Source organism: Cavia porcellus, unplaced genomic scaffold (assembly GCF_034190915.1).
Source record: "Cavia porcellus strain 051 isolate PalLab524CR breed Dunkin Hartley unplaced genomic scaffold, mCavPor4.1 scaffold_25, whole genome shotgun sequence".
In the NCBI taxonomy this organism is placed as follows: Eukaryota; Metazoa; Chordata; class Mammalia; order Rodentia; family Caviidae; genus Cavia; species Cavia porcellus.
The window spans coordinates 2,215,994-2,356,249 of NW_026947508.1; the positions used below are offsets into that span (position 1 = coordinate 2,215,994).

The 140,256-nt window shown below is 55.1% G+C and overlaps 2 protein-coding genes across 3 annotated transcripts; one reads left to right on the top strand and one right to left on the bottom strand.

Moving 5' to 3' along the window:
• Nucleotides 1-6,019: 6,019 nt before the first annotated feature.
• On the bottom strand, nucleotides 6,020-10,059 carry LOC134472875 (collagen alpha-2(I) chain-like). The gene is made up of 2 exons (XM_063235368.1): nucleotides 9,126-10,059; nucleotides 6,020-6,459 (listed from the first exon to the last, which is right to left on the bottom strand). The coding sequence occupies exon 1, from the start codon at nucleotides 10,052-10,054 to the stop codon at nucleotides 9,311-9,313; it is 744 nt and encodes a 247-aa protein (XP_063091438.1). The 5' UTR covers nucleotides 10,055-10,059; the 3' UTR covers nucleotides 6,020-6,459; nucleotides 9,126-9,310.
• Ajap1 (adherens junctions associated protein 1) lies at nucleotides 9,921-103,986 on the top strand. Of its 2 annotated transcripts, XM_013154118.3 has the most exons (6): nucleotides 9,921-10,255; nucleotides 48,594-49,393; nucleotides 86,473-86,560; nucleotides 88,395-88,637; nucleotides 90,257-90,386; nucleotides 95,720-103,986. In XM_013154118.3, the coding sequence occupies exons 1-5, from the start codon at nucleotides 10,227-10,229 to the stop codon at nucleotides 90,327-90,329; spliced, it is 1,233 nt and encodes a 410-aa protein (XP_013009572.1). In that variant the 5' UTR covers nucleotides 9,921-10,226; the 3' UTR covers nucleotides 90,330-90,386; nucleotides 95,720-103,986. The 2 variants fall into 2 exon arrangements, with proteins under 2 accessions (XP_013009572.1, XP_063091437.1); XM_063235367.1 differs by lacking the exon at nucleotides 86,473-86,560.
• Nucleotides 103,987-140,256: the final 36,270 nt, after the last annotated feature.

A 140,256-nucleotide genomic window follows, 5' to 3' on the forward strand; every position in this document is an offset into this window, starting at 1 on the left:
TCCCATTTCCTGGGCTAGTGAACAGCTGCCTTCTCCCAGGGCTGCTGCTTTCACAGTGGGGAGAAAGGCCAGGTGCAGCCGTGGCCGCTGGGCAGGGCAGCCACGGAGAAGGCAATCACCCACCGCCCACTTATTCTGTCTTTGAAGTCTGGGTGGCTAATTAGCACCTGACTGGGTGCCCACACTTGCGCCAGGCCCTTCCTGGGAGCTAGGCCTCTCCCCTCCCTGCCTGGGCCTCTGCAGGGCTGGAGCAGGGCGGTCCCGGGAACAGGGCCAGTCAGGGTGAACTTGGGTCAGCATCTCCAGGCCGCCACATGTCCCTCTGTGTGGCTGGCCCTGAGAGGTGGATTCATCTGCCCCGCCCCAAATCTGAGAAACCGGTACTTCCCGCCAGGCCAGCTGGAGCTGCGGGCAATGGTGTGTGCAGATTCCTGACGCTGTCCACATTGGGCTGCAGGAAAGCAGGGGACAGTCCCTGGCCACTTGCTTCTCTGCACAGCTCCCTGGTCCTGCTGAAGGTCCGCTCCCATGTCACGGAAGGTCACCTTCTTCCTCTGGCTGGGAGGAGACCTCAGGGCCTCCCAGCAGCAGCAGTGAGCTTGTCAGCTGCAAAAAAAACCAAGGTGACATGGAGTCCAGGAAAGGGGTGCACTCTCTTGTACTTTCCTGTACCCTGCATTCCTGGGCCAGTGAGCAGCACCTGGCCTTTCTATCAGATTTCCTTTACATGGCAAGGTTCCTGGTTTACTCTTGTTGTGGAGCTCTCCTAGGGCACGTAACTTCCACTGTGTGCACAGCCCACACTGGCACATGTTGCAGGTACGGCCACCCGCCAGTGGCCCCGTGACTGCGTCCACCTCTGGCTGCTGTGGACACACATGTATGAGCGGCTGCATGGAGCTCCCCCCACTCTTTACTCCCCACTTGGTTTGCATCCCCCGTGGATTCTCTTGGAGGCTGAGAGCTCTGGGTGCTACAGAATGGCAGGGTGGGGGGTCCTGTTCATTCAAGCCCTGACCCTGTGGTCCTTAAGGAAGTAATGAGGGTTAATTAAAGTCATAGGGCAGGGTCCTATCATGACAAGGCGGAGTCTTTCCAAACACGACACAGGAAAGGCCACACAGGGACACAGCAGGCTGGTGCCTGTCTGCAAGCACAGGAGGGGCTTGAAAGGATCACCCTGTCACACCCTGATCCAGGCTTCCTTCCCTCCAGACTGTGTGAGTGTGTGCTTGTGTCTGAGCTGCCTGGTTGGTGGTACAGAGCCCCAGAAAAGGAACACAGTCACGTATCTGTCCATGTTCTCTTACTGAAATGCTATTCTTGAGGCTGGATACTTTATAAAGAAAGAGGTTTCTTTGGCTCACAGTTTTGGAGGCTGGCAATCTGGGCAGCATGGTGTGGGCTCCTGTGAGCGTATTCTGGCTGCATCACCTTATACTGTATGGCATTATGCTGGGACCACATGTGGGAGGGACAATCACACGGCGAGGTGGAAGCCAGAGCACTGGAGGCACTGGCCGTGCCTGTTTGTGGAAACTCACTCTCCAACTCACCAGGGTCCCCCAGGACTAGGCGATCTCTCCCAGGCCCACATCCCTGTGATCTCTCACCAGCCCCTCTTCACCTGCCAGATCACCATGCTGGGCCCACACTGCTCATGCGACATCCAAGCCACAGTGGTCGGGGTAATTTGCAGTCCACACTGGGAGCCTGGAAAGCAAGAGCAGAGCACGGCCACGCACTCAGGACAGGTCTGGGCAGGCTGAGAGTGGCCCCTGCTTGCTGCCGTCCTCCCTCTGGGACTCTCAGGACCAGGGCAGCAATCACCTTAAGTGCTGTACAGACTGCCCATGCCTCTCTCATCTCAAGGTCACGGCTTCAAGCTAAACTGTGCCCCCAAATTCTAATGTGTGTGTGCATGCATGCATGCATGCATGTATGTTTGTGTGCGTGTGTGTGTGAGGTGAGTGGGTCATGGGACACTGCCCATCAGTGGACTCATCCACAGGTGAGTTCAGAGCTGAGTGTGCTGCTCGGGGCCAGGGCCTGGTTGGAGGTGGCCCCGGGTGCCCTGGAAGGCTATGCTCCAGGCCCAGCTCCTTCCTTTCCACTCTGCTTCCTGGTCACCATGATCTGAATCCTCTGAATGCCGTGCACTGCAATAAAACTCCTTTAAGGTGCAGGTATCATGCATGCTGTCCCAGAGATGGAAGGGTGGTTGGTAATCCAGCAAAGTTAAGAAGCCACAACGGTGGTCAGTTCAAGCACTTCCGGGGCACGGCCAGAGTCTCTGTGTACGGAGAAGCCCCAACCCCAGCAGCCCTGATCACAATCCCAGCTCCCTCTGGGTTTGCTTATCTAGGCCGAGCTTTCTGGAGCTCAGCAGAATGAGAGAAAACAGCAAGAGAAGAGGCCTCATTAGTCTGAGTCCATCCTCACGGAATGCGTGAGTGGACGGAGGAGGACTGAGGCGGCTGCCCCGACCCAGATGTGCATACACCTGGCTGCGCCTCCCAAACACCCCGGAGGTGTTGGCTGTGCGTCCTCACGGCCTGGGCAGGTGCTCCACACAGAGCCGGTCTCCACGGAGCTCCTGTGGAATGTCACCTCCACGTGCACACGTGGATCACACTCGGGCTTTCCCCCCTCCTTTAGCACCCAGACCCCAGGGATCCCAGGATGCACAGGCGGGCTTTGTCCTGGTGGGCACAGAGGGCCGCATGCAGGCTACTAGCTTCTGAGCAGAGGAAGGAACTTGGAGGGAGATAACAGCATCGTGCACGACAGACCCTCAGCACCTGTGGCCTTCAGGGACATCGATGGACAATGACACACTGGTGTCCTCTGTAGCTGTGCTGCCCCCTGAGGTCCATTTGGAACAACAAGTCTCCCGAGGATGGGACCAGGTCCCTGGCACCAGGGTGGTGTGACGTACGTGGACGTACGTGGATGCTGTACGGAGCCCAGCTTGCTCTGCTGTGGCCCTGACCAACCCGGAGGACGGGCTGAGGGGCTGGGGGACAGGAGGTGGTCCCCCTCCGTCACTGAGCTTCAGCACCCTCAGGCCCAACCAGCCGGGGGCAGGAAACGACCAAGAGCACTGCGGGCGGGTGCAGCCTTGTCCTGCCATTAACCCGCACATCGCAGTGTGACAATATCTGCACGGAGTTTCCTTTTTATTAGTGTCACAAGGAATCTGGGGGTGATTTGAAGCACGGGAGAGGTGCTGTGTGGCTTCTACGCAGACACTGAGCTGGTTAGAGGAGAAAGTTAAGCATTGTGGACGTTGTGGTGAGGGTGTCCTAGACCCAGGCCCCTGCACACACCCGAGCAAGTGTGACGTAGCCCGCAGGGCACCCCAGAGGGGAAGACCTGAGAATGGTCGTCAGAAGGTGATTCCACCACCCCAGATCCCACCCTGCTAATCAGTAGGGGTGGGGCTGGAAGTTCTTTGATTAAAAATAAAATAAGATAAAAAGGAGCCCCTGAACCTCCTAAAAGGGCAACCATGCATCCTCAGAGGGCTGTGGCTGCCGTTGGCTGGTGCAGATGTCTGGCTGGCTCCTCTGGTTGGGGGTCCTGGGTGACAGCAGGGTGACCACGGGATGTGTTCTTTCCCCAGGTCTGTCCTGGGTGGCTGTGGCTGCTTTCTGTAGCCTTGGAGAAAGTGGGTCTGTGAGCTCACTCAGGAAGCTGCGGGCCTGACTCAGCTGAAACACCGGCTCACGCTTCCCTGGCCTCTGCTCCCTGTCACCTCCCTTCAGCAGGAGACGGCTTCCAGCGGGGCACGCTCAGTGGACAGGCAGCGGGCTGGGGTGGCTTTCCCTGCAGTGCCCTCTGCGTGTAGGCTTTGGCATGCAGCAGTCAGGGCTGGATCCCAGGACTCATCTGCCCTGCTGAGACGGCAGGAAACTCACGTGGCCCCATTTGGATCACATGCAGCAGCGGCACGCGACCATTCTGCTGGCTGAACAGGAGATGCAAGCCCGGAGTTCCCCGAGACCACCATGATCACTTCCGCCCCTCGCACAGCCCTCCCTTTGAGGCGTCTCTCAGTCTAAGACAAGCAAGTCCCAGCCTGGCTCTGTAGCCATGGCCGGGCTTCCTCTGGGGGCTTATCTCACGGCTAGGTCAGACTGTGATGACCAGGGACCAGAAGAGGCCTGGCTGGAGTAACTGACAGCTCCTGTGGTCCTCTTGGAGGTTAAAAGAGGTCACAAACTTAAAGTGCACCCCACCTGTGAGGCTGCTGCTCTCAGCCTGGAGATGAGGTTTCCAGGTGGAGATGAGCAGGTGACAGACTGAGGTGGACTTCAGGCCACGCTGGGGCAAATGGGCTGGGCATCCGGCCTGTGTGGGGCTGTCTGGGAAGTGACACAGCTCCCTCCTCGACATGTGCCAAGGCAAGTGTGGCTTTTCCACTCCATTTCTCTCCAGATTGGAGCAAGCAGCTCACATCCTCCAGAGCCACTTTTGGAGAAGATGTGGTTTGGCCAGGACGCTTTTGAATCCTGAGCATCAAGGAAACTTTAAAACGTGGTGATGATGGCGGTGAGGAGGAGGAGAGGTGGCGGCGGCGGTGGTGGTGACTGCAGCAGTAATGATTTCTGCAGACGCTTCAGGGCCCAGAGATGCCCTGCGTCCACTTTGGAGTCAGAGGTAGCGACTCACCCTGCGGACCTGCTGTGCTAGAGAAGCACCTGCTTGTGCACGGCCATTGTTACAGCCATGTGTGGAGCTCACGGGTGGATGATGGGGTCTGATTCCAAACCCTCCCAGCCTTGAGATTCAAACGTGAGTGGGATCTGGATGTAAATGAAAGTATATGAACTCATCATGCTTCTCAGAAAGGCTGCCTCCTGCCTCCCAAATTCTTTCAAGTTTAAAGGCTCAGAGAAAACTAGTTTTGATGGATCTTGTGTTGCCAGCACTTGGCAAGTGTGGAAAACTATATGACCTTCCAAACCGGTACCTGTCTCTCCCTGGGTGGCTTTATGCTTCCTCAATCCGTGGCACCAGCCTGGTCCTGTGCTATGATTGGCCAATGACGCTGAGCAGAAGCAGCACACACCCTTCTCTGGGGAAGCCAGCAGGGTGTGGACCTGCCCATGGTGAGGCATGGTCCTGTCCTGGGCGGTGGTGATGAGGTGGGGCAAATGCTCTAGGCTAAGGCTGCTCCTCCCGGCTGGGGCTGAACGAAGGCTGTGTGGAGCAGGGCTGACACTGCTGTGCATGGCCGCGCAGGGAGCAGGAAGCTGCCCTTAACGCCTTAAACTGCGGAGCTCAGCGGGTGGCTGGTACAACATGTCTAGTCCAAGCTCGCTGATGCGGGTTGTGAACTGATTCGACCCACAACCATGGGGTAGACGCAAAGCGAGTGTCCCGAGCTTCTCCTTCTGCTGGACCCTTGGGTCTGGGACCCCGTGGGTGGCACTCGGGTGACCTCCTACCCTGTGCCTTGCCTGTCCCTGCAGATTCCCAGGGGGCCTCACTCAGCCTCACCGGAAGAGAGCATGCCCCTCTCCCCAGCCATGGGAATGCCAATAGTGAGACACATGGGGAGAGACGCTCAGGTCTGAGCCTTGACCCCTGAGCATCAGAACAATCTGTCTGGGGCCCACCCAGGAACTCTGCGGCTCTAGCTCCTGTTCTTATCCCTCTCCAGAATCTTCCAGAAAATAAGGGAGGAAGGCCATCTCTCCGCAAGATAGTTTCTTCCAGCACAATCTGGGTGTCCTTGCTCTGGGCTCCTCCAGTCCCTCTGCCCACTGGCTGCACTTGGGGAGAGAGACTCCCTACTAAGCAGGACGACTGACTTCAGCACAGGCTCACCAAACCCGCCAGGTGTGGAACAGAAGGCAGGGCCCTGAGACAGTGGTCCCGGTCAGAGTCAGAGCCCAGCAGGTGCAAGGACTTCCCCAGGCACCGTGGCCCTCCCCCAGCCCATCTTAGGACCATTTCCTCTTCTCCCCAACTTCCAGCACCCCAATCTCTCAAGCGGGCAAGGTCAGGAAACTGCTTTCAAATCTGGTTACTTTATTTTGCAATGCAAATTAATCTTCTTTCTGTTCATTCCTTCTCATCTAAATAGAAGAGGCAAAGCTATCAGGGAGAACCCTGAAAGCCTTCAAATGAGTTTTCCTCCTGGCCAATCCTGTTCGTAGGCAGCAGCTGGTCCCCTTTCTGGCAGCAGGGAAGACCTCACACTTGTCTGCCCCAGCATGAAGCCTGGGAACACTGTGTCCTCTCAGAGCACCCCTGAGATTCGCGAGGCAGGGCGACCCTCACTCCCTTCCTGCAGGCCCTGGGTGTCCTGCGCTGCGGGCTGGTTGTTCCGTGGGTCACTTTGCAGGTGGCACCTCAGCTCCTCTGTGCCCAGCTCTGTCCCCTCAGCTGGAAACTGCTGAGACCACCAGGGGAGAAATTCCGAAGCTCCAGCACAGCACTCAGCCTCCCCTGGGAAGGAAGGCAAGGTGACATGGGTGGGGGAAGCTGGCAGGGAGGGGAGGGTAAGAAGACACCAGGCTTTAAAGAGACTTGCAACCATTTTAATCAGCATTTCCCTTCCATTTAAAACCCCAAACCTGGCTACTTAATCAAATGTCATGCTTAAGACACATTTACCTCCTCGGGAGAAAAATGAGCAATGGCAGCTCAATTTGGCTTTGGATGGGATTTAAAAATAGTCAAGTCTGTGAAGGCCATTAGGTAAATGGCCTCGGAGAGTGCAAGGAGGACCTCCCGTGGGGCTGCCTGCCCCTCTGTTGAGGAGAGGAGCAGACAGCCTGCCCTGCAGCAGCCCCGGATCCGAGCTGGTGTCTGGGGGCAGTGAGCAGGCCAGAGAGGCACTCTGCAAGCAGACCTCGGTGGTCCCCTACGTGTACACTGGCTGCGCACACGTGTTCACTGGCCTATGTATGTGTGCATGTACACGTGTGCATTCCTCTGTGCATATGTGTGGGTGGGCGCAAGTATGCCTATTCCTGTGTGCACATGTGTGCGCGTGGCTACCATGCACGGGTGGACGCGTGAGGAGCACGTGAGAGTGAGCAGCCCAGGCTCCCTGTCCTAGTCTCCAAAGGAAGAGCGGTTCATTGGTGAGACACGAGGCAGCCGTCAAAGTCCAGGAAACCAGTGAGACACACGCTGAAATGGACGGATGTGCAAAAAAAAAAAAAAAGGTACGACAATGTTTCATCAAAGACAGAAACAATGGGTGGGCCACTTCCACCCAGGGAAAATTAAGCTGGTGTGGTCATTCCAGCTGGGGAAGAGGTGCAGTGACCCCTGCCCCAAAGATGGCACAGGCCTGGCTGGCTTGGTGACTCCTGCCACGTTTCTTCCCATCTTTGCCCTCAGAAAACCTCTCCACGCACAGCACCCTTGTCTGGAGATGCCTCCACCCAGAGCGTGTGTAGGGCTCCAGGCGTCTTTAACCTTGGAAGGGCTGGAAAAGTCGTCGGCCCTTCGGAACTTCAGTGTCAGAAACAGAACAGGAGGGAGGTGGCGCCTGTCCCAGCTGTGGCTACAAACTACAGCAGTGGAAGAGGCCTCTAAGTACTGTGTTTACCTACCGTGGCATCAAAATTATGGCATCGGGGGATCTATCAAATGCTTCTCCAATGTATTATGAAGATAAACACGTACTGCTATGTCACGAACTTGCTTCATTCATCTTTTGGGGGGCTCTGGGGATTGAACCCAGGACGTTACGCATGCTAAGCACGTGTGCCACCTTGGAGCTGCTTCCGGCCTGGTCGGTTCGTAGATTTTTAGATAATGCATCACATCGTAATTGGTTTCCTACAGCCCTGTGCTCTAAAAATCTCTACGCCCCTAAAGAGAGGCCAGCAGGTTGTAAGGGGTGGGGGTCCCAAGGACAGACAGGTCAGCCCATCCCCCCAGGCCACCGGGCCCTGCAGGCTGCCACAACCCCTCCACCCCAGCCTCCTGTGAGCACCCCCATTTCTTCCCACCAGGTGGCAGCAGAGTGGAAACCGCCTCCTGGGCCAAGGTCCCCGAGTCCAGCTTGCTCCTCCAAGACCTCCCAGGATCCCTCCCAGGGCCCCTTCAGGAGGAGGCCCCATCGGAAAGGACCCTGGAGGCCAGGCAAAGTGCTGGCTCACACATGTCTCCTCGGGCCACTGACCCTGGAATCCTGACAGTTACACTCCTGGGTGTGGGACCGATGCATTTGGTGGTCAGGGAAACAGGAAACCCACCCTTCAGAAGAGGAGATGGAGGGTTTGTAAGCGGTGGTACCTCCTCTGCCTGTGCTAAGACTTGGTCCCCGTGCCTGCCTCCCGCCGCTGCCCTGAGACCTTGACAGAGAAGCAGGTGCCCCTCCTCCTGGGGGTACAGGAAGCCTGTGCCTTCCAGGAGCCTTGGCTGGAGGCTGGGGGCTGGGGGAGTACTGACTCCCAGGACAGGTCCCAAGCCACACCCTGCCTGCCTCTGACCCATGCCACAGCTGCAGTCCCTGGGAGGCCCTGCCACCAGGGCCATCTGTCCATCTCAAAGCCCCGGAGGTGCCTCTCCTGCCCCCAACCCTGAGCCCGCATCTACCCTTGGAGACTACAGGATGACCCCTGGGGTCCTGATGCGGCACTGCTTGGCAGGGCTTTGTCCAGATAGTGCCTAGAGGAGCCAGCAGCCCTGGCCTTGGGTGGAAGGCCCTGCCTCTGTCACTTTGTTCCATGACAGAGTGGCTGTCTTCTACTCAAGCTCTTGCAGACACAGCTAGCCCAGGGGCACAAGCAGGAGGACAAAGACCTCGGGACTTTGGAGCTGGGGACTGGCGAGGCAGTGGCTGCGGCGGCCGGGACACTCATCCCATGGGTGCTGGGTAGTCGGGCAGAAGCGCCGGCCCATCCAGGAAAGCAGCGACTTCCTCCCCAGGGCCCAAGAAGGCAGAGCCGAAGGAAGCCGGGCAAGGGACCCTGTAGGCTCCCACGCCGCCTCGCGCAGAACCCGAGAAAGAAAACTTTTGGCGCAACCCCCGTTCCACGCGCCCCGCGAGTCCTCCCTTGCAGTGCCCCATCCCCAGAACCGCTCTCCTGGTCCTCTGGGCGCAGGAGTAACCGGGTCGGAACCTCTAACTGCTTCGCATGCCATCCGGTTACCGTGGCAACACCATCCGGCGGCGCCCGGCGGTCCAATCGGAGCCTGCGGCTTCTCCCGAGCCGTTTTCAAGGTGGGGACCAGACGAGGCCGAGGATGGGGAAGGGGGCGGCGAGGACCCCACCTCAGGTCTCGCCAGGGCCAGCGCTGGGCACAGCCCCAGGCAGCGAGTCGGGCCACCGCCAGGCTAGAGCCTGGGCCGGGCAGGGGCTCGGGCTCCCATTCGAGGGGCGGGGAAGGCGGGTGACGTGAGCCGGGCCAGGCGGGCGGAGTTGGGACCCGCTCGGGGAGGCGGGGGCGAGCGCGCGGAGCGGCAGACGCGCAGAGGGAGGCGGCCGAGCAGCGCGGGCGGCTCTGCGGAGGGCGCGGTGGGCGCGGGCGGCGGGGCCCCGGGATCCCCGCGCGCCTCCTCCGCGCGGCGCCGCCGCCGCGCGTCCCCACGCCCCGCGCTCCACGCGCCCTCGCCCCGCGCGCCCGCCTCACCCGTCTCCCGCTGGCCCTGGCCCGGCCGTCTGCAGAACGTGCGCTCAGACGGAGCTCCCGGCAACTTGAGCGGCGCTGACCGGCGGCGGAGCCCGGACATAGCCCCGATCGGACACTCGTGAAGAGGACCCGCGGCCGCCTGAGTGGCAGAGTCGTCCAGAGCCCGGGTACCACCAAACCCACGGCGCAGAGCTCCGGGGCCCGAGGCGAGAGCTGCGCCGCGCTGCGATTGTCGCCCCGCGCCAGCCAGCATCGGTGCCCGGCGTGCAGGAGGGGAACCGCGCCTCCCCGGGCTCCGCCGTGCCCGCCACCCCGGAGCGCGCCCGCCTAGCCGCCGCCGCCCTCTCCGTCGTCCCCGAAGGGACCCTTGCCCGGACGAGGATGTGCGCCCCCGCGGGTCGGCCCGCCTGAGCCGTGCGCCCCTAGGCGGCGGCGCGCCGGCCGACATGGAGCCCCGCGCGGCCGCGCTCTGATCGCTGTGCGCCCCGCGGCCGGCGGGCGGCGGGCGGCGCGGACCAAGAGCGGAGACCGGCGCCGCGGGACGGGAGCGAGCGGGCGCGGGCGCCGCGCAGATGGCCGGGGCGAGCGAGGTCTGAGGCTCCGTTCCCCGAAACGTGATCATGTGGATTCAACAGCTTTTAGGACTCAGGTGAGCGATCCGGCCCGCGACAGGGTGCGCCCGGGTGCGTGGGTGCCGGGCTGGGCTGGAGCGGCCCTTTCCTCAGTGTTGCGAATACAAGGGACCCCCCCCCCTCCATCTCCGAGCGCGGCCAGCACTGCCCGGAGAGCAGGTGGGGGCCGCCGTTTGGATCCCTGAGCCTCGCTTTCCCACAATGAGCAGCCGGTCCTCTGGGTCTCTTGAGTGTCCAAGGGGCATCGGGCAGGGCGCTCGCCCCAGCAGCCGGCAACACACTGGCCGGGCGCGCCCGCAGCCCCAGGCGCCAGCAGCGCAGTGTCCTGGCCGTCCGCCCCGGCGCGCTTCCTTCCCGGAGCTCGGGCGAGGCGCGGGCCGTTGGGCGAGGCGGGAGCAGGGGCCAGGGCTGCCGGGTGAGCCAGAGCCAATGCTTCCCGGAGAGAGCCTTGCAGGCGGAGTTGGAGGAGCTCAGACAGCGCCCTGCCCGCCCTTGCTCTTTCTCTTCCTGGGCCCCGGACTGAGCTGAAGCCTCAGGGCTCCAGCTGCCAATCCAGCTGTTTTGGGTGACCTCCGGTCGGCCGGTCGCGCACAGCTGGCAGGCAGCTGGGGCTGGTGAGCCTGGGCATGTGGTGAGCACCGGCAGACAACCCCCACTGCCACTCACACTCCCACACGCGTGGGCACCTCCGCCGGGCTTGTCTGTGTCCCTGACTCCAGGGCCCGCAAGAGCCAGGCTGAATCCCTGTGTCCACGGTGGGGGTCTCCAGAAAGACCCTTCCCTGAAAACTTTGCCCACCTCCCGGGCGCTCTGGCTTCTCCAGTGTCTACCTTGGCTGTCCCAGGGACCCCCTAGGGCACAATCCTTCCCTTTTTCGGAGCAGACTGCCTCCTAGCTGTTGTCCTCTTGCGGGGGGGGGGGTTTCAGCAGAACCGGCTTTTGGGCATGGGGTTGGTGGCACCCGGAACCAGGAGGACAGAGGTGGAGGCGGAGAGCTTGCTTGCCTTCCCGCGTCTGTCCACTGGGATGCACTGTGCTTCCGCGCTGGCTGAAAGGGGTCGCAATTGCCTGAGCAGGCTGGCTCTGCCCCTCTGTGTGAGGCTGAGGGGAATGGGGCGCGGGGAGGGGGGCCGCGTGCACGTCCTGGTTTTGAGAAATCGGAAGGGGACTACCGTGCCAAGTGTTTTCTAACTACCCTTGATACATGAGACGATTTGGCACCCAGGGCTAAATGCTGCTTAACACACTCGGTGAAAATTGTCAGATGCTATTATTGGCGACGTTCTCCTGATGCCTGGGCTTGTTTGCCGTTGTGGGCTTTAAAAGGTTAATCATGAAGCTGATCTTGTTGGGTGTTGGCTGAGCCTGAATCAATTAGTGAGCTTGGGCTTGATAAGGTTAGGCTCCTCGGTGCTGCCAGGTTGGCAAAAGGGAACAAGGACAGCTTTGCTGGGATGACCCAACCCGATGCCTGCTGCCTGCTGCCTGCTCCTCTGTCTCGATCGCCCCGAGTCTCAGCCAGACCTCAAGGCCTGGGGAATGGTCAGCAGGTCCCCACCCTATCTAGCCACACGCTGTCAGATCCTGCAAGCCGCTGTCTGGCACCTGGCTGTCAATCGCAACTTATTTCTATCAGACATTTTTTTTTCTTATTGCTAAGTTACTAAGTTGAAAGATTAGCACATTTTTGATAAGGGGAGCGTCGAGCAGATAGCATGGAAAGAAGCTTTTCTGTTTCCAAATGCTCTGGAGCCGTTCCTCTGAAGCATCCCCATGGAAGATCTTTTTGGGATTTTGCTTTCAGAAATAGTTCTGCTGGTGATTTTGAAGTTTGACCTTTTGTTTTTTCCCCTCAATGTTAGTGCAGGTTTTCTGTAAATGCACCTATAAAACGAGCTGTCACCTACTTAGGAGCCTGATGGGAGAGGTCTTGTGTGTCCCCTGGCCAGGGTCAGAGGCTGTGCACGGGGCCTGGTGGGCTTGTGTCACTCCCAGCAACAGAGGTGAGCTCCAGGGACTGTGTGCTTGAATCTGCATGCACTTTTTCTTCCCAGACAGATCTGGTCAGCTGTGGCTGCCCAGGTGATCTGTGGGCATCTTGCTGCCAAGTGTGGAGCCTGGTGAGGACAGGTAAATGCTGTGCCTCTGACTGAGGTGACAGAAGGCCCGAGGCCCCCTGGAACCTGAGGGAGGGGCTTCTCTGCTTCCTGAGCAGCCTGCTCTGGGCTCTTTGCTTCTGTGTTGGGAATGAGCTGTACGTGGAGCCTTGACTTTTTAGGAGAAACAGATGGAGTCTCATCGATCTGCTTTTATGTCCTTTTATTTTTTTGGTGGTGGTGTTTGTATCAAAGCTCCAAAGCTACTTCCATTAGCACGGAGAAGGTAGTCCTTGAAGAGCACCCTGGGGCTTGCAAGCAGCGTTGTATCATCCCCAGCAGCTTGCGGGCCTGCTTACTCAGCGACAGCCCAGTCCAAGTTTGGCTGCTGGCTGCTGGTAGCCTCTGGGGCTGCAGTCCGGTTAGGGGCTGGAGCCACTGTGCCCAACTCTGGTTACGCTGTGCTCAGGACGGAGACTCAGCAGATGGCTACAGGCTCATTCCCAGGCTGTGTCCCTGACGGTCCGCCTGTCTGTCCTGCTGTCCTGGGGTTCCCTGGCCCCTTCTATTTGGGGGACCCTGTTTGTGTGTAGTGACATAATTCACAGTTTCTCAAGCCCTCCAGGAGGCGCACACTGTGTCAAGTCTGGGCCTTGTGGCAGGGAGCCATGGGGGTTGGCTGTCTCTGTCCCCAGCTGTGAAGTCCCCTAGCATCTGGGGCTATGCAGCCAGGCTTTAGAGGATGAAGTCAAACGCTCTGTCCACAAACACCGTGCTCTCGGTGAATCCTGGCTCACTCCGATTTCCAGCTGCTGCTACTAAATTGATTGCAACTGGAATCCATCGAGTGTCAGCGGCCGAGATACCCATCAGGGACAACACTGCTTGTATGAATTGCAAATCTAGGCGGCAGCTCAACTCTTTCAGCAGCGCTGCTGCCCGCCCCGGCCCTGTGCTTACCCCTGGCATCTGCTGCCCTGGGGAGGGGGCCCACCCCCGCCCGCCACTGTGGTTTATTTATACGATCACCTGCTTCCCCTTTTCCATGCCCTGGAGAGGGCAGTTCACATGCTGAGATAGCTCCATGCCTCCCAGAGATGTCTGTCTCGGGGTCCCTGGAGAGGTGACAGTCTGCTTCCCACTGCACACACCTGCGCCTCCTGGCGGGGTTACTGGGGGAACAGTCGCACCCTATCCAGGCTTCAGAACCAAGCCCAGCTCCCAGACTTTGACCCACCCGTGGTGTATGTGTTCCAGGCGTGCCACTGTGCGCTTGCTCCCTGCTCCTTGAGCTTTCTGTGGGGACTGCAGGAGGCCTGGAGAGACCTGCAAACTGCTCGTTCAGGTCACGATAAGGTGGGTAAACTTAGAACCCCAACCTGGGAGTCTCCCAAGCCAGGGCCTCTTCTTCAGGGGGCTACATTGGTGTCGTCTATCTTAAATATGGAGCTGCCAAGTTTCTTCAAAGCGTTACAAGTCAGGAGAGACCAAGTTGATATAGAGATTGGCATGGAAAGCCAAATATATCCTTGATCTAGATTTGCACATTTGAAGTCTGGCTGGAGGGGGTTTCTCTAGCCCGATACCAGCCAGGCACAAGGGGGAGTGGCAGGGGCTTTCTGGGGCCAGGACAAACAGATGGGTGCTGGGACTCCTCTCTGCTTTCCTCCAAGACCCCTTCCAGGGATTCGAAGGGGCTGGTGACTCACAAGGAGGCTGAGAGCAGGGAGTGGTGGTTACATAACTCAGATTAACTCTCAGTTAATCTGCCTGGAATAGCAGGCTGGGCCAGAGTGTACCCGTGCTGGAACTAGAGGGCCTCAGGGTGGCCCGGCTCCTTGGATGCCATCCTCTATCCTCGAGGTGCTTGGGTCAGGGCTGGTCACTGGATGGGGGACCAGCTCTCTGGCCCCACCCAGGGCAGTGTGCTGTATCCCAGCACTGGTCTGTGTGGGGCAGTAGGGGGCTGTCCTGTACCAGGTCCAAGCCTGTCTAGGGCAGAGGTGAAGATGTAGCCCCTCCTGCTGCAGGGGAGAGGACAGTGGCCTGATTGTGCACAGCCCAAGTTAACTGGGGCATGTAGGTGTACGGGAGAGGCTGGAGAGCCCTCCCACCCGGGCCTCTCTGCGAAGAGCCCAGCAGAGAAGGAGCAGAAGCCGAAAGCCCACTGTTTGTCTGCGACATCTTGAGTCAGTAAACATTTGCAGCGTGGCAAGGGTAGTGCAGGCTGCGTGGTGATAGTCATGTGCTTGTGACCGCCAGGGTGGCCTGAGCCTTCAGCCTGGGGCTCCAGCTGGGTCTCAGGCTGTCCACTGTGCTTGTGCCCAGGGCCTGCACTCTGCAGAGGGCGCTACTTCATTCCTGTGCCCAGCTCTACTCTCCCACAATGCCCTGTAGCCCAACACTTTTCTGGTGATGGGCGTAGGAGGCTGGCACAGCAGGGCCCTGCACCCTCATAGGGGGCAGTGGTCTGGTGGCCCAGCTGGCTCCTGGGGCTTTGCTGCCTGCCCTTCTGGGCTGTCGCACTGCCTGTGCTTGACCCCAGGGCTCTTGTACGAGGTGGCTGAGATCTGCCGAGAACCCACGGGGACCATGCAGGACTGGGAGCCTCCTACCGTCTGCTGGAAGGGAGCCCGGGGTGCGTGGCCTGAGAGTGCCTAGGGGCAGGGACTCTGCCTCATTCTTTGCCACTTCTCCAGATGAGTGCTGGCACACCGTCTTGTTCAGGAAGTGGGTGAGTGAACGTCTCTGTGTGGCACGGTGCCCGTTTGGTGAGTCTTGCTTTTGTGCCTGCTCCTTCCCGACTCTGCACTGAAATCCAGGAAAGAATTTGCAGCCTTAGGCTTCAGTGCTCAGCTGCCCCAGATACGGCGCCTTCCTCGGCAGCTTACGAGTGTCACCGCTCTGCTGTTAGAGACGCTGTCCCCTGGCTGTGTGGCCATTCAGTATAGGCATGCCAGGGAAGCCATCCTGCCCACGCCTTCAGTCCTTACCTGGGGAAAAGGGTGGGTGCAGATGGGCACACCTTCGCGTGCCCCACCTGGCAGAGGGCAGGGAGGTTCTGCCAAGAGAGGCCAGGCGGCCCCTAGGGCTGTGAAAGCCAAACTTGCTAGCTGCCCTGCTGTGCTGAGGTCTCCCCTTGTCCTCAGAAAACAATTACTTGGCCCTGAGGGAGATGGACTAGTGTGACCATTGATCCCCACAGGTCAGCTTCCTTGGATTAAGGGTGTGTCTGGGGGTGTCCCAGGGACGTGGCCTTGGGTACTGTGGACGGTTCTGCTCTGGCACCGTTCCCTGCTCTGCTTCCTGGCCACCCTGAACTGAGCAACTTGGCTCTGCCATGGCCTCTGCCATGATGCTCCTGTTTTGCAGCCAGCCCACCATGGACCGAACCCCTGAAGCCGTGAGCCACGTTAACTTAAACTCTTCCTTTGAATGATATGAGTCAGTGTTGTATCCCAGCAATGACAAGTTGCCAGATACAACCAGAGGCAGGGGAAGGGGTGGTGGTGGAGGAGGCAGTCTCGCTGGTGGTGACCAGTGAGCCCTGGAGACATCTTTGCTTCTGTCCCATGTGTGACAGTTTGCACCATCCTTAGGTGGAAGGTGGCTGCCTCGTTGGTTTGCTGGAGCTTGGGGAATTCTCCCACAATTCCCTTTGCTCTTGGACACTCAGGGGACACCTGATCACCAACACCTCGGGGCTCTGTGGTCCAGGAAGAAAGGAAGAGGTGCATGAGGAAGATCTCTGTCTTTGGGGTAGAGATGGCCCTGGCCAGTGGCACAGACTCCAAGCCATATTTGTGTTTTAAAAATCGGCAGTAGCCACACTAAAAAATGGATGGAAATAATTTTCATAATGTTTGATTTAACCCAGTCTCTTCGAAATATCATTTCAACATGAATCAGCATAAAGGAATATGAGTGAGGATTAATTTTGCATTGCTACTCTGCACTGAGTCTCTGAAGTCGGGCGTGTAACCCTCCCCGAAACACATTCCACATTTCCAAAAGTCCATCATCCGGGCCTGGTGGTCATCACGTGGATGCTTCCTGTGGAAACTTGGAGATGGGAAAAGGGTTTTTCAGGGTCTGACAACCCCAGCCCCATCTGTCTTTGGTATTGTGGCTGCCTCAGTGTGGGCTGCAGGTCTGGGCAGGGACTTTCCTCAAGCCCGGGGGACATCTGTTGGGTGCCAGCCTTGTGCCAGGCTATGCCAGGGCCAAAGCAGCCTGGAGGTGGGGTCTGCAGCTGCTTCTTTCAAGACCTGTAGCCTGGAGAGTGAGACAGCTGTGCCTGCAGGGCCTCATACCCACGGGGCATTGCTCCCTTCAGGTGGTAATGATGCCATGCTCTGGGGACCAGTAGTCTGCCCACTTGTCGGGGAGGCAGAGGGTGCTTAGCTCCCCAGGGGAGAGCTGCTTCCGGAGGAGACCTTTCCAGCCTCTCCCCTGGAGGGATGATGGCTGTATGGTGGGGGAGGCTGCCTTCCTGGGCTGCAGGCTGCAGAGCCTCACCTGTCCTGTCCCTGTCCTCGTCCTTGCAACTTTTGTGGGTGCTCTGAGGTTCTAACCATCTTTAGACTGGAGGAGTAGGAGGGGGAGGACAGGTAAAAAAGAGGAGGCAGAACGGGAGGAAGAGGAAGAAGGGCAGAGAGGAGGGGGAGAAGAGAGCTGAGGAGAGGGAGGAGGAGGAAGAGGGAAGAAGGAAAGGAGGAGGGAGGTGGGGAAGAGAGGAGCTGCAGAGGTGAGGAGGAGGAAGGGAGCTGCAGGCGGGAGGAAGAAGAGGGACGGTGAAGGCCCGGTGCCTGGTTCAAATGAAATTCTAGGAACAAAGCTCCAGAAGTGTGTGCGCCTGTGCGTATGCATATGTGGGTATGCGGTGTGCCATTTAATGCTATGTGTGTGTTGTAGGTTAGGACATGGGATGTGAGAGCAGTTTGGGGGCCAGTGTGTATCTGAGGCCTGGTCATCCCAGGCACTGTCCCCGAGTGAAGAAGCAGCTTTCCCACTCTGGGAGTGCGTAAGCATCTGGCTGCTGCTGCTGCTGCTGCTGGCTCCTGATGGTGCTGCTTTCCTGGGGCAGCGGGTGGGGCCATCGTGGTGCAGGTGTTGGAGCCTCACTGTGTGCACGTTTAGCTTCTGTACAGGAGAGTTTGGCCTGTGAACGAGCCCCGTGTGTGAGAAATGCTTCCAGTGTGTAGGATGCCACAACTTGGCTGTGGTCCAGAGGGTCTCTGTGGCCATCCCGCCTGGTGGATTAAAGACTTTGTACTGGGGGCCGCTCTAGCGTTTGGAACGCTATCCACGCGAAGCAGTAAGCTGTCTGAGTTCTGAGGTGGTGTTTTCACACTGATCTGACCTCAAGTGTCTGGAGTGTGCTGACTTTGCTAAGCAGAACCGGATTCCCTGTAAGCCTCCTAAATTCAGGCTTGCAGAACACTGGGTGATGGAATAGCAGACCGAGTGCCTTCTGGCCAAACTCAGTGCTGCAGCCTCCTCTAATAGACACTCGGATTCTGCCAGCTGCTTTTCAGATATTATAAGAGAGGCAAAGAGGAGAGCCAGGCACAACTCCAGGAGTGAGGCTGAGCAGGGCAAAGGCTTCAGCACGATCAGGGCACAGTGCTGTGTCAGGGCTGCACAGGGCATTAGCACGCTGTTTCCGGGAATGCCTGCTCTTTACAAAGAATTAAGGCTGGAGGAAGGGAAGGTCCCAGGGGGAAGCCTGGCATCAGGAAAGTGCTGTTAAAAATTAATGCTTTCAATTCATTTTATGAAGCTGGTATTCCTTTGATATCAAAGCTAAACAAAGCACAAAGAAAAAATATAGACCAATATTGTTCATGGAAATAGACAAAAAATTCTTAACACAATATTAGTAAATTTAATGCAATAATATATAGAAAGAAGTATACTCTGTGGCACAGTGGGGTTTATCCCGGGAATACAAGGATGGTTCAATATTTCAGTGTCAGTCAGTGTGAGCCATCGTATTAAAGAGCTAAAGAAAAAAGTCAAATAAATGGTGCAGAAAATGCACATGGTAAAATTTAACATGCTATGTTAACAGTTCTCAGTAGAACAGGAATAGAGGCACCTTTTCCAGCTTTATCGGAGCAGCTATAAGAAGTCAAAACTGCCACCAGCAGCATTCTTAGCAATGGGAACCTGAGTGCACTCCCCTGATGTGAGGAGCAGGTGGAGGAGTCTGATCTTATCCAGCAGTGCAGCAGAACTCCAGCCATGCTGGGTGGGAAGCGCAGGAACCAGAAGGCAAACAGAAAAAGAGCCAAATGTAAAGTGTCTGTTTGCAATGATATATAATTGTCTCTGTGGAAATACTGTGTAATTTATAAAAAACTAGAATTTAGACCTGAGTTTAGCAAAATTGAAAGTATAAGTTGAATATTCAAAATCAACTGGATTTCTACTACCAGTGTGTACATAGAAACTCAAATTTAAAAAGCAATACTGCGTTCATCAGCTTTCTGTTGCTTAAACAAGTATTGGGGGTAAGGAGGAAAGGTTTACTCTGGAGGAGCTGCCGAGGTTCCGGCCCATGGCTTGTTGTGCTGGGCCTGTGGCAGCACAGTGTGTCATGGCAGGAGCATCTGTGGCAGAAGCTGCTCCTCTCATGGAGAACAGGAAGCAGCCACAGGAAGGAGATGTGGGTGTTCACGTCAAGGCCACACCCCCTAGTGACATCACTTCCGCCCACGAGGCCCCGCCTCCCAAAGGTTCAGGCTGGTGACCAAGCTGTCAACAGACTGGCCTTTGGGAAAAACTCAAACTATAGCAAATATCATTTACAAGCACTGACTAATGAAATATTTTGGTGTAAATATAAAAAATGAGATGTGGACAGTTTGCTGAAAACTACATAATGTTAGGAAAACATACCTGGGATGGTATAAAAATGGAAAGGCATCCCATGTTCATGGATTGCAAGACTCAACATAGTAAAGACGCCAGTGCTTCTCTAGTTAATGCAGAAGTTTAATCAGGTCTATCAAGTCTAGCAGGAATTTTATATTGTAACACAATGTTGTTCCAAATTCATAGTTAAGGCAGAGGAGCTTGACTAGCAGGTTATAAGATTTCTTACACAGCCCCACCAACAAAACCGTGTGGTATCAGAATGGCTGATATGGCTCCAAAGAGTGGAACAGGGAGGTAGACCCCACGAAGATGCCCAAGTTGTTTGGGACAGAGGCGCAGTTCAGTGGAGAAAAGAGCCATTCCTGTAATGGTATGGTGCCACCAGACAGCCACAGCCACAGAGAAAAATAAGGAACCTCAATTTAAGTCTCATCCCCCACTCAAAATCGACTCAAAAGAAAGAACGAAAGAAAGAAATCAACCCGAATGAGTCCTGCAATTCAATGTAAAATGCAAAGCTATAAACTTTGAGAAAAAAATCAGAGAAAAGCTTCAGGAAAGTAATGTTTAGACTTGACACCAAAAAAACGATCCATAAAAGGAAAAAGTGACAAATTGGATCCCATCAAAGTTCTAAAATTCCCCCCAGAAAGCTTCTCACAGTTTGAAAAAGTGAGCTATGCATGGGAGATATTTGCAAATTAAACCAGTGGCCTTTGCCAGCTAGTAACTAAGTTACGCGAAGCATTCTCAAAGCCAGAGGATCCAATTAGAAGTGGGCAGGAGACACGGAGGGCCACTGCAGAGGGCACTTCGGTGGCAGGACCCTGCATGGGAGCACTCTGCACTTCCGTCCTTCCTTTGAGAAGTACAGGGTTGACCACCACTGCTGTCACTACCCAGCGGGGGCAGTGGGTGACCTGGGGAAGGCACCGTGTTCCAGCGACTGGACAGACCAGTTTGTTGGCTCCTCATGAAATTAAATGTGTACCTGCCCAGGAGCGGGTATCTTAGCATGTGTGCTCACCCAACGCCATGAAGGAGCGCTTTCCAGAGGCTGATGGATGGATGGGGGAAGGGCAGGGGCGTTATGGAAGGGCCCCGGGGATTTTTGTGGTGATGTCGGTTTTCTGTCTGTGCTGTATCAGCATCATGACTCCGATCATGTTACTTGTTCTGGATGTGGGGACGTCACTGGGGAGCCTGAGGAAGAACTGGGCAGACGTCTCTGCATTATGTCTGACAATGCATGTGACTCCAGAGGGAGATTAGAAGGAGTTTAATCAAGGAAAACAAACTGCCAGTTTGCACTTGTTTGGGGGAGCTCGGCAGTACTGACTGTGTGTGTGTGAGTGTGTCCAGTCTCTTCAGGGCACACATGTCTGGGCTTGGTGCTGTCACCGATGCTGCAGAAATGAGGAAAGGGGTGATTTTCTTCCTTTGCAGGGCCCGTGGTAGGGTTGGCCCTTGCATCTGTGCCTCGGGTTGAGCTGTGGACATGTGAGCCTGCTCCGTCACAGGTGACTGTGACAGTGGCTAGTGACCTGTGCACAGTCCCAGGCCCGAAAGCAAACCGCACAGGACTCAGGTCAGCTCCGCGGACAGAGCGGCCTCTTAGAGGTCAGTCTCGTGACCCTTGCTGGCTCCCAGGAGCTCCGAGACCCCTGGGGCCAGGCGGGGCCAGGTTCCTGTTTCTCCTGCCAGGGAACCTGAGCTGTGGTTTGTGGCTTTGCCATTGTCCCTTCTTTTTATCTGAATGATGAGAGATCTGGGGCAGGCACAGGCCTCCGGTGCTGGCGCTGGTGGCACAATAGGTCGCTCTGTCTCGGGTTTGGTGTGAGCTTCTGCCCTGTTGCCACCTCTCTGTCACTTCCGTGCATTCCACGTCCAGACCCAAGGCGCCAAAGCTCCTGCTGCTTCTCAGCCTCTCCTGTGCCCAGGCTTGGCGCACAGAACCATCCCTGTCTGCAGGGGACCCGGCGACCTCGTGTCCCGGAGAAGGGCAAGGAGGGTGGCTCCCCTTGCACCTGGAGGGAACGGAAGCTCAGAGCAGAGAGGTGGAGCGGTTTGCCTGGGAGCAGCTTTGCGTCCGGGTTTCTAGGGCTCCAAACTCCCCTTGTTCCTTCCTACGGTCCCCTGTGGCTTTCTCGTTTTATGTAAAATCTGGTGTTTCAGTTCCCCTTGTTAAGTTACCTACTTAGCCTTCTGGGAAAAGCAGAACAACAACAACAACAAATATAAACCAGGCAGGCCCAGCCTCTGCCTGCCGCTCGGCGCTGCCTGCAGTGAGCGCGCCCGGCTGGCTCCGAGGTCAGCACATCTTCTTTCCGGCCCTGCAGCCTTCAGGCGAAAGTTTCTGGTCAAAATGAGATTATTTTGCAAAGCGCTGATGAGACATCACGGGGACATGAAAACCTCTCCGTGACACAGATACTGCTGCTCTGTTGACTGAATAATGAGAAATAAATATGTCACCAATGCAGGGGGCTCTCTGGAGAGCTGCCGCGGAATTGAGCCATGGGAATTAAGGCATAGTCACTGGGAGACTGGAGCCGGGCAGGGGGACCTTGGGGGATGAGAGCTCTCCCTGGGTGGGCTGCTGCTGGGTGTGTTGCACATGGGTGTGTTGCACACCGGTGTGCTTTTCTGTAGTTTACGCACCATGAAGTTCAGCCACTTGAAGTAAATATTCATAGAGTGGCAGCGAATGAATCAAGTTTTGCTGCCACCGTAACCGCAGTCCGGTCCAGTTTGGTCCTGCCCCGCAGGTCCCCCCTGGTCACAGCAGGTCTCTGTCTCGCAGGGCCTGGTCCCCACCCCTGGCTGACCTGCACAGGTCCCGGGATGGAGGCTGGTGTGCAGTCTTTGGGTCTGGCTTCTTCCTGCCCTCACAGGCCCCGCAGGGAACCTGTTTTCTGGACTCCCACAGCGTGCTCCGCCCACCCATGCTCACAGTGCCTTGCGAGCCTCGGATGCTCCGTGGGTGCAGTGGAGAGGCAGAGGGTGTGTGGCCATGTCTTGGATTCCACCCTGTGCTCGGGGCTGCTCCTTCTTGGGCTCTTGAGGCACAGAGCCATGGTCCATCATTTATAAGGTAGCATGTGTGGGCCACAGTGGCGTGCACCTGGGTGACGTGGGGACAAGGATGTTCTCCATCCAGGCAGTGGCCCGGGGTTCCTCATGGTCTAATTCTGGATCTGGCAGGAGTGTTAGTGATCACTCCTCGTGATCACTCAAGGATCATCCTGTGCCCACCTGGCTGTGGGTAGTACAGGCCACAGGCGTGTCCAGAGGATGTCAAGGAGCCACTGGGAACCTTTGGGGACTCTCTGGGGAAGTCCCCTCTCCACACGTCTCATAGCTGGGACTTTGGGCAATGTTTCTGATGCTTGAGGCAGTTCCAGACACAGGGCTGAGGACTGGGCTTGTGGTCAGTGTCTGGACATGAGCTCCACCGATCCACCAGTGCCACAGCTCTGGGAAGACCTGTCCTCCACACTGTGGGTGACCCAGGTTCCCAAGGGAGGGAGAGACTGAAAATCCAATTCAGTAAAGCAATCAAGGGCATGAATGTTACTGTCTGGGCGGAGACAGGTCCCAGGTAGGACACAGCCTCCTGGTGGCCCTGCTGGGTTGGGTGCTATGTGCAGATGCCAGTTAGCGTCCAGCCGCCTTGAGGGGGTCTTTGCTGTCATTGTCAGCTTGTTGCTGGTGTCAGGAGCAGGGGCCCTGGACCAAGGACAGTGAGGAGGTCTCCGAATCCTGGTGGCCACTTCCTCCAGCTCTGCACTAAGCGAGACTGAGCAGAGAAAGACCTGGAGACAACTGCACATCCTGGGGGAGACAGACGGTCACCCGAGTGGCTCCCTGCCTCACCATCAGTGCTCAGTGTGGCACTTGTCACAGTCCTGGCTTGAGCACTGTCCCAGAGGTGAGGTGGATCATATGGGTCCTCACCTGCACAGGGCCTACGACGTGTGGACACCATGCTGAGTCCATGATGCCCAGATTGGCCTGTGACTTCGCTGTCCCTGAGGCACCCATCTTTCTCCTCTGTCTGCGGGAGGTGCACAAAGACTGAGCAGCTGCTGTTGGTCACACAGCAGTAAGCAGTCGAGCGGGACTCACCCTGGCAGCTGCTCTGGAGTCTGTCCTCTGTGCTGTGATGCCCTGTCCTTCTTTCTGGAAGACACCCGTCAGGTCTGCATGCATTTAAGGGATGTGATGTGTTCCAAGCTGGGCAGGCAGCCAGGCGCGGACAGAGCCCAGTGTCCAGGGCAGGGACTCCTGCTGGCTCCAGGGGGAGCACACCTGGGTGTCCAGGATGCAGAGTGGACAGGACACTGTGAGTGTCCTGAGGCTATCAGGAGAAATGCCCGGATGACCACAGGAGTCTGTCAACATGCATGGAGCCCCTGGCCAAGTCAGGCCTGGCTGGGAACCCTGTATGCAGAGGGAACCCCATTGCCCTAGGACCTCAGGGCAGTGCCCTGCCATGAGGTGGACCAGACTGTGTCTTCCTGCAGGTCCACTGCACTCCTGGGAGACCACCGGCCATTTGAACAGGCAGGGAAACCTTCCTGTTTCGTTTCCTGGGCCCAACCTTTGGGTCACTCTTGGCTCTGATTTACCTCCATAATAGCACCCCTATAACACCTTGCCTGGGGGGACCCTGTCCCGTAGCCACCATCCCAGGTTGGCCAGAGCATGAGATGAGAAAAATGCCCAGCTGTGGTCTTACGTTCCTGAATGTCCTGGAAGCTTCGCTTCGGCTTAGATGAAAGTGAGGATGTGGCCTGGGGTGGCCTGGACATGGCCTCCTAGCTGCCCTGTTCGAGTTGGTCCCCAGGCAGAGATGTCATGTGCTGTGTCTTAGTAAGGAGCCCCTGGGACTTGCAGGCCAGCTGTTGGGACTGAAGCCGTGACCCTTGAGCTGGTGGGCCCTGGGGTTCCCAGTGGGAGGAGCCTGTCACTTCAAGGAAGGGGACCCCAGCCTGGCCAGCACCATCACCTCCCACCCCGCCTGTAAAGAGGAGGCTCAAGACTGCGCCCACATGTGGAGAGGGGCAGGGAGGCCCTCAGAGCGCAAGGGCTCTTCCTGAGGGACCGGTTACTGAGACGAGAGGAAGCATGTTTATTTTTACAGTACTGTACTTCAGAGTCCCGGAAACGTGCGTGGCCCTGCCAGCCCTGTCAGGGTGGTGTCACATCCTTGGGCACCGCCCGCGCTCTTCATGGCTCTGGGCGAAGTCGGCAGAACCAGTTCACTGCCCACGCTGTGGGGTCACTCGGGGCATCCCCGAGTGATTTGATTCTCTGCCCTGTAGCCTGGTGCTCTGGGCAAGCCTGACCCCACGCTCCTGGCTGACTCCTGTGTCTCAGGGATGCCCCCTCAGGTCCTGTGGAGCCGCCTGACAACCTGACAGCCTCCCTGGCAGGCACAGTGGGTACTCGTGAGCACCAGGGTAGGGGATCGTCCTTGTGGCCCAGCAGAGGCAGCTGTGGGGACTTCCTGGAGGAGGTGGTGCTGGACCCAGTCTCAGGGCCAGATGAGTAGAATCCAAGTGACTGGAAGAGAGGGGCATCGGGCAGGGGGGCCTGGCCACTGTGGTCTTGGAGACGGGGAGCTCGAGGGATTGAGGCACTGGTTGGGGACTCCTAGCCTCAGAGGAGCCAGGATCCCGGGGTGTTGCATGTACTTGGGGGGCAAATGTGGTGATGGCCATGCCTGGGCAACTCAGGGGGACAACCAGGGGTCTGCAGGGGGCCACTGAGGTCTGAGGGCAACGCTGCTCTGGGGCTGGGTGTGTTTCGGAGGCAGGAACGGTAGGTGAACAGCAGAAGCAGGGTGAGGTCGGGCAGGGCAGGTGGCTCCCACCTCTTCTTCCACGGGCCTCTCAGAACCCCCACACTGCACTGTCACCCACCTCTGTCCCTGTCCCTCCTGAGGGTGTCTCCTCCCTAGAGACAACCTCCACCTGCCCAAGTTCCACTGAATTTGGGGACAGGCAGTCCCCAGGTGCAGGGTGCTGAACCACCCACGAGGTCAGCGTGGGAGATTCTAGCAGGAAGACAGGGCTGGGGAATTGGGTCCCTCGAGTTGCCCCTGCTTCCTCTGTCCCTGTGTAGGGCTAGGTCTGTGTGGCAGCTGAGCAGAAAGCCCTCTCCTCACGGTGGCACACAGGAGAAGCGGTGTGCGCATGTCTGTGTGCCTCTGGGCTGCGTGGCTGCGTATGTGTGGCTACACTTACATGTGTGGGGGTGTGTGTCCCTGTGTCTAGGTGTGTTAGTGTGTGCCTGGGTGCGTGGATACGTGTGTGCTGTATGTCTGTGTTTCTCTGTGTCCAGGTACGTGTAAGTATGTGCCTGGTGTGTGCATGTGTGTAATTGTATGCATGTGAGCATGCTGTGTATCTCTGCATGTCTCTGTGTCTAGGTGTGTGTGCGCGCCTGGGTGCCTGTGTGTGTGTGTCAGTGTTTGTATGCTGTGGCTGCATGTCTCTGAGTGTCTGGGCTTCTGTGCCACTGCATGTGGGTTTGCGTAGGCATGTGTAGGTGTGTGTACACCTATGTGCCTGTGGTGTGTGATGTGTCACACTATGTGGGTCTGTGTGTCTTGTGTATCTGGGTTTTCCGTGTCTCTGTGCCTTGGTGTATGTAGATGTGTGACTGGGGGGTGTGTGTATGTATGTGTGTCAGCATGCTGTGTGTGTCTGTGTTGTCTCTGTGTCTAGGTGTGTAAGTATACCTGTGTGTGCATGCACGTCAGGGTGTGAGTGTGCATGCTGTGTGTGTCTGGGTTTGTGCATGTGTCTAGGTGTGTGCGCGCCTGTTTGTGTGTGCATGCATATGCATATCCACGTGTGGGAGTGCATGCTGTGTGTGTCTGTGAGTCTGTCTGCTGGGCTGTCTGGATGGAAGCCTCCGTGAATGTGAAAATCGCCCATTCATCCATCTTTGCCTTTTCATCTACCAGCTGCGGAGCTTTAATTAACTAATCTTGGGGCCCTGCCTCAGGTCTGGAATATCATTACCCTTACTTCACAGATGGGAAAACCGAGGCCCAGCGAGGGTAAACAGCTTTTCTGAGACCGTGCAAAGTCAACAGAGCAGCGCCCACAGACTCTGACAGAAACCAGCCTCTGACCTGGTGCCCCAGCCTGCTGTCCAGTGTGAGGCCTGGAGAGGCACCGCTCACATCCAGGGCACTGGGTGTGTCCAGGGCTGCTGTCCAGGGCATAGCCTTGCAGGCCAGCCTGCCCGGGCCCCTCGCCTTCCCTCTGCTCTTCACCTTTGGGGTGCTCTGAGAGCTGGGAAGAGTGGGCTCCACCCCGTCCCCTGGGTGGTGCCTCAGCCCTCTGGGATTCTGGGACCTTCCTTGGTGTGGGGACCCCAAGTGCTTCCCGAAACTGCCATGGGAATGGGGCGCATCTGAGTCCCACAGGAGAGGCTCATTCCCAGCCCACAGGAGGGACAGGAGGGATGCAGACTTGCCTTCACTGCTGTCCCTGGTTGCCAGGCGTGCCACTGGGGACACGTGGCATGGAGGCACTGAGGTGCCACCTGGGTGCCAGCTCCTCATGGCCGTGGCTGTCTCAGCTGCTGCCTGGTGACCTTGGGCTCCCTGTGGTCTCTGAGCCCCATTCTCTGCATCCTGAGGGAGAGCACTGTCCCTGTTCCTGTGGTCACTGGGCTGGGAAGATGGTGTCAGAGCCAGTCCTGGCCCCTGGGCCACCTTCCTCCAGCAGCTCAGGCTGGAGTGCAGGGTGCAAACAGCTGCTTGCCTCCGCCCCTCCCGCATCCCTGGGGAGCAGGCTGGGGTGAGAGGGGGCAGCTCTTTCTAAGCTCTGCGCTAAAGAGGGTTTATGAGCCATTTCGGGAATGTATTAAAGCAATTGCCCCCGGGACCGGTCTTATTCTCGGTGACTTTCATTTTCCCCTCTTCCTGGACCTCAGAGTTGAGCCCTGTGGTCTTTTGAAATCACCTAAGCCCATGCTGATCCTTTCTGCAGACACCGGCCCTGACCCACAGTGATGAGGAACCCGTGACCCAGCCACACGCCGTGAATGTGGCACTTCCCTGGTGGCGGCCTGATCATGAGCCTGTCGTTTTCCATTTGAGAATAGCATTCTTGCCGGCTCTGAAGTGCAATGCTCAGTTGGCTGCAGACTCCCTGCAAACTGAGGCCTCTGCACTTCTGAGCCCAGGTCATCGAGCATCCACAAGGTGGACGTCTCACCACCCAGCTGCATCTGTGTTTCCTGTTTTGAGAACTCACTGGGTCATATATTCAGGAATGAATGTGAGAGCAAAAGCAAACCCAAAATTAACCTGAGTGTAGTTCTTTTAGAGTGCTCTAGAATGTTCCAGAATGTTGTGGAATGTCTCAGAATATTCTGAAACGTCCCAGAATGTTTTATCTTCTTGCCTCTGGTGGGATGGTTTTTGTCTATGCTACAGGGGAAACCAAGTCCAAAGGATGAAAATGATAATACTGACATTATGAGGTCTGTCTTGTAAAAATTATAATGACAGTTGATCGTTGTGAGATTGTTACAGCGGAACAGGCACCATGTGCCCATCTTCTGAGTCCTGGTGCCACCCAGCCATCCAGACTGGGCTGTCCGAACAGGTTTGGGGTCACAGGTGCAGATGGCTCAGCTCTTCCCCTGTGCACCCCCAAGAGGGGGAACACGGGCCCACCTGGGTCTGCAGGTTCCCCCACACTCCTCCTGTCTGCATCAAAGGCTGTTGGCATGCTGACGTGGAAACCTTATTAGCCCCGCTCTAATCTAAAAGATATTAGTCCATTATTTTTCCTGCTTTTGTAAACCCAGAGACTGAGCAAAATCGAATCCTGGGTAACCAGAAAATGTAATTATTGGGAGTGCGGTATTTCTGGGGGAAGCAGGGACACAGGAGGCTGTGTCCATCGCCACGGTCTAACCCGAGCCTGGTGCAGACCTGCCAGCTGCGCTCAGGAGCCTGCTGAGAGAGGCCTCCAGAGGCTGCGATGCCCCTGTGTTGGCTGCAGCCTGTGGGCCCTGTCTCACCCTGTGCTGATGCTCTGGGGACCCAGGAGCTGCTTGTGTTGTAACCAGGAGTTGAGGTTAAGTGGTGGTGTCTCCATGGGGTGCAGACTCGTGCGGGTCCAGCGGGCAGCACTCGTGTTGGGCAGTGTGGGGTGTCCTGAGGGCTGGCTGGGCCTGGGGGAGGTCTCAGGAAGCTTCTGGCACTTCAGGTTCAGCAGTGGCTTCGGCAGCCATGGCTGTCTGCGTGTCACAGGGACCAGGGGACCACACAGCGAGCCTCGCCCTCCTCTGCCTGCGCCTCATGCTTTGGGATCTCTGGTGGAAGACTCTGTGCAGAACTGAGGCTCGCTTCCTCTGCACGCGCCTATTTCTGTCCTGTTCCCTGCCTCTGCTCTTCCTTTCTGACACTCAGCGTTTCCAAACACAGGCTCCGCACAGAACCCGCGTGAGTCACGCTGCCGTGTGGCCGTGGAGAGGCGTCACGGGCTCTCGCTCGCTCCTCCTGCAGGCTGGAGAGCGGCGACCCTCTGCCTGGCGGTGTGTGGGGCCTGTCCTGGCCGGTGACGGGTCATGCTGGTGCAGAGCCTGGGGACCCGGCCCGTTACTGTCCCCGTCTCTACACCATGGCCGCAGCTGGGGCCCTGGGAACCTCCTGCCTTAATGATGGCTTCCAGGTCACACTGAAAGCTGGTGTCATCATGGTCATGCATTTGTCACAAGGAAGAGCTGCCTGGGATGGGTTGGGGACTCCAGAGCGTCCCCTTGGCTTCTCCTGTGTGGTGAGGGTCAGCGGCAGTGTGCAGGGTATATGGCCCACCAGGGAGCTTCCTTAGGTTCTGTTTCAGCATCCAGTATGTTCACTGGCCGAGACGAGGTGCTGCCCGCAGGGCCCACCTTGGTCTGCACCCCTGAGAGGTTGCGTGGGCAACCCCAGTCCCCTGCTTAAATCATAATGCTGGACTCTCCAGGACTGAGGCCCTGGGCAGGCACGGACACTCTAATCAGTCAGGACTCCACAGGGACCTGCCTGCCTCCAGGCCACGACAGCAAAGGCCTGGTCTCTGCAGGGCAAAGTCAAATTCTTCACCTCCACTTCTGGCTTCCACTGCTCTGCAGGCCGCACGCCTCCTGTGGTCTCGCAGTTGCTAATGGGGTGGCCCAAGCCGGTTGAGCGGCCCCAGAGGCTGTGTGGGCAGCAGAGTGGGCGACAGGCCATGAGTGAGTCTGCTGCTGTCCAAAGGCCCCAGGCACGAGCTGCAGCGTGGACAGGGCCCAGCGTCTCAGAGGAGGCCCTGCCATGGGCCGGCTGTGAGTCCTTCTGAAGGTAAAGTCACCCCTTCCGGTCACTGGCTGCTTTCTCCATGCTCTCTCCCATGGACACCTGGAACTCAGGAGAGGATCCAAGCTGGTTGGTTCGTGTTGTCACAGAGGCCGGGGTGGCGTGGCCGGGACATCCCGCCTTTGGTGCTGGAGTTGGTCACACTCTCCAATTTCCCTGTCTCCTGTGTGCTCACTTGATTTTTTTTTCCTTTAATTTTTTCTAAACCAGTTCCAAAAAAAGATGATTTGTGTGAAGGCAGTGAAAATTGAGTTTATTTACGACAAATCAGTAGAATCCAGACTTTGGCAAAGAAATCCGGAAGAGGCCACTGGCTCTGAGATGCGTTGGATTGCATCACTGAATGTGGTTTCCGGTCCAGCTGGCCCCGGGAGACGCTGACCCAGCTCTGTGCTCCGGAGGGTGCAGTCACTGGCATGAATGCCATCTCTGGGTGGGACCAGGACACAGCACTGTGGGAGGCGTGGCCTCTGCCTCAGCTTAGCTGCGTAAGCCTCAGAAAGGAGAAAGCCGTTCCTGGTGGTGTCCAGCCCCGGAGGTGACTGAGGGGACAGGGTGGTCAGACCTCTGCTTCTCTATCATCTGGCCTGGGACATCACACCCTCCAAGATGCCTTCTCTATCTGTGTGTGACTGCACCGGGCACTGGGCAGCAAGGAGGTGGCCACTGAAGGTTTCTGCCCTCCGGGCAGACCTCCCCAGAGCATTATGATGATAACCTTGCAAAGGTGCCCATGATAAATGCAACAACTCTGGTTCCAGCAGTTAAAAGGTAAATCCGCGCAGGCCATGCACAAAAGCTCCCTTCATGTGCCTTGTTGCTTTCTGAGTGCAGCAGACCAGGACTCCTGGGAATCTCTGGGCCTTCCCAGAGCAGGAGGGGCTTGCGGCCAAGGCATCAGGTAAAGAAATGTCCTATGGCCGAAGACTCAGCTTGTCATTCGAGAATCTCAGATGACCTGTACCACCGACCCCTCTGCTCTCTTCCAGTCCCACCAGCTTAGGCTGGGGTCCATTCCATGGAGGATTCCTATGTGACCTCCATCTGTGGTAGTCAGAAGCATATGAAGAGGACCCTGACCTGTGCCCGCTACACTTCTCCCTGTTCTTTGGCAGATATCCCAGGCCATACTGGTTGTGCAGGAGCTACAGAGGGAACCTTCTGAAAGAGAACCTTCTGGAAACTTGTGGAAGAAAACTTTCTGGAACTTTCTTGTTCCAGAGCCTTCTGGAACATTCTGGCTGAAAACCCTTTGTTTGTTCCCCTCTCTGGTAGCTCTCTTTCATAGCAGTGTCCTGGCCATGTGTTCAGGGTCTGTTTCATTGTCCGTGGAGTACTTGGGCTCTCCTGGATCATCCTATTGGTGCTGGCCCCTGGCTCTTCCCACCTGGGCAGGTTCCAGGAAGCAGCTTTGTCATTCTGCTCCTCCTGTGCCACTCTGCCCCCGAGAAGCCACACTGGTTTTGTTGGCCCATGGGTGCAAGGTGAGTAGCAGAGGCTGAGCACTGGGGTCCTAGGAACTATGTGTCCATACAGGGAGGGGACAGCTTGAGAGACCTATGCAGTGCAGGCAGCTCAGGGCCGTGAGAGTGACCTTCCAGGCCAAGAGGCTGCCTGGTGATGTGTGCAGACCCCAGGAAAAGAGCAGAAGTTATAGACAGGGGTCACACAGAAGCTGGCTGCCACAGTTCAGTGTCCACAGGTATCACACTGCTACAGAGGCGCCTGGCAAAGAAAGAAACCACCTGTGGAGGCAGTGAGTTCCCCATGAGGGGAGGCATGTAAGCCCAGGCCGAGAGACTTGTGGCAGGTGCTGCAGAAGGGACACACTGGTGGGCAGTCAAGGTGCACATGCTTTCATGCTGGTTGCAGCTTTGCAGAGGGGAGGATTCTGACCTCAGCCCCTGCCCCTGCTGATAGAGAGGCCGCCCATGTGTTCAGTGCCGTGCCAAGCACGTGGCTAAGATTAATCACTTTTATTTGTAAAAAACGAATTCCTCAGAGGAGGCCGCTGTCTCCTTCCCACCGGTCCCGCCCCTCTTCTGCCAGCTCTGAGGCCTGGTGCAGGACACAGCGAGGAGGAACAGAGCCTCATGTCTGAAGCCAAAGCCTCCAGCGCAGGGGGAACCGTGGAAGTTGGTCAGCAGGTGCTTGTGGGTGAGGATGCTGGGAGGGAGTCGAGACCTGTTTTGCCAGGAGGCCACATGTGCACGAATGCTCAGGTCACTGGGAGGGTCATGGGGCGGGTGACAGCTGAGCTCTGCTTCTGGGCCCTCGAACCACTCTTGTGTCTGGTCTGAGCCCGTGCCATCACTGTGCAAAAGAAATCCCGGGTCAGGTGTGGTACTGCCCTTTGTCCTGGAGCAGCAGGTTTCCATGGTGGGGTGAGGGGTGGGTGACTGCCGACCCACAGAGCCAGGGCCCTGCCACAGGATGTCCCAGCTGACCCTCACTCCAGCCCAGGAGCCATGTTGAATCTCTACGTACGGTCCCTGAAACCTGATGAGCTCCCGTCCTCTGGGGGTGTGACAGCCACATGGAAGTGAGCCCTTGGGTGCGTAGGTGTCACTATCGATGCACCTCCTCCAGGACTGGATGCTTAATGAGAGACAAACTCGGTAGCTGCAAAGAATGACACAGTGTCCATCGGATGTGTGCCTGGAGTCCTGCATCCTGCACAGTAGCTGTGCACTGTGAGAGGCTGCAGGGCACCGTTGGGCCTGTGGACTCCTCTGCCGCTTGCCTGGTGAGGTGATGGCTGTGTCCGTCCACCTCCCCAGCCATCCACTGTCCCCAGAGGCTCCGGATTATCGTTAACATAGACTTCTTGAGGGACTGAGGTACAGGGTGCTAGCTACCTGGAGAACTCTTGTGGAATCCTTGTGACAACCCAGTCCAGGTCCCAAGAAACCAATTAGCAGAGAGGTTGTGTAACCTGTCACAGCAGCCCAGCAAGCACAGGAACCCCAGCACCAGAGGCTCATGCCCTTAACTGACCCTCCCTGGGAGGCCACAGGCAGCTGCTGCAAAGACCTGGGTGCTGAGGACAGCTCTGGGCTACGTGTCCTGGGCTCCATCAAGCCCCGGGTGCCACCTGGATCACACAGCCCCCTCCCAGTGCTGGGTACCCAGTGCAGCGTGGCGTGTGCTCCCCTTGGGCTCTGCAGCCCTCAGGACCCCTAACTCCAAGAAGACAGTGGGCATGAGCTGTGCCCCTCACTTCTAGAGCACAGACCCCCTGATAGACCCTGGGCATCTGATGAGCCATGAGTATGAAGTCCCCAGGTGCTTGTGGTTTCCAGGTCTGAGTTCCAGTCTCAGGGTTTCTGCACATAATGCTGCACCCCAGGCGGCTTGAAGCAGCTTTCCCAGCCCTCAGCCTGGAAGCCCTACATCCTGGTGTCCCAGGGCTGTGCTCCCTCTGACGGCTCCCACCTGGGAATCGCTGGCCTTGCAGATGGTCGCCCAGTGTCACTGCTGTCTCCAGGCAGCTCCTCTCACCTGTGTGTGTCCCCTCTCCCTCTCTCCATAAAGACACAGCTCTGCCATCATTGCCCTAGGGAACAGCCCATGCCATGTGCCTGTGTGCGTGCCTGCGAGTGTGGGAGAGTCCCCGGCTCTCAGTGGATCCGCTTGAGGAGGCTCAGTGGACTTCCCAGTGGTGCAAACGTACTGTGCAACCTGTACTTTCAATTCTCATTTTTGAGCTTCTTTCCGGTGGGCGGTCTGTGTGTGACCTGTAGTTAGCAGTGGGGGTTGGCACCCCAGGCAGACCCAAGCTAGGAGGGTGACACCAACATCCCATGGGCCCTGTTGCTGCTGAGCCCAGAGCTCCCATGGTCAGGAGTCTGCATTCTCCACTAGCAGTTTTCAGCTAGTGACGGGGTCATCAGGTCATAATCCCATGTGTACTGTGGGCCGTTGGTTTGCCCGTATTGTGTGTATGCAGCATGCTAGCACGTGCAAAGGGACCTTGATATTTCCCGTGAGCCATCTGCTCAAGCTCATGTGACCATGGAGAGTCTGCAGCCCACAAGCTGGGGACCGTGGGGGTGTCGATGACTCGGTAGCCATGGAAGGCAGGCAGAGAGATTTACATCCCACTTCATGGGGGTCAGGCCGAGGGAGAAGTCCCCTCCCACTCTGTCTTCTGGTCCTGCTGATTAGACAGGACCCCATGTGGGCCAGGCCACCTGCTTTCAGTCAGGCTGCTACTTGAGGTACATTGCCTGCCAGGACAGCTGGAGGTACGTATAGCTGAAAGTCCACCTTCTGTGGCCAGGGCCAGTTAGCAGAATCGGCGTCACCCCAGGCATTGGGTCCAGGACCCCTGGCCCAGTGTGGCCCATCTTTACTTCAGAGCACCTGTGTTCTCAGACTTCTCGGAGAGCTCCTGTGCAGAGGAGGGCTGTGCTGTGGCTCAGGGTTTTAGAGGCCTCAGTCTCTGGCCCGCTGCTCCACAGTGTCCGGGCCATGCTCAGGTAGACGTCACAGCGGGGCAGGTGTGGTGAAGCCAGAGGCTCACCAGGTAGGGGGCAGGGGGCAGAGAGAGGGGAGACAGACAGGAAGGGGCTGGGGACAAAGTGTACTTTTCAAAGCCATGGCCCAGGTGGCCCATGTCATCCACTGAGCCCACATCCTAATGAGCGTGCTCATTATGGGCTGTCCGTGGATTCCCTCATTTGATGAACTTGGGGCCCGTGTGATCCAGTTACTTTGTGCTGGGGACAGAGTTCCCAGTAAAGCAGCCTTGGGGACATGTCCTGTCCAACCCCTGACACTACCTCCAGCCCCGCACTTCCTGCTCCTCACTGTGCCTCAGGGACTTCTGCAAATGTGGATCACAGAGCTGCTGGCTCCAACTCTGGCCACCGTCCAGGCCCCTGATACCCATTTCTGTCCCTCGAAAAGCTGCCCTGAGTCTGGGACCAGCGCTGGGCGGAGCCACTTTCCCAGTTTTGGAGAATTAATAGCCGTTTTCAGGTGCACTGGAGTTTTTATATGGACCCATAAAATTTCTCTCCATCCCAGTAAAAATGGCGAAGTTCAGTGCTACGTGGGATCCTCAACTCCATCACAGGCATCTTTCTGGCAGCGTTTTTATACGGACTCTTGGCTGAAGTGGAGGAGAAATGGCCCATTTCTCTGCAGGATTACATTTTACTGTCTTATAACGTGTGCGATCTATGAGCTAAATAGTAGGTCTTTGGCATTAGAATGTGGGCAGATTTAGAAATATAGCAAAGATAAACTTCTGGGCAAGTTTTGCTTGAAACAGAGTCTTCTCTAGCACCGTTATTGGTCTGAAGTCCTGGAGGGAAGAGTTAAATAAATCAAAGAGACAGGTGCAGTTTTTAGATTAAACAGCCAAACTTGCACAAAATCCCTTTGTCTAGACTGGACAAACATCAAGTGTGATTTCAGAGCGTTTGCTGAAATGCCCACTGTCCGCCCGCGGCGCGCTAAATGCCCGCAGTGTTTGGTCAAGCCCTCTGGAAGGCCGTGTTTGCAGCAGCGCGGACAGGGTGCAGAATTGCCACCGACTGCAGCCGAGAGGGATTGCCAAGTGGGCCACGCTGTCTGCGTCCCCGACACCGGCCCCCGGGCCAAGGAGCGAGGCTGGTGCTGGACACGCCTGTCGGAGGGAGGCATCTGGAGAGGCCCAGGAGGGCAGCGTGCTTCCGGTGTTTCTGCTCATCCCTCCCAGGCAGGTCTAGCTGCACTCAGACAGGAGCCACTCCTGGGGCAGGAAGCTCTCCTTGGGACAGCCCCAGAGAGCAGTCAGCACCCCACCTTGCATGTCCCCAAGCAGGAAGCTACACCTCTGGACTCCGATGGGTTCCTGGGGCAGAGCAGTTGTAGCTCTGTGATCTTGGGGCGCTTGTGATCTCTGCCTCGGTTTGCCCAGCTGTAGAAGAAGGGGGTGACCCGGCCACTGCTTCTCTAGGGTCTGCTGGTTCCAGATGCTGCTCCAAGTTCTGATCAATCCCCATGGCAACTCTGTGATGAGCCGCACTTACAGAAGAGTGAACTGAGGCACAGAGAAGGCAAAGGACTTGGTAAGGCCACGCGCCCAGGAAGTACCAGGGCCAATCCCAGGAGAGTGGCCCAGAGCTACAGGGATCCACTGCCGTGGCCGCTGAGTGCTGCTCCGTGTGTGAGCACCCTGGACACAGCCCCACAGACACAGTGTCCCTGCTGTCCTTACCACGGTAGCATCTCCCGGCTCCTCTGCTGAGGACATGTGCGCACGTCGAGGGGCTCTCTCCCAGCCCGCCAGGTCTGCTTCTTGTCAGAGCCCCCGGCTCTGCCTGGGGGCCAGCCCTGCTGAGCCCTTCTGGGTGTTTCCCATATGAGCGGAGGACGGTGAGGAAGAGCATGACAGTGGTTGGACTGACCCCTGTCCCTGACCCCTAAGGGTGCTGGACCCTTTCCTCTGGAGCTGTCCAGGACCCATGACCAATGAGCCGTGTCAGGAGAGGGCAGCAGGGCCCACTGGCAGACCTGATCCTGGGCAGTTTTGTGCTGCCTTTGTCAGTCGTCAGGGCCTGAGGGAAAAGCACGACAGTGAATGCAACCTGAAGCTGCCAGCTTCCTCCTCCTTCCAGCATGACTCTTTGGAGGCTCTGACAGTGGACCAACCACTGGATGTGTCCAGTGTCCAGTGTCCAGTGCCAGTGCAACAGCCTTCCTGGGCGGCGGCAGCACAAGCCACTGGCACACATGTGCCCAGATCCAGGTGCCGTGAAACGCTCCAAGTTCATAAATCACGGGAAACAAGGACGTAACCTTGGCTCTTGTGCACATCAGTACATTACCTAATTCAATCAGAAAACGAAAGAGCAGCTCCATTTCATTCCCTATGAAAAATCAGCAGATCTTTGCATTCTGAAGCTGCTGGCGCAGCCTCTCCTCGGGGACAAGCGCACCCTCCCCTTGATGGAACAAGTGTCAGGCAGGAAACATATAAACAAGCTCTGGTGTCACTGCCTTCCCCGGGATGCTTATTTAGGGGGTCTTTTAATGCCTCACTGCGGTGGTTGATTTGCAAATGGCCTGAAAGCTGCTAACAATTTGTATTTCAAAATTTGCTGGAGCAGGCAGTGGCCGAGATTCCCGTGGTGGTGACAGATTGCCGTCTTGTCTTCAGGCAGCTGCAGCAGGGCTCCTTCCCAGGGTGGTGCTGGGCAGGAAGTGGACAAATCAGGGTCCCCCATGTTAGCGCAGTGTGCGTGGTGGGGCTGCTCCTGTCCCTGTGCTGTCTGCCCGTCAGGGACACAGGTGCCGTGGGACCCTGCAGTCACCATTGGCCAGCCTGGGCTGGGGACCGATCTGTTGGACAGTCCTTTGCTGCCCTTTGCCAGCAGTGTCCGGTGACAGAGGGGCCATGCAGCTGTGGGGCACACACCGTGTCTCAGAAGACCCCTCCTTGAAGGCCACCTCCTTTTTTCTCTGGGCTAGTCCCCCTGCGTCTTGGTGGTAGAATGTTCATTCTTGGTGGCTTCCCTGAGGGTCAGCACGCAGCTGGCACGAGGTGGTTGCTGGCTGCTACTGCCAGCTGAGGAGAGGCTTTGGTATCCTTCTTACTGGAGCCCCAGGGCCCCTGCCCTGGGTGGCTCGTGAAATGTCTGCGCCTAAGTCAGAGTGCAGAAGCCACTGAAACCAGTTAGCACAGAGCCTATGGTTAATGACAGCGAGCCGCCCTCTCCTGGTTCTGGAAGCCTGAATCCAGAAATCAGGGATTATGGCTGGGCTTCCGGGAAGAAGTTTGAGCTCCGCTTAGGCAGCTGAGCAACTTAGAGAGCCTGTGTCTCAGGAAAGGGACTGGGGACGGAGCTCAGTGTGACGGCCCTGGATTCAGACCCCAGTACCGGAAAAATCCAATAATGTCATTTTCACAGGGCCACGGTCGGGAAGTGGCTGTGTTTGGTGGCCACCATTTGACCTGGCCTAAGAACGCTGTTTCATAGAACTCCTGCTATGACCCAAAACCTGGGGTTCCTTCCTCTATGCACTGTGAAACCCCAGGGGGAGCTTCTCTGTGTGTGTCCCCAGGCCAGGCCACCAAGGGTCATGAGGGTGCAGATGGCCACAGTGTAGCAGGTGACGGAGGCGGATGTCACCCTGGGACTGCGGGGCTGCAGGTCCAGATGCCCACTTCCCGTCCTCCCCAGTTGAATGGGCTCCAGGAGCTGAGTTCTCACTTCTGCCTGAGAGTACGGCTGGTGCCCTGTGTCCCTGGCTTCCGGGACAGCCCTCTTCTAAAGGGTGCACCACACGCATGCCTGCACACACACATTCACGCATGCCTGCACGTGTTGACTGTCAAGTGACAGACTGTCCCCAGGGAGATGAGCCCGAGGCCTTCCCCTGCCCAGCAGGACACTTTGTCCTTCTGCACAGACCGGCCGAGATCGGAGCCTTGCAGTGAGAAGGGAAGGTGCACGCTGGCAGTACTGTCCTTCCTAATGTCCCCCTGCTCACTGCTGCGGTCAGGTGCCTGCCTGGGCCCTGCATCCCTGTGTCGCATCCTCCCTGCAGACATCACAAGCCCTCTGGTCTCTGGACAGGGACTGTCTGGTGCTCCCGCTCATATCTACCCCGCATTTAGATGTCACCTGCCACACAGGGACACCTGAGCTCTGGACCCTGCTGCCCACTTGGACCCACTTGAGCAGGGCTGCTCCTGAGTGTCCTGCAGGGCTGGGCCCCCCAGGAGCCCTGGCCCCTCCGCGGCCCCTCGGCCCCACGCATTACAGCCCACTGCTGCCCCCCTGCCTTTTCTCCCACCCTGTTCGTCACAGACTCCATCCCAGAAATGCAGAAAACTAGATAAATGGTGAAAATCAGGATCACAGTGAGAAAGTAGGTTTGAGGACCCAAAACCTGTTTGAAACCTGCCGCAGGCCCTCGACGTGTGGCGGGATCCCCGGAGAGTTTATTTTGGGAGCCCTGGATCGCATTCTGGGTCTCCCGGAACTGACTGCTGTATCAGCCGATGCCTAGAGAGAAAGTTCCCCAGACTGGCTTAGTACAGCGAGGTCAGCCCTTCTGGGCTCAGGGTCTGGGCATGGACCCAGCAGTGCTCTCGGCAGGTGGACATCAGCCACAGCCTCTGCCTGGGGCCAGGTGTCCTGAGGATGAGGATCAGACGCTGCTGGTTGCAGCAGGGAGGGAACGCGGCCCAGGGAGCTCCCTGGCTTTCCCAGGATGAGGCGACCTTGCTGTCAGCTGGCTGAGCTCTGAGCTGGATCCCAGAGCAGCTCTCACTGTTAGGAGGATGAACTCCGGGGGAGGGCAGTGGTCCATGCAGGCAGAGTGGGGGTGTCCCGAGGTAAGGGGTGCAGATGCCCATCCTCCCTCCCACTACGCTCCCTCCTTCAGAGCTCCTCCTCCATCCCAGGCCTCTGAGAGCAGGTGCTGGGGAGTCACAGGCTGACGGAGACCCTGAGTCGAGGAGAGGCCCAGGGCATGCACTGTGCAGCCTGGGAAGGACTGGGGCTTCCGGGGTCAGGTGTGCCCTTTGTCAGAGCTGTACAGGAGTGGGGAGGCTTTTGGGGGGAGGGAGAGGTCCCTGAGGCCCGAGGATGCAGGATGGAAGGGAGACGGAGCTGTGCTGGATGAGCTGGGCACAAGGTCATGCCAGCCCTCTGGGTCCTGGGCAGAGGTGGGGCCTGGCTAAGAGGCCACTAGACCAGGGAGGTGGGGGTGAGAGGAGTGAGGGTCCCATCCTAGGGCCCCCAGTTGAGTAGGCTGCATATCACTCCCAGAGTCCTGGAGGTGCCAGCACCCACCATGGGTGACTCCCAGGTTGCCCAGGTTTCCTCATGTGCTCTGGGTACCAGTGGTCATCAGTGTGCCAGCTCCTCCCCTGGAATCCAGAGTGAGGATCCCCCTGGGGCAGCCTGGCTATCGTGCTTGCTGGAGGGGAAACTGAGGACCCCAGGAGAGGGGAAGGCAGACCAGTGTGCTCAGGGGAGGTGCAGAGGTGGGAGCGCCTGCATCCTGCTGGGTACCCAGAGTCTGATGTGGCAAATCAAACATCGATAACCCTGAGAGCAGAATTTGGGGTGAAAGCACCCTGATATGCATCTTCCCTTGTTGACCACATGCCCACCAGAGTCACTACAGTGCACGGTGTTCATGGCCAGCTGAGCACACCCATGCCCTTCTGCAGATGGCACAGACCGTGGACTGCCCAGGGAATGGAGAAGGGCTTTGGAGGAAGGACTTAGGTTGGGGAGTCTGAGGTGCTCTTTGCCCCATCCCTTTGCCTAGGGACAAGGACAGAGGAGCTGCTGCTCCATTGAGCTCATGGAGCAGGAACGGGGAGATGGAGTGGCTGGTGAACCCAGGGGTGGCTGGTCAGCCCCCCAAGACTTTCAGAGACAATTACGATATGTCGGAGCGACACGCCCCGTATGAATTCTGCTGATGGAGGAGCTGAGTTGCCTTTCCCTTGCCAAAGGGTCCCTGCTCAACCACTGGGCCAGCAGTTCGTGGCACCATGGTGCCTGTTTTCTGGTTTCCCGTCAAGGGGAGCAGAGGGAGGCAGGGGTCTTGCAGGGACAGGGACCGGCCTGGCTCCCGCCCCTGCCTGCAGGCCGGAAGTCCAGGCAGGGAAGTGTGGACCCGGGAGGCCTGGACCTGAGACTTGGGTGTGTGCACCTGTCACGGAGCCTCAATTTCCACAATGTGAAATGTGGACCACGGGGCTGACCCTTGCTCGGTGGGCTGCTGCTTCCGCAAGAAGGGACACTGTCCTCTGGGAGCCAGGGAGAGGGCTGGTAGTAGACAGAGCACTCGACAGCCTTGGGTGACCTTGCCAGGAAGGAGAGACTCACTCTCTGGCCTCTGTCCCTGACTCTGGAGTTCTTAGATTCTGGGCTTTATCACCGTCTTCCTCTGAGTATGACCCGCCGTGCTGTAGCCTGAGGGACCCTCTGGATGGTGGCTCCAGAGAGGACATCCCTGTGGGAGGTCCTGAAGGTGATGCAGTGTGGTTTGGGTGAGGCTGGCAGAGACCAGAGGAGAGCAAAGTGGGCGCCCAGCTGTCGCCTCCTCTGTGGTCCTGCGTGGCTCTGCCTGGTGCAGGGCACACAGCTGCTGGCTCCTGTGGCCGGTGTCCAGCCCCTTTGCTCCAGGCCTAACCTGTGCAGCTTACTGGTGTCTGGGCCCGTGAGTCTCACCATCCTCAGAGTGGCTGGGTAGGGGGGGTCTGGGCAGTTTGCTCAGCACACCTGGCATGGCCTGGGCTGTGACCACAGGCGTCACCCTGACTGCTGGGCTCCTGCAGCCCTGCAGCCCCACGCCTGTGCTCTGTGCCATTGTCGTCCCCACACTGCAGATTCTGAGTGCGCGGGCACAGGCCCTGTGTGGTTCCAGGCAGCGCCTCCTTCTCCCCGGCCCTTCTTGGCTCCGAAAGTGCCTGGCAGCCTGCGGAGTTTCGTAAATACCACGTAACAATGGCAACACCACCGAAATAGACGCTTCCCGCGGAGATCGGCCCTGCGAGCCGGGCGCTTGGAATCTGTAGGCACCTGCTCGTTCTCAGTTCCCTCTCTGGGATAAGACTGGACAGAAAGCCACGGTGGGCGCTGTCCCCAGGAGCAGTGTCTGCAGGGTGCGGACCCCTGTCCCTCAGGCAGCTCCATGACCCTGTCCTTCCCCAGCGCCGCCTCCATGCGGCTGTGCCGCTCAGAGAAGAGCCACCCTGGCGTCCAGCGTGGCTACTATTTTCGTGGTTCTTTTTTCTCTGCAAATGAGCAGAGAAGCAGCTCTTCTCCCAGAGACCGGACGGCAGGAACGTGGTCTGTGGTGGGTGCTGGGGCCTGCCCTGCAGCTGCCCTCTGTCCTTGCCGCTGGCCTTGGTGTCCCTTGTCCTGTCTGTCACGCTCAGTCCCCTCACTGTGCCCCGGCTGTGTGTCTCTGCGTGATGGCCTGTCTCCTAGACACTTCCAGGACCTTTGCTTGGTGGCACGGCCTGGCCGAGGGACCTGGCCCTGACTCTTGTGCCCAGGGCCACTGTATACTTTGCCACGTGTCCACAACACCTCTGTCCTACCTCTTTCTTTACTTCTAAGTGGTTGCCCATTGGCTTGGGCCCTTCTGGGATGCACAGAGCTGGCACTGGGTCCTTAAGCCCTGGGCTTCCTGGTTCCAGGTGACTTCTGGGCTTAGGGCACTGATAGTGGCCTGCTGAGGGTTCTACTGTGCTGTCCGTCCTTCGTGAGAGAGAGGGGTCAGGGGCAGTACTGGACGCTGGGGAGGCGAGCCACCTCATCCTCTTTGCAGGGAACAGAAGCAAGCATGGCCCAGGACACCTGTGGCCAGGCGGTGAGTCAGGGCAGCCGCTGCCGCTGCCCCAGATCACACATGGATATGGCATAGAAGGAGCCCGGCTGAGTGCAGGGACCCCCTGGGCTGCAGCACTTTCTGGAGCAGCTGGTCCTGCTCCTCCTCTCCGGGTTGGGATACGGTGAGGGCCACAGGGAGCCTAGCCACAGGGATGGGGGCTTAGCTGCTGACAGAACCAGACCCCCATGCCCAGGACCCAGAACATCGACGCCCACCGCCCTGCCCACCCACGGCTCGTCACCACTTCACTCCTCCAGAATGCTTGCGGGCACGTTGCCCAGGCAACCGGAATGCCAGCGCGTTGCTATCCTTCAGTCTCCTTCTAGCACCTGTGAGGCCTGGGGAGCAGCGGCCCCCTCCACCCCCGGTCGAAGTCCTTGCTGATCCCTGCTCATAGCTGGTGGGAGGGAAGAGGAGGCCCTTGGCTGGCCTGGGCTGGAAGCCAGTGGAAGGGTTCTGGGGTCCCGCCAAGCTGATGTCTTCACTGTGTCATGCAGAGACATTCCGCACTGAGGGGCCCTGCTTTACAGAAGGAGAAACTGAGGCACAAAGCAGTTAAGGACGTTGCCTGAGCTTGTACGGAGAGTGAGCTGCAGGGATGAGGTATGAAGCTCTCACATGCATGCCTTCCGTGGCCATGTTCTCTGTGGCCTCCTTCCACAATGACCACTCCTGCCTGGCCAGGTGGGGGTGGAGGGACAGGGTGTTCCTGCCACAGGGCTCCCCAGCTTGGCCCTCTGGGGATTTCAGGCGAAAGAGTCCCAGGGGTGGGGGTTGCTGCTCTGCAGGGTGTCACATCTACCTTGAAATCACACGAACACCTGAACAGTGACAGCCAGCCCTGTCACTACAGCATGCTAAATGTGCCCTGGGGACAGAGACACGGTAGTCACCTACACGGTCAACCTGACTACAGCTGTCAGTTGCAGCTGTCTGCAGAGGACACTGTACCGATCAGGTGGCACTGCCGGGCTCCCACCCGTACCTGCAGGTGCAGACTGCCCAGGTGCGGCATCCAGGCAGCGACCCGCACGGAAGTCTGAGTTTTGCTGTTTTTCTAGTGACTTCCAGGCCCTGGGTTCCCAGGTTGAGGGTCTCTGGCTCAGCCCATCTCCAGGGGCCCCTCCTTGGGCACTATCTGGATAGTGGAGTTTGGGCTGAGATCCTTGTTTCCTGAGTGTGGCTGGCAGCGCATGCCATCCGCAGGGCTTTCTAGAAACAGCTGCCCTGCCCGCTCCTAGCTCCTCACGATGCCCCTGTGGACCCTGAGGCCAGGTCTGTGACTCCTCTTGGGGTGCTGGCACAGCGTCCGAGTGCTCTCTGGAGATTGCTGGAGCAGATGGCTTTACAGGTGGGATGTCCTGTGGCTTCCAGGGCCAAGCCATAGTGGCCTGCCCCTTCTGGGCTTTGGCTTGGTGCAGGAGGGAGCCCCTCTGCCATCCTAGGGCCACGTGGAGAGGACTCTGGCTGGAGCCCAGAGCGGGGAGGGGACTCTGAAAGCCCCCCCAGCAAGATGGGGATGTTTGCAATCATTAAATTAGGAGCTGCGAGAGGACAGGGAGGTGACAGGGAGATGGGGGTGCCACAAGTGAGTCACAGCTTCATGGGCTTAGAAGGAGGCTGAGCCAGGAGGGTTTCTCAGAAGGGAAGATTGTGCTGCTCCTTCCCGAGTGGGCCTGGCTTGGCAGTCCACCTTGGGGAGGAGGTGGCACTTCTGCTGCAGGGGTGAGGAGTCAGGAGATGTGGGGCAGGAGCCCAGGCTTGGCCAAGAAGCAGGAATGAGGAGAGGGCCATGTCCCAGGGCCCCTGGAGACCTCCCGTGGGCTCCGCCTCTTAAAGGGCCCACTCCTCACCCCCTAGTTGAGGTCCAGGGTCTGACCTGGGAGTCTTGGGAGGACACAGCAAGGTCCACAGGACAGGGGAGCACAGGGCTGGACGTGGCCACCTGTGCTCTGCCAGCAACAGAGACCGCCCTGCTGTCTTTGCAGCCCGGATCTGCACTCCGAGTCTTGAGTCTTTGCAAAGAGCAGACTCTGCCCTTCCTGAAGTAGCTTCAGGGCTGCCAGCCTCTCTCACTGGCCCCTCCAGTTCCCTGGAGAAGCCCAGGGTGTGGGCGCCCTGCCCCAGGGACCAGGACTCTGCTCGGGGCTGGTGGACTCAACCTTCTCCCTGCTGAGCCCCAAGTGCTCCCCAAGCTCAGAAGCCCTTGGGGTGTAGGATGGAGGTATTAGCAAAGGGTCAGACATGTCCTTGAGCCCTGGCACTGTTGGGACACTTGCCCATTAGTGCCCCCTCCACCAGTTCCTTCCTGCCTGCTCTGCTGCCCAATGGGAATCTTTTTCGGTGTGCAGTGCCAGAGACAAAACCTTAGGGTCTTCACACTGAGCTCTATCTCTAATGCTCTTTCTCTTCCTTTTTTTTTCTTTTCTTTTCTTTTCTTTTCTTTTCTTTTCTTTTCTTTTCTTTTCTTTCTTTCTTTCTTTCTTTCTTTCTTTCTTTCTTTCTTTCTTTCTCTTTTTTTTTTTTGAGGTAGGATCAAGTTGCCCAGGTTGGGCTTGAATTTGAGATCCTCCTGACTCAGCCTCCCAGGTTCTGGGATTATAGGTATATGCCACCCTTGCCTTGGGAATCTTAAGGAGATTTTATAAACAACAGTGGATGTTTCTGACAAGGGTGGGCATTACTCAAGTGGGTGGTGCTGTCCAGTGAGGATGCCTGCACTCGGACTCCTGTCAGGTGACAAAGGAGATTCCAGCAGCAGTGCCCTGGGGGGAGGGGGCGGGACCTGGCTGTGGCCTGAGAGGAGTCTGCAGCTCTGCCACCCCTCAGACCTGTGGCTGATGGCAGATGGCGTCAGGCAGACTTCAGCAGAGGGACAACCCTGTCCTGCTGGTAGAAATCCCCCAGCTGGGAGGGCCAGGGAGACAGGACTAGGGAGGCCAGGTGTGATCCTTGACTGGTGGTTTTCTCTGAAGCACGGGGTGCTGGTGTTGCTCCCCGAGCTGTGACAGTGCATCGAGGTGACATGGCCTGGGTCATACAGTAGACACTAGGGGAGAACCCCGGGGTCCTCTGTCTCCTGTGGTTCTCGTGTACATCAGGAACTGTTCAAAACAAGCAGGCCACCTGTTAGCTCATAGAGGAGAGGGCCAGCAGGGCTGGGTGGGTACAGCCGGGGCCCCCAGGGGAGCCCTGATTCCAGGCAAGGCCATGTCTTCCTTGGGCACAGGGGCTCCACGAGATGAGACAACCCCACTATGCCAGTGGTGTCCCCAAAAACCCTGCTGGTGTGGTGTCCAAGTCATGAGATCCATTGCCCCAGCAAACTGCCGTCCTCAAGGGCCCTGGGGCCAGGGTGACAAGACGAGGCGGGCAGCAGGTCAGTGGTCATCGCAGCTGGCCGCCTGCTGGACCACTGTGCCCCGTGACCCCCAATGGGCCTGACAGCCCAGGGCTCCTTGCCACCCCTGTGTCCCCGCAGGTGAGGGGCCGGCCACTAGCAGCAAGTGCAGCTGCCAGCTGCAGCCCCCAAGGGGCAGCCTCAGGTGAAGGGACGTTTCTGTCACCCTTAATTGACAGTGATTTTCTTCTGTGAAGAAACATACAGGAGGTGGCGAATTGAATCTCAGTTCACTGAACCTTATTAGACTGTTCTGGGGGAAAGAGAGGTTTCAATAAAAATTTAAAAGGAAGAGAAGCTAGAAAGTTTCAAACTGGAGAAGGCAGGGGCCGGGCAGCGCTTCCCACCAGGGAGTCGCGAAGGGGCTTGGAGGCTGCCCGGTGACAGCTGTCCGGGGCTGTCCCTACGGCAGCCCACGGCCACTGCGCTCAAGTAGGGAGGGGATTTTTTAAATGAGAAAAAGAATAAAAACGATGATACAGAATTTCAAAACAGAATAGTAAGAGGCTAGCAAGGCTTACTATATTGTACATCGCTATCTCCAGCACGTTGCTCGCTGTGAGTTTGGGGCGAGGTGGGGCCAGCGAGGAGGAGCCCTGAAGTTTCAGCTGCACTCGTGGCAATGCGCCTGTGGCTCAGAGGGTCTGCTCAGGTCTGCTTCCAGCTGCCGGGCCGGGGCACAGGGTTGGGGGCTGCATGGCAACCCCATGTCAGCGCCTGGCACCTGTGTACCTACCCCTTCTCTGCCGTGTTCCTGGACATTGTCTTTTCACAGAGGCACAATTTCCATGCCATTAAATTTACCTCTGAAAGCGCGTGGTTCAGTGCTTTTACATGCAGCCCCCACATCGCTCCCAGAGCATCGTGTCACCCTGAAAGAAAAGCCAGGGCCCAGTGAGCAGAGGCTGGTCATTGCCTGTGAATGGACCCCTCCTCCACACAGCTGGGTGAGTGAGGGCTGTGTCCACCAGGGGACTGCTCTCAGGGTCCCTCCCACACACACTGCTGGGTGGCTGCACCACATGTGTCTGAATGACTGGCTGCTGGTGGACACCTGGCTGCGTCCCACTCGGGATCCTTGAGAAGGGTTTGCCTTGGATGTGGGCGTGCGGGGGTTTCCAGGGACAGATCGGTGAGCCCGAGGTTGGAATTGCTGGTCTGCTGACTCTGAGAATCGTGTGCCACTGTCATAGCCGGTCACATCCTGGCTGCACATGGCGCTGCCCCTCTCTGGGCTCACAGCTCCCCTCTGGGTGTGAAGTGGAGGGAAGGTCCTGGCCCCAGGGTGCGTGTGTCTCTCACCTGCTGTAACAGTAATGGTGTGGCTGGCAGCTGCCAGCAGGGTCCCTGAGGGTGCCACGGAGCAGACTTCATCCTGCAGGGAGAGGGACCACAGAGGGCGTCCTGACTCCTGCCCAGTCTCAAGGCCAGCCCTGGATGTGCCTGGGGAGCAGGGCTGCTGCCCTGGCCCCTGCTGGGTCTCTCCCCGCTGATGGGAAGACCCCCAATCTGCTCCCCCACAGCTTTGTTTTTCCTCTGAGCAAATGGGTGCTGCGTAAAAGGAGCAAACTGGACTGGAAGAGGAGACGCAGACCTGTGGCGGAGGCTGGGTTTTCTGCATAACAGCTGGGTGTCTTGGAAATGAGGGGGTTTCTATGGTAACCAATTACAGCCTGTGATTGGTGAAGACTCACAGAAATATCCTGCGTGCAGAGTTATGCTGGGGAGGCAGGCCTGGGCTGCGGGGCTGTGTTCTCATTCCTGGAGCGGTATTTCTCCAAGTGCTGGCAACAAGCAGCTCCATCCTCTGTCCCTTTGGGTGCAGCCACCCTGGCAGGGTGTCACTGGGTCTGGAGGGTCTGAAGGGTTTGAGTCTGGAGAGACCTACTGGGACCCAGGGGCCCTGGTCAGCCCAGAGGACCCTAGAGGGGTCTCGAGGAGCCCGGCAATGCCTGCTGGGGCCCTGGGAGCCTGGGGGAACCTCACCCCACTCAGAGCAGCCTCTGCTGCTCCCCACTCTGAGTCCCTACTAAACCTGCAAGCAGGGGCAGGACAGAGGATCAGAGGCCTCCGGAGGAGACCCTGGAGTGTGTCCTCGTGATGAGTGACACCCCCTCCACCAAAAAGCACCCTAAAGGCGGGGATCTTATTACTTGGGGCCTCAGCCCTTTAGGGAATTAGCGCTCACTAAAGGGCATCTTTTCTCAAGGTCCTGATGACTCTCAGGAGCCAGCTCATTCTGGTACCAACTCCTGGGCAGCAGTGATGGCCAACAGGGTGTGCACATGCGTGCATGTGCAGTAACAGTCACGTCTACCCACACGCACGGGTGTGCACGCACACCAACACTCACTGGTACAGTGTCGCACACCCCGAAACACAGTCACAGACACATCTTCACACCCATCTGTGCCAACATTCACTGATACACTCAGATTGCACACACGCACCCACGCCTAGCGCGCACACACCAACACAGCCGTTCCCACACACTGCACACGCACGTGGGCTCACGCTCCCCCTCTCCCCACTGGGTGCAGGCCTTTTAAAGTCCATGCCGGCCGATAAACACACCCGAGGTGCACTGCAAGCCTGCGTGGCACAGCTGGTCATGGGGGCCCGAGAACCCGGCACATGCCACACCCCCCACGCCCCGCGCCCCCACCCCAGCCACCTGGAGGTTTGGGGATTCATGTTAACTTTCAGAAGAGAGGTTGGTGACAAGCACTGACTTTGAGTGGCACCTATAATCAGTCCTCAATTAGCCAGGCTGGCAGAAGAGGGTACGTGGGCTGGCACCCTTGGAGCCCAGGCATGTGGCTGTCGTGGCTCTGGAAGTCGTGTGGTGCTGGCTGAAGTGTGCTGGTTAGAGCTGGCAGTGCCCAGGGTGAGCTGCACCTGGCCTCAGAACCCGACAGGTCCTGTGATTATCTCCTTAGGTCCTTGGCAGAGAAAGGGTGGGGGCTGGTGCTGATGGTCAGCTGTCAGGCCAGGGCTGACAGTGGGCATGTGTGGGCCTCCCTCCTCCTCCTGAGAAAGGGTTGTTTATCTGTTGGCCAGTGCCTGTGACCCCTTGGACTGAGCAACTGGGCGCAGGTCTCCAGTGAGGTGCCTGGGGCCCTGCACTGTGGGATCAGGGTTCCAGGAAGTCAGGACAACCCTGTTCCCTTTGTGGCAGAGCCCCTGTCCCCGGGGTGCCCTCTGCTGGCCGTGACTGGCTGTGACTGACTGCTGTCCTCTCTCTGCAGCTCCATGTCCATCCGCTGGCCGGGCCGCTCCCTTGGAAGCCATGCTTGGATACTGATAGCCATGCTGCAGCTTGCTGTGGATTTCCCGTCCTGTGAGTCACTGGGCCCGGGCCCCGAGTTCCGGCTCATGCCTCGCCCAGCCCAGCGGCCCCCACGCCTGTGGAGTCTGCGGAGTGGACAGCCATCCCGGCCCCCTACGCCCATGTGGACCCCCCGGGCTCCCCGTGTGGAGCGGGCCCACGGGCAGATGCAGGTGTCCCGTGCCAGGCGGGCCCACAGGCCCAGGGACCAGGCGGCCACCCTCGTGCCCAGGGGAGGCCTCACCAAGCCCCCGGCTACCGCCAAGTCCAGCTCCACCCTGGCCTCCTCGTCGTCCTCCTCGTCCTCGGCGGTGGCGGCTGGCGGGGCAGCGGAGCAGCAGAGCCAGCTGAAGCGGGGCCGGAGGCACGCACAGGACGCCTTGCTCAACAGCTTCGACTTCCGGGGCAGCCGCCCCACGACAGAGACAGAGTTCATCGCCTGGGGGCCCACGGGGGATGAGGAGCCTCCTGAGGCCAACACCTTCCCGGGCCTGTACGGCCCCACCACGGTCTCCGTGCTGCAGACTCGGAAGACAACTGTGGCCACCACCACCACGACCACCACGGCCACCTCCATGACGCTACAGACCCGGGGCCTCACCGCGTCCCTGGAGCCCTGGAGAAAGATCGCCGTAGGGGTCAGCACAACGGAGCCTTCCCCCAGTCCCAGCGGGGACGGGACAAACACGAAACCTCCTCGGATTCTGGGCGAGACCTCAGGTAGGCGCCTTCTCCGCCCTGGTGTGGCCCGGGCCAGGGCAGGCAGGCCAGGGTATGTGGGCAGGGCCTGTGAAGCTCTTGCATGCTTCTGGGGGTCGGGCTGGTGCAAGGACACAGGACTTGGCGGGCTGGGGTGTGGCTGCAGGACAGATGGGCACCCTGTGTCTGTGGGCGTCCATGCCCTGCATGTGGGCATATTCAGGCAGAGAGGCCAGCACTGCCCTGCTTTGTGTGCCCTGGATGTGGCGCTGTATCTGCTGGGCCTCCATGATGCCTCTGGAGGGAGCTGAGGGGCCATGTGTGCCTCCAGAACCTCCGGGGTGCGGGCCTTGAGGGTGGGTGAGTGCTGGTGGAGCTGCTCCTGCTGGTAATGGCCTTGCACTGCAGGCAGTACCAAGCCCAGATAAGGGGAGGAACTGCCGAGCTGTCTCCGCAGCTCTGCAGACACGGTGCCCAGGTGCAGAGCCAGCCCAGGCTGGGCTGTGGTGCTGCCATGGTCGCCTCAGCTTGCGTGCACCGTTGACTCCGGGCTGGGAATCACTGATGTCTGTGTGGCTTTGTCCTTTCCCTCCTGTGTTTCCACCTCATTGCATCAGCAGGAGGGGCCCTGGGGAGTCTCTGGGGACAGAGCTGGCCCTTGTCCCAGCAGCGGGGCACAGAGCTCAAGGCTTGGCCCCTACCTTCCTGGACACCCCAGCTTCCCTTCCTTTGCTTCCGGTGACTCAGAAGTTCCCAGGAGGACCTGGGACGTGTCCAGTACAGCCAGGACACACAGTGGGCTTTCTTAAATATGTTCATAGGATGCCAGGTCAGGACCTGGCACAGAGGGCCCGGAGGTGCCTTGCCCTGGGTCGGGCTCCCCATGTCTAGTCCGTGGCGAGGAGCATGGGTCCCCAGAGCTCCCCTGTTGGCAGGTGGCACAGTGTCCCTGTGCCCAGTGTCTGACAGACTGCCAGGGTGCCTCCTGAGCTTGGGCAGCCAAGCAGAGACAGTGGCTGGACAGGGTTTCCTGGGTGAGCAGGGTCCGCCCTTCAGGCCGTGTTGCCTGCCTGCGTCTCCCTTCTCCCTCCCCGCTCCTTCCTGCTCTCGCTCTCTCCCGTCCATCCCTTCCCTCCTCCCTCCCCCTTTCTCTTTGCATCCAGGAACCTGCTTTGCACTCTTTGCCTCTGGGATGCGGCCTAAATTTGAGAGCAGAACCTGAGAGCCAAGTCCAGGGCCAAGGCTAGGGTTCTCTGGGCGGGACTGAGCTTGGGGTTCTCTGAGTCTGGTCTGGGACCTGGGGGACCACCTGCCCTGGGCCTCCTATGGGACCCCCAGTGGCTTGGCGTGGCCCATCGTGTGTTAGGTACCTGTGTGTGCACCCCACAATAAGTTCTGTCAACTCACCGGCCGCCCTATGTGCACCTCCTGTCACCTCTGAATGCGTCGTTCGCTCTGTAGACATGGATGAGAAACCAAGTTCCCATTTATTCCGAATTCCATTTGTTATTGCTCAAGTTAAACGCCCAGGACAGCGTTATAAAGCTTAGCAAATTAATTCACAGAACATTGGATGCCGGTAATCCAACTCGACAGATGCTTATCTCGGAAAAGATTTATGGTTCTTTATAATATAATCTGGTGCTAGATTAGTTTGTTTAGGCAAACAAATCTAAAAGGGGGAAATATGTGCGTCTGCTTTGAATGAAGAGAAATGTTATTCTGGAAACGGATGCTGGCCTGCGGGAAAGGGAAAAGCCGTCCACCGTGGCCACTCCAGGGGCTGGGCAGTGTCCAGCAGCTCCCAGGCTGAGGTGCAGGGAGGAGAGGAAGTGCTGACGAGTCCTCAGGGGGGTCCTCACTGCCCGATTGGCACCACCCAACTCCTCGGCCTGAGCAGGAGCAGCTCCCGTCAGGCCCTGGGAGACACGGACTCATCGTCAGCACGGGACTTGGTGCCTGGCAGCCACGTGGCCAGGGTCACAGATGGGTCCGGCCACCGGGGGCCAGAGAGGCTTGTCACACTCAGCTTTGCCCACTTAAGGCTGAGAACGCCTCAAACCTGGAAGCAGGATTCTAGGAAGCGATGCAAGATTTATCAAGTCAGTTCTGATGTCCAGAGAGATCTCAGGAGTCAGGTTTGCGGTTGTGTTTCATCACTGCATCAGCAAAGAAGCCTTAGGAAGGGCAGGTTGCAGCTCTTGGCTCTCTTGGGCACAAGCGTTCCTGGGCACAGCAAGTGTAGAGGTAGTGACCTGGGACTCTCTGGAGTCCACCAGGAGCGGAGGTTATGTGGAGTAGCTGCGGTGGTCCTCAGAGCCCCTTCCTCAGGAATCGCCCTGTGTGTCCCGGGGGACCTGCTTGTCTTCTCTGTACCTCAGTGGGGATGATGCAGCTACTTAACCTCTGACATTGCTGGAAGGACTAGGTAGTGTCCGCACTGGTCAGTGTGCAGCACATGGTCACCACTCTGCACGCTGCTGTTGGTATAAGGGTGAGGGTAATGGTGATGATGATGGTGATGGTGATGGTGGTGGTGGTGGTGGTGATGATGATGGTGATGGTGTTGGTGATGGTGATGGTGGTGATGGTGGTGATGGTGATGGTGGTGGTGATGATGATGGTGATGGTGTTGGTGATGGTGATGGTGGTGATGGTGGTGATGGTGATGGTGGTGGTGATGGTGATGGTGATGGTGGTGGTGATGGTGGTGGTGGTGATGGTGATGGTGATGGTGGTGATGATGGTGATGGTGATAGTGACGGTGGTGGTGATGATGATGGTGATGGTGGTGGTGATGGTGGTGATGGTGTTAGTGGTGGTGGTGATGGTGATTGTGATGGTGGTGGTGATGGTGGTGGTGATGGTGGTGGTGATGGTGATGGTGGTGATGGTGGTGATGGTGGTGGTGGTGATGGTGGTGGTGATGGTGATGTTGGTGGTGGTGGTGATGGTGATGGTGGTGATGGTGGTGATGATGATACTAATGATAGGAATTTCCAGCATCATGTCAATTTACTGCTACTACCTCTGAGCGGTCATTTAATGAGATGCTGTGGCCTTGTACCTGACCTTGGTGCTCCACACAGAGGTAGAGATGACGCCAGCCAGGCTCTGTTTGAGATGGAAAATCACCTGGCGCAGATTTGCAGCAGCATGGATCTCCAGCTCTCATGAGTGCTGCTGGCAGGGGAAGGATGTCAGATGGGTCAGAAGTTCGCCTGAGGTTGCTCGGGGGTGGGGGCGACCTGTGACAGCCCCCTTACTGGTCATGCTGCGAATCTGGAATCAGAGTCTCCCAGGAGGAAAACAGAGCTGTTTCCTGAGCTTTGATCTCAAAGCTCATAAAGTGAGCTTGTGAGGAATTTGAGCTGGCCTGTCCTGCCTGCTGCGCAGACGCCCGCCACATGGGTGCTGGGTGCTGGGTCTGCTCAGTGAAGGTTCTGAGATCCGCAGGGTCACCCCTGAGGCTCGCTGGCCTTTCTTGGTGAGCTTGGCACTTTCCCAGCTGTCAGGTTGGGGTCTGTTGGGGGGTGAATCACTCCGGAGGTCCCCATGATGTTTGAGGGTTCCATCAGTCACATACGCACAGCACCCTGCAGCTCAAGACTGCATGGTGTGGATGTCACTTGAGTCCAGCCTGGTGATTTTCACGTTGCTGTCCACTCATGCATTCCCAAGGATGACTTTAAGTTGCTTTGTCCTTGTCACTAGGGAGACTTCAGTGTCCATTAGGTAGGTGTCTCTTTGTGAGCCCGGGTACTAAGGGTGCTATTTTCTCTGCACCCTGATGGCCAAGCTGGCCTGGGCAGCGTGTGGTCCACCCAACCAAAGGAGCAAATCCGGTGACAATGAAATGTTTCCTAAACCCCAAACTGGACTGGAAGGAAGCTGGGAGCAGAGGTGGCTGGAAGGAGCCGAGTCCTTCTCTGAAACCTCAATGGCAGTTTAAGTGCTGAACCTGTCTTAATTAAGTTGTGGGATGTTTGCTACCCGGGAAGTGAGTCTGTCCTTAATTTAAAGATATTTCAAGCAAATGACTCATAAACTTCAAAAGTCTTGAGTGTCTTAATTGGAATGGGAACATCAAAGGACAGCAGAGTGGTTGGAGCCCTGTGAAGCACCTCGGCTTTGTAGACCCCGGGCTGGCCTCCAGTCCTAATTGGGACTCACTGAATGAACACGGCCGTGGTTTGAACAGTGACCCGTGGCACCGCTCACGGTCACAGGTGACAGTGCGTGTGGCAGGCACTCTGGGCTCGGGCCGCTGCTGCCTCTGCTTTTGCTACTCCGGAGACTGAGTGAACTGGGACTCATTAAGGCCCTGCCATGCGGCTCCCTCTCATTTCCCCGCTGCGGGCTCCTGCCCCAGCCTCTGCTCTTGGTCCTCCTTAGCTTCTTTGTCTCCCTCTGCGAGGAGTTTAAAGATGTATTTGGGAAACCAAGACAGGGAAGACTACAGAGAAATGGCAGGGAAAGATGGCAGTGGAAGAGTCATGGAGCCACACCTTCGGGCGCCCCAGTGGTTACTGGTCCCCAGGAGGACAGGTCCGGCTCCGGGGTCGAGTCCTGGTGAGTGAGAGGTGGATGCACGGGGAGGCCCCGTGTGGACAGCAGTGGGTTGGATAAGCCTCGAAGATTGTGGGGCATATGAGGAGCCAGACAGGGTGACAGCCCTGGGGGACAGTGACCTTGGTCTAGAGCAAAGGCTGGAAAGAGGGGCTGGGGCCCTTCATGGAGCCCTGAGCTGTCGGGGGGGGGGGGGACAGCCCTGTGTTCTCTGGGGGAAGCACTTGAAAAACTGCTCACTGTGTCATCAGCAGGAGGGGACAGGGCTGGGTCCCTGTTGTGCCTCTCATCGTCCACACTTGGCTTCCCTTGGGAGACTGCTTTTTGGGGTGCTGACTCACCTTCCTCCCAGCAGGCCTTTCCCTGCCCAGCAGTGGTCCATCCTTAGGGACCATCCAGCTTGAGAGGGCCCCTGGGCATCTCCCTGCCGAGGACGAGCTATCACAACCATGGCAGCAGGTCATTGCCCCATGGTGCTCGAGATGGCCCCTGTGGTGGCCACTGCCCACTTGTAGGCCTTGGTCACCGTCCTGGTGCGTCCATGATTCGCTGTGATGCCGAGGCTGCCTCTGTGCTCTTCACAGGGCCCAGTGGCTCTTACAGAGCCTTCTGTCCTCTGTCCTCAGGGGTCAATGACCCAGGACGATAGGGAGAGAAAAATTTCTTTTCTAGAAGTTTCTTTCGGCAGCAGGGAAGCCACGTTTGTTAGAAGGACAGAGACTCAGAATCTGCCCGTGTGTGGGGCAGGGAGGTGGCGACCCTGCTGTTGGACCAGTGCATGTCCTTGGCCAGGATCCCGTGTCCCTGCTGGAAGCAGTTTCTGTCTCACAGGTCGCCCTGAGGCTGCATCCCACCAGCCATGCTGGGAGCCCTCGCTGGTTTCTGGCCTTCAGCACCCACCCTTACGTCAAACTCGAGGGGGGCTGCCAGCCGAGGGCCCTTCGTCCCTGCTCCCGTGCTGACAGGTGAACCTCCTGAGGACACCTCCTGGGGTCCAGGGCCACCTCCATCCGGCCTGAGCACTAGGGCCCATGGTTTGCCCATCTGCTCTGTGCCGTGTGCCTGCTCAGTGGATGTCAGTCCCGACACCCAAGTGTGTTCCCACATTCTGAACTCCTGGCGGCCTGGGAAACCCTGGCCAGTCCTGTATCCTGGAGGCTACCCCACCCAGGACCAGCCTGTGCATGCCCTCGCCTGCATCCTGCTCATGCCGGGTGCAGCCTGATAGGTGTGTGAGTGTGTGAGTGCGTGTGTGAAAGTGAGTGTGTGACTGAGTGTCTGCGTCCCTGGCTTGTCCCGAGTTCCCACCACCTGGTGGCTGGAAGCGGTGCAGTCCTGAGCTGTCCTCCCGTACTGTGGGTCCCTGGGCCTGAAGCTGGTGTCAGCGGGCCAGGCTTCCTCTGAAGGCCCCAGGAGAGAGTCCTTCTGCCTCCTGGGTGCTGTGGGGGCTCAGAGGGTCCCTGGGGTTTTGGGGCTCCACCTTGTCCTCATATGGCTTCTCCTCGAGTCCGTGGTAGAAGGATGCCATTAGTGAGTTTGGGGTCACCGGATAATCCAGAGCATTCTTGCCTTGGGGTGCATATCTTGATCACATCTGCGAGAAGCCTTTGGTTAAAGGAGTTAGGACTTGTGGGCTGATTCTGGGGTGTGAGGTCTGGGCGAGCATGCTTGCCCTGTGGCTGGGGTTGCTGGGTTTCTCCACAGAGGCCGACATCCTTCCCCCACCCCACACCCACACTCCTGAAGAGGAGGGGCGCCAGGGAGGGTGTGCACCCCAGAAGGAGCCGCCCAAGGACACGACAAGAACCCTGAGGCTTTCAGAGAGTGCAGCTACCTGTCCACTGAGTGTCCACTGAGAGTGGGGTCCACTTCCAGGAAGCCAGGATCCAGCACGCTGGGCTCCCCAACCAGGAAGGGTGGACAGAGCACCAGCTACACCCAACACTCTGGTCAGGCGAGGATGTGCCCTCCCTTCCTCCAGAGGGAGCAGACAGACTGACAGATGGTGAGGGCTCCAGGCCCTGTCCAGTGGGAGGAGGAAGCCAGTCACTGAGAGGAGACCAGGATCAGGGTGGTCTGTGGAAGGGCCAGGACGGAGGAGTGGGGCTGAGGAGAGAAATCAGCCTGCCCCAGCGGCCAGACACTTGGATGTGAAGGCAGGGTTGGGGGGCAGCACCGAGCCTGGCCCTGGCTGGCCACAGGTGAGCGACTTCTGAGCTTAGATGTAGCTGCAGGTGGGCTGGGCCCCGAGGCACCAGAAGGCCAGGCGATCCCATGAGGGAATCCCAGTGTGGATTTTCCTGCAGGTCAGTGATGCAGGTTGGAGGTCACTTTGGGCCAGTCTCTGTGTGGGGTGTAGTATAGGGTGGCTTACCAGATCCCCAGAGAGACGGCTTCCTACCACAAGGACACGTGGCCTGGCCATGCGCACTGGGTGGCTGTGTCCTATCTAGTTGATCGTGATGCCCTGAGCCGGGCACTGGAGTCACTGTTGTGCCAGGCTGAGTGCCTGTCTCCGTGAGGGTGAAGTGACCAGTTTGTCCTGCTCCTCTGACCACAGAAACCTGCATGTGCAGACCCCACTCACAAGGGGCTTCCGGGATCCCTGTTTGGGAGACACTTGTCTAGTGAGTGGCCCTCCGAGTGGTCACAGCTGGGCCCCACAGGACGTCAGGACTACAACTAGAGCAGCCTTAGCAGGGGTGGCCCTCGGGTGGCTCCGGTAAACAGTTCTGTAGACCCAGCCTCATCCGCTGACTTCCGGCTGTGCTGGCTGCTTCCGGGCTTCTGTGGGGAGCTACAGCCCCAGCGCTGGGTACTGGCTCCCTGGCCCTGTCCAGAGAAGCTCTCCATCCCAGGAGCGGCGTAGCCACTGAAGCCAACTCCAGGGAGAGAGGCCAGGCTAGGGCTCCCCCGAGTCAGCCAGGGCGTGGGCCCTGGAGGCCAGCAGTGTGGAGATGACTGTGTCTCCAAATAGTCGCCCTGAGGTAGGTGTGGGGTGACAAGGCTCTTCACGGAGCCGAGACTCCGGTGCCGTCCCTGACTCCCACAGGCTGTTGGTTGGGACACTGTGACTCTCCCGTGCTGTCCTGAGAGCCCTGGGGAGTGGGACCAGGCTGAGGAAGGCCTGAGCAGTGGGTGTGGCAGGCCACTTCCTCCTGCCACAGCTGCTGCTTTCCAGGGAGAAGCCTGTTGACCACTGCCTCGGGGTGCGGGGCTGCCCTGGACACTGCAGTCTCCTTGGGCTGGAGCCCTGATCGCCCACCAAGCAGAGGCCTCTTGCATTCTCTGCTATTGTGGGGACCCTGCTTCCCACACTGAGGCTTTAGCCACAGAAACTCACCACCACAGGGGCCTGGGCTGGACACCAAGACCACAGTGTTGGGGTGCTGGCTCCTCCCGAGGCTCCCTGGTCCAGCTCCCGTATGTCCCTGCTTGCCTGACTCTGGCTGTTCTGTGAGTGCCTCACTCCATCTCTTCTCCTGTGGACGTCAGGCCTGGGGCCAGGGCCTGACGTAGGTCAGCAGGGCTTTTATCTGCCCTGGGGAAGGGAAAGCGGCCTCCTGGGGTGTAAGCACCCAGGAGCTCCCTGGAGGCTGTGAGGAGCCCTGTGTGCCTTCAGGAGGGGGTGGCTGGCCGGCTCCCTGCGGCTGGTCCTAAATGCTCAGGGTGGGGAGATGAGCAAGGCGGGGAAGCCTCCCTATTTGATCTTTGGGGTGAGGGCTTTGTCTATGGCATAACTTAGGGGTGTTGAGCCCTTAGCTGGGTGGGGCTGGGTGCCCAGTCCGGGAGGGATGGAGGAGAAGGAGAGCCAGTTCCATCCTTCTGGTGGGGAGCCTCGGAGCTGGGGCAGGTGATGGCAGCAGGATCCCCTGGGCCCTGGCTTAAACAGCACTAGTTCTGTTCCCAGGGTGCGGCTGGAGGCCGGGAAGCAGAGCCGGAGCCCGGCCAGGTGCTGGACCGGGGCTGCCTCCATCTCGGGCAGTGGAGCCGCCCCAGGAAGGGAGTGCTCCCATGGGGACGAGCTTGTCACCTCTCTGCTCCCCTCCCTGTGGCATCTGCTAGACATGGAGTCCTGTGTGAAGGCCGCAAGCTCCGCTGTGGAGAGCTGCGGCAGCTGGTGGCGCTGGCTGTGCTGCCGGTCACATCTGTTCTGCTCTAAGTCACCGGCTCAGAGCCCTGTCCCGGCACAGTTCTAGACACACCTGGTGGCCTTTCCCAGGCCAGGCAGCAGGTAGGCACCATGAGGTGGCACTCCTGGCGCTCTGCACAGCCGGCCACAGGCAGCGCATCCCTTGGGGAGCCCCAGAGTCTCAGAACAGTGGGGCAGACTTGGAGCAGCCTTGGGGCCTGGGGCCTGAGTTTGCTCAGTGCTAGAAGCTTCTGTCTCGGCCAGTGGACAGCTAGGTCTTGGCTCCTCAGAGGAGAGCAACAGTTGCCTGATCAGCACCTCAGATCCTCCTCTCTGGGACTGGGACGCACCCACCTCTGCTCAGTAACGGGCTCTCTGCCGTTGGCTCCTGGGTACCAGTGGCACCCTGCCCTGGCCACAGACCCGGCGTCCTTTCCCGCTGAGTCCCCAAGGGAATGCTGCCTGCTGCACCCATGGGCCCTGCAGCCTGGGTATCTTGGAGCTGGATGGTCTGGAATGTCCTGGGGAAAATCACTGAAAGAAATCTGACAGCAGTACTGAGAGACAGGTCACAAATTAATAAACACAGCCGCATCCTCTGTGTTTATTAACACAGATGAGCTGTGAATGATGTCCACTGTGAATGAATTAGCTGCTGGCCTCAAAGTCCAGGATGTGGACAGGCAGATTCTTCTCTTGGGTAAGGGATTCAGTCAGAGGGAAGATCACTGGATGGGTCCTGTGGGCATCACTCTGTCTGCCCTCCACTGCGGGGTGCAGAGATGCAGGGAGACAAGAGCTGCTGTCCCCCCTCCTGTCTGGACCGTCTCATCAATCTGGATGACCAGTAGGAGTTGTCTGGGCTCGCTAAGTGCCAGGCAGTCACTGAGACACATCAGTGAAGACCCACAAAGACATCAGACCAGGTAGGGCAGAAAAGTACCTCGTGTGGTCACCCTTAATCTGTAGGGCTGCGCTAGCAAGGTGACCCAAGGTGTGGGCCTGACCCCCAGAACTTGCATGTTCTCAGGGCTCAGGATCAAGCTGTCAGCTGTCTGGCTTCTCTCAAGGGTGCTGAGACTCTTTAGTTTCTGGTGACCATAGAGTTCCTGGGCTGTGCACAGCCATCTCTAGCCCTCTTCTCTGTGTTCACGGTTGCCCTTTTCCTAGGGTCATCATCCTGGGGACCTGGGGACACCCCCTCATCCTCATTTTAACTGGTTTCCTCTGTGAAGACTTCATCCAAACCAGGCCACCCTCCCAGGTCCTAGGCTCAGGGCTCCCCAGGGAAGACTCAGAACAGGTGTGGTCCAGCCTACAGCATTTGCCGTGGATTCAGAGCCATCCTGAGAATTCAGGAGGAGCCTGTCTCAGGAACCCGATTTAACCCCATCGGCAGTCCTTCTGCATGGGGTCTTCTATTAGTCTGCTTTCAATATTAACACCCAGAACTTAAAGGAGGAGAGATTTAATTTGACTCGTGGTTCCTCGGGCTCTATAGTTGGCTGGCTCCTAGGCGGGAGCATCATGGGGAAGCGTGTGGTGGGGCAAAGCTGTTTGGTTTATGGTGGAGGAAGCAGAGCAGGGGGACAGTGCCAGAAAGGAAAGTGAGGGACCAGGTAGCCCTCAAGGCCACACCTCCAGACCACCCAGACACACCCAGAACTGTGCTCCTCCAGCCTCCGGGCAGATCTGAATCCAGTCAAGTTTGCTCTCACCTCCACTAGCACAATTCTCATCTGTGGGTGCAAAGGGGCGGGACTTCTGTCTGTGGGGGACACAGTGAGCACCCCTTCCTTCACTCTGGACTGGCTCCTGAGCAGCACAGAGCCGGAGAAAGCCTCCAGGAGACGGAAGGAGGCCCTGCTGGGGATCCGCTGCCTGCACAGCTCAGGCTCTTAACCTCAAGGCAGACCTTTCCAGAAAGCCTGCCTGCCCACAGGCGGATTATTAACCACCCTGTTGGAGGAAGGGATGGAGCAGCTGGGCCTGCGGCCCTGTAGAGGTGTCTCCTGAACTTTGATTTCTTTGTTAACTTTGGTTCCCTGGAGGGCAAAAACAGTTCACAAAAACAGAGATGGAGCTGCTGGCTGAAGGGCTCCTCCCAGCAGGGCCAAAACCAGATTCCTTGTGTTCCCCGGCTGGTGCCTGGAGAGAGGCCGAGCCTCAGCCGTGGGTGCCTTCCCGGCCCCTGAACATGCAGTCCCTGGGGGCTCAGGCAGACCACAGTGGCAGCCCCACTTCTCCTGCTGGCTGTGGCATCCTGGGAAGCACTGCATCTGTGGGTGACCCATGCAGCGGGAGAAGCCCAGTCCTGAGCTGGGGCAGCGTCCACTCAAGCTGCTTTCAGACACAAAGCGAATCCCACTCAGGAGGAATGTCCAGCTGATTCTGCCTTGATCACAGAGCCTGCCAGGTCTGTCAGTCCAGCCCAGGTTTCCTGGAACCTTGCAGTGCGGAATGGGCCTGGGTCCCCTTCCTGGCTGGATCAGCCTTTGCCTGCAGCTTTCTGTCCCCTCAGCCTGAAGTTGGTCCCTGAGCCCCGTGGCAGCTCCTCTCGCTCGCACTTACAGCTCGCCTCTCGCTCCGAGGTGGAAAAGGAGATCAAAGCTCCTGTCACCATGGCATTGTTGCACTTGGTCTTCTGCTTTTCTGTCACTATGTTGGTTAAGTTGGATGTTAACTCCTGGGTTAAAGTGATCCTCCTGCTTCAGCCTCCCCAGTCTCTGAGACTACAGCCCCATACCATCGTGCCTGGCTCTGGTTTTTGTTTTTAAAATAAGCAAAGAGCTAACATTGCTCGGGCTCCTTGAGTGGTCATCCTGCCCAGGCAGACGGTCCAACGGTTGACGTCATTCACCATGGCTCTGGGCATTGGAAGGGTGGGGGGAGTTGCGCCAGAGAGGGAGGTGGTAGAGGCCGGTGGACGCATTCACCCGAGGCCTGGACCCCATCCCTTCAGAGTTCCCGCTCTGGAGGGGAGGAGTGGGTGGTCTCTGGCTGTGGCTGTGTGAGGCAGGCTCACGCTGGACAGGACACTCTGCATGCGGAGCCCCAGCCATCCAGACCCAGCTGGGCTCACAAGGCCATGGCAGCTTGGAGCCCCTCTGCTCCCTGATGTCCCCCACGTGCGTGGGAACCGGCTCCAGGGTTGCAGCCAGGTTCCAGCTGCCACCTCTCCTGGCCCAGCGCTCCTCGTGACCCAGGAGGGATCACACCACACGGCCCAGTGGGCGAATGCAGGTCTGTTTGCTCTGCAGAAAAGGAACATGCCGTAAGACCAGGTTTTCGCCCTGGGGCTCGTGGTAGGAGTTCCTGGCTGGCCACCTCCTCCCCTCGGCTCTCACGAAGAAGGCAGGGCTGGGCCATCTCCGCCCAGGGCTTACTCTCCATTTTGTTTGTTTAGAATCCTGATGTGCCTGGAGGATGCCTGCCATGTCCCGTGACCCGTCGCATGGGGACTTGGGGCTGCACCCTGACTGAGGGTCCTTACACTGGGCTCCCGAAGGTTCCCAGAAGGAGGGGCTCCAGGGGTCTGTCCCCTGGGCTAGTCGTCCTTCTGGCCATCCCTTCTATCCCCAGCCAAGCTGTGTGCCTGCTTCTCCGCATGCCCAGCTCTGCCCAGCTAGGGTGGAACAGAGCTGAGCCAGACAGCTGCTGACCCCTGCCCCATCCCAACAGGGTCCTTATATTTGGAAAGAGTGGGCCTGGGGGGTCCTCATGCCCAGTTCAGGAATCCTGACGGCCATGGCTTGGGGGTCAAGCCAAACATCCTGCTCATCCCTGGAATGGCCTGGATGAGTGCCCCACCTCCTCCCAGAGGGGCAGAAGAAGGCTACTGTGACTTGTGCCATTTCCCAGAGACCAGAGAACATTCTGGTGTTGCGATCTGCCCACACGCCGTCGTCTGTGTCAGAGCCAGAATTAGAACACACAAGATTCCCGTTCTGATTTCTGCACTTGCAATTCTAGGGCACGATGCCCTTATGAGACGCGGGCTAAAGTGATGGCTGGGTGGGGGGCAGCATCCACGTGCTGTGCCTGCTCCACCAGCGGGGCCTTGTGGGCTCCAGTTAGTGGCCCTCATAGACCATCGCCTCCCCTGTAGCGACTTGCTCAGCCTGGGGAGGGCAGGCATGGCTTCTTCAGTCACCTCGGTTAGAATTCAAATCCTGGCATGTGAAGGCCCAGCCCCGCCCCGCCTGAGAGGAGGAAGAGAGGCTCCACTCACACTCTGCTGTCTGGGATGAAAGCGATGCCTCGGCGGGCAGGGAAAGGAAGGACCAGGCACACGGGCAGCCCCAGCTTTTGTAGTAACAGTCACGGAGGCGTGTGGCTGCTCAGCCGGGACCTCCGCTGTGTCCCACAATGCTTGCTGGGAGGTGTGGGAGGCCCCGTGTCAACAGCCCAGCGAGGTGAAAGGACTTGCTTTGGATCACACAGCCTGGCAGGCAGGGTTCAAAGCTGGGATCCAAGAACTCGGTCATGATGACTGTACCCAGCCAGCGAGCCTGACCTCCCTTAATCCCCTCAACTACCCTTCGGGTCTGCACTATTTTGAAGTCCCTTTACAGATTAGGAAATGGAGACTGAGATAAAGGGGGCTGTGCCCATCTGTCCCTGAGTGGATGGAGGCCACGTAGTCACTGACCTCAGACCACCCTGGACAGGGCTGGAGTGACCAGGCAGGGACGGGCGCCGAGGAAGGATGACAGTGGGTGTCCTTGAAGAAAGAGAGGACGGCTTGGAGGAGGTGTCATGGCCCCCATCCTGCAGCATGCGTCTCTCTCCTCTCACCCACTGGTCATCTGCACCTTCGTGGAGCTGCCCAGTGTGCTCAGCTGGCCGCAGCCTCCTGGGGAGCCTCAAGGCTGGAGGAAGAGAGAAGCACTGCCCTTCCTTCCCTGGCGCCTGCCGTTCCCTCCAGAATGCAGGTTGGGGTTAGAGAACCACTCGGGGCCTAGGTTGAATGTGTCCCCCACTGTGACAGTTTTAGGTGCCAGCCTGAGGGTCCTCAGGGTGCTGCCACCCACTGCTGTGGCCTGGAGAGAGCAGTGGAGCATGGGGAGCCACCCCTTCTCCAGCCAGGTGCCCTCCTTGGACATCAGTCTTGGGCTTCCCTAGACTTTGGACCCTGGACATGGACCAGCACCTGCCTGGCCTTGGCCTGCAGTGGCCCGTGGTGGCCGCAGCCTCCCCTACCTGCTGTGGTGCAAAGCCATGCAGACTGCACCGGAATCCTCCTTCCGCTTGGACTGCTGGTCTCTTTGGGGTTTAGCGATATGGAGAGGGGTCTTGTCCTGTAGTCCCGGGCTGCTGCAGCCCCTACCAGCCTCACTGCCACCAGGAGCCGAGGGGCACTGCTAGGGGAGGTGTGCCGTGGGTTAGGGGCACTGAACAATGATCACCCCAGTCAGTGTGCAGTGGCTGGAGGGCAGCTCCACCACAGCCTGGGCGCCTCCCCACCAGTGTGTGTTTATTTCCGTGGCTTCCTGTTCTCTGAGAGCCCAAAGACACCCACAGACAGCTCAGGCCTGGGAGTGGCAGGGTGACCGGCAGTCTCCTCCTGCGGTCTGTACCAGTGCCCTGTCCCCTCCCAGGACTCTGCGGACTGTCCCTGGCCAGCGCCTCCTCCAGTGACTCCCAGAGGCTGTGCCCAGCCCCAGCCCCAGCCCTACCATTCACTCACGGTGATGATGAGGCACCTTAGCTCTCTGCCTCTCTGTCCTCATCTGTGAAATGGGGCAGTATGAGTGCCGGACTGGGAGAACAGAAGGGTTAAGGTTAGTAAAGTCCTCAGAGCACGCCAGGCTCTCGATTCTAGCTGTAAAGATACTCACGGAACACAGTAGCAAAAAGCTGTCACACCGCTGCCACGTGGGTTGCCCCGAAGAGCAGCTCTGACATTGCTTCTCCCTTGCTTAAGAGATGTTGATAGCTCTCTGCTGCCTACTCCGAAAGCTCTGAGCTTCTCCACACGTGTTGAAGTCTACAATCGCTTTTGCACATGGCCCCTCAAGACCACCCTTGGCCCTGCTCTGTGGTCAGCCCTTCTCTTCCCCATGGCCTTGTCCCACCCCCCTCCTCCCCCCAGCGCTTCCACGGCCACCAGCCACACACGCTTCCTCTCATGCAGAACTCTCTCTAACCTCTGATCTCTCCCTAAAAGCTCCCAATGCCTTCCTGGGTTTGCTCAGACACACTGCAAATTGAGATCCAGAGTGACGCTCTGACTGTCCATGAACCGTCTCGGCCCCCCGGCTGGAGCTGTGACAAGCTGGTGACTGTGGTTCAGCCCCTGTGCAGAGTGCAGGTTGCAGAGCAATGAGTTGTGCAGGGGGCTCGTACACACGCACCAGTACCCACCCGATGGCAAGGGCCGAGTGCAAGGGTGCATGCCGCTCAGGCTCTGCTGCCCCGTGCCGGGCCCCCATGGCGTGCACAGCTGGTCGCTGGTCAGGTGGGGACCTGCGTCTGCAGCCTCGCACACTGCTGTGGGTCCCTCGGGGTCCCAGTGTGGCCCGAGGCCTGTGGGTTCAGCCTGGGGTGGCTCAGCTGCGCGCTGAGGTCCAGCAAGGGCCTCCCTGAACCTGCCACCCGGAAGGAGGACAGGACAGAGCATAGCTGGGCCCGGTCAGGGTTGTCCCTCAGGGTCTCCAGGGGACGGGATGGACCCTGGGTGCTCACGCTCCCCTTATGCACTGTCTGCTCCCTGTTCTGTGTATCCCGAGAGTCACTACCGGATGACTTCCTGCCCCTAAAGTGGTATGTTGCTGTGGAAAGTCACGACACCGCACTCTAGGTGGCCATGGTCGGGGAGGAGGCCTGTGTGTGTTCCGGACAGAGGCAGTTTTCTTCCCGTCTCTCCCCGCCTCACCCCAATCATGGCGTCCGCAGATGTAGGTTCTACACAGATGTGGAGGGACGACTGGCCATCCTCCCCTTCCAGCATCACAGGCGGTGTGGGGATATTCTGTCCTCCTGGCCAGGGGTCATAGCTGGGTGCGGGTGGAACAGCCTGGGCCTGGAAGGTTCCTGCCAGCCCCGATGCAGGCTATTTAGCGTGAGGCCCTGCACAGTGGCCACCTGCACCAGCCCCAGCGTGGGTCCTGGGCACTGGTTACCCGGCAGGGGCCAGGAGACCCTGCTGATCCCCCTGTAGCAGCCCCAGGGTACCTCCCTTGCCTTACAACCCCTTGGTCAGAGCCCCAGTGCCAGGCTCTGGGCTTCTCAGGCTGATTTTCACGAGTTTGGACAAAACTACAGAAATACCAGCAGCTAGGGCCAAAAGAGGCCCTGTGCACGCATGGTCACTGCCCCAGGTACGGTGAGCTGCTGAGCGGTGGCCAGTCTCATGGAGATGGCTGGGCTCGGCTCCCCAAGGGCCACTCAGCTCCACTCGGCCCCACGGTGTAGCCCTGACTGTGCCACAGGGAACCAGCCGAGGCCTGCTGAGGTGGGGCTGGAGACCAGCAAGGGCAATGGCCAGAGACATCACCGGTGTCACATCTGCCGGTGCTGGTCAGCCAGCCAGGCCCACCAGGGACAGGAGAGCAGCTCCGGCCGGTGGGAGGGCTCAGGTCCAGGTCCGTGGTGGCCACGGCTGACTTTCCTCCTCTGCCCCGGAAGCCTGGCGGCTCCACCGTGTCTGGTCCAGCACTGGAGTTCAGCTGCACAGAGGAGGGCACCCTAGGCCAGGTGGACAGTCCACAGCCCGAGGGAGAGGCTGCCACCCCATCGCTGTGGTCCTGAGTGGAGAACAGGAGCCGAAATCTGCCATTCTGCAGGGCCCAAGTGCCCAGCTCCCCGTAGTGTCCATGGCCGCCCTCCAGCTGCCTTCGGAGCTTTCTGGGGAAATAAGTCAAAAAGTTAATTTGATTTTGAACAGATCCTTAAATCAGTTCTCAAGAGGCAGAGATCAATTTGCATTCGTCTCTCCCCTCCCTTAGTCATCTTGGCTGGTATTTCACATAAGTTGTTGGTATTTTTCATGTTCTCTCCCTGCACAGAAATGACCCTCAGCATATTTTTTAAAAAGGGAACCATCTGAAGAGGGGGAGGAGGCAGCAGCTCTGGGTGCTGTGTTGTCCCCCCTTTTCTTTGTACTTGTGATCTCTTTGTGGCATGGTCAAGGCCACGAGTGCTGAGCTGTGAGTGCCAACAAGTATGTGTTTCATCTGCATCTGTACTAGCAGCTAAGGGCTTGTCTTACGTCCTTGTCCTCCGTGTCTCCTCTTGGGCCTGCACCTGTGTCCTTCAGAGTAGCTTGCTGTACCCCCCACCCTGCTGGGGCCTCCATTCTGCAGGAGAAAGGACTTCCGGGGTGTCTGTCTGGAAGCAGGGCCTGAGAGGGGCACCTATACCCTGTGTCCAGCAGTGCAGCTTTCCAGGGACCAGGAGGTGGAACTGTGCCAGTATCCCTCAGCTCGTGTCCCTGCCATGGACCCCCCCCCTTCCTCCTCAACAAGCGAGGGAATCATGGCACGGCCACAGCGTGGATGGACATGGGGACAGGCTGCCTGCTCAGTAGGACGGATGCCCACAGTGGCTGCACTGGTATGAGGTCCCTGCAGAGGCAGGAAGAAGAATGAGGTGCCAGCCGCTGGAGGAGGGAAGGGGAGGGGAGGTTCACTGTTTGGTGGGGGGCAGAGTCTCAGATTTGGGAGGTGAGAAAGTCACGGAGCTGTCAGTGACGGCGGCTGACGACACTGGGAATCGTTCAGGGCTTGGTCCTCTTCATGCTGGTGTGTTTCATCGTGGCTTTTAGCCAGCGAGGTGTCCGGGCCTCTTGCAGGGTGAGGGCCAGGTGCCCTCCTCTGGCGCCGTCTGCATCCTTGGTGCCGTGGAGGTCCCAGCTGGAAGGCAGTGTCAGGCCGAGTCCTGTCTTGGTTACTTTTCTCCTGTTTCAGTCTGTAACCGGCTGGCTCCGAGGCAGGGTGGCGTTGCTGAGGGGCACCATTTTGGCAGCAGAAGACAGCAAAAGGGGAGGGCAAGGCTCTTTTCCTGCCATGTGTTTTATGCAGGTCACCTGCCCTAGGGCCGCTGTAGCTCTCACATCACGTCCCCCTCTTGCACAGGCTCAGGATGGTTACAATGAGGACCCTGGCCCCCTGCTGAGGTGACACAGGGAATCAACTGTTACAACATCGTGGACTAAACAGCCGCCCTGGCCCTCGGGCATGTCCTCTGCACCCCAGTTACAGTGCTGCAGAGTTACCTGGTTAAGTTTCTGAGCTTCTCAAGTTGACACAAGGTGTCAACCATTACAAAGCCAAATGCCCGAATCAGGTGTCCTTGGGCTGTGCTCCCTCGGTGGCCAGGGGAGGACCCTTCCCGAATCTTTTGGTCCCTGGGTGTACCAGGCACGCCTGGCTTCTGTCCAATCTCTCCTCCACTCTCCTGGTCTGAAGAAGGCAGCAGACCTCAGGTTTAGGGCATGTCCCAAATCAAGTGACTTTATCTTGAGACATCGTTAAGGGCCACACCCACGAGACCTCAGATTCCGAAGGTCCTGATAGCCAGGAGCACTGGACTCTTCCACCTCATGCAGAGGTGTTGGTGCCAACTCCTGGCCTCCTGGGCCAGGTGTTCATGGGCCCGGCTCCTGGTTCTCCAGGTGAGTGATCTGAAAGCAATGCGCACGGCCCATGCTCAGGCCTTGGCTTCCGGCCTTGTCCGTCGAAGGAGCCTGGGTCTTTGGATAGAGGATTGGCATCAGCATTGAGCGGGGAAGCAGAACAGCCTGGAACACCTTGCTTCCCGAGCGGTGAGGACAAGCTCAGGGTAGGGAGGTGACGGTGGTCAGGAGGGAGGAACAGCTGGGCGGGCTCCTGCCTGCCGCGCCTGAAATGTTCCTGGTAGGAAATAAGAACCAGATGCCTGAAGTGGGAACCTTCAAGGAAGAGGAAATGAAGCAGGAATGTCCTCACACAGGACCCCGGCTGCCCTGCCAGACAGGAGGGAGTGACCCTGTGCCTGGATGTGAGTCCCCAGTGCCCAAAACATGGTTAATCAGATGGGTCAGCACCAAGGGGCCTTCTACAGAAGCCTGGGCAGCCATCTCCAACAGTGCAAGGTCGTAAATCCAAGCAGGCCTGGGAAATTGTTGAGGTGGCCGGAGACTGTGGTGCGAGAGACCTGGGAGACCTGGGGAAGGGCTGTAGGTGTCTTTGAAGTCCAACATTGTTCCCAAGGTAAAGTAGATTGAGGCAGAGAAGCACACTGTGTCTCTCAGTTCCTCTGTCCCCCAGCACCTGCCTCCCACGCTGCCTTCCGGGGTGGTTTGGGGTGCAGGGAGGACCCCTCCCCACCTGCCTCGGCTGGACAGCCATCACCTGTGCCTCTCTCAGAGCTCTGGAATCTCCGTGTGTGGAATCGACGTTGTTTCTGCCTCCCGGTAGGGAAAGATGCGCAGTGACCTCTAAGAAACTGGCCAACTGCGGAGCCAGGTTCAAGGACAGCATGCGCCTACCCTGAGACCCAGCGTGGTGTGAGTGGGGCCTCGAGGTGGAGTGGGGGAGGCAGCCAGTCGGGCGGTGGTCACGGGAGCAGGGCTGGGATGGAGGAGACTTCCCAGGAGCCAGAGCTGCCCCCTACTGCTCCCCGTGACTCATCCGTCCTGGGATGCAAGCATGCGCCCATTGTCACTCCATGTCATTCAGGGATGCCAGGCCAGCCCTGCCAGGGCTCCCGCCAGTTGGGCCAGAATGGCTCCCTAAGTCGGCAGCAAGTCTGGAGCAGACGCTTTGCCCTGAACCCCTAAGTGATCTGGGCAGAGTGGATGTTGGGTTGGCTCGATTCCATCTGCAGGAATCTCCGCAAGAACGGTTTCCTACTTCCCTCCTCGAAACTGACTGGGGGATCATTGGCCTCCTGACTTCTGCGGTGTGGGCTGCTGACTCAGTCTCAATGATAGGATTGCGGAGAAAGCGGGTCACAGCACCCCGGATACCACACGTCCACCAGCCACATGTCCGCAGCCTGATGGACGGCAGGGTGGGGAGGTCAGTGTGATCAGCTGTGGACAGTGCCAAAGGGGTGGCCCAGCAGGTCACAGGAAGGGTGGGGCAGGATGCAGAGGTGCCTGGCTTCCTGTGCTGCCACCATGACCTCCAGTGGTGTGCTGTAGATAGAAACAGCCTTGCAGGACAGAGCCACCAAGTCAAGGGCAGGAGGCCGCCTGAGTCCCAGCGGGCGGGAGGGTCATGTGTTGGAGCGAGGATTCTGCTTAGTGTGGGAGCCATCCTGCTGGTCCTGAGAGCCCCCCAGGCCTCTCTTTGTGTGATGTTCTGTGATTATTAAAGGACTCTCATGATTCTTTGCCTCCAGCAGATGAGTGGGCTTAGGTGGTAAGTGATTTGTCCGAGGTCAATGACTCAATCAGCAGAGCAATTACTGAATTCTGTAGACAGTGTGTTGCTGTGGGCTGGGGGAGTGCGAGCAGGCACACGATGCACATACAGCAAGCGTGCCCAGCCAGCATGCACGTGCACACGCACCTGTGCACATGCCCGCACACATGTGCACACAAAAGTGATCATTGTGGGGTTGGCCTGAGTGTGAGTTTTGCCAAAGATGGAGTCACAGCAATCGTGATGGGCAAACCCAGGAAACACAAGTCCCCTTGGGTAGGAGTCATGGACCTCATGGGGCCTGGATTCTATCCTGGGCACCTGGTGCAGGGACCCAGATCCCTGTCCTCCAGCCAGAAGTTGTGCACGGCCAGGGAACTGCTATTGGATGAATCCCCGGGGAGGGCTGAGGAGCCCTGCACAGGACCTCTAGCCTCTGTCTTCTTTGCAGTCAGAAAGAAATAATCCAAATAATGATACACAATTGTGCTAAATAACAGTGACAAGAACAAACAGTGTTGGGGGCACCTTCAAAGCCCTGGTGTTCATGGAAGAACCTGCAATGACAATTTCCCACGTGGAGTATTTTGGGGCTCTCCGCCATGGCAGGCTCAGGGGGAAGCGTGCTGTGCTCTGCCCAGCTTCCAGCTTCCGGCTCAGAGAGCCCCCAGTGCCCAGGGGAGGTAGAGGCATGGGATAAAAGCTGAGGGCGTGGAACAGACTTCGCGTGTTTGCTGAGTCTGGAGCAGGCAGGACAGGTGGGGACTGCGGGCCGAGTCAGGCCAATGCGGTGCCCAGCATCCCCATTCATGCTCCCCGAGGGCTGGGACTCAAGGCTGCATGGAGACGGCGTGGTGGGGTCTTGGGCTCTGCTGCTTTGCTGGACTTAGTGGTCTGCAGGGGCACCTCTGCCTCACGTTAGCCAGGAAATGAAGATAGTGAAGCCGGCTGCTTCCATCACCCATGGCTGCTGTACCCACATCCCCCACACAGGAGGCGTAAAACAATGGACACGTTGTTGCCAGTTCTGAAGGGCAGAAGCCTGGAGCAGGGAGTGGCCCTGTTGCCGCCTGCCTCCTCCAGCTTCTGGTGCTCCAGGGGTCACTCGGCTGGAGAAGGCCCTTGCCAAGGTCTGCAGAAGGCTTTCCTAGGGTGGCCTCAACCCTCCCCTTCCTTCCTGGTGCCCTTCCTGGGCCCAGGGCTTGGATCTTTCTGCTTCCCTGAGTCTCCATGGCCACCACAGAATGCTGCTGACGGTTCGTCCCTCTTCATTCCCACCCTCTGTGCACTGCCACCTGGATAATTTAGTCTTCTGAGAAGTGTTTGCTTCTCGAAGACAGGCGGGACACCAGCATGCAGATTTGAGGCAGGAGACAAGGCTGGGGCCCATGAGGAGAGGACAGCCTCGCAGAGCCCTGTAGACAGCATGGTCTGCTCAGGCCTCCTCGTGCTGTTTGGAGACTTCCACCAGCACTGCCCTGCAGCTCCCTGTCCCCATCACTTGTTCTGGACCATCCCACAGGTCCCCTCGGTGGAGGGGTCCCTCCTCAGCAGTCCTGGGTCTGCCCCTGGAGATGCTGGCCACAGCCTCCAGTCTCCCCCACTTTGTACATTACTACATCATTACTGTATCATTACTGCAGCCAGGATCCTTGGGCACTGACCATGCCACAGACTCCTGCACTTGCTGTCTGGAAGCAGGTTGGAGGTAGACAGCACCCTGCAGAGGGAGAGGGTCCCTGGTTCCTCCCCAGCACTGGAAGTTACAACCTTAAGGCTCCTGAGGACAGGTGGAGGGCTGCGGTCCAAGTCTTGCTCCTCATTACCTGGGGGAAACCAGTGCCCAAAAGGAAGCAAGAATTACTCAAGGCCCTTACATAGAGATTAGCAAGAATGAACTTTATTTTCTTCAGAAATATTCATAGGTATTATGCATGCATAAATTATTCATAATATATGTATGTATTAGTATTTATATGTGTCCCAATTCTCTCTTGAAATTCTATAATTTGTAACCTTTTTCTTAATATTTTAAGCATAGTTATCTTAAAGGTAGTGTTTGACAATTCTGGCATGTAGTCATTTTACAAGACTACTTCTTTGGAGTTTTTTCCCTCTTGGGTTTTGCTCATTTGGTCGTGTCCCCTAGTGTGCCTGGTAGTTTGGTGCTGAGCACTGGACATTGTGTGTAAAAACCCACAGGGGTTATTTGAAATTCTAAATCTGTGTTTAAGAGTGGTAGGCCACAGGCCACGTCCTGCCTGTTTTCTGGACTGATCTAACCCGAGAGTGAAAAGCAGCTCTCAACTAGTCAAACAAGTGAAAATATCAAAAGGTGATATTTTGTGACTCAGACTTATCTAAAATTTAAATCTCAGTATCCATCAGCAGTGCCCACAGAGCCTCTGCCTGGCCCTGTGCAGGAACTGGTGACCACTCTAAAGCTGTCCCTTGTGGCCAGACAAGTGCTTCTGCTGCTGACCAGGTCAGCCTGGCATGGGCTGGAGAGTGGGCTTCCATCTTTCGTGATGGCCAGCCCTTCTGCGAGTGTTGCAGCCTTCGTTTCTGTCTCCCTAGCCTGCAGATGCTTCCTTGGCTCTGAGTAGCTGTCCTTTTGGAGTGAGACAGGCATCCTTGGAAGCACAGGTCAGAAGTCACAGGACTGAGCACAGAGCAAAGAGCAGCTGCCTTCCTGTTGGCTTTCTTCCTCCAACACGCGTCACCCCTCCTGGGCCCCCCATTCCTCCATCCTCCTTCTTGCTGTCCTCTGCCTCAGCCTGGATCCTGGCATTGTCTTGGGGACAGTGCCCACGGGCACTTCCACCTGAGCCTTGCATGTGCTGGGCAGGACACCAGGAGTTCCAGGTGCCCGGCAGGACCTCCTGAGCTGGCCTGACACGTGGGTGGTAGGAGTACATAGTTCTTATCATATGCCCCTCCCTGTAGGCCACTGGTCACAGACGGATGCACTGTCCCTCACTGGTCACTGCAATTGGTAGGAGAAGGGTTCAGAGGATGGCAGTGAGGAGAGAGGGCTCTGGGGTCTTTTCAGTGCATCTGTTTACTTTGTCTAATAAAATGGCTATGGCTAGCAGAGGCATCTAACGATGTCCTTCCCCGTCTGCCAGGAGGCTCAAAGAGGCACAGGGGTCCACAGGGAGCTGGTGCTGGGCCACTCTGTTCTTTCTCTCTGTCGCCCCCACCAACACACCACCCTGCATGTCCCTCGTGCAGGGGTGACCATCTTGTCCCTGATGGCTCTGGGGTTTTTGGCTCACGGATCCTGAGGCTGCACCACCACGTGGCCCACTCCACGGGCAGCTCTGGGTCTTGCTGCAGGGTGACCAGACTGGACCTTCCCATCCCACCTGGAAGTTCAGCCTAACCAAAGAGCTTCTGCTCAGATCTCCTGAGGTGAGAGAAGATGGCACTGGAGACACTCATCACAGCACTGTGGGGGACTTTGCTTGGACCCATAACAATTGCCATGTGTGGTGGGAGCTGGCCCCAGATGGACACAGTGTCCAGTGGGACTTCTGCCAGGAGCAGGTGGGAAAGGACTGTGAGGAGACACCAAGGTGCAACATCTGGCTGTTCCCACCGACAGGACTCTGGCTGGAGGCAGGCAGGGCCCAGACCTCCCAGGGGCCAGGGAGGGTATGGAACCCATCAGACACAGAGGATGTGGTCTGAGTAGCCAGTGTGACAGTGTCTTGCTGAGGCTGAACTGCACAAGGCAGTGCATGGTGGCCCCAGGGAAGTTAAGGAGCGAAGGAACATAGGGTGGGCGGAGTGTGGGCTCTGCTGCGGGTGGAGCGGGGCAGCCTTGTTCAGAGCTGCTGTCTCTGAACGTAGGCCAGCTAGAAGCAGCCATGTGACCCGGTGAGTCCTCGGCCATGCAGGAAGCAGCCAAGAGGGTGACAGCATGAATGATATGAGGTGCGGCCACCAGGGCCAACTCAGGGACGTCTTGTGCTGTGGCAGTGGACATGGCATGATCATCCCGACTCCAGAGCAGGATGCCGTGCTGAGGTGCTGAGCAGTGGGATTGTTCCCAGGCTGGGCTCCTGCTGTGACCCCAGTGTCTGTGATGGCCTGGGCTGCAACTGGCAGGACCAGAGGAGCACCCACCAACCCCAGCCCAGGACAGGGACATCAGGCTGGGCTCCTGAGCCTGTGCCTTGCAGCTCACAAGGACTGTCCTGCCAGCATTCAGACACCCTTTCTTCGGTGGGAGGAGGGCACGGAGGTCCTCTGCCTGGGGGTCCTGTGCTTGGAGGCAGCTCCACTTCCCAGGGCCCTCAGGGCTTGAGGACCCAGACAGAAAAGAGTGTCCTCCAAGGGACCCATGCAGAGCCCAGTACAGTGCTCCGTGGAGGGGCTGCACCCCAGATCCAGCCTGGGGGAGGTTCCTGGCTGTCCCTGCCCTCCCGCACCCTTCTCTCCTTTGCAAAGCTGGATACTCTGCTTCTGTACCTTCTTGAGTGTGACAAGGGGCCCTATGTGATGGATGACAGAGTCAGAATGAGGGCCCTGGGAGGGCAAATGTAGCCTCTGGATTGGAGGTCAAGTCCTGGCATGTTGGGGGCAGTGAATCTGTCCTTCTCCGCGTCTCTCCTTAGTGGCCGGCCCCGCCCCAGGGCTTCTCTCCTTGCTGGTGTGTTAGCTCGCCCCAGCCTGGGAAGAGGGGCTGTGTAACAGACACATCAAGCCTCAAGGCTTCCGCCCTGTGAGGGGACCTCTGTGCTCTCACGTGTCGGGGGCTGTGCCTCAGATCAGGGGAGGGATGGTGGGGTTCTGCTGTATGACTCTCCAGGTGCAGCCGGCTGCCCCAGTCCCTGTCATGGAGCAGCCTCTTCCCCCTACCCAGGCTCACCTTGGGGCAGCTGTGGGAGCTGGGAGAGTGGGGCTGGGAGCAGGGAGACTTGGGCCTGCCACCGTCACATGCCCCACATCCCATGCCTCTGAGGCCCTCTCTTTTGACTCCCAGATTGGCTGCGTTGGTTGCAGTCCATCTCAGCAGGGAGGCTGGGCACATGCCTGCTGCAGGGATGGTTGGTGTCTGGCTCCGTGGCCCATTAGGGTCACCAGGGGCTTCTCTGTCTGCTTTATGCCCCTGCCATGGCCTCAGGCCTCATGGTGCCCACACACAGAAGGTCCTCAGGCACAGCTGTTGGCTTGGCTGGTGGCTGCTGGAATGTTCCTGCTTTTCTACCCTCAGGGCCTTCTGGACGTCAAGAGGTCACTCCAGGCTCTTGGGAGGACTGTCAGGGCCTGCTGGAGACAAAGGAGGAAATGCTGGGACCCAGCAGATCGATGTGTCCTCAGAAAAGGACATGCTGTGCAAGTCACTTGTCTACTTGATGACAGCACAGCTCCCCAGGACAGCCTGGGGACAGAAGTGGCATCTCGTGGGGGACCTGCAGCTGCGAAGTCGAGAGGGCAGTTTCCATCTGAAATTGGCCCTCAGGACTGAGTGGTGGTTCTCTACTCAAGCCAGACACTGGCCAGGGACCTCTCGGGCATCATTGGCAGTTCCCAAGCCAGTCCCTGAGCTTGGGGTCTGCTGGGTACCCCTGGAGCACAGGGCAGTTGGCTCCACACCTGGTAAGGTTCATTACCCTGTGGGTTACAGCCTTATCCGTTTTCTGTGTCCTTGCTGTAACGAGGTGCCTGAGACCAGGTAGCTCGTAAGACTGGAGTTGTATCCGGTTCACAGTTCTGGGAGCTGGGGAGTCCAGCAGCACAGTGCTGGCACCTGGCAATGCTGGGGCTGTGCGGGGGATGTCATGCACCAGCAGTCAATGTGCACGCCCAGGTCTCTTGCCTGATGGAGCCTCTGATGCCACCAAGGGACTCCATGCTCTGACTGCCTCCTGCCCTAATCACCTCCTGAAGTCTCAGGGACGTGATCACATGGTGACACCTGACCCATCCTGCTGTATTTTGCCACCACCAGAAGGCCAAGGGCCTTCTCCCTGGAGCTGCCTAGAATTCTGGTGTTAGGCCAGTGCCCAAGAACCCCACATCCCTCTGTCCCTGTGTGCTGACTGCTCTGAAATCCGTGCTGGGTCTGCCGGACAGAGTGTCCACACCGGGCCAGGGTCGACCTTGTGACTTCCACCAGGGATGGATGTTGAAGCCACAGGGAGGTGAGGGTCGGGGGTCTGCCTTCCCAGCTGTGTGATCAGCACAGCTGTCTGGGAAACAGAATGTATCAGAGTCACTTTCCTCGTCCCTGGGACACAAAACCCAGCTCCCACAATCTAAAGGAGTAGAGGTTGATTTTGGCTCCTGTTTCAGCCCATAGCTCCTTGGCTCCAAGACAGGAAGGCCAGGCAGAGGGATCTGGTGGAGGAGAGCTCCTCACAGCACCGCCCACAGCAAGCAGGAAAAGGGAGGAGCCAGGAAGGAGATGCACCCTCCCTGGCCCCGCCCACAGCAACCTGCCTCTTCTGACCAGGCCTCACCCACCAGGTCAGCTGCAGAGGCCCAGTCCAGTCACCTTCTGAAAGCCTTGCCTTTGAGAGCATGAGGCTTTAAGAACTCATCCAGATACAGATCCCAAGACTCCATTCTTCTAAAACTGCCCAAATGACAAAGATTAGAGGGACCAGGACACTGGAGGTGGACACTGGACCAGAATTGGCGGTGATGCTCCGAGCACCCTGGGCTTTCTGATGCTGCCAGTGTGGGTCCTTCCATCCAGTGAACTGGCTTTGAGTGTACCGGGTACCCCGATGAGCTCAGGATGCCTGGCCCAAGCCTCCAAGTTTTCTGTAGACTGAAACCGTGACCGTGGGCAGCACCACTGTCCTCCGAGTGCTTAGTGTGCCAGGCCCAGGGCCAGGCTTCCTCCTACAGCCAGGGGTACCCACCCCACACAGTCTGCATCAGAGCCTCCTGGCCACAAGGGACCTGGGAGCTCGGGTGACCCCTGCCCAGTGCCATCCAGAGACAGGCACAGTCCAGAAGTGGACAGAGAGCTCCTCTCCGCCAAGTTTCCACCCTTTCACCACTTACGGATTAAAAGTTGCTTCCATCAGGGTGGGGTGCGGGACCCGCTGGGATGGAGGGTGGGTGCTGCTGGCTTGGGGTGTGGGCCGGACTTCAAAGCTCAGGCGATGCCCAGCACCCTCCTGCTTGACCCAGGAGAGCCCTCTGCTTTCTGTCCCCCCTCCCTGCTGAGCACCTGTGGTGACCCTCCCGGACCCCCCTGCCTCGCTGGGGCACGTGAGTCGGATCCTGCCCACACCCTCAGAGCCTCGTCACTGGTGGAATTATTCAGATGCAGCTGGGAGCCCAGGAAGAAGTGGGTCATTTCCGTATCTGCCTTGGGCTCCATGTACAGCCACCTGCGTCCTTAAAGGAGCAGCGGTACACGCAGCTCGTGTGCCGGCAGCGTAGCAGCTGGGAGTGAGGAATTCATATCCGAGGGCAACGCGTCTCTTCGGGACTGGCCCCTTGGAATGATGTGGCCATCAAAGAGGCAGCCTGAGTGGCCTACGATTGGTGGCTGTGGCCATGGCTGAGGAACCACATCCCCTTGGTCTCTGCCCAGCATCCTGATCACCGCCATCACCAGGCCTTGTTCAGCGTGACAGAACAGATGGACGCAGCCGGGTTTCTGTGTGTAACCCAGTTTCACAGCCCTGAACTGAATTCAGGACAGTAGCGCTGGCCATCCACACTGCTCTCCACAAAGGGCAGGTTCGCCTGCATTGCTGCAAGGAAGCCACTGGTGCCCTCTAGCTGTGCCACCCCTCAGTCCCCACGCTGGACTTATGGGGTCCTCTGGAACAGGGTCGAGAACATTTTCTTAAAGGGCTGCATGTAGAGGTGTCAGGCTTAGGGGCTGTGAGGTCTCCGTAGAAATCACTCAGCTTCCAGGACAATATGTAAATGGATGGGCACTGCTGGGTCCCATAAAACTTTATCTATAAAGTCAGACGGTGGCCAGACTGACCTGGGCCACGGTGTCCCGGCCTCTGCTTCGGAGCTCAGAGTGTGGATCGGCATCTGCACGGGCAGGTGACAGGGCAGAAGTCTGGGCCTCCCGAGGCCTGCAGAGCTGGCATCTGCACTTTCTCCCTTCCTGGGGCACCCAGCCCGGGGTCGCCCTGGGATGACAGCATGCATGGGAGATGCCTTCGGGGAAAACTGACCACCCAGGACAAGTGAGTACTTACTCTCTTTGAGCTGCCACGAGGAGTGGCCTCTGGAAATGCCAGGCACTGGACCTCTTCTGGGACTGGAGGCCAAAGCCTGAAAGCCAGCGCGCCTGGCTGTGGCTCCGGGGGAGATTCCTGCTGCCTCTGCAGCTCCGGGGGCTCCGGGCACTCCCTGGCAGGTGGCCCCTTCCCTCCCCTCCCTCCTGCACCCTCCCACCACCTGCGTGTTTCTCTGTCTCGCTCCTCTTTATTCTCTCAAAAATACCAGCCGATGGATTTCAAGCTGACTCTAAACCCAGGGTGATTTCATCTTAGTACCCTGAGTTGAAAGATCTCATTCTTAAATAAGCCACCTTTTCAAAGATCTAAGTGGACATGGATTCTAGGGGTCACCAGTCACCCCACAACCACAAGGCTAAATCCAGGGGTCCAGCCCGAAGGCCCCAGTGTCCACTGTCAGAATCCAGCAGTGTGTGGTTGGGCCAGGCTTTGGCCCTGGCTCCCAGCTAGATCATGATTTTGTAGACCTAGTGCAAGCCCCCCGCTGGCCTCCTTGACTGACTGGTACCCAAGCCTTCTGCTCCCAGGGAGCCCCTTGTCTAGATTGCCGGACTCTCCTGCCCACCACATCCTCACTGTCACACCTGACATGTGGCCGAGAAGACGAGATGGGGACATGGAAGGAGTCCAGTGCCCTCTCTGGGCCCTGCAGCTGGTCAATGTGTGGTCATTATGACCCAGATGTGTCCCCAGTGTGGCATTCTTGATCCTCTGGGATTCTGTGTCCTATCAAGTTCCGAGAAGTCACCAGATGCAAGCGCAATTCCTTGTCACAAAAACTTGCTCCTTGGCATGGGCAGCCCAAGGAGGGCAGCACTAGCCAAGCCTGGGTCAGCTCTGGGTCCCTTTTGGGGCCTATGGCCAGCACAGTGCCTGTGATGATCCTCCAAGTCTCCCTAGCATGTGGCTCTATGGCTGCTGCCTGTCCTGACGTGGACAGAGGAGAGTGTCCACTCAGAGGTGTGTAAGAGGATGATAGGGGCGGCCATTCTCCGCCCTGCTTGAGTTCAAATCTCCCCTTGCTGGGTCCTCCTGTGTGTGCAGCAAAGTGCTAACGCTGTCCAAAGAAATGCCCTCATCCTGGCCCAGAGCAGAGGCCGTGAGGCCCCAGAGATGCCCTGCAATAACACTGTCTTGATGTGGGTGCCTTGGTCCAGGCCAGAGAGGGACCTTGGATCACATCACGTGGGTCAGAAACTAAGGTCAGCTGTGCAGGTGGTCAGCCTCTTACATGGCCAAACCCCACAGAAACTGAGGTCCCCTACTGGCATAATCCAACACGTGTTGTCACATTGTTACTGGGAGGAATCAGCGGCGTTCACATCCTTGCTCTGGGAGGGGACGCCCAGCAGCTCCTACCGGTCTCCCAGACGTGGCCCACAGCCTGCTCCAGGGCTGCTGTGTCCCCTGCTGTGGCAGCTGTCATCAGGAGTAGAGCAGCCTTCTGAGTCCTATGGGTTCCTCTAGTGGATTGTGAGCTCGGAGGGGCTCCGGGGACCCCGACTGCACTGTGCTATCTGGACACTGCCTTGGCCTCCCTGATCCTTAGGCCCCCTTGGCAGTTGATGGCTGGGCATGAACTTGGAGCCATGCTGGAGAGATGGCCTCCCGTGAGGCTTGGTCATGTCACCCTGCCATGGGCACCACAGAGACACAGGAAGCCAGTGTCTGTCTTGCAGTCAGCCAGGAAGCAGCTGCAGGGAGAAGGGGCCTAAAGGGAAAGGACGGGAAGTGGCTCACATTTCATACTTCGAGGCCACAAAGGGACATTTCTTTACCCTTGAATCCAAGACTTCTTAAGACTTCTCGGCACTGTTGGCATTGGGCCAAATCCTTCTCTCTAGGGATGGGTCTTCTGCACTGTAGGATGGTCACCAGCAACTTTGGCCTCTGGATGTCAGCACAACCATGATCTGCCAGGTGGTGGCCACTAAAAATGTCTCCAGATGTTTCCAGATGTCTCCAGCTGAAGATCAGGAAACCCCGGCTCTGAACTTCTCCGTGGTGACCCCTGGGCAGAAGCAACTCAGTGGGGTTCTGTTCTCCTGAGCGTGTGACCCCATCCTGAGCTGGGGGCTTCTGTGAGAGCAGACTTCATCTCCAGAGAGTCTGGGCTGGGAGGAGCTCACTGAATCAGGCCACTGCTCCCTCGGCTGGGCTGAGGCTGCCTTGCTGGCCAGGGAAAGGGTCTCTCCAGCCATGGCTGTCGTGGTGCTGGGGAGAGAAGTCAGCACGGGAATCTGGAGACCAGGGTGACTCACACAGCAGGGTGAGTGCCCATCAGTAGGTCCGCCAAGAGCTCGGACAGAACAGAAAGGCAGGGCAAAGGGGGCGTCTCTCTTCGTGAGCTGGGACACATGGCTCCCGTCCTGAGCTACCACAGATTTCAGGCCTTTGGACTCTTGGACTTCTGCCGGTTCACCCCAACTCCCACTCTGGCCTCAGGACTGCAGCTTGGCTTAGAGTTCACAGCAACCCGGGTGGGGGTTCAGACCCAACCACACCACCGGCTTTCCGGGGCTCCTGCTGGCAAGTGGCCCAGGTGGAACAGCTTGGCCCTGTGGTCACTCAGCTGAGACCACTCATAGCCGCCTCTCTGTCTCTGTCTCTGTCCTGCTTGCTCTACTTCTCAGAAGGATCCTGCTTAATACACTCACCCCTGCAGGTCTCGAAGAAAGCAGTGGCCCTGTTTCCTGTGACCATGCCAGCGCCAGCACACCTGGCTACCCCGTGCCGCCTCTCACCTCCCAGATCCTGGAGGACAGACTTCCTGACCTCCTGCCGTGACTGCTTTTTCCTCATAATGCAGCCACGCAAGACCCCTGCGTTGTCAAATGAGCTGTGCTGAGCACAGAATTGTCATCCATTTGCCTGGACAAAGTCCCAGGGCCGCCATTCCTGTCTCCACCCAAGCGTGACGGCCACAAAGCTGTGCCCCCTTGTTCACCAGAAGAGCACGCCCGCGATGAGCTGTCTTCACCATGGACAGTGGCCTGTGCTTGGTTTGGCTTCTTTACGAAGACCTGCTTCAGACCCAGAGATGGATCACTGACTTCCACATCCATCTTCGGGACCTGATCTTATTACAAACCAGCGCAAATATAACCATAAAAGCCCAATTGATTGATGCAGCGCTTGGTAATCCATCTGTCCCCTCCATTATCCTGGGTATAATTTTTCATTATGGGGCTGGCAGCTGATTCCCAGCACATTAGTATACAGTGACAATTACGGGGAGCAGAAAGAGCCCCTAAATTAGCAGGAACAATAACACCTGTCGGGAGAAGGAAGCAGGAGTCCCGCATAGCACGCTGCTGGGCTCTAGCCCTGTTTGCAAGGCAGGGAGATGGGGGATGGGATTCGGCAGTGAGCTTGGGGATGGAGAGGAAGGAGGTGGTGAGGGTTTGCTGTGTTGGGGGCAGAGTAGATATGTTCTCTTTAGGTGACATCACTGTCACCTGGATTACAGTCTGCCTGAAAGCTGGCACGGAGCCTCTTCATGGGTTGTCCTGCCCAGGGTCAGTAGGGTTTGTGGGATGGACGTTCCTGTTGGCATTATCTATTGGTCACCAGAGACTTAGTGGAGGGGACCGTCCCTGTATGAAGGTACACCCAAGAGTGAGGAAGAGGCTGGTGCGTGGCGCTGTGTGCCTGGTCCGGGACAGCCCTTTCCTGACCCCGGAGCTATGAGCTGCCTCCCGGTTCAGCGGCTGCAGGCTCAGAAAGCTCTCATCTTTTGTCTTTTGGATCTGAGTGGAGAAAATTGAGACAGCACGTGACTGAGAGATTGCTGAGGGCCATTGAAGGGATTAAATTGGACTGTTTCTGAGTTTTGATTCTACCAAAATCAAGGATCCTGTCTAACCGACCTCTCTGGGAAAGCATCCTGCAATGGGATCTCCTCTCTGGATGCTTCCCCCTGCCAAGCAGTGTAGGGCGAGTGTGCCTGCTGCTGGGCGTCACAGCCCGGCCCTAAGTTAGAAGCTGTGAGCATCTTTGAAACATTTTGACAGCAGCCAGGGAAAATCCCAGCAGAGAAAACCTTTCAGTGGTGGAGTAGAGAAAATTTAGTCTTTTAAACCAGAAGACTGCAGGTTGAGTTGCAGTTTCATCTGTCGCTCAAAATATGCATATAATTTTCTGTACTTTACAAGCCACTCATCTTGGCTTGTCTGCATGCCATGGGCCAGGGGCCAGATGTGGCCCCAGTTTTGGGGTGTTCCCGGTGACTCAGCCACACCCCCTTTTTACATATTGTCATGGCTGCTTCTGCAACACCAGGGCAGGATTTCCAAGTCAGGCAGAGAGTGCTATGGCTTTGGTGGGGTTGGCATGTCCCTGAAAGTCCACTGTGATTGAGGCTTTAGAGCCAGGGCTGAGGACCTGGCAGGGAGTGGAACCTGTCAGAGGCGGAGCCCAGTGTGGGATCCTGTCCATGGCGGCTCCCCTTCCGGGGCATTGTGGTCTTGGTGACTCTCTGCCCCAGCTCAAGGTACAGTCCTTGCCCTTCATGGTTGCCATTTCTGCAGCAGAAACCTGAGACGCCTACTCACAGAAAGGAAGATTTCCTTTCTTCACAGTTTCTGTGCTCAGTCTTGGGCCCATGGCCTCACGGCTCTGGACCCTGGAAGACGGAACAGTATCTAGAGTGTGGCATGCAAAGCTGGGCCCTGGGTGGCAGCTGGAAATCAGAGAGGAGGAAGCCCGGTATCCCAACGTCCCCTGAAGGGCCCCCCACTTGGTGGCCTTACTGACTTGCACTGCCCCCACCTCTTCATAGCACCACCCAGGGACCAAGCCTTCAGCACTAGAGACTTTGAGGACTTTTAAGATCCACACTGTACTGACCTCCAAATCTGTGGGCTAGGTAAGACTTTCCTCTTTATAAAGTCAGCTGCCTCAGGGGCTTTGTTATAGGAATTCAAAGCTGATTCATACAGAGACCATATGGCCTGAGAAAACTAAAGTATTACTATCTGGTGCTTTAAAAAAAAGGTTTACTCGAAATCCACATAAAGACTTAAGGCTCTTGCACAACGAAGCAAGTACTGGCGTTTGGGGAGTATGAAAATCTAGGAGTTGCCTTACATACCACTTCCCACACAGCGCTCTCTGTCTTTTCAACAGCCAGCCTCCCGGAAAGGGGCAGGAACCCCGGAGGCCCTCCTGCGAATGTCCCACGTGCCTAAGCGCTTCCTATAAATATTATGTGGACCCAGAGCAAGCTCCCTGTCTTGGTTTAAGTCTGTGATTTCTCCTCACAGCTGTGCCCGGAACCCCTCTGAGGCCCGTGTCAGGCTTTGAATCACCTGTGCGTTTCTTGGGGAGCAAAGTCGTAAGGGGTGGAAAACATTTATCCTGGGTCAGCTGCAAATTGTAATGTGGGTGCAGACGTGTTGGATGCCGGCAGTTGGATCATTCTTGGGGACTCCAGGGCACAGGATTGCCTTTCTCCTGCTCTGCCGGGTGACCAGGAGGAGGTCCTTTTACCGTGGTGAGACTCAGCTCTTGTTAAGCCAGGCACACACGGGGACGGCGGGATGGTGCTGGATGCGGGGATTCCTTGGGAGCTCGGGGCTGCTGTGTTAACTGTGTCACGTCACCCTGATTCTCCAAGCCGGGTACCGACCACATGTTGCTTCCTCTAAATCTGAATTTGGGAAATCCAGGAGGAAATGCACCCCACAGGCGGGGAAGGGCCTCCAGATCGGGCAAGCACTGGGGGCACACCATCGTCACCTCTGCCCCCGTTCCCTGGCTTTTTATTGTCTTGCTGCGTTATAAGGCTGGAAGTGGGCCCTGAAGCCTTACTCTGCGATCACTGTGTCAGTCAGCCTGCGTGCCTGGGGCAGGGTAGGAATAAAGAGGATGACGACTTGATGGCTCCTTTAGCGGACTTGCAGATGGGCGAGGACCCCAGTGAGGAGCTGGGTTTCTATCCTGATTCACCAGTGAGGAGTCCTTGGAGACAGGTGCTTTCCTCTCCGGGCTTCCTTTCCTTCGACCCAGTATAGGAGGAGAATCAGTGCTTTGTGGTCCTCACCAGGATGGGGATTAAACACTGAAGATTCAGCTGGTGGTAGAACTCCTCCTACCTGGATTTCTGGCCATTGCAGATTCACCCCAGAAGAAGGGTTCTGTTAGTACCAGGAGGAGAGGTCAAAATCTGGTGGTGCCTTGGGTCTCCTTGGCCTGCAGATACCACGAAGGGAGGGTGGAGGCTGTGTTCTCATAAGGGGACACTCAGAGCCTGGAGAGGGCCCGGTGCCCCTCAGACCCTCCTGCTACCTGGGCTCACCCTGCTCTTTACTCTCTTACGTCCCTGTCTCTGCAGACGTTGAGTCCTCCAACCTTGCCCAGAAGAAGGCAAAACAAAGATTAAGTTTTTTGCCATGGGAAGTAGGGGGTGACATACCCAGGGAGAGCTGTGGTGCAGCCCTCCCCAGTGGGCTCCCCTGTGTGCGTGGGAGGAGCAGCTTGTTCTCTCTGGGGCCCAGAGAGGGCAGAGGAGCCAGCCCTGGCACAGCAGGAGAGAGGGATGAGGAGAGAGACCACCGACATTTAGAGCAACCATGTCTGAGCCAGCATTGTCTAATACAACGACTCTTGATGTGGGTTCTGCAACCAGCTTGTCCTAGTCAATGGGAGGCTATTACAGACTTCCACCCATGGTTGCTCCTCACTCCACGGCTGGTAATGAGTGTCTGGCATTTTGAGTTGTTGCCAGGAATCACTGGGACAACAATATACTTGTCATTTGCTACCACTATTGAGATGTCCATGATCAGCACTAGCTTACTGTGATGGTCACCACTTCTTCATTTCATCACGGTCACCATCATCATCACCACTGTCATCGCTCTCATCATCACCATCCTCATGACAATAATCATAGCAGTGGTAGTGGTGGTGGTGGGATGATGTGGATAGTGATGGTGCTGGACAGGATTTTGGTGATGTTGACATTTAGGACGGCAGTGATAAGCACCATCTTCTCTTCTTCTGCAACAAAATCTCAATTATCATCATCACCACCATCGTCAAATCACTGTCACCACCATTACTATCATCACTAGCATCACCACCACCCATCACCACCATCTGTCACCACCATCGGTCATCATCACTATCCATCACCACCATCGCCATCACCTCCATCCATCACTACCACCCATCACCACCACCATCACCATCACCACCATCCATTACCATCATTCATCATGTCACCCCTCCACGCTGTCTACTGGGCTGCACGTGGCCTTTTCCACGTGGCCTCTGTTGAGTCGCAGAGGACCTGCTGAGACACAGGCATTCCTGGGACTTGTGGGTGTGGCTTGGCTGGTGAGATTGGAGGTGCTTCCTCTAACTCAGCTTCCACCTCCCTGGAAATCACAGGTGGCCATCTTCGAGGAGAAGGGAACTGCCCAGGTGCCGTTAACTGGGTACGGGTGTTGGGGAGGCCCCTGGCCAGAAATGGCAGCAAACACTACAACTTTGGGAAAGGCGTTGGAGTAGCTGTTCCCTGAGGCGCATCAGGGCTGGCACAGAAAATGCGCAGCAAACCGATTCTAAGCCAATGTGTGAAAGATGCGTGACGGGGGCCATGGCACTTCTGGAGGGGCTCCACGGCTTCCTGGTGGTGCTCCTCCTGGGCGTCCTGTGAGTCCCTCATGGCCAGGGGCAGTAGCCACAAAAGAAGGGGGAGGGGAGATCAAGCCTGGTTCCTGGTTGTGCCAACTTTCAATCATTTATGAACAATTTCCCCCGAGAGGATCCTACTCAGGAGAGAGGTAACAGCTGTTCGTGAGACTGTCTGGGAGGCTGCCAGGGAAATCTTGACAGTGTAGTCTGCCACAAGGGAGCACACATGTGTTCTCTCCCCGCAGCCACCAGGTCAGACAGGAGTGTCTCTGCCAAGTGGGCACTAAGATGGGTGCTGGGGGGAGACAGCAGGGGCAGACTCAGGCCTCGGGTGTGATAGGTCAGCACTTGGGGAGAGTGGGCGCTGTCCAGGGCAGGCTCCAAAAGCCCAGGCCTCTGCCCTCCAGGCATGGCTCTTGCCAACTGCAGATGGACAGAACCAGGAAGGGGGCCAGCCAGGGACTGTGTGGCAGATGTGGTCAGGAAGGACTGAGGCTGCTGGAGGAGGGACCAGGAGCAGTGAGAAGGTGGCCGTCCTCTGCCATCTGCCTCACGGGCAGCAGACAGCTCTTGGTCAGGCTGTGACCGTCCTGCTCCCGAGGCAGCCTGTCCTTTTGTCCCTGCTCTGCTGGTTTCCCCCTCCTTCCTCCCTCTGCCAGGGAAGGGCACAGGGCAGCAGGGCCAGGCCATGGACCCTGTTTGGGAAACTTCCTCCTGCCCCGAGGCCTCCACAGGGCAGTGAACAAGAGGCAGCTGCTGGTCTCCCAGCTGCCTCCCGGGGATCCCAGTGTCCTGAGGTCTACAAGTCTGAGGCTCATCTCCCCCCGAAGTCCCAGACCATCCGGGCTCCTCTGGCTTTGCTATGCCCTGCCCTGCTCTCAAGTCTGCTTCCCGCCCCTACTTAGGCTCCAGTGTCGTGGAGCAGAATCCACCCAGGAGGACACAGGTCCTCGGGGAACTCTCAGCAGCACTCACAAGGCCAGGCAGAGGCAGCAGGTGAAGGCTTAGCAGGGATGAGAGGATGCTGCTGCCCAAGGGCCAGGGCACAGCTTGAGGATGGAGGGGTTGTAAGGGGAGTGGCCGGAGCTGGCCCCGGCCCACGGGTGGTTAGCAGCCCCTGCCCCGCACCCCGGGTCTGCGGGCATGGGTCCCTGACCCCTGTCTCCTCCTCTCCAGGTTTGGCTGTGCATCAGATCATCACCATCACCGTCTCCCTCATCATGGTCATCGCTGCTCTCATCACAACTCTTGTCTTAAAAAATTGGTAAGGCCTGGAGGTGGGGGGCTTCGGGGTCGTGGGAAGTGTGTGCAGAGAGGCCCCAGCTTTGCAAACCCAGCCCCGCCATAGCCCCGGGGATCAGTTTTCCTGGCCTGGGCACTGGCTGCAGCCGAGAGGGCTTCAGGATGCGGCATCTAGGCTGGTGTCACTCCTGCTCCTAGCTCTGTCCTGGGTCCTCATGGACCATGGGTGCTATACCCAGAGCCTATCCCCTTTCTTTCTCCCTGGGCTGCCCTGGGAACCGAGGGGACAAGGTCCTCCTGGCAGCAGCCTGGACGGCCTTCTCAGCCTCCTTCCTCGCTCCGTGGCCACTGCGTGTGTCTCCAAACTAGGTCATCGCTTTGCTGTGGGCACTCACTGTGGCCTGCTCCCTCCTGGAAAGTGGCCTACTTTGTGGCTGGTCTTGCTGAGGTTGCACACCTGATATGTCCCAGAGACACCAGGGGACTTCCTGGTGACCCTGCTGCCCTTAGCACCACAGAGGCCTGGCTGCCTATTCTAGCTCTCAAAGCCCCAGCTCCCCAAAGAGCAGTCCTCCCAGAGGTCCCCTTGTGGGCTGGACAGTGACATGGAACCAGACAGGGACACAAAGGAACTAGCAGAGAAAGCCTGTCACCCAGGGGGACCTGACAGCAGGTGGTAGGACGGGGTGGGGGGTAACCTGAGGAAACCCTCCCAACTGGCAAGGCCTCCCAGCCACTTCCTGACACCCAGCAGACACCTGAGGTGGGGACCTCAGGTATTCTCTGGGGACAGGAGACAAGGACATCACAGCTGCTCACAGCAGAGCTGCTCAGGCAGGGGCGGTGGGCAGATCCACAGGCTGACTAGGGAGGAGTCTCTCCTCGCCGATGAGCTGGAGAAATTTCCAGCCTGTGGTGGGGCCTGGCATCTTGTGCTTTCCATGCTTGCCTCCAGCACTTTGGTTCCAAGCAAGCCCTCGAGGAGCCCAGGGTTGCAGCTGGGATGACAAGGGGTGACAGTGATCCTAGGCTGGCTCTTTGGAGGGGCACAAGGCAGCTGGGCCCTGGGTCTGTGGCATTCACATCTCTCCTTCAGGCTGGGCCCCTCCTGGGGGCCACCAAGGCAGGGAGGCCTGTGGGAGATGGACCTGCCCTGGTGCAGCCCCGTGAGGGGGAACAGTGCTTGGTGGGGGCGTCCTTGGCTCTCTCACTGCAGCAGTCCCCCCAGCTGCCATGCCTCCTTCCGTGGACTTAGCGCTGTGGTGGCCTCTGGGGTCACCAAGGGCTTTGGTGCTGCATTCGTTCTCAGAGAAGGGTGGGTTTCATGTGGTGGGCTTCCCTTAGTGGCCTCTGGGAGCCCAAGACCCAGAGAAAACAAGGCAGGTGACAGGGACAGGAGGACAATCACCTCTCATGACCCTCGCTTCCAATTCATGATGGAGACCTGGGCCCCACTGAGGATGAACACTGGGTTACTTCTACCCAGACTGTCACAAGGGACACCTGCAGCTGTCCCCAGAGCTCCCACAGAGCCAGGCCCTCTGACTACAAGCTGGGTCAGCGTTTTCATCTCACCCCCTGATGGAGAAACTGAGTCACACAGTGGTCTGGCAGAGAGGGCTTTAGACAAATGGGCCGTCCAGGGGCTCAGCCCTTCTTTCCCTTCCAACTCTGCCCATGAGAAAGGCCACATCTAAAATTCAAATTTAAAAGAAAGGAACTGATTGCTGGATTGTGGTTGATCTCCGGGAAGGGGCTAGGAGTCACCATGAGACATGAAACACTGTGTCCAGGACCTGGCGAGGGTGCCGCAGGCCTGGCACCTGCCCGCCCCCACCCAGCCTCTCTCTCCCCAGCTGTGCCCAAAGCGGGAACCCTCGGAGGAACAGCCACCAGCGGAAGATCAACCAGCAGGAGGAGAGCTGCCAGAACCTCACCGACTTCACCCCGGCCCGGGTGCCCAGCAGCCTGGACATCTTCACGGCCTACAACGAGACGCTGCAGTGCTCCCACGAGTGCGTGCGGGCATCTGTGCCCGTATACACCGACGAGGCGCTGCACCCGGCGGGCGAGTACAAGTCCACATTCAACGGGAACCGGTGAGCTGCAGAATAGGGGCGCTGGTCTGTTTGGGTCACTCACTTAAACGGCTTCTGGGAGCCCACGTGCCAGTGTCACCCATGAGTGACACAGGTTAGCGATGGCAGGGTCTCTAGACTCCAGGACGCAGCAGCTCCAACCCGAATTCTCTTCCGGACCCCCAGCTCTTGCAGGCACAGAATGAAAGCATACACCCTCCAGTCCCCGCTGTGGCTGCACGCTGGCCAGCGCCCTGGGGGTCAGAATATCAACACCTCCTGAATATCAACACATTACAGTTGGTCCCTCCCAGTGCCGGTGTCTCTGGGACTCCGTCAATAAAATGTCAGCTGTGAGCTCAGCAGAAATATCAAGTAGCAGGCGGACTCCAGTGCCAGACACTTCTTATTAAATGCTCTTTTTTATTATTCATGGGTGATCCCTCAAAGAAGACATATTCCTAACCACCCCTGGGAATATTGAAGAAGCCCTTGAGTCAGCTCCTGAAGGTTTGTCCAGAATTAAATTAAAATATCAATAAGCTAGTTTTTTTTTTTTTTTTAAAGAAGCATACACTCATGCATCATTTTGTAGATTTAAAAAAAAGTCCAAACAACTTAAAAATCTTAGGAAGAAATGAGCCAGTCAGTCCCCTGGCTACCGAGGCCCAGTCAGCAGTGGGGTGAGCAGCTGGGAGTCAGGGCAAGGAGCCCGTGTGGAGCATTTTGGGAAAGGTCGCCTGCTGCAGGTGCTGGTTTTTCCGGGGGCAGGGAGGCAGGGTCCTGGCTGCCACGGCCAGCTGCAGTGTCCACAGTTATCATGCCCTTTGTCTATAGCAGCTGGAGGCAGATGCCCCCTAAAAGCCTCTCAGCTCACCTCTGGGATTTCCACCTTGGGTTTTCTCCTTAGACACACCCCTTCTTCCAGGGGGACAGCCAAGCTTGGAGGGCCAGAACCTCTGAACAACACGAGATCTCCCCCAGGGGGCTCAGTTTGTAGAGAATCAGGAAAAGCCTTTTCAAACCATTGTATAGAAAATTCGAGTGTTGGTTTGGATGTGAATCCTGGGCAGGCAATCCCAGGGGAGGGATGAGGCTTTGGGTCAAGGTTTGGGGACACCTGGTGCTTTGTTTTGCCCCCTGGGTGCCTGTATGGCTGGTGGCACCTCCAGGTGCAGACTGTGTCCCTGGCTTGAGGCTGGGAGTGCAATGGGTTCCTGCAGCTGGGCCTCAGGTCCTGCTCTGCTGCTGTCCACTGGCCTTGGGACATGGCAGCTTAGTCCTCTTGGTGGCTGGAGTCAGGTCCCCTCCTTTCTGTTGTGAGTAAAGGCTTCCTGATCTCTGCCCTCAGAGGCACAGACCCCAGCTCTGAGCTTGGCTTCAGAATTCCGGAGCTAAAACCTGTCAATGGCACAGGTTTGGGGGACACTAGCCCTTCCAGCCTCTGTGCCAGCGCCCTCCCATACCCCAAACCTCCAGGCCTGGTCCTCCAGCCCTCCTGAGTGCAGCATTAGTGAGTCAAGGTCTCTCCCCAGTAGCCCCACATCGGGCTGACCTTCTTGGGGTCCCTGTGGTGATGCCAGACTCCTGCGCCTCCTGCCCACATACACAAATCCATTTCTCTGCTGTCCTCTCTGCAGCTCCTCCTCCGCTGACCGGCATCTCATCCCTGTGGCCTTCGTGTCTGAGAAATGGTTTGAAATCTCCTGCTGACTGGCCGAAGGCTTTTTACCTCCTGGGGCAGGGCAGACGCCAGGTGTCTGTCTCATGGTATGTACCTCTCTCTGGACATCCTCTCTGTCTCCTCTCCCCGATTGTGGGAGCATCACGGGCCCTATTGGGGTGGTAGGCACCAGAAGAAGCAGCAGCAACACCTTGTGGAGTGGAAATTAGGGAGCTGGATTCTGGGGCCCCCGGGGGGGCACAAACGCCCCTGTGTCCCTGTGGGGGAGTGGTGGACACGCGCTGTCCCTGGGATCATCGTGGCTGGGCCTGTCGTCCCTAGAGAGGGCCACTGTGAGCAGGGCCTGCTGGGCAGGGACAGGCATTTCTGGAAACAGGCTCCATGACTACCCTCCTCCTCCTCCACGGGAAGAGGCAGGCCAGTGGCTAAGTGGGCAGGGTCGCACCCCGTTGCGCAGCTCCGCACCGGGAAGGGAGGGAGGCAACACAAAAATACGATTTTGAGACACTGAACTAAGAGATAAGAAGGAACATGATAAAGAAAGCAAGCAAAGAGTTGAGACGTCTACTAATTTGAAGCCAGGGACTGGCACCAAAACAGGATGAATCTCCACGCTCTGCTGGGCAGGAACATTTCGTCTGCTCTCAGTGATAGGAGCGCGGATGTGCAGGGCTCTGCGAGCCGGGCTGCAGGGGGAGAGGCCGCCGGGGGGTGACAGCACACCCTGGGCTCTGGCGCATGGGCTGCAAGTGCAGCCTGGGGGTCCGGATTTAGCTTGTGTTCTATTTGTTTTTCTTTTCGATGTGCACGTCAGTCTTGCTGTCTCTCTGCTCTTTGCCCCCTAGAGTGAGTGGGGTCTCCCCAGTCCTCTCCCTTCCTGTGGGGGTGGGGGGCCCTGCTTCTGGGGTGGGATGTCGTGTCTGGGTGCGCTCACTTCTTCTTGGCCACTCACCATCTGTGTGGGACACGGTGGCCAGTGTGGGCTGCAGGGCGCAAAGGTGTCCAGGACTGCAATTGGGGCCCTCAGCCAGGCCCTGGCAGCCGGCTGCAGTCGGTCGGTCCTTCATCCCAGTGCTAATGAATTACGCGTTCGCTCCAAATCCCATCTCCAGCTCTTCCTCCCTGTCCCAAAGCCCAATATTCTGCCAGCAGGCAAGGAAGCATAATTGGATTAGACTGGCAACAAGCTGCCCTGCAGAAGTCGTGGTGGAGCCCAGGTGGGCCAGCAGGGAGCATGCAGGGCCCAGCCTTTCCCCGGTGGAGGCTTGCACACCCGTGTCTATGGAACCACGGCCTGTGTCCGCCTGACCCAATGTGCCTGGTGACATGGGACAGCCCCTTTTGGTACCACAGCTGCATGGCAGCAGGACATTTGCTGATGGCAACCGAGCCTGGCTTCCTGGGCCCATCCCAGGGCTGTGTGGCTGCCAGCATCTGAGTCTCAACCTAAGAGGAGGATTCACAAGTAATTCAGTGGTTCAGCAGATGCCAGGCCTGCACGGCGGCCTCCCCTGCGGCTGTGGGCTGGAAGCCACACCCTGCAGTTCCACGTGACCTCCGCTGGGGCACAGCCCTGGTGCCCCAGTCAAATGGTATCTCACCATCGGCCCACGCTAACTGTAGGACGCATTTGTCCTCTCCACAGCCCCACTCACAGGGGAAACTGAGGCTGCTTGGCCTCAAGCAGGTTGTCAACATGAGGATGGACCAGCCCCAGGCTGCCTGGCCCCCACACTCCTGCTTGCACCTGTCCTCACGACAGGTCCTGGCCAGACCCCGATGTGTCCTGCTGTGTCCTCTGTCCCCAGGCAGGAGGAGAGCTGGGGTAAGGTTTGAGGCCAGGATCCTCAACTAAGGCCACAGCCCAGAAGCAGCCCATGCGCCCAGCAGGGCGGAGGAGCATCTGCTGAGTGCCCCACGCCTGGGCCCAGGGGTCTCCCTGTACCCAGAGCAGGGCCGCAGCACCAACTGTGCAAGCTGTGATTGCCTCAGAAAACCCTCCTGTCCTGTTGCTCTGCTTCCCTGGCCCAGCACACAGGCACCCGCACTCCACGGTGCACAGCACCAGCAGCTCTGCCAGCCCAGAGCCCCAGGAAGGGGTGCAAGATGTGGGTGCCCAGATGGGCTGCCCATTTCCACAAGGAGCTGTCTGTCCACACAGCTGGAGCCTCTCTCTCTGCGGACCCCTGAGAGGCGGGAGGAGAGCCTGGGGGACCAGAGGCATCGAGTCAAAGTTGCTCTGAATGGGCTGAGCTCAGCCACTGAGTCTGTCTATTGACACAAAGCCAGGTCCACGCCCGAGGCCCCATGGGTGAAGACTGGGAGGGCTGTGCAGGCGGCCTTGTTAGTTAGGTCCTGATAAAGCTCTTTGCCGCCTGTGGGACAGGCTGTTTGTCACTCACTGGGACGAAGACTTGTGTGTTGTCGGCACCTCTGCTTCTCCTAATCAAGACCTGGAGGTGGACCTTGAGCGGAGAATAACTGGGGAGCTCTCCCAGATTTCCTAGGGTACTTATTGTCCCTTAAATAAATAGCAATTAATACTAAAACATTTAATCAAAGTTGAAGAGCGGGTGAAGACATTTATCTCCAATAGCTGCCCAGACTCTCCAAATGCATTTTTAACGAGGGTGGAGCCGACTGTGGTCACGAGGGTCCTCGTCCTGTCACACCAACCTGTGTGCACACGTGGGCCCAGTGGTGGCCCCCAGCTGGGCTCAGGGACAGCTGGGCACCCTGCAGCCCCGAGGCCGCATCTGCAGTCCGTTCCACCTGGTTCCTGTCTCAGCCCACCTCTGCAGCGGGGCTGGGCTGCTCTGGGCATAGACAAAACGAAGCTGCCCTCCTGTGTCCGAGGAAGAGCACCTGGACCACACATGGCAGCGGCAGCGCCTTGGGGAGAGTTCCGCCCCCCTCTCTCGCCTCTTTCCAAGTGGAGCCGCCGAAACCATCAAAGCTCCTGAATCCAGAGCAAGTGAGACACAAATCACCATGTTATTATTTTCAAAAAACACACTGAAGACATAACTAATAAAAAAAAGAAAAAACAGGAAATGCCCCTGAGCCTTCCCACTTCATTGTTAAAAAAAAAACATTAATAGAACATGGAGGTTTTGTAATTCTGAGGGTCACTGTTTTCAAAGCGACACCCAGGCCCTGGTGGAGCCGAGCGCTCCCTTTCAGGTTGCTGAAAGGCACTGCGTCCCTTTCAGGTGGCTGCCCTATGTTCTCTTGGCAGAAGCAGGCTCTGAGCCCTGCCCCAGGGAGCCGAGGGGCTGTCGCAGCTGCCTCCTTCCAAGCAGCAGAGGGCAGAATGGGTCCCGGCTCCCATCTCCCGGATAGCTCTGTCTGGCAGGCAGCTTCCTTCCTTGGCCAGCTGAGGAGCCTCCTAGCTGCAGGTTCCGCGCGTCTCTGCCTCTGGCCCCTGGCTTGGGCTCCTGTTCTCTGGCTGCACAGCCCTCGGGCTGAGCCTCAAAACAGCAGTCCGAGCACCTCCCAGAGCCGCAGTTGGAGCCATGCAGCCAGCTGCATTCCGGAGCCTCCCCCAGGCCTGCTGCTGGGACTGGGTCCAGCCTCTGCTTCCAAGTAGCCACTGCAGACACAGGGCCAGCCAGGTCTCCCTTCCACATAGAGCCCCCCACCCACACTTACTTCTGAAGGCACAGGAAGAGGGGTCCCAGGACAAATCTCCTTTTGGAGCACAGGTCTCTTCTCAGCTTCCTCCGGGCCTGGTTCCCACCCCAGGCAGGCAGGAGCCAAAGGTGGCCTGGTGGTGACCCTCGTCCTTGGGGAGTTCACACACACACACACACACACACACACACACACACATCTAAAAGTGTCTGTAGATTGTCCCACACCTCAGAAGGAACAGGACAGGCGCAGAGTGGATGGAGATAAACACACGCCACCTCCAGGAAGGACAGGGGCCTGAGGAGCCTCGGCCACTGAACCTCAGGAATGTGAGGCTGGGATCTGCAGGTCCGAATGAGGGTGCCATGGGGGGCTTAGAGAGGAAGAGGAGGAGGAAGAAGGGCAGAGTGGGCCCTCACCGCATCTGCCTCCAGATCCCGCACACCACCCACATTCAAGCTCTGTCCGCTGAACCCCAGCACCCCTCCCTGAGCCCCTGCACCGCCATCTGTCTCTGGATCATGACCACTTGGGTCCCTCCTGTGAGTGTGACTGTGTAGCACCAGAAAACATTTGAATGAAGATGGGAGCACCGCAGGGGGTTCCCTTGTGGTGATTTAACCCCTATAGAGTTGCCCAATCAGCTGTCGCTTGTGGTGGTTGGCAGGCTGAGGTGACCTTCAGAGACCTGACTTCCATGGTCACAATTTGGGTGTCTGGGAAGGACCACCCCTTTGGATAGACTTTGGGGCTGAGGCTCCAGGAACCGAAAGCAGGGGCAGCTGCTCCGGGGCCACCAGCCACACTGGCTAAGCCCAGTGGGAGTCCTGCACTCTGCAGGCATGTCCCACCTGGTGGTCTGCAGGCCTCTGTTCCCCTGGTCAGTGGGCGTAAGAACACCATACTCCTGTCTGTTGGGGACAGCTAGGTGACAGTCTCTGCCTGGCTGTCCTTAGACCTTATACAGAGCTCTTAGAAATACATGTTCCCAGACCTGGCCAGGAGTCTGTTTCTGAGAAGACCTGAAGGTGCCAGGGTGGAGCCAGTCTGACTGCCTATGCTCCAAGCCTCTCCTGACCTCATCTGGGGTCCCTTGGCAGCCCCACCCCACTTTTTGCATGGACCAGGCTGTGTAGGCAGTTCCTTTCTGCCTGTAGCTAGCTCTGAGGCACCTCATCCCCGTATCCCAGGTGCCCTTTTGAGCAGACACACCCACCTGCAGAGCTGGAGTTCCTGTCCACACCCAGGAGTGCTGGTACTGTCCAATGATACCTGGGCCAGGCTGGCCTGCTGGATCCCTCAATGCCAGGGGACTGGGCCTTACTGTCTGAGGCACCCACAGGCTGGACTGACACCCCTGTCCCTGTGCCTGCTGCAGGAGCTCACCTTCAGCAAGCTCCCCTTCCTGGGAGAACTGAGAAGGTGTCTTTCTGATGTGACCTGTGAGTGTCTCCTCAGTCCCGGCTGCAGGGTGGATAGGGTACTTTCCTTCCCAGGAGCGGAGCGCTGCAGCTCTGATCCTACACCTCTGTAGGGAGCACGGGGCACTCCGATCGCAGTAACAATCCCCGAAGTCAGAGACCGCTTCACGGCCCCGAGGGCTGCTGTTTCTTGCAGTTCTCAATGCAGGTTCTCATGAGACACCCTTCCCTCTTGTAGGCCACAGGGGTGCGCCCACTGGCCGAGCAGGAGGGAAGCTGGGGCTGCGCGTGGTGGGGGCCGCCACAGCCTCCCGGGCTGGTCCTGCTGCCTGCACTTAATCTCTTCCTGTTTTCTTTCCATGCAGGATTCCGTTGGTGAACCTGTAAAAACAAAACAAAAATACAAAACCCAAAACTAAACTGTCTGAGGGGGAGGGTCCCCGCACCTGCCACCTCTGTCTGCCGGTGGGAAACACACAGCAGCCGCTCTAGGCCAAATATATTTTTGTAAAAATGCTCACGCCTAAGGGTGACTGCCTTCCCCGGAGTCTTCTTTGGAGAACAGAATGAGGACACGCACGAAGGGGACTGGAGACCGAGAGACCAGGTGGCCACGTGGATGGGGCAGGAGGAGGCATCCACGCCTGGGATTTGGACCACGATTCTGAACCTGTGCCAATAATACCATTATGTGCCATGAACCGACCCGAGAGCCCGGCCCAGCGCCGAAGCCGAGCGAATCACATGTAGAAATCTCACAGAGAACAGGGGCGGGAATCTCTTCCGATAGAGTCTCTATTTCCGGTTATTATACATATATAAATATATAAATACCAACAGACACACACGCACACACACTTTTTTTGTACGGTAGCAATTTTTGAAGATCTTCAATGTTCCTTTTTAAAAAAAGAATTGTGTTCTAGGTTACGGAATCTGATTTATTTAACACGCTTAGTACGAACAGAATCAAACTGATGTTTTCTACTCCGGCCACTCACGGCACACACACCCCACCCCACACACCCGCACATGCATTCACACTCACGCATATATCCGCATATATTGGAAATACAGCTCCACGGGGGAGTCTTTCTTTACTCTTCCTGGTGACCTGATGGTCCATCACTGATCATCCTGGGTACAGCGTGCATCTCCTGGTACCTGCTGGGTGACGACAGGTGTGTGATGTGCTGTCCTGGGCCAGCACAAAGGACGCGGTGGGTTCCTATATATATGTACACACATGCGTGCATCAGTGTCGCCTTCCTTCATTTAACCCTTAGGAGATGCTACCTGACAGCCGCGCACACATTGCCGTAGCCAGCTGCTGCGAGGCGGGCCCGGCTGATCACCAGGTTGGGTGGGCGGTGGATTCTCAGACATTTGTGTTATACGAGCAGAGACTGAATTAAAGAAATTTTCCAGTTCCAAAAAGTAAAGGAAAATCCTTCCCGCGTGTGCACGTTGGGCAGGGCGGCCCTCGGAAGGCGCGAGGGCTGGTTTTGCTTGGTGGTGACATGTGGCAATTGTGTATGTGACAGCCCAGGCCATTCTGGGTCTTGGTCTGGATGTTGCTGCTTTTTCTAGGGGCCCAGGGTGGCCCAGGTGTTGGTGGGGGCTGTCGGAAGAGGCTACCCTCATGTCCACACCCCAGGGCCCTCTGTTGGGTGGTAGACTGTGCCCCAGAGCTCCCCGGAGTGGGAGCCTGGCCTGGAGCCTGATGACCTCGAGGGCTCCCCGCACACTGCCGTCCACATTGCTGTGCCTGGTCATCTGGACCCGTAGGCCCAGAGCTGCTGCCGGCAGTGGGCACAGCTGGGGACCCCTGCAGCTCGCTAACCCACTTTCTTCCAGAGTAGGGGTGCAGGCCCAGATGAGGTGTGGGGTTCGTCCCCAAAGAGTGTGTTTCCTCGGGTATCCCAGGGATGGCTTGGACTTAACCTCGAGGGAAAGGCAGGTGATGGCCAGACAGATAACTGTGTTTGTCCCATGGAGCACCAGGCTGCCAACATTCTGCTGCATCCGTGGGACTCAGTTTCCCTCAAACTCCTCAAAGTGGGCTTGAAGCATTCACTTTTGTGCCTCCTGGAACATTAGAGAGAGAAAGAAGCAGGGTGGATGCCAGTGCCCGGTCCCGCCTGATCAGCAGCCAGGCGGCGCTCAAACATTGGGAGGCTTGGTTTTCGTTTTGTTCTGTCCTCACCGAGTCACAGCTTTGGCACACACCAAGGTGGTGCTGGAAGCTGCCCCTGGCCTCAGGTCCTCTCGGGTCCTTGATGCCCTGTGTGTCATCCAGCCCCTGCCCTTGGTCCTCAAAGCCCTCTCAGTTTGGTGTTGGTGCCAGGTGAGGACCCATCGGGTAGGAGGTGATGCAGAGCCGTTCCCATACCCTGTCCTCTCTGCGCAGACCCTAGGCTGCACTCCAGATGCCCCGAGGTCTTCATGGAGCCCCCAGAATCCCAAGTCTTGGAGGGAAGCTTAGAAAGACAAAGTCGTGTGGCTGACACTCCAGCATGGGCACAGAACAAGGTGATGGGGTCCACGTGGGCCCTACTCAGATCAGCCAAGGCTGTTGACTGGAGAGGCTGCTGCCCGGCTGCCCTTACCTGGTGCAGACAGAGGGATTGTGAGGGGGTTTTACTTTATCCCTAGCGCCCACCCCTTGCTGCTGTAGAGATGGCACAGGCAGGACATCTGTGGCTGCTCAGGGCCTGGGGGAGTCTGGTGGTGCCTGCAACATTGCCCACGTCCTTCTATGGCCTCAGGCAAAGTGCTGAGCCCTGAGTGTTCTGTCTTCTCACTTTGACCTCTGGCATCCACAGTCCACTTGCGGACACCTCCTCCCCCAGGGCTGCTCCTACGTGGCATCCTCCCTGCACAGGCAGGAGCAGCCCTTGGGGTCCCTGGAGGACCTGGTCCTCCCAGTGTAGAGTCTGAGTGGACCCCCACTGCTATGGCCATCTCCCAGGCCTTCTTTTTACACTTAGAAACCCAACTGTCCAGGAACTCCCCCGACTCTCTGAATGTGACCACCAGGCAGCCACCTGTGACCACTGTAACCCCGCCATCTGAAACCCTCCTTTCTTCTGTAAAATGTATCAGTCCTCATGGCCATGTCTGGCCACAGGTAGAGTTCTCGTCTCCCACAGGCTGCCCCTGTGGGCTTTCTGTGTCGATGTCCAGGCCACCATCCAGGTCTTAAAGAACACATCGTCTTGGGCCATCTCCACTTGAACTCTCTTGCCTGTGGAGTAAGAGTCCATCTGTTTGCTTCTTCTCCCAGATGGTCAAGGGTCTTCTGAAGCCGATGAGGCTGGGCTGACCTTGAGCTTTTGGAAAAGAGACAGAGATAGGGCTGAAGCTGGGACCCACAACCCGTTCACAGCCAGGCTGGATAGTCCTGGTCCTTTATTTCAAAATGGCACCAGGACAACCTTCCCTTTGCCTGTCTTGAACAGCATCACCTCTGTCATTGGGAGGATCTTGGGGAAGATGAGTCTCCAGGTCCTTGGGCTGTCCCTTCTTCTGCTGACCTCTTGGGTCATGATGGGTGAGGACACAGACTGGGCCATTCCCTGTTTCCACTTGTGAGTTCTCTGCAAGTGTACCATGTACACAGGGAGAAGACGTGGCTCTTCCTGATGCACTGTGCTTAGCCAAGTCTTCATTCCTCTTCTCCTGGGCCAGTACACACTTGAACTTCTACCATGTTGGCCAAATGGCTGGAAGCAAAGGGGTGTGGTCCTGCCCTTTGGGTTTTGCAGATAAGAATATATGAACACATAAAATAATTCACAGAGAATAAGCAGTGGAGGGACAGAGAACAGTGATATCCTCATATGAGTGATATGAGGAACAAAGAGAGACAAGCAGTTGTCACAGTTGCCTGGGATTGGATGAATTACTGAGGAAGGTCTGGGATTGGATGGATTACTGAAGAAGGTCTGTGATTGGATGGATTACTGAGGGATGATCTAGGATTGGATGGATTACTGAGGAAGGTCTGGGATTGGGTGGATGGAGAAAGACAGTTTTAGTCTTTCCTCCCTCATGGCCAGAAGCAGATATTGGATGCATCACAGATGTCTCTGCTAGACCCTCAGTCCTTCCAGGAAGGGTGGTGTGAGCTGGGATAAGCACCGTCACCCTAGCCATGAATGTGCCCCCTTGCCAGCACGACCCCAGCCCCAGCCCTGCTCATGTTCCTCCAACCTTCCATGTGACCAGGTCAACCAGGTCTCCACGAGGACAGGGCTGTCCCTCCTGGACCAGAGGTAGTGCTTTGCAAACACCCCCACACCGAGCACATAACTGTCCTCTTAAACAACATCTGCGTTAAGGAAGCAGCTCTTCTGAAACAGGCAGTGATTCATGTAATTTTGGAATGGTTACTTTGGTGCCGTTTGTCAATTTGCTCTGCCGTACTCTTTTTTGATTGTTTGTTTGTTTCCCAGTGTAAATAGCACAGCCCACTAAATGAGCCAAATTCTCATCATCTCGAGTCTCTGATTATTCTCCCCACTTATCTTGCCTTGATGCTCTGCCTGCAAAGAAGATAAACTCGAGGCTGGATTTGTGTGTTTGTTACTCTAGTGTTACCTGTGATGTTTCCAGGCGGGTCTGGAATGATGGTTTGGCATTTTGAAGCACACTAGAAGCTCTTCTTTCTAAAGGGTGTGAAGCCCGGTTATATACAGTTTTGCATAATTTCTGGGCATAGACCTTGCTTGCATTTGGAAGGTGCGGCTAGAGAGGGACTTAGGGAATTGCTATCTTTCCAATCACCCCACCCATCCAACAAACAGAAGAAGAGGCGTTTTCTGCCTTTGGAACGTTCTAGAAAAAGTTCAGTTAGCAAGCACACAGTAGTCACCATGTGTGGCCAGGCAGGCCCTGTGAGGGATTTCATTGTGCGTGGCTGCTCTTGTGCAAAGGGTGTCCTATCACTTGCACTGTGTAGGGGTGGACCCTCCCCTTCCCCACCAGAAACAGGAGGCGAGCCTACTGGAAATGGCAGCCACTTCCAGAAATGCTCACGTCCTCACCCAACCCTCTTCTGCTCCTCTCAGCTGACTGAGCCATGAGTCAGAAGGGAGATGGTTCTTGCCCTGGGCTCCTAAGGTGGTGGTTTGTGGACAGCAGGGGCTGGGGGCTTCTCCCTAATGGGTTGCCAAGCACTTTACACCCGCCCTTAAATGCAGAGCCACGCCCATCTGTAAGGACAACTGAAGAGAAGGATCAACTAGGTTTTAACTGATGGTCAACTGGGGGATCCAATTGGATGGAAACTTGGCATTCCAGCAGCTCTGGGACCTGTGCCTTGCTGGAGCCCCTCCTGAATGCCCTGGAGTGACTAGGTGTAAAATCAAGAGTCCATTTGAATGAATCCATGAATCTAAGTTATCATAGGGCAGGCTGGACTTGAGAGGACTGATGCTAAGTAGGGCCAACCTCATGGATCTGGGCCACCTAGGATGGAAAGAGTTTAAACCACTGGTGAGAAGGGAGCGGGAGCAGTGACTATATAATTGGAGATGTTGAGTTTTCTTGTGTAAATTGGAATCACGACGCACATCTGCCACAGAGACTGTTCCATTAAATGGGTTAATAAGCTATGCCCCGAGAGTCATTGCAACATTCCCATGGGGCTGAACAGCTCTTGTAGGAATCTTGAGTTCCATGGTCCCACATCTGCTGGGGGGAGTGCTGAGAGCACTGGGTTGTCGGGGATTCTTTGTAGAAGTTAATTAGTTTTGTCCCAGGTGGTCTTTCTCTTAAAACAGAATTCTCTGGAGATGCGAGTTTTCCTTGTGGAATTCCACACTCAGTTATTAACACCACTACATAACGGTGCCTCGGAAACTTTCCTTTTGAGTGGACCTGGTCCAGCTGACTCCCGGTTAGCCACCATCGGCTTCCTGAAAGGCCATCATAATGTCCTTTAGCAGTGGTGTGTACTTCGGGTTGCCAAATGTCAGTTAATCCTGAATTGGCAAAGTTACTGCTCCCAGGAAATCAGAGACAGCTTTGACCATGAGGAAGCAAGAATAGCGTGTAGCCCCCAGTTCTGTTTCTGTCACTTGTTATCCCATGAAGACGTGCAGCTACTAAAAATTGTGTAAGTAGCACTTTGAGGACCCGGTATGATCGGTTCGGAAGACTGCACGGGAATAATCATTGAAGGAGCTAATAATGCGTCTCTATCTCAGGGCCACCTGAGACAAAGCTGATTGATCCATTCCATTCTCCTCCCTGGTCGTCCTAGCCAGCAGGGACAATTTCATCCCCCTGTAACACTTTAACTCCAACTTCTGACCTTTAGAGACGGCTTGGGCTTGAGACCATAAGGGATTTTGCTCATGTTCAGGCTCTGACCCAGGAAGGTTGACCAGCGAGCTGTAGGGTTTCTAAGTCAGTTTCTGTGCCCAGGCAGCGGCTGTATCCAGGAACCCCTTCCTCCGCCTGCTGCTGGATCGGGTGGGGACTCTGCTTCAGTGTTTCTCCCACGTGTGCTTGGGTTCCTAATGCCGAGTTGTGACATCACCTACAGCGTAGGGTCTGCAGAGCAGTCCAGGTGCTTCGTTTTGCACGTACAAGACGTCAGTGCAACCCTAGAAAGCTCCGGGGAGCTGATTCCCTACAGAGCTCTTTCAACAAGATGTATCCTCCGCTGAGCCCCCATCCTCCCAGTGCTGGGCCCCAAAGGCGAGGAGGGCCCTGGCCTTGAAAGGTCAGACTCCCAGACCAGGCCCTGGGTCACCCCCTCCTAGAGCTAAACTGCCAACACCCACAGACATGTTTTGTTGTACTTTCTGTGTGTGTCTGTGTGTGTGTGTGTGCGCACGTGCGTGGTGTGTGTGTGTGTGTGTGTGTGTGTGTGTGTGTGTGTGTGTGTGTTTTCTCTTGCATTTGGGTCACTTTCTCTAAAGTCAGGGAGTGAAAGAGCCTGGCAAGGTCAGTTCTCAGTCAAAGGACAATAAGTTTGATTCTTAAAGATAAATTCCCAAAGCAGGTGACTCACGGGGATTCTGAAAACCTCCTGGAACAGCATGTGTCACGCTGGCCCATGAAAGGGCTAAAATTAGACCCTCTGCCATCTAAAGTGAGGTAGGAGAGGTGGGAAATTGAGACGCTTTGGTGTGAAAGATTGAGATTTGGGGGTAATGTGGCTAGCTTGGGGAGTTAGAGGACCGTTTTCTTACAAACCGTGTTTTGGTTTTTTTTTCTGGCAGCCTCAGTAGAATTGGTCATTCCTCTTAATTTCCTGGAGAAACAAGATTGCTGACATTAAAGTCCAGGGCAGGGTTCCCCTGAGTTAAGAGTGTTTAATGAAAGCAGACCACCCACCACAGAGCTTCCCAGGAATGGTAGTGACCATATGGATTAACCGTGTTTAACTTCTCCTGATGGAAGGTGAATGGGTATACAAGCAGGACCCTGTCAACCTACCCCTCTCCTTTGGAAGAAAGGGTCCTCAACTTTTAGACCTACAAGTGTTAAACTGGCCTTTGGAGAAGATGTGCATTGATTGCATTCTTAAAGTCTTTTACTTTAAACAAATACATATTTACTGAAAATACATAAAAATATCAATAACCAAGCACACAAGAAACCTCTGGAGCTCTGTACCGATTGCTTAGTTTGGTGGAAACTGCTCATTAAATACTGAATGCATGGGAAAAAGTCTCAGAAATCTCTCCAACGTCAAACTAGCCACGTACACTGAGCCTGGCCTAGGGACAGTTCTGTCAAAAAGATATCTAAGAAGCCTTCAGTCACGTCATGGTCAGTGGCTGAGCATTGGACACCTCTGGGCGTTGGTGGAGGATGCTTATAGTAACCTCCGAATGGATTTTTCACGGGGTACCTATATGAGCGTGTCCTAGCTGGGGACAGAAAGACCATTTTCACTTCAGCTGTCCCTGTGTGTTTAAATATCAGTTCAGTTCACCAGCCCTGTTACATAAATTTATAAAGTCAGTGGCCGTTGTCTCCACCCCAGCTCCCCAGCTCCCCCGCTCCCCCGTGGAACCAGAAATTCAGTCTATGAATGTGCACCCCAGGGTGAGAAATCCAGCCACGAGGCCTGCATTGGCCTCTTTTCTCAGCAGTCCGGGGGGCGTTTCAGACCTTAACTCCTCCTCTTTTCGCATGTACAGCAAACACTGGGTTTATTTTGCACTTTCTAAATTACTTTCTGATACAGTAAACACTTCACTGTGTATTGACCTTTTACACAAGCATTTGTTCTTTTTCAAGAGAAGCAGCGTCCTGCGTCCACGTTCCTGTTCCTCACAGATCAGCACTCAGCGTCTCTGCAGCCCTTCTCCCGGGGCATCCTCCTGGGACAGTTGGACCACCCTGGTTTCCTACTGTGTTCTTCCTTAAATGCATATCATAATTATGTTATGAACAAACATGACACACTATATTTTGGTTGGGTGGGGGGCAGGTGGCCCGGTGTAATTTCCTTACAGGTGAACTTTTATTCCAGATTTTTTAAGTTGTTTCTGTATTTCGAAGCTATGTATTTGGAAAACATTGTAAATGAAACACATATATATTACCTTTCCTCTGTATATTTAGTACTCTGATATTGCTATTAAAATCATGATATAAAAAAAAGCAATCCACGTGAGTCCAGGCTTTGACCGCTCAAGCACTTTTTAAAGCTTACTTTTTATCTTTAAGAATATTATTCTACGCTAGCCTCTAAAGATGTGACTGTTTATGTCTCTATGCCATGGTCCAGCCTGAGATTTTCTCTGTAGAAAATCATTATTTCCAACCTGGAGCTCTGCCCTGCTAAAGGACAAGGACCCTCCTCTGCTCTGCATGTGTGTCCCAGGGTACCCAGCAGTACTGCACAGGGCTGCCCTGGAGACTGTGGTGCCCACAGGTGAAGGCTGGGGTTCCCAGGACTCTCAGATAACAGGGCAAGGCCAGCCAACACCTGAAAATGCACCTGCTGAGGAACCCACGCCTCTGCTTGCATGCTGGTCTTGGGTTTCTAGCGGGGCACCTGCGCCCAGGCCGGTGGTGGCAGTCAGGATACATCAGAACTCGCACAGTATTGGAGGGGCCAGGGAGCTCTGTCCGCCTCCAGACAGGCTGAGCCGTGATGGACGGCTGTGAGCAGGGTCTCCCCGAGACCGGCTTGCAGCTCAGAGAACATCTGGCCCTGCCCAAGGCACTTCCGGTTGTCCCAGCTGAGCACAGGGTGCTGCTGGCCCTGCAGAGTAGGGGTCCTGTTACTAATCTCAGGGTACTTGAGACAGATGACCCTGTCTAAAGGCTCGAGACCACACCTCAGACCCACGGAGGACACAGCCTTCCCTCAGCTTCTGTTGTGAGGGGCCTCACAGGTCTGGTCAGGGTTCTCCTGCCCTGGCCACTGCGCCTGAGGCTTAGTCTAAGGAGGTGAGACAGCCAGGCGGCCTGTGTCAGGGATCCCTCTGGGCAGCCCAGCACCTCCATGTTTCTAAGCTCCTTCGAACACGCCTGAGGTCAGCACCATCAAGGCAGCTGCCTCACGGATCGAACCTTTTGCCAGAAGGGACAGAGCAAGGCAGAAAGAGGGCCCTTGGCTTTTGAAGACCCGCTTAGACAGGCAGGGGCACCAAGCTGGGCCTCCCCAGTTCCTTACTAAAGCCGCTCTGCACCAGCTGCAGGCTCAGGCCACCTTCAGAGGCCCTTTCCGGGTGACCAGCCTGTGGTTCTGCTTCTGGCCATGGCCCAGGACCACAGCAGGAAGGCAGGAAGAAAGAGGGAGTCGAAGTGTGCTCACAGCCCCAGTGACACAGCCGAGCACATCCGCAGGTAAGGAGGACCAGGCTCAGCCGAGCACATCCACAGGTGAGAAGGACCAGGCTCAGCGGGCTTCCCTGAACGGAAAACCACTCAGAAGTGCGGTGGAGCCTACGATTGGAGTGGGCTCCGGTCCTCCTGTCCATCCGGGGAGAAGAGAACGTGCTTTGACACTAATTGGTTCTCGTAGCACTTGTCCCACTCCAGCATGACCTGCTACAGCGAGAATGGCCAGGGGACATGGGAGGCACTGGCCCACTGTCACGGCTCCAGCCACGCCTCGGTCTGGCTGCCTCTGCCTGTAGGGCTCTGCCTGTGCATGGGCTTCGAGCTGGCAGATGGCTGAAGTGACCTCCCGCTCCCCAGGGGGCCCTCTCCGGAGCCCACCAGTGGCTTCACGCCTTGGACCATTGATGAATGGGATGCATAACTGTCTTTAACAAGCAGAAAAAACAATGCCACTCTGGTCATTTAACTGATTTAAACAAATCAACAGCCTGGATACCATTAAAATAAACTCAATTTGCTCACCAGTGAGAGGGGGAAATTGGGTTTCTAGTATCCATTTGCTAGTGCATGGTGCTCTTCTCTTTGAACTGAAGCCAAGAAAATAAACACAGGGTCCCCATATGGCTGGATACATTTAGCAGAGCAGCCTGCTAGAGGTTTCTAAATATGCGAGCTCATCAGAAACATCAGCGCCCTGGGCCGTGGCTGCAGATGGAGCCTCCCTCCAGAGCAGGGAAGAGGCTGGGCACGGTGGCACCGAGGGACATGGCCCAGGCTACAGGAACCCTTAGCAAATATCCTGCCAATGGTAGGGAGTGTAGGAAGAAAGAAGGGAGACGTGTGTGCCAGGGCCAAGGACATCCATGTCCCCTCCCTTGAAAGAAGCTGGTTCGGTGGGCTGCAGGTCAAAGGTGCCAGCTGGATCTTCCTCCAAACCAAGGCTCCCAGGCTGAGCCGAGTTGGGAAGACTCCAGGATCGTCGACCCTGCAATCTGCAGGTGCCTTGTGCATGGCTGCCTTAGTTGTGCCTCGTAAACTGGGATCTTTCAAATCCTTCTATCACCTAGGTTTTCCTGGTGGGCGTAGACTTCAGAGCCAATAACTTGGGTCCTAAGTTGGTTACACAACTGGTTCCCTTCAGGCAGAGCCTGTACTCCAGGTCCACCCTCTGCGCAGCATGGAGGCACTGGGTGCTGTTCAGAGACTTTTCTGTGACACTCCTGGCATCTACTTCAAGATGGCAGGTATCCCAGGAGCAAAGTCTGAGCTCTCCTTTCCCAGCTTGGTTCTGGCCTTAATAGTTTACCAGGGTGCTGCGTGTAACCCATGTGTCATCTTCCAGGTCTGGAGGCCCTGAATGAGGTCTGGGTGTGCAAGGCTGTGCTCCTCCCAGGGGTCCAGGAAGGATCTGTGCCAACTCCTGGCATTCCCGTGACTCACTATCCCATTACTCCAGGCCACACGTGGCATTTTCCCTTCATACCTCTGTGTCCAAATCTCCCTTTGTTTATCAGGACCCTGCCAGACTGCATCAGCACCCATCTTACCAATATGACCCCATCTGACCCGGTGCATATACAATGACCTAACCTTTCGGGGTCCTGGGGCTCGGTACTGCAACATACAAATGGGAAGCACAGTCCAGCCCTTTACAAGAGGGTTGCGGAGAGACGTCACAGTATTTCTGAAAGCTGTGCCTTTCCTTTGCTCTCTGTTTTAAGAAAACAAAACAAAACAAAACAAAACAAGGGAACTAGGGGGAAAGGAAGGTAAAACAAAGAATCTGAGGTCCGTTCTCCTCCCCCATCTGAGCCAGCAGCCTGGCCAAGCAGTGCTGGCCTTGCCCTTGGTTCCAAGGCTGCCAAGTTCACTCAGAAGCCCAGCCCAGTGAGGAAAGGGGAAGCAGCTTCTTTAACCTGACCGCGTCCAGAGCAGCAGAGCAGTGCATGCCTGTGGTTCCAGGCTGCCCGACAGAGGTGAGGCAGCTGCCGTGGCGCTGTGCCGTAATGAGACTGAGGCGGGAAGGTGGGGCAGAGTGCGGAATGGCTCACACAGAGCAGCTGCAAACACAGAGACCGACTTTTTTCTCACTCTGTTTGCATCTGTGGTTTCTTATTTCTGTTCCCTTTTCTTCCCTGGATTTCTGAGCTTCCTATATGGCTCCTGCACATTCCACTCTGCATCACGAGAGGCCTCTGGTCAGGAGCTGCTGCTTGGCTGGGGGAGGGAGGCCAGTACTGTGGGCCAGAGACACTTGCTAACTTTCCCTGGGGCGGGTGGGCTCTTCTCAGCGCCTCCCACCCTTTGCTACGGGGCCTGGCCTTGCCCAGGGCCCTTCCCGCTTGCGCTGACCCCTCCTCTCCAGCACTCCCCCTGCTCTTCCATCTCTTCAGCCTTGAACTTGGTGGAGACGCCGCTGCAGAAGCTCTGGTGACCAAGGCTGTTTCTCCTGAAGGGCGGCATTTCCAGGAGTGAGACTGATTTGGATAATGCTAAAATGCTGGAGGTGAGAGCCGAGGGAAGCAGGAGCTGCATACACACGGGGATGTCCGCTGGTGGCTGGTGGCTGGGCCCCAGCGCAGCCCAGAGGCTGAGGTCGTGGAGCTCTCCATGGTTCTGGAAAAGGGAGGCTCTTTACACTTGTTTTCTTTGGAGCCCATGAGTAGGCTCCCCGCTGGTAGTTTTATAGACAATCAAAGTCTGGTTGCTGAGAACCATTCCACACAAACAATGGCTTGTGGAAAGCTATGAGATAATGAGGTTTGGATAATGAGGGAGCCATGGGCGCAGTCTGCAGACCTCCCCGGGTGACAGACTGCTTCCCGTTGACTGATCCCACTGTTACCAGCAGATTTCCTGGGACTTGTCCTCACAAAGGCTACCGAGGATGCCCCAAGGGTTCTGAGAATGGATCCCCTTTAGTCAGTTAAAGTCATGCATCACAGTGTTGCAAACCAGGTTTGTCTTTGTCCTTTCCAAGTCAGCAAGGGACCTCTCACTGGACAGGCTTTTAGGGAAACAAACAAGAACAAAACATTATGTGTGAGCTCTGGCTGAGCTTGGTTCTTCCTGTTGAGAAAAGAAATCACACCACGATCCCTCTGGGAAGGAGGCAGGTGCCTGATTCGTGGGGCCAGGCCCTGGCTGGGCTTGGAGGCCACGCACAGGAATTGAGTAACGGGAGATGTGAGCATCCCTCAGCCCGGGCTCTCATACACTAGCATTATGCAGAAAACTAATGAGAATCACTGAAAGATGGGGCCCACTTGGGATTGAATTACCACTTAAATCAAAGTGACGGTGGGCAGGGGGCTTATGGAATGGAATGAAGGAGGAAGCTGTGTTTTGATTGGGAAGCCCTGGGCGCTCTCCAGGACAGTGGGCCCTTCTGCATGAAATATAACCCCGAGCTTCTGCTCTGCCCTCTGTGATTTATCTGAGCCAGAGAGACTTGTTCCAGTGCTTCTGAATGTTATTTCCAAAGAGCAAATGAACATCTCATTCCGGAATCAATGACACAGGAAACCAAGTTGGAAGGCAGTGGTACTGGGGAGAGGCAGGAAGCCACACTGAGTTCTGCTGGCTTCTATATTTAAACTCTGTTTCAAGCAAGCTGGAGGGCTGTGCAGAGGAGGGAGACGTGTGCATTCCTGGGCTCCTCCTGTGACCACAGGCCTTGGTCAGAGTGGAGTGGAGCGTGACAGGGAACCAACCATGGAAATATGAGAGCCGCCTGCCTAGCTGGGGGTCCTGGTGGTCAAATGATCCTCGGTGATGGTCACCTCCTGCCTTTCCTTTTCTGTACCTCTCCCAGTCCTAGGGTCCAGGTGCTCTAATCTGCAAGTCAGCATCTTCCTCTTGCTCTAGAAAAGAGATCAAATGTGAGATTGTTTGTATCCTCTCTCCTGAGGCTTTTTGGGGGGCTGGTTCAGTCAAGTTTCTGTCAGTGCCCAACAGGTCCAGCTCTCAACATGAGTGCCAGCAGGAGCAGCATCTCTCAGTAGTCCTGGCCAATGTCTGGCATGGTGTAACCACATAGAAGAACCTGGAGGAGGGACCTTCCTGCACCAGCTGCCCCTCACCCACCTGGCCTGGACCCCAAGTCAGTCTCCATGGTCCAACAGGATTCTTTGGAGAGATAGCTGAATTGCCCCAACCCAGCACCCATGTGCATCACACCTTCCTGAATGTACACATTGATTAATTCCCAGGAAGTAGCTCAGCCCCACTGGGCAGAAAGGGCAGGGGGGAGGCACTCTTGTCATCAGGGGCTTCCCGTGCCCCAGCTCAGGTGGGCTTGCTTCAGGCCCTGTTCCTTCACGTCCATCTCTGTTCCCCTCCTCCCTCAACCCCCAGTCAGAACATAACCGGCTCTGGTTTCTGTGCAGCCGAGCTTTGCGGCTTAAGAAAGAAAACTCTTAGTCCCTCCGTAGGGGACGCTTTCTCTTCCCTTCTGGGCTCCACAAGGGAGGCAAATGTCCCCTGGGGCCCCCTGCTGGCTTGGAAGTCAAAGAGCAAGGCTCCTCCTCCTCTGGCAAGGAGTCTCTGCAAGCCCCTAAAAAGCTTGGGAGGCTTCTTCAACCATCTGTGCTTGGGAACCTGTAAATTTTGGGAAAAGGATTCACTCCTGCAAGGTGGGGAGAAACAGTCAGTTACCAAACATGTGAAGTTCAAGACAGTGTGTGCTTCCTGCAGCCAGAAGTCCCTGAGCAGGCTCTGGCCCAGAGGCAGTGCCCCTGGGGACATGAGGGTGGGTGCTGCCCAGTGAGACAATGCCTTCCAGGAAGCCCACCAGCCACCAGCATGGCCGTGCAGCTTGTGGAGGAGACTGAGCTCCTTGAAGTGAGATCCCCACAAGCTTCATGGCCCCCTCCATGGTGGGCTCAGGCCCTGGAACAGGACACATGTCAGGCAGCAGTGTGCACTCCTGTCCCCAGCCAGGCTTCATTTATGGGAATGCTCCTTGACTTCCAAGGGAGCTCTGCCCCTGATGGATTCCTCAAGAGCTGAAATCCTCAAAGTCGAAAGTGCATTTAAGGCTCCTAAGGGATTCGATGTCCCTGCTTCACCATGCAGTGCCCCGTGGAGTGCAGGCTGACCCAGCTGTGGGTGACACTACTGCCCAGCTGAGAGAGAGAGAGAGACAGAGAGAGACAGGGACAGAGACAGAGACACAGAGAGATAGAAGGACAGAGAGAGACAGAGACAGAGAGAATCGGACTGCCTGCCGCTGTCCTAAGAAACAAGTCACGTGCAAAATGTAAAGTGATGGCTCTTTCACAAATGGGATGCAGACCAGGAGCTGCATGAAGTGGGACAGGGGGAAGAAAAGAGGGGGAACAGGGATCAAGCTGTGCTGTGCACATGTGTCAGCTCCCCACCATGAAAGTCAGTATGTGCTGCAAACGTACTAATCAAAGTTTTAAAAAATGAAAAAACAAAAAGCTAAAAGAAATTCAACTTGGTCTCGTGCTGTCTGAGTATTGCTTCTGCATTACCATAATGTTAGCAATAGCCTATGTGAAAGGGTTGCCTGTCTGGGGCCCTCTGCACCTCCCCTGGTGGCCTCCGTGTCCTGTGGCCATTGGAGGTGGCTGTCCCAAGGCCAGCTTAGCCCTCATGTTACAGGCACCTGAGTTAGACAGAAATATTGCAGGCAGTGAGACAGGCTGGGTCCCCAAAGAAGCCAGTGCAGAGCCCAGACACCTTGCAGCTGTGGGGGAGACAGACACCTCCGCTGGGGGCCAGACCTCAAGATAAAAGGCAAAACAAATGCACCCACACCCCAAGTACGCACAACAGGGGTTGATATTCTAAATAGGTGTGGGTCACCCTGAGCAAGCCAGGAGCCACTGTCCAAGCCCCTAGGGAGAGAGCCACTGCCCCATGAGCCTGCCTGCTTGCTATGGGACTCACTTCCCATTTCTCCCCACTTGGTCAATTTCACCTGAACAATTCACCTTATTGGTGGACCATAGCTCTGTCCCACCTCATGCCCACCTTGCGAGTTCCCATACTTTCTCAGCCTTGGACCTGTCTCATTTCATGGTTTTGCTCTATAAAGGTCCCTAGAAAAGACAGAATCTTTGGCGATCCACTCAGGACCTCTTCTGTCTCTTTCCAAGACAGACGCTTTCTTTCTCTCAATAAATATATTCTGCTCTTAACCTCCACTGTTCCTGAAATTCCTTCTTTGATTTTAATGAACACAAGCTTGTACTGGGCATCTGCAGGTTGGGAGTTTGTTTCCCTGTACCACTCACAGCCATGCCTGGAGGCTGCAGGCTGTGGGCACAGAGCCGAATCTGCTTGGTTACCTGAGCACCTTGCCAGGAACCCCCTCTGAGGACATAGCTTCCCTAAGAGACACTGTTCAGGGGCTGTCATTTACCCAGATGGGGCAAACTTGGAGAGGAGGGAGAAAAGAAATTGCTAGTGCCATGGGTCACTCCAGAGAGGGCATGGCCAGGTGGCTCCCCTAGAGAAGTCCTGCGCGGCCACGTACCTGCTGTGGTCTCCGGGTCTTTATCAGTGTGGCTCACCTCACCCTGTACTTCTCTACCTTCCTCCTTTTCTCCCTGCTACAGACTCCCAGCATGGTGCTCCTCGGAGGGCAGCTCTGGAAGATGAGGTGTGGGGTGATCATAAGTGGCTGTGATGTTGGGTGCCTGGAGAATCTGTCACTGCAGAGAGCTGGCCAGGGTGCCCCCTCAGCAAGGGTCACGGCCATGAATGGGAAGCCCTGGTGATGGGCTCAGGCCACTGAGTCATCTAGACCACAAGCTGGTGTGACCTGTCATCCCTGGTGACCCAGAATCCCATCTCCAGGGGCTGAGGAACCACTTGTGCCCTGGGGGCCAGGGATGTCACAAACAGAACAGAATTTGAATGCCAACATGCAGGCAGTGGACAGGTGGGGACTCACCCAGAGCCTGCGGTTCACAGAGGAGGTGGAGGGCAGTCTCAGGGGAAGAGCTCACTGGGGGAAGACCGAGGCTGAGGGGGACACAGGAGGAATGGAAGCCCCACCATTTCCAGTGGCGTCTGCTGCACTGACCAGGAAGCCACATGTCTCTTCTGGAAAATGTCCATACAGCCATGCCAAGAACAAGCCGGTGCCTGGCAGGGATGAGGGTGAATCCCAAAGACAGTGCTGGGCAGGGTGAAAGGCATCACAGGGTGACATGGGGAGAAATCACAGCAGGAGCCCGGGCTGGTCCTGGGCGCCCATGGTTCCAGGTGCTCCCCAGGGGACGCATCACTTGCCCACCGTTCCCTGGCTGGACTCCTGTGCCATGCTGATAGGAAACCAGAGAGGGGTGAGGCTGTGCTGTGGGCTCTGGGGATGCTGCCCAAGGAGCCTGAGCCAGTATGAGGCAGCCCCGTCCCAGGAAGGTCGGGGTGCCAGGAAGCAGGGCACACCCCTCTGGTTCTGATCTGGTGCCTCTCCAAACATCCCCTGGCCCACAGGTGTTACAAATATTTGGAGACCAGTCTCATGCAGCCAAGTCCCTCACCCCTGACCCCGCAGTAGAGGTGGCTGGATCCAGAGCGTGTGGTGCTGGAATCAGTGGTGCATGGTTACTAAGCCAGTTCCCTCATGGGTTTCTGCTGGTTCTGGCTAGGGGTACGGGTGTGAGTGCTGAGCCCTCCCTAGAGTAGGGGGCCTGCTTACAATATGGGGACAGAAAGTGAGCTAGTGCACTCACGCCTGGCTGCCTGCTGTGGACTGTTTCTCCCCTGCTCTTCCCTCCGCCACACCACCCTGCCCTGGTGCCAGCTAACTGTGAACTGAAACCTCCACAAACTGTGAGCCAAATAAACTTCCCCCTTTTACGATGGGTGTCAGCTATTTTGTCTCAGCAATGAGAAAGTAACTAAGACAGTGGGCATCAGTCTTCCTCCCTGTCACTGCTTCCCACGCCTGACATAGATACAATCTGGAGATTTCCCCTATGGCACAGACGTCTAATGGCACAGACGTCCTGATAGAGTCTCCCAACCTGTCCTTCCCCATGTTCCCGTCAATCCTGGGGAGCCAGGGTTTCATCTTTCCCCTTATCCAGAAGAGAGACACCTCTCTCTTGCTTCTGGCCTAGAAAGGAGCTGTCCTTTAGACGGTGACACCCCGGGCAAGTGGTGCTCTATGCAGGGGAGGATAAAGCACAGGTCTTTGGGGTACACTTCTTCCCACCCCTTGGTGGCAGATTCTGTGTCTCTGTTCCATCCAGGCTTCCTTGGTCCTTTAGCCACAGCCAGCCCAGTAAGTTCCTCCCAGAGCTCTGTACTCTGGTGTCTTCTGTCCTCAGTGGCTATCTCAGGTGAAGCCCAGCTCCACAGAGGACTCCTCCTCTTCTGTTGAGGTTTTGGTCTGACTGGTGGTGGATTTCAGAGTTCTAAGAACTGTAGGTGGAACTCAAGCCAGAGCTCAGGGACACTGGGGGACACAATGACCAGGGGCCAGGATGGCATTTGCTGACTGCCTTCCAGGCTGAGCAGAGATGAGGCAAAGAACTTCTGCCTGAACAGGACCTCACGTTCAACTGCTAGAATCAGAATGGCCAAGGCAAGAGCAGACCTTTGCTGGCCGTGGACTGTCTGTTAGTGTCCAGCAAGCCCCCTCTTCACCCCTGAGATACATCAGTGAGGCGATTACTCCTGTTGTCAACACCTGGAACCATAACTCGCATAGCTGGGTCATCAAAGAATCAAAAAAAGGGGTGGGAATTGGGGTGCTCTCTGACAATGGGGAGCCCCTTCCCCAGTTGACATCTGCTTGGATGGGTGCCTCCCTCCTCCAGCTTTTGTGACCCTCACCTCACAAGTCCCTTCTTTAAGTCAGGGACCAAGGAACTGTTCCCTGAGGATGACTCTTTTTGGGGGTGGTTTCTTGAGTTAGTCACTCAGCCTGAATTGTCCTCTTGAGGACACATTATCTACTGTGGGGACAGCTGCAGTGCCAGGTTTCCTCCTTCCAGAGTTCTCTCCAGCTCCTCTCTCGTCCTGACATTTGGGACCACTCATTGTGCTCTGTGGTTCCAGGGTTTGCAGTGCGCGTGGCACAGTGGCCACCTGGGACAGCTGGGCAAGATGATGGGCAGCACCCACAGCTTGGTCCAGCCAAACTCTGAGCCAGACAGACATCATGGGGTAGGGTTCCAGGTCTTATTATCTATCCACTGCTGTGCAGCACCATGATGTCTGAAATGCACAGCTTACGTCAAAATGGTCACTGTGCTTTTTCTCTCCAGCCCTCCTGGGCTTAGCTGGGCAGCTGCCCCTGAAGGTTTCTGGCATGATCAAAGTCAAAAGAGCTGGCACAGGCAGGACTGAACCTCAGAAGACTCCTCCGTGCCCGGGGCTGGGTGTGGCCCTGTGAACCACCGCTTTCTTGCCTCTAGAGAAGCCCTGACTGTACAAACCCGGCCTGTGTCTCCCGAGACTGCTGTACAATTCAGGTGAGCAGAAAACACGGCCATCACTGCCCGGGTGAAGAATTCACGACTCTGCTTGCACCGGCTGCCAGCCGCTCTCGGCAGGAAGGAGACACAGGCACCCCCGAGCTCGCGGATTCTTAGGAGCGGTCATGGAATAAAGGCCGGCATACGTCCCCAGATTTCAGAGAAAAGATGCAGACAAACATGGAGCAAGATTCCGGTGCAATTTGCAACAATCGCAGTTTAGCAATGGAACAGGTCACCGTGACAAGGCGTAAGTTTGCAGACCTCGAGTGGATTCTGCAGGGCCCAACTGACCACTGACGAGGAGAGGTCAGGGTGCCCGCCCAGCAGAGGGTCAGGCTGCCTCCTGCTTCATAGCTCTGGCGTCTCACAACCCCGACTCTATTTTGGATCAGCTGACAGGGCCAAGCCCAGCCTACCCACCCCACCTGTGTTTCCCCACCCAGGGATTCACTCACACAGCAGTCACCGATGGGCCATCCGCATCCATCACAGGCACCGCTGCCAGGCAATGACAGGCCAGCACTGTGCATGCTTGGGATACACGAGCTGCTGCCTGGACTCTGGGAGAGGACATGCAGGCTAACAAAGGCAGATAATGAGAGAAACGCTCCCCTGGGAGGCAACCACAGTGTGGGGGGAGGGGGAAGGCCGCCCAGCTCCACATGTGCACAACAGGAATGTAAGGCTCGTCTGCGAGGAGTATTTAATCTGAAAAGTTAGTAAGTGTCCAGGGTCAAAATGCAGTCACAGAAGGAGGAGCAGGGAAGCAGGGAGCACTCAGGAGAGAACAAGCACAGAGGAAGATGCAGAGGGGGAGGGGACATGGTAGAGGGAATGCAAGCCCCCTGGTACCCAGGGCACAGGACACGGAGAAGGCCAGTCATGTCTGGAGAGCCCTGTGATCCCCGAGAGGCGTCCTTGTGCCTCTGGCATCTTTGCCATCTGCCAGCCGCACCCCAAGTCCTCCCACTTAGACATCCATTACTGAGCTGATGAAGCCTAGTCCAGTGGCACTGCAGTAGGGCTGGAGAAAAGGGGGACGATTGAGAAGGTCTTCCAGGAGGCACTGCTGTGCCTTGGGACTGGGGTTGATTAAAATAAGAGGTGGACAATTAAGTTGATGTCTAAGATGACCAAGATTTTGAGCTTGTCAGATACCGGGGAACTAGAAGGAAGAGCCGATGACAAGGGACAGATAAAGAATTCACTTTGGAACATTGTGACTCAGAGATAATAACGGGGCAGGAAATGTCCTCAGGTAATTACGAACGAGAGGCTAGACAGTGAGTGAGAGGCTGCCTGTGTTTACTGACTCAGAGTCTTCAGGGAGATAGAGCTTTGCTTCCACCACGCTGGGAAAATGGTACCAGACTTGCTCTCACACTGTAAACATCTAGAAAGCTGGATAAAATATATGAAACACCAGATGGCTGGCATGAGAGTGTGATCCCCAAGAGAAAGGAAACAAGATGATTGCCTTGTCCCCGGGGGTATTTTCCCTACTGCAGCATAAGGAGGGGCTCAACTTGATAGCCACGGTTCTGCTGAGATGGGAAGTGGTGAATGGAACTTGGGGAACAAGGTGAAAGTTCTGGGACCTGGGGCTGCAGGGGGAGCGCCCTGAGGACCAGGAGATCTAGAAATCTGCTTAAAGGTTCTCAGGAGACCATGGCAATTAGATCACTGCCAAGCAACGGGAGAAAGAGCACAGCCTTTGATGGAGAGCCACCAGGAGTTGTGAGAGGAACAATTCCCCGAATGCAGATAGGATTCCTGAAGTCCTGGGTTCTGATCCTCCGCAGTGGAGACGCTTCGTTTCAAACTGCTGATGCTCAAGGGAGACACAGCACTACCCTTGCTGTTAGAGCCAAGCTGACTTGGATGAAAAGCTACTGTAGACCTGCCTCAAGAGGCCTGAAAACAGGCTTCCAAAATGAGCAGCCCAGACCCAAGTAATGCAGCTCATGGGACGCATGCTCTGACATGGGACAAAATGCAGAGGCAGTGAAACATCCACAGTGTCCAGAGCCAAGTGAAAAACTGATAGATTCGAAAAGAAAGGAGATGGGACCAATTCCACGAGGAAAATGTCTGCACCAGAAGCCACAGTGATGATGAAGTTAGCACACGAGAGTCTAAAGGCTGTGACAATAAACAGGCTCAGGAGTTTAGAAGAAAAGATGGAAATAATAAAATAGAATATTTCAAAAACAAAACAAAGCAGCAACAAAATAGCACCGTGTGGCTTCTAGACCTAAAAAACAAAGTATCTGAAATGAAAAGTCCTCGTCTCAGCTTGACAACAAATTCATATAAAAGAAGAAATCATTAATGAACCTGAACATACAAAAACACAACAGCCATTGCAACTAAAAGGAAAAAGATAGAAAAATAAAGCTTCGGTGACCTGTAGGCAAAGCCAGCTATATAACCTGTATGTACCCAAAGGCTCAAAGGAGGACGATGGAAAGGCATCATGATGCTTGAATATATAAATGTTACAATTTTCCCGATTTGATAAAACCCAAGAAACTTCATAAATTCTATCAAGATACACATAATGAAACCACCAAGGCATACCATCCCCCAATCATCTGATTGCTGCAAAACAGAGATAAGGGGAAAACTTCAATATATTTGGGGTAAGGAAAAGCACCCCGCATAGAGCAGAACAAATGTAAGACTTACTACAGATTTATCAGCAAGAGATGTCTGAGACCCAAGGCGATGAAACAACATTTTGAAATTCTGAAAGAAAGACACCTGCAGTAGAAAATTTGGTACTCAGGTCAAAAATGCTTCACAAACAAATGGGCAGTAAGGATTGGTGAACAGCGAAGACTGAAGGAATGTTTGGCCAATCACAAAACAGCGCTCCAATTTTCTGATGGAAAAAATATAATACCACAAGAAAGGAGCACAGAATAGCCAAAATGGCAAACATGTCACTAAATATGTCTCTTTTGTAATTTTGTAAATGATACGGGCAGAAAAATGACGGACTCCAAAAATTAGAAAAGAAGTACTTTATTAGCTAAGCCCAGAAAAGCAGCCAGGAAGGAAGTGCGCGCCTGAGCCAGGGACTGCAGGGAGTTACTAAGCAGCAAACCGCAAGGCAAGGGTCGGGGGCTTAGGATCAGTTTGTCCCATAAAGGGAACCAGGAGGCGGAACAAGCAGTTCCAGGAACCAGGGAGGCAGGGAGGGGTTGCATGGTGGGTATGTTACAAGGTTGCAACTTACCTGGCAATTACACAAGTTTTACAGGGAGAGAACAATTATAATAAGAACAGCACATTTTGGGTTTTTGAGCTTATAACAGTAAAGGATGATTTACCATTTAAAGAAGAAACTAGCTTTCTGTGGAATGTCAACAGAAAGAGAAGGGAAATATGTGACAGTTCTAGCACAGAGGCTGGGAGGGAGAAACGCGCACCTTGGGCTGCACAGTTGAGAATTACACGAGAGATGCTGTAACACCCACTGAGGGGGACCAGGACCGTCCAAAGCTCACTAAGCTCTATCTAAACCATCATTAAACCTCAGGACGTAGGCAAGGTAGGAATAGAGGGAAATACCAAGAAAACACTGAGTTAATCCAAAGCGGGCAAGAAAAGAGAAAAAAGAATCAAGAAAACATGACCCAGCTCCTGGTCCAGCATAAAGGAAGAGTGGCAGTCTCCCCTGGAGCCCGAGGAAAGGGGAAAGCTGACCAAAGCGAGCACCGAGCACCACGGGCCACATTGGCATCACGGACGGGGATGGACGGGAGTCACGGACCCCAGGGTGGGAGCCCCTGCAGGAATCAGTGCAGCAGGGAAAAGCGGGCTGATGTGCTGGTGGAGCCCGGTGTGCACAGGGCTGGGAGGTGTACACTCGGGGATGCAGGCTCAGGGCCATTTCCTCAAGCTCTGCCTCAGGGCTCTCCCGGGCCCCCACAAGGCACATCAGAGAAAACCCCACTGTGTTACTGGCAAAGGCAGAGGAAACAGAGCCAACTTAAAAAGCGCAGATCCTTGGTGGGCTCTGTCTCAGGGGAGCCACCTATCAGGAGCCCAGTGTCCAGGGCTGACCAGAGCCTGGCCAATCTGAGGGGAAGGAAATTCCCAGCTCCTGCCATCTTGTCCCTTTTGAGAGGGGAGACTGGGAAGACACGTGGCTCTCGCAGTCCAGGGGCTGGGGTCACAGAAGTGACCGTAAGATGCGGGTACTCCCTCCCCACCTCTCACTGAAGGCTGGCAGCCTTCAGCTCTTAAACCAGCTACATCATGTCTACTGTTAAGAGAAAATCAGACATGCTAAAAGGAAAAAATGAAGTTTGAAGAGATTTTTAAGCAAATAAGATCAATAATACAAATGAAATGAGCACAATTGTTGAAAGATAAAATGTATCATGTGTGGGCCACTGCTGCACTGGACCAGCTAGACCGCAGTCTCTCCCTGTGAGTTGGCACCATCTGCAGGCCAGGGGTGAGAGAAAAAGGCCATATCAGCAAGCAGGCCCAGTCTGGGAGCCAGAGCCACGCATGGGCCACCGCTGGACCGGAGGACCCAGAACTCAGCCCCTTCTGAGCTGGCTAACATGAAGTACCAATCCTGCCACCCCATCCTACCTGTGCCATAGGTGACTGGGTTATCTGAGAAACGCAGGCCGTGATGACAGCTATGGAGGTGACGGGCAGTTGGCTGCCTGTGGTGTGTGGGGTTTCACTAACACTGCAGGTCTAGGGCCAGAGGTCTGATCATAGGTTCAGAGGATCACAGTACGGAGTGTGACATCTAGGGGGAATCTCCTTCTGAGGGCTGCAGCCATTGTTGATTCCCTATGGTCTTATTTTGGAAGTCCTGTATCATTTCCTTTGTTTTGTTGGGTTGGTTTTATTCTCTTTTGTTTTGTTTTGATTATGTCAAATCTGATGGCATGAGCAGCTATTTCAAAGATAACAAGATACATTATGGTAGCAATTTTGGATTTACTATTGGCTTATTTTTAAGTCCTTTATGGCATTCATGGTCTTGTTTTTATTGTTTCTATTCTATTCTGTTCTGTTTGATTTTTACTATGTCCAAAGTTATTTGCAGTTATCTTGAAGATGTCAAAAGGCAACTACTGTTGATTTTGTAATGCTCTGAAGTCCTGTATCTCTTATACTGGTATGTTTTGATTGGTTTTATTCTGATTCATCCTCTTTAATATAAAATAAAAAGAAAGATAAAACATATCAAAAAAGGAAAAAAAATTTTTGAGTAGCTCTGTATCTGTTAACATAATTGAATGTGCAACTAAAAATCTGAAGAACGCGTATTCTGGATACAGATGGCTCCGTACTGGAGTCCCGGGGAAGTAACAGCATTCCTGTATAACCTTTTGGAAAAAATGGGGAATAAACATTTCCCAGCTCATTTGTGAGTTGTATTGGTCACCTTTCTATTGATGAAACAAAGTACCTGACATATACAAATTAAAGGAGAAAAGGTTGCTTTTGGTTCATGGTTCTGGAAGTTTCTGTCCATGGTTGGCTGACTCCAAGGCAGAAGCATCATGGCAGAACAGAGGAAAGCTGCTTGCCTCATGGCATCCAGAAAACCAATGGAAAAGGAGGAGTCAGAGAGAGAGAGAGAGAGAGAGAGAGAGAGAGAGAATGAGAGAGAGAGAGAGAGACAGACAGAGAGAGAGACAGAGAGAGAGACAGAGAGAGACAGAGAGAGAGACAGAGAGAGAGAGACAGAGAGAGAGAATGAGAGAGAGAGAGACAGAGAGAGAATGAGAGAGACAGAGACAGACAGAGAGAGACAGAGACAGAGAGACAGAGAGAGAGAGAGAGAGAGAGAGAGAGAGAGAGAGGAAAGACCAGGGACATGAGTGTGTCCTTCCAAGTCATGGCCCAAGAGTCCTGCTCTCTCCCGGGTCCCCGCCTCACCATCACACTCCCTTAGAAACTCCTCATTGAATCTAATGTCAAGGTTTGCAGTCTCAAGATCTGATCACCTTTAGAAAGCCCCAACTCTGAAGACATGACACTCTGGGGACATTTTTGAGCCAAACCTTAAGTTGGGAACTACTATAGTTTGGATCCAGAATGTTCTACAAGGACCCATACATTAAAGGCTTGGTCATGAATAGTAGGTGGCGGAAACTTTAAAAAAGATGGAGTCTGATGGGAAACTTTACATCGTAGGGTGCGTGTCCTCCAAGGGCATGCTGGAATGCGGGTAGTCCTTTCCTTTATTTCTTTCCTTTTGGACCACCCTGAGGTGAACAGCTCCTTCCGTCATGAGTCTCCTCTGACTTCACACATGCTAAAGCAACAGAGCCTAACAATCATAAACTGAAACCTTCAAAACTGTCAGCTAAAGTAAACTGCCACGACCCATGTGGTTCTTGAGGTTCCTGCGGTGAAGGGCCAGAGAGGATAGGAAAAGAAAAGGCAAAACCTGGGATAGGGTGGAGAGTCCGCTCCTCTGATGGGAGGGAAGGAACTTCTCAGACACTAGTAAGCAGGAGGAGGCCAGTGTCCACTCTGCTGCCTAGCAACCTGTTTGCCTGGCTGTCCTGGGCCCTGGCCCTCTTGAAGCTGGAGCAGCTCCTTTGCCTGGCTTCCTCTGGGCTCTCTGTATTTTCAGGGCTGGCCTGGCTTTAGCCTCACACATGTGACCAATTTCTGGCTTCAGTGGCTTGCCACATACCCCTGTGTTTTGTTTGTTATAGCATGAGATGGGCAGTCAGTTGAATCTGGAAGAGCTGCATTCAGAGAACTCTGTTGAAGACCTTTCCATTTTTGAACTAAGTTCATTTTAAGTGCAGTCCAAGGATTTTTAACCCCTGCATTCTGCAATTGAAATCACCTACAGTACATTAACCCGTAACAGTAGACGGCTATCAGTGTAGCTGGCAATTGTCAGAAGGTGTTAGTGATTTGAATTTCTTTTTGTAGCTAACATTGACTATGGCATTGTTTAATATACCTCTAGTAGTTATGTTTTCTGCAGGATGTTCAAGACCAAGTTAAAGTGAGACCTGTTTTAATTGCAATCAGTCTCTTGCTATCCATCAAGGTCAGCTAGGTCTCCTCAGGAATATCCTGGAACCATGCACAGCACCTCTTAGCTCTTCTGTCAGTGTCAGCCGTCTGGATGAGTCACGGCCATTGCTTGACCAGGTTGCTCTCTGTGAGAGCTTTGGAGACTTTTTCTCCTGATGACTCTCCTTGGGCACAGTACACAGCGATGATCACTTTCCTCTGTGGTCTCACAATCTCCTTGATCAGAGGACCAGGGACTCACGGAGTACAGGATGATGCAGCAGAGGTTCATTTATGTCCTGGGTCCTCACTGACCTCAGAGGGAGGGCCAGGGCCAAAATACTGGCTGACCTCTTAGCCCATCTGTCTCTCTAATTTTCAGTCTCTAAGCCTCAGTTGTTAAACACCCAGAAGAAAAAATTAGTACAGTACAGGGCAGTAGAGGCAGTAAGCTTAACATTATTGTCTTATGTAAATATCAAAAACCTTAGAATATAAAATGAAACTGCTATTTTTTAACAACCATGGATTTTTTAATATTTGAGTACCTGTAAAGTGTTAACAAAGAGTTACATATTTTACATAGAAAATTAGAAATCAAAATCACATGCAGCATTACAGGATGACATTCATAGTGACGTTTTGTAACACATTTGAATTTTTTGGGGGGGATCGAACTCATGACCTTATGCTTGCCAAGTATGAATTTTCATTTTGACATAAACTATCCCCATATAGTTGATCATCCCCATCTAACACTTCAGAAGCTGTTACGGAGCCTGTTGGCCACTAATGGGATGGACATCACAGTTTGGAAACCTTTATACCAAAGCGTCCTCCTGATGGTGGCCAGTGCAAACATATCACTATAACACATACTATAACACACCTTTATAACACACCTCTAACAACAGCTATTGGGGTGTTTCCCTTAAGGCTGTGGAGGTCACTGGGGCCTCTGACTAATGAACAAGAACTGGTTAAAATTATTCCAGGCAGCTGTTTTCTTCCTCATCAATTGGAGTCCTATCCAATAATCACCCCCACCACAAGGAATTTTTGTTTAAAGTCTTAACAATTTTTGATGACTTATAAAAACCCAACCACAATATTTAAGACATTATTTCTGAATAATGAGAGGTTCTTAAGTTATGATAAACAACAATATACGTTGCATTTACACAACCAGTTTTAGCATGATTTTGATCAGCTGGCAACCTGGCTGGAAGCATGCTTTTTAAATCTATAGCCCAAAGTAATCTTTGATTCAAAAATGCAAAAGAAAAAACAAGAGGAAACATTGCTGAGAGCAAATAAAAAGGAACAGCTGTTCACAGAACAGACAAATGGACAAATATGGACAGACAATCTGTAGAGATTTGAACAGACATAGAAATAAGCACACAGCTTGTTGGGGTCTGCTGTCTATGAGAGCTCTCTAAGCCTTCACAGGACTATTTATACACTTTGTCCCTCTACCAAACTACCTCGCTTCTTACATCCTGTGTTCCCCTCCAGCACCCTGGCCCTCAGGGCGTTTCTCAGGTGCTCCACGCCCTGTGGCCCTCCTGTACGGGCACTTGTGCTTTTGGCTCTGCGTGTGTGAGCTCTCACTAGCTTAGCATGTCCCAACAACAGCTTCACAGACTGGACAAACAGTCAAACAGACAGATACACAGGCGGACTGACACACATCTTACAAAATCAGAGTGCACTCAAATATATTTTTAACCAAATTGAATCACCTCTTCAGATCCTGGTTTTTGTTTCTGGTGACCACCTCCTGGGTGTCCGGCGTCACCTGGCTCCAGGTCTGGTCTAACCCCATCTTTGCCTGTCGGTTGTGGTCTCTGAGGCATCACTGCCATAGGACTGAGCATCTGCTGCTTGAGAGGTGGGTTTGGGTCCATGATACAGATGGACAGCCTGCTCTGGCGGCTAGACAGCCACTCAGCATTGTCTGGAAGGACACAAGCACATTCTCACCCCCCCCCCATTAGCTCCGAGCTGGGCCCCTTCCGCTGCCCAGGAGGAGGCGCTCTCTGAAGGACCCTTCCTGGCTTCCTTCCTTCCCTGATGGACCGCCTAGAGGCTCCTCTAGCTGTATCCTTAGCAGCACTCAGAACTTTAATCGCACGCACTGCTCCGTGAAGTCTAGGTCAGATTCCCCTTTTGTGCTTTTATAATTAAATTTTGAACAAGTTTAATAATGTTTAGCCAGTCTCCAGGTTAAAGGGAACTGTTTGCATAAGGCATTTATAGATGGCAGGTGGCAGGGAAGCAGAAGCCTGCTGAACAGCGTCTGAGGGAGGCACAGCTCAGGGCAGGGGAAGACGGCTAAGGTACAAGAGCATAGAGGGGAAGCCCAAGCCTCCTTCCCCCCAGCACTGTAAGCAGGTTGCCCCAGCGTGGTGCTGCATGCACCCCCTCCCTGCCCCCGCCTCCTGCACAGGATAAGGGTGTTTACAAAGTGACAATCTCAGCTTCTCCACTGAGTCAATCAGCTGAGCTTCTCTAAGTTGACACACTGTATCAGCCACTGCAGCCTGCCACTGTCACCAAACAGGTTGCTTTAACCAGTTTCTAGCTAGGAAGCCTTGCTTATCTTTATGATTTTACCACTTGAACATTTTAACAGATTTAACGATCTTTAAGAACCTGTATTAAGTCTATCAACCTTGTGTCACAGTAGCACCTAACACTTGGCGCTGGGCCTGAAACAAGCAACATTGTTTCTTCACCCCTTGTCTGGGCCAGCTCCGGGCTCCAGGGAGCTCTTTGGTTCCCTCCCCTGCCTGGGAGCCGGAGAAGCAGTGAGAGGAGCAGAAGCTGCAGTTTCTCCCTGTTAAATAACCCTTCAAAGGTCTTTAAGAGATCTGCATAGATCTGTGCTGGTCCGTTTTCTCCCTAGCCCTGCTCCGAGCTGCTATCTCATTTCCTCCCAAGTATGTAAATTGACAATTCCTTTCTCTGGAAACAAACTCAAGAAATTTAGCAAGCTGTGTAGTGTCAGTGTATTTGATATAAGAAAGCAAAAGAGACCTAAATAAATGTAGAGTTACACTGATCGTGCATTTGAAGCAAGTTCCCCTGAAGTAAACAATTTTGAAAAACAACGGAGTTTGCGAATTTACATTACCAGATATCAAGGCTCACTACAAAGCCATAGTCAGACAGTGATATGTTGGAGCTAGCCTGTTACCAGTTCGCGAAAGCCAAATGTTAAATTTTTAGAAGTTTTACATGTTGATTATTGTCATGTTGGTTATTTCAAATTGCCTTTTGTGAGAGTATTTTGTAAATAAAAATCAGCAAACCACAGCTCAGGACCACAGTACCCCCTAACCAGTAGAAGTTTGTGGAGCTGAGCAGAGCGGAACCTTCTCAGGGAAGCTGCCCGAGCCGTGGCCCCCCTACAGCCTGACCCTGGTACCCCTACTCACTGGAGGGCCTACTCCAGGTCCCACTGGAAGGTTTTCTGGAACTGAAAAGCCTTCCACATCACTTTTGAGTTTACATCGAGTGGCCCAGCGATAGCGTCCCCTGCCCTTTGGACAGGGAGCTGAGGCTTTTGCTGAAGGGAACAGATGGCGGCTGTGTTGCCCCCACAGGTGCAGCAGCTGAGCAATTTTGAGCAAAATACTGCCTTCCCCACTGTGGGAACAAGTGACCTTTTGGCCCTCTCTCCTTTAGGCTGTAGATTGATGACCTGAGTGATCATAATTTGTCCTGAATCACTGGGGACTCGAAGTTTAGTGACAGAGTAGACACGTTGGAACCCTTCCATGTACTCCCCCGCCCATCTGGCTTCCTTCAGCGCCACAGAGAAAGCGGCTCTGCCCCGACAGGCGGGAGTTCTAGCCTGTGACACAGCAAAATTTGTCTGAGCTGAAACGGAGGGGATTGCTGCTCACGGTACAATTAAAAAGACTGAGCGTTGTAAAACAGAATTCACAGCAAAGGTCTCCTCCTGTGGGGAAGGGTTACCCCATCGTCCTCCCTTATCTAGTTGAGCGAGGTTACAGTGCTTAAACTGTATTTGGAGTCTCTGGTACTCCGACACCTCTTTCCTGCTCGGGACTTGATTTTAAATCATTGCTTTGAGCCAATTCCCTTCTGGCTGTCTCAACAAGCTTATAATCATTAAGATACTTCCTAATCAAAATCCACAAAAGAAATGTAAATACTGGAATCAAGCAACAACAAATAGTTCCATATACATTGTGATTCTTTAAAATTTGTTTGTCTCATAATCTTTTTCTATTTTTTTTTTTCCTTTGGGGAAGGAGTTCCTCATAATCCCATTTATCACTGTGGCCCTAAAGAATAAGGGGGTGTCAGTGCCTGACTCTTTACACCTGATGAAGCCAATATCAACCCCCTCCAGTGAGGACTACCGACCTGTACCAGTGCACTGTTCCCCACTGCTGCGTGCAAATGAGAAGTGGTCCCTCAGCCTCAGTTTCTAACGCCATCACTGATCAGGCACCATATGCTGTGACCCACATGGCTCCTGAGGGTCCTGGGGTGAAGGATCATGAGAGGATCCGAAAACAAAGAGGCAAAGCTGGGGTCAGGTGGAGCTGTGTCTCCTGAGGGAGGCAAGGAACAGCTCAGCCTCTGCAGCACCTTTATTTATACACTCAGGAGGAGGAGGTCAGTTTCAACTATGTTGCCTGGCAACTCGTTTGCCTGGCTGGCCTGGGCCCTGCCTTCTTGGAGCTGGAAAGGCTGGTTTGCCTGCTTGTTCTGGGCTCTCTGTGTTTTCAGGGCTGGCCTTGCTTTAGCCCCACACAAGTGATCAACTCCAGCTTCAATGGCTCTCTACAGTAAACTCTTGTCTTTAGAAACTGATTGCCTCAGGTATTTTATTATAGAAGCAGAATGATAAAACTAAAGACTTCACTAAACACACACACGAACATACATAAACAGACAGTGCCATAGACTACCATTTCTCATGAACATAGATACCAGAGTAATACTTCTAACTGGGGCTTATCTAGGAATGAAGTTCATTTAACATTCAAATGATTGCTTAATATATTCCATTATATCAGTAAGGAAAATCCCATATGATCATTTTGATGGATTAAGAACAACTTTTACAAGTAAAAGAAATTGTGGACGCATTCCTGATAGATGTGTCTACTCCGCTCAGAGCCTTCCTGGTTTCCTGAGTGCTGTGGGCCAGCTGGGCATGGATGAGCCAGGAAGCCCAAGCTGTGTGTGCCGTGGTGGGCTGGGTACAGCGCTTGGCCTCAGCACACACTGGGAGCAGAGTTCGGCCGTGGAGCCAGCTGCTTCCTGCTGTGATCTGAGGAAATGGTTCTCCCACCCACAGAGCTGGATGATGCGATGCCCCTGCAGAGCAAGACTACTGAGCAGAGCCAGTAGCGAACTGACAAGAGTAACAGCTTTTTCCAGGATCTCCATGCGACTAAGGTACAGCTGGATGCTGCTCTGACCAGCAGGGTTCTCTCCCTGAGACACAGACCCTTTCCACTGAGCAGCTGGGCCAAGGCCACATCCCAGGGAAACCGACTCTTCCTCAGTCTCCACTGTGACTAATCCTGGCCCTCAACTATCAGAACAAAAACGATAGAAACACGAGAACACAAGGCTCCAAGGTGTCTCCAAAGGATCTTAACTCCCCCAAACCCAACCTCACTGAAGTGAACAGGATGATAGGCAAGTAACTAAAACATTCAGTGGTAAGAATGTTCAAATAAATCAAAGAAGAAGAGGCGAATCTTTTTTGAAAGAGAAGGAGAGCAAGACATGGAGGAAGGGGACGGAAAGGTATGCAAAAGAGGAAAGATGGCCTGTTCACACACACCAGTGCCCTGCACTAAAGGTAGTCATGATGTGCTAATAGAAATAAAATTTATAAAAAGAATCGATATCATTAGGCCACACGAAAACAGAATAGCATGGGATGTGAAATGAATCTAAAGAGGAGGTTACTAAAGTGATTCAATTAAAAGAGATGATGCAATATTTGAATGACCATTTTTGTAAAGAACTAGAAATTCTGAAAAAATAAGTATAAACCCAGGATATAAAAATTCAATTTAAGGTATGGACAGCAAGATTAACCAATATGGGGAGAGAGAGAGAGAGACAAAATATAAGACAAGGTTGATGAAGTAGATATTGTACTTAGTGATAATCCAAAACAACAAAACCCTACGAATGCTGAATCCCACAACTACTAGATGACTACCAAAAAAAGTCCAAAAGTTAAAGAAAGATTGGAACATGATGGAAAAGATGCAGAAAGTTATTTATCAAAATCATAGTAGAAAAATTTGCAAATGTAGGGAAAATATTTAACACCCTGTAAAGAAGGCACATAGCATCTCAAATAGCTATGACCAAAAAGCAGCTTCTCCATAACAGCATACTCAAAATCCCAGAACTTCAACACAAAGAAAGAATACTAAAAGCTGTTCAAGAAAAACATCAAGCAACTTGTAAAGACAAACAAAATAACAGGAAATTTCTAAACAAACACCCTAAAGCCAACAGAGTTTCAAGTTTTTCAAGTTCTAGATAATAAGTAACTGCCAACTGAGATTAATTTATCCTGCAAAATTATCCTTCAAGATTGGTGGAGAAATGAAGATTTCCATGACAAAGTTTATATCAAGAAGTTCATGACCAGCAAACCAGCATTACAGAAGGTACTAAAGGGAGTCACAGAGACAGAAACACCAGCCCTACTGAAGTGCAAAAATGATGGGAATACGTCTACCTCAGAAAGTAGTTAAACCAATGAGAAAAAGTAAAGGAATCAGCAATGGAAAAGCAATGCAATGAGAGGACTCAACACATTCCTTTCATGGATGACTTTCAGTGAAAATGTGCCTGACTTCCCACTCAAAAGACAGACTAGGAGAGTGGGCCAAACCCCGAAACCCAACTGTATGTTGCCTACAAGAGACCCGGTTCATCTGGAAAAAAGACATAGACAGAAATCGATAGTATAAAAATCAGTACTTCATGCAACAGGATCCTAAATGGGGCAGGAGTAATTATTACATTTTCAAAGTGGAGTTCAAGCTGGAACTGATGGGCAGAGAGGAACAAGGTCCCTGGTAGCGGGAAAAATTCAACAGGAAAAGATCATAGTATAAATATGCATGGATGAATGACAGCACACTGGTTTCATTAAACATAAAAAGTTAGGTAAACATCAATGGAATTATAGTGGAGGACCTCAGTATCCTATTCCCACAAATGGATGGGTCACCCAGACAAAGCTGACAGAGAAATATGAATTGGGCCACATCCCTGAACAAATAGACTTAGCAGATATCTATAGAATACTATCTCCAACAACAACAGAATGCACATTTTTCTCAGAAGCACACACAACTTTCTTCAAGTAGGCAGTATCTTAGGCCATAAGGCATGCTCAAGGCCTTGAAACAATCTCCTGGAAACTTTGGATTATAGCAGAGTGAAACTAGAAATGAAAAGCAAAACAAACCATAGAAACTACACAAATACAGGCTTCAAACAGACTCCTGGGCGATCAATGAGCCACAGACAAAATCGAAGAAGAAATTAAAAAGTTCCCAGCATCAAATAGCAATGGTGGCACAGCATGCCAAAACCCAAGGACGCAGTGATGGCATTCTAAGAGGGAGGTTTACAAACACTTTACCAAACTTACCAAAAGAAGGAAAAAAAAGATTCCTATCCATGCAATTATAAATAAAAAAGATGAAACCTCAGTGGATGCCCCCAGAACCCAGAGGATGGTAAGAAACTACTTGGAGGGCTTATGTGTCAATGAATTGAAGGGTCTGGAAGAGATAGGTGAATGTTTTGATATATATGATCTAACAAAGTTGAACCCAGAAATTACAAAAAACCTGAAAAGAGCAGTATCAGACATGAAGTAGAGGAATGAACAAAAACCCTACTCACTAAGAAAAGCCCAGGACCCAATGGATTCACTGTTAATTTTACCAGAACTTCAGGGAGGAACTCACATCAATACAACTAGATTTTTCCAAGAAAAGGGAAGAAATCGAAAGGGAAGAAAGCCTGCTAAATGCATTACTTGATAGCAAAACCAGACAAGGACTCAAAAGAAAGAATGGAAAAGAAAGAAAGAAAGTAACTACAGGTCAATTTCCTTAATGTATATTGATGTAAAAATCTTCACCATGGTACTTGCAAGCAGAATTCAGCAAATCATTAACAAGAACGTACATCATGACCACGCTGGCTTCATCCTGGGGATACGAGGGTGATTCAATATTCATAAATCAATAAGTGCAATACACCACATAAACAGAATTACAGATAAAATCATGTGATCATCTCAACAGATACAGAAAATATCTTTGACTGCCATCCAACATCTACTCATGATAAAAACCCTGATGAGGACTTTTCCTGGTAAAAGCCACTGCCAACACCACACTAAATGAGGAAAACCTGAAAGCCTTTCCTCTAAAATCAGGTACATGGCAAGTCTGGGCATTCTGACCACCCTGTTCAATATAGCTTGAAAAATCAGTCAGAATAATAGAATAAGAGGAAGAAATAAAAGAGATCCATATAGGAAAGAAGTCAAATTATCCTTGTTTTTGCAAGATATGATCCTCTACACAGGAGGCCCCTAAAACTACCAAATTACTCTTGGAACTAATAGATGCATCCAGCAATGTGACAAGATACAAAATCAACACACAAAAGTCAATAGCATTCTTATGTACAAACAGTAGTCACTGAGAAAGCAATTCTATCCACACTAGCTTCAAAAAATCTATATATATGCATTCTAACCTCAAAAGTGAAATGAATCTAACCAAGAAAGTAAAAATACTCTATAATGAAAACTATGATGGTCTGAAAAAAGAGACTGAAGATGATACAGGAACATGGAAGAAATCCTCTGTTCTTGGATAGACAGACCCAATACTGTCAAAATTGTCATATTACCAGACAAGATATATAGATCTAGTATATTTTAAGTCAAAATACCAACAGTGTGTTCAATTCTAAGGCCTAGGATTTAGTTCAGTGGCGCAAACACCTGCCTGGCAAGTGCAAGGTGGTTTGATTCCCAGTACAAAAAAAAATTCTAAAATGTATATAGGGCCAGAAGGGACCCAGAATATCAAAAGTCATCCTGAGCAATTAGAACAATGCAGTAGGCATTACAGTTCCAGATTTCAAATTATACTACAAAACTACAATAATAAAAACAGTATGGTACTGGCACAAAAACAGACACCAATGAAAGAGAATAGAGGAAGCAGAAACAACCTCTGGCACCTTCAGCCATCTGATATTTTGACAGAGGGGTTATAAGATATACTGGAGAAAACATGCTTCTGTGACAAATGCTGGGAAAACAGGTTATTCACATGTAGAGGAATGAATACAGATCCATATTTTTTACCCTACATGAAAATCAAATCAAAATATATTAGAGACCTGAAAACAGAAATACTGAATCTACTTGAAAGAAAAAAATTGGAAAACTCTTGATGGCCTTGGCATAGACGAGGGGTTCCCAAACAGAACCCCAAATGCACAAGACCTAACACCAAGAATCAGTGATGAAACTGTACTGAGTTAAAACGCATCTGTGCAGCAAGGGAGACACGCAGGAGAGGAGGCGGAAGCAGGAAGAAGGGGACACAGTTCTCCAGGCACCGCTCAGGCCAGAGCCGCCTATAGACATGTGTCCGTGTAAGAACCGCATGCCCAACAGTTAATTACCCCATGATGCAAAGGAAATTAAAGCCCTACAGAAACAAAGAAAAATATCTTGTTCAGATGCTAAAAGCCTCAATATCATGATATTAATTCTTTCCAAATGTATTGCTAGATTCAGTGTGATCCCAATCAAAATCCCAACGAATTTTTCTTTGGAGAGAACAGGAGGGGTTTTATTGATTGATTGACTGATTCAGCAGCTTTTATTTTCAACTGACTTTGGGTTGATATTTTCTCCTGGTGGCTCAACCAGCACACAGCAAACTCTTTGTAAAATGTTTCACTGTAGAATATGAAACTGATCTAATAATTTCCCATGTTGAGGGCAGTGTTAAGCAGGGCTTCAGGAGAAACCAAACTGCAACTCATGAGTTTGTAGAAAAGAGTACAAATTTGAGTTTGTTTTCTCTTTTTTGCTTTGGTTTGCTTAGATTCACATTATGTAGGTTTTGCTGTTTGTTTTGTTTTACAGAGAGGGGCACCACTGTGGTCATCCTGATATGGGGTGATGAAACTCCCCACCTGCCAGACGTCCGGTACGAGTCTGTATTCTCTAAAATAGAAGGCGGAATTTTAGGAATAACAGAGATTAAGAACAGAATATACTTACTGAGAGAAGGAGAGCTTCTATGTGAGAGAGAGACAGAAGGGGTCTGAAGTGGGTTGTCTAGAGGGTGATTTTAAAATTTATCTGGAAATGCAAAAACAATGAAACTGAACCAGTCTCCAAACCTTAAACCAGACAGAATGATTTTCATAGTGAAAATGACACAAATGTCCATTATCAGGCAGATGACTGAGCCGTGAGGGTAATTCCACCCAGAGGAATTGTCTCTCTCAGCACGAGAACCAGTCACAACACCAACACCAAGCCTTTGGGGGTTAGAAGGGACACAGAAGCACCAAGCTCATGTTGAATGACATCAAAATTTGCTGGGAGCTGGGGTCAGAACGGGAGACTGACCACTGACCAGTGCAAGGCAACTTTCTGGGGCAATGGGAGTGCTCTGTGCTTTGCAGTGAAGGGCACACACGTTCACACATTCGGGGAGACTCATCAAGACCACACTTACCACGGGTGCTTTTTATTCTTCCTATGTTGTATGTTACTAGGGCTAGTTGTAAGTCCAAAGGGTCTTCCAGGGACAAGCTTCAAAAGCTAAGGACACAGCACAGAAACCTGAGGGACATCTGTGGCCTGCGGAGCATCATGGGGCTACGATGTGAACAGGAGGATCCAGCAGGGTCCAAGGAGGAGCCGGCCGAGCCAGGCGGGGTGTGGCCCTGTGCACGGGCTGGGAAAGGCTTCCTCTCGGGGACCACGCGCACTTCATTCTGGGGGGTGCTGGGGGTACTGGGAATCAAACTCAGGACCCCGTGCTTCCCAGGAAGGTGCTGTGCCGCTGAGCTACATCCCAGCCCTACGGGCACTTGATTTGCACACTTACACCTGGCATTTGTGTACACAAGAAGCCATACCAGGGAAGCAGGGATGACATCAGAGCAGTGCTTTGAAAAGTCACGAACAGGTGCCACGTGGAGCATGACTTGCTCAGGGGATGAGGTGAAGGCTGGCCTTTAAAAAACCAAACCTATGGGTGGACATCCTTAAAAAGCTGAGCTGGCCTCTCAGGAACCTGGCCAACACCTTGGACAGACAGCTCAGAAGGAGAAACCGCAGGGCATGCAAAGTGCTCTCTGCCACATTAGCCACGGGAAGAACAGAAACAAAGTGGCCAGCGCACATCCTCCTGTGAGCAAAGGGACTCCTTGGTGCACATCCCTCTGCAACTGACAGAAGCTTGCCGGTGACATGGTGGGCTGTCTTTGAGACTGTCAGGCAATGGAGCAAAGTCCTGATCATTACAGCCACTTCGTCACGCTGGCAGACATCAGCCATTGAAAGTCACTGTCTGCGTTCTCTGGGGCCGTGAGACGTATGCCCACTCCCAGGTGTGCCTGGGACGTGTGCACACCTGGGCAGGAGCAGGCTCATCCTCAGCCCTGCTGCATGCAAGTCCCAGGGGGGAAATGAGCCAGACTTCCATCAGCGGCAGAACAGACCCAGGAATGTGGTAGAGGCTTGCAGTGGAATCACATGGGCACGTGGGAATGAATGAGCTTCGTCCGCACGCCTGGGCCAATCACAGAAATGCGACGTGAGAGAGGCCACATGTAAAGGGAGACGCACTGGTTGACTCCATGTGAGTTAAGCCCAACCACAGGCTAGCGTGAGATTGCAGGGGACACACAGGGCTGGCATGAGGACTGCAGCGGCCACAGCGGCAGAGGAATGGTCTCTCCAGAAGCCCAAATAGCTGCACGTTCTGAGGATGGCTCCCGAGGCCCTTCTGCAGTGCTGACCGGGTCGATGACTTCACTTGTGTGAGTTACATGGGTGTGCACTTTGGAACCATTCATGAACCTGAATGGTTGCATTTTGTGCAATTTCTGTTATACACATTATATTTCCCGACCTACCGTGCCCTTCGAGATGGCAGAGGGAGGGCTGATAGGGTGCCCAGCAAAAGAGCCTACCCACAGACAGGAGTGCAGAAAAGCCAGGGATTGGCTAGAACAAGGAACCTGCCAAGCAGACGGCGGGCGAGTTTCCAAGAGGAATCAGGCGATCGGGGTGAGAGACCGAGGTTTCTGAGGGCTGGAGGACGGGGAAGAAGGGTCTAGACGACCCCTGGGATTATCTAAGGGAAGTCTTTCCCCTGCGTCATTTAGCGGCTGGTCCCTGAGCACCTGCACTGAGTGTGAGATGGCGTGTTTACAGCTGTGCCTTGGACAGGGCCTCTGCTCAGGCCTTAGCTTTGGATAGGAAGGTGCTAGGAGCTCACACACATCTCCTAGGGATGATGGACCAGGCTCTGGGGGGACGAATGGGACTTTTCTACCAGTAGGTTACGGCTGTCCTAGGCCCCTTACTGAGAACCCTTTCTGAGTCTCTGGCTGCCTTCCCTGTCAAGGGTTTTGGTCCTTTTCTTTCCAAATGGGCCGCCACCAACTTTCCAAAGTCAAATCACTGGCATACAGGTGAAGCAGTAGCATCCACACCTGCTTCTGGGTGAGCAGAGGCATAGGGAGGGCCCCTCGTCAGGGCTGGGGGTTATTTTCTGAGACTGGGACCTAATTTGGGCAAAAAGGTTCTGGTCAGGTTGTGTAGCGGGACCAGGCGGTCGTCCAGCAAGCATCACTGACAATTACTGATTTCGGGATGAAATAAAGTGGGGAAGGCAGTTTCCTAGGCACGGGCCAAAGAGAAGGGTGGCTATGACAATGATAATGATCATTAATAACCATTTTGGCCAAAAGGACTTTGAGAACCAAGCCCAGAAAATGTCATAAAAGGCTGGGCCTCGGTTAGACATAGATCTAGCTAACATAAACGTACAAAGCCTGGAGCAGCCTGCAGAAACTTAGTTTATACCAGAAAAGTGATAATGTGTAGCAGCTGGAATAGTTATTTTAGTATTCTTAGCCTGTGGCAGACCTGCATGCAAGAAACTGCATTTTTACTGGGGGATATGTCACTGGGGAACCCCAGAAAAGAGGCCCTCACACTCACCCCGCCCATAGGGCAATCTTAGGTTCTCTGTATCACCGAAAGGGAGCCTTCAGGATGCATCAGTAGGCGGTATAAAGGGATTTATTAGGCAGAATTTTAAGGTACACACTCAAAGAAATCAAGTACAGCTCGTGAAAGAGTACAAGGCGCTTGTAGCCTGAGCAGGGTGTATTTATGGGGGCTTTGAGGCTGGAAACCCATAGAACTCGCAAATCTATGGAAAGAATGGATTCAATTTACAGGCAAAAGGAAATAACCCAGGCTTATTGTGTCTGTGCAGACCTTAGGAGATTCGGGCTGAGTTTGTGTCCTGAGCCTGCAGTTTTCATTAAAAGCGCAATTTTTCTTATCTCCCTTCTGCTGGTCTTCTCTTTCCTATCCTGCCGCAGGGTACTTCGATGTTCTTCAAAATAACACCGTGATGCTACAGCAAAACAGGCCAAAGGACACACTCTGGGAAAGCTGAGGGGCTGGAGTCCAGAGGTTTCATTTACCTATTATTTATTCATTTTTGGTTGTAGGTTGCGATGATACAGATGTGGCTGAGGGTGTGAACAGCTGGTGTTAAACTTTTCAATGTTGAACAAGACTTGGCTGCAACCTGGCTTATCCCCAGAGGGACACAACTCTAGTGCCGTGACAGGGGCTGGGTGATAAGCCAGGATGATAGTTGTTTATTTAAAGACTTTATTTTTAGTCTAGTTTTTTAATAAGAAAGAATATTTTCATATCTAACGTTTGAAAAACATTGCTGTAGACGTAAAAATCACTTTCACTTTTAAATTACAATCAACTTAATTATATAACATCCAGGCAGCCGCTTTTTTCAACCACAGGGAGAGTTTTAATGGGGCCTGCAGAGAAAGCCCCCTTTTCTATGTAGGTTTAATTATACAATAGAATTTTAATTCTTAGCAGTTTTATGAAGCAAACAATATTAAGCATATTCAGAGTCCACCAAAAAACGCATACACATATCAGGGAAAGAAAAATAGCGTGATATGTTTTCAGATGTTTTAACAGATGGCGGGGAACCCTAGAGGAGGTTGTACAGAGCAGAAAATCCACTGCACTGCCTGTACTTAGAGGAGAAATTGAAAACGGATGTGCAGCAATCTCAGTGACCAAGGCCACCCGGTGCCCATTTGTCATACTAATAAATGTCTGGAAGCTCACGGCCACCACTGGAGCAGCTTTGGTAATTGTGGAGACCAAAGGCGACTTGTATTAATCTCATGATGTCTCTCTAAATTTATCATTACATTGTTTATGTAAGTTTTTATTTTCCTGAATTGTGTATACATTTTTGCTCTCTCTATATATGAAATGCAATTTGTGAAAAGACACATAATGTAATCAAATATCTTGCTTTTTAAAACTCAAGCCAAGAATACTTGAATTTAGTAACTGATGATTCAGAGGTTCTTATAAATATTTATAAGCATTAATCCCATTTATTTATTTATTCATTTTAGCAATTGATTTAGATTATGTGTAAGACTCAGGGGGTTAGACTAGCATAATTCACATATGCATACATGGTTTTAAGCGAAGGGAGAAAAATCTCTAAAAGATTTTGTATTTGAAATATAGAAAGCAATGGACATTGTATCTTAGAACTTTTAGCAAAGATAAATATTTTGACTGACCAACAGCCTAAGCAAAAATATACTTTAGTAATTTTAAAGATATGCTTACATTTATTTTACCAGTGAACTTATTTTTAATCCTTATGAACTGTCTTAGTTACTTTTCTGGTTGCTGACACAATATCCAACACCCAAAGCCAAAGGAGGAAAGGTTTGTTTTGCTTACAGCTTGTGGAGGTTTCAGCCAACAGTCACTGGCTCCGAGGCAGGTGGCATGGCAGTGGGGAGAGCAGGGGAGAAACAGTCCACAGCAAACAGGGCAGGCAGGAAGGCAGCACAGCAGCAGAGCAGCTCTGTCCCTCGTATGCTGTCCAGCCCACCAGCCTCAGGGCAGTAGCACTCACACCCAGGGTGGGCCACCCTCAATCCTAGCATCAACCGGAATTATTTAACCTTTATGTTCTAAAATTCTAAGGCTAGTTTATGTGAATTTTTTGGTACTGGGGATCGAACTCACAACTGAATGCTTCTGGGGCAGACAGTTATGCCACTGAGCTAAGTCCCCAGCCCTTATGTGAATCTTGCACCTCATGGTTTTTATCCTGTAACACTTTAAGTGAGCTTGGTGATTCTTGAGTACCTGGAAGGTTGTTTCCCTTCCTTCCTTCCTTCCTTCCTTCCTTCCTTCCTTCCTTCCTTCCTTCCTTCCTTCCTTTCTTCCTTCCTTCCTTCCTTTGTTCCCTGGAAGAAGCCCTAACAGTGCCTGAGCCATAAGTTTGTGAGAATGGAAAAGAAAAAAAAAAAGATGGAAAAAAATAAAAAAGAAAGGAAGTTGGAGTCAGACAAACCCCCTAAAAGGATCCTTGAATGCATCAGCCTCAGGAGCTGCCGTGGAGACCGGCGGACTGTGAGAGGCCTTGGGGGGCACCCACAGCCCCGCACAGCTGGGGACCTTGTATGAAGGCTGCGTGCGAGGGGTCCGAGAGCCCTTCCGGTCACTGTGAAGAGGTCCCCCTGGAGGACTGAGTTACGATGATGGTGCTGCTGGTGGGCACAGTTCCTGATGCAGGAGCAGTAAGCACTGTGCAGGAAAAGGAGGCTGATTTGAGAGCTCCAGGGTTAAATCTGGCTGCGATGTGTCCCCAAGGCAAATGGGAAAGGACAGAGGACAACAAACTCTCAGTGAAGCCCAACCAGACATGTGGTGTCCCCACAAGGAATCCCGTAAAGGTGATGGTCTCCGAGCTGATGTGCTGAGCTCTGATCTGTGGTGTGCCCCAGAAAGCCGGGTCTCTCACTCTGGTTTCAGTTTGAAGACATGGGTGCTTGGTGCTGTGACTTCTAAGTGGTCAGATTTCCAACCAATCAGATTTCCAGTTGATCAGAGTCATGGAGGAAGAGACTCATGAACTTACCCTGAGCACTGAGCAGCCACCAGGGCAGGAGACCCACCGTCCTGGAGAGATGGAGGCCTGGGCGCTTGTGCACCTCCTGGACCAGGAAGTTCAGCTAAGACAGGACAAAGGAAGGCCGATTGCCCACTATGTGCAGGGAGGGATCCCAAGTACACACAGGTTCGCTCTGGGGGAGGAGGGTGCCTTCTCACCTGCGCTGCAGGCTAAGACTGCATGGGTCCCGCAGGGAGAGCAAGTGGCCCCTTCCCAGGACAGAGCACAGTGCACAGCCGCCTTGGGTCCCACTGGAGAGCTGCCTGGCTCTGTCCAGAGGGTGGACACAGGAACTAAGGCTTTCTGCAAGCGGCACAAAGGGGCTCCTTAGCCAGCACCTAACCCGAGACCAGCACCCCAGCCTACGGACAGTGGCTCTCAGGGTCACAGTGCAGTGACTTCAGGTCTCCGGGGAGCAGCCCTAGCCGGGGTCCCTCATTTGTCCCAGCTGGGTCTAGCAACCACCCACAATCATGGGAGTGGAGAGAGGGCACGGCAGCCAAGGAGCTTACTCCATCCTCCAGAGGGACACTGGACACCAGGTGGGAGCGAGAGGTGAGGGCCGGAAGTGCAGCTGGACAGACAGGAAGTGTGCAGTGACAGGGCTGGCTCAGGTGCGCTGTCCCTGGATGGTGGTGGCTAGTTCCAAGACAGTCTTGTTCTCAGGGTGAGATGCTGGGGTTTCTGAGGGCTGGAGGTCAGGGAAGAAGGGTCCAGATTCCCCATGGGATTAGCTAAAGGTGTCTTTTCCCTGCACATTCAGGGGCTCTTCCCGGAGCACCATATTGGGTGTATGATGAGGTGTTTGCAGCTGACAAGGCCACTTCCTCAGGCCTCCAGTTTAAATAAAAAGGTGGTAAGGAGCTCCACACACATCCTTTAGGGAAGCTGAGTTAGGGCTCAAGGGGAAGTGAATGGGCCTGTTACAGCAAAAGATTTGTTGCTGGCTTAGACCCCTTACTGCGAGCAGGATGTCTTTAGCCAGCGCTCTTTTGTTAAAGGTTTTCTTTTTTCTTTTTTGCCAGTGGGGGAACACTACATAAAATTTCAAAGCGATCGCCAAAATCCGTGTGGTCATGGAAGGTTGCTCAGGCTGTGCACTGCGTGATGTGAGAAGGCTTCTTCACGTGTAGACATCAATGATCCTAAGAGAAGAACAAGCTCCTGATGTGCAGCTTGGCTTGGTGCTGCCTAGAAGAATGAAAAGCAGGAGGAGAGACCAAGGACAGGCCAGAGGCAGGGCGCCACCAGGAAAGTGCAGCGGGTGAAGAGGACGCAGAAGGGGCTGTGCGTGTCTCACAGCAGCCCTGGCTCTCCAGCCTCTCTCCTGCTTCCCAGCTGGGCTTGCCCCCTGACTGCAGCCAGGACCAAGGCCACAGGAAACCAGCTCAGGGCCCTCCCGGCAGGAGAGTAAGGGCCTGGTGGATGGACACGAGAGGGGCCACCACAGGAAAGACGTGGACGATGTGGTCAGGGCTCTGCCTGAGACGGGATCTGGACGGGTGTTCATCTCTGGCCACCAGGGTCCTCCTGCATTTACCCTCACGGGTGGGCAGGTGTGAGGCCGAGATGGACACTGTGCTCCCAGACCAGCAGAGCTAAAGTCAATTAACTCCCTGCTTCTTCTCATTCCTAATTCTGGTTTTGTAGGTTGACTCCTGCTAATGATTCCTGAAGGGCAGAATGTCATCCTGTTAGTGTATTCACATGCTAATAGGAACCTCGGGGCTCTAACAGGGGAAATCAAGCCTCAGAGGAGCGGCCCTGGGAAGGGTCCTTGGGAACCCTGGGCCTTTTGATTTGATTGTGTGGGGCTCCTTGGAGACTGTCCTAGGGCCAGCTCTGCATGCAGACTCCCAGGGGGTCATGGACCTCACTGCCCTGCCCAGCCACCGAGAAGACCTTGGTTGATCCCACAAGGGAGGCTGTGGCAACCTGGCTTTCACCCTTGTGATGAGGCAGGAGATGCGGGTGTGGCCGACTGAGAGGGCAAGTTCCTGGCAGCCAGCACACAGGTAGAGCGGTTTCCAAGCCCTGCCCCTGGGCCAATCAGAATGAGCCGTCTTCAACTTTTCTGGCATGAAACTAAGCAGGATTTTGATAGGATGGCCTGGCTCTGACGTCATCCAGAGGTACAGAGGCTGGATCTTGTGACCACCTGAATTCTTTCTCTTGGCCAGGTTCGCTCTGCAGGGCTACTCCTTTCCCCCACCGTTAATAAATGTAAAATCTCACTGCCTGTGT

What these genes read in the sequence shown, in the direction of transcription:
- LOC134472875 (XM_063235368.1), bottom strand. Translation starts at nt 10,054, where the DNA reads ATGTCGGCCGGCGCGCCGCCGCCTAGGGGCGCACGGCTCAGGCGGGCC.
- Ajap1 (XM_013154118.3), top strand. Translation starts at nt 10,227, where the DNA reads ATGTGGATTCAACAGCTTTTAGGACTCAG. An exon ending in ACTCTTGTCTTAAAAAATTG is followed by an intron (nt 86,561 to 88,394) that starts GTAAGGCCTGGA and finishes CTCTCTCCCCAG; the next exon opens with CTGTGCCCAAAGCGGGAACC. An exon ending in TCCACATTCAACGGGAACCG is followed by an intron (nt 88,638 to 90,256) that starts GTGAGCTGCAGA and finishes TCCTCTCTGCAG; the next exon opens with CTCCTCCTCCGCTGACCGGC.